This window comes from Phycodurus eques, chromosome 11 (genome assembly GCF_024500275.1).
Source record: "Phycodurus eques isolate BA_2022a chromosome 11, UOR_Pequ_1.1, whole genome shotgun sequence".
Lineage (NCBI taxonomy): Eukaryota > Metazoa > Chordata > Actinopteri > Syngnathiformes > Syngnathidae > Phycodurus > Phycodurus eques.
This window is the reverse complement of record NC_084535.1, coordinates 24,172,989-24,317,167: the sequence shown is the minus strand read 5'-3', so window position 1 is coordinate 24,317,167 and position 144,179 is coordinate 24,172,989. Positions and strand designations below refer to the sequence as shown.

The 144,179-nt window shown below is 41.9% G+C and overlaps 1 long non-coding RNA gene across 2 annotated transcripts; it reads left to right on the top strand.

Moving 5' to 3' along the window:
* The first annotated feature begins 63,985 nt into the window (after positions 1–63,985).
* LOC133410140 (uncharacterized) lies at positions 63,986–106,333 on the top strand. Of its 2 annotated transcripts, none has more exons than XR_009769498.1 (4): positions 63,986–64,253; positions 65,796–65,899; positions 98,567–98,703; positions 106,248–106,333. It is a non-coding gene; the product is annotated as an uncharacterized LOC133410140 (long non-coding RNA). The 2 variants fall into 2 exon arrangements; XR_009769499.1 differs by lacking the exon at positions 106,248–106,333 and adding an exon at positions 99,358–99,960.
* The last annotated feature ends 37,846 nt before the right edge of the window (positions 106,334–144,179 follow it).

Genomic DNA, 144,179 nt, shown 5'->3' with positions numbered 1-144,179 from the left:
TAGGGACACACTTTTTTTTCCTTGCTGATATCACCTCACTTTTAGCAAAGTGTGAACAGCAGTCTAACTTGATAATTACCAAGAATAAACATGCTGTGCTAATTGTCACTTCCACACATGTAAATAATGTGATACAATCCTCAGTCACTGTCTCAGTGTGTTTGGGTGCAGGAAGAGCATCCCCTAAGTGTGTTTCATGCTTTTAATTGACACCATTGCATGTTAATTTGAAGCATGTCATGGATGTGTCACACCAGTAAGCTGCCAGTGTCCGACCTCATGTAATGTCGAATTACTTTCCTGCTCCTCTTTGCCGTGACAATAGATAAGCTTAATCTAGGCAACACCAAGGGGGTCTTTCTGCTGCCTTGCTTTTCTTCCGGATTGTGACTCGGAAAATATCCAGTGGCCGCCAATGTTTTTTTTTTGTGTGTTTTGAAATAAATGTTTTTATTGATCAGTTTTTACAACAGTCATGAACAACTTAGTGTGATTTGAGCTGCAGTATTTTAAGAATAGTTTTTGCATTTCTTTGGCACCTTACAGCTTTACTCTGATATTCTTTCCAAAGCTAAAAATGGTCATAGACACCAACTTTGTATCCCATTGGCCATTTATTTATTGTACTGTACTGTATAGGTACCATGAAATTTGTACAAAAAAATTATTTGCTTTCTTTCTTAAATACAGTAGCAAGAAAAAGTACGTGAAACTGATCTGCGTGGTCTTATTGAACTGAAGGTTCACAGTAAGGGGTGAAAAAACGTGAGTCTCCTATGACAGCAATAACTTACAATCAAGAATCAAAATTTTCCTGCAGGAGCCGATCAGATCTGCATAATGGTCTGAAGGAGTTCTGGCTGTTCCTTTTTACAAAACTATTTCAGTGCAGCAATATTCTTGGGGTGTCTGATGTGAATCGCTCATAGGTCTTTTGAATGCATGTCCAACTGCGCAATATTTTTTTACTTTTTGTACAACTTGGTCTTCTCAAAGAGCTGAATGGCAAATTACACAACAGATTTGTGATACATGAATAGACCCAAACATTTCCCAGCATGTCCGCTTCTACACCTTTCGATGACTCTTTCTGTATCTCTATTGCAACCTGCTCTGTGACGCTCTAAGCTTAGTAGCCACTTCCCTCTGAGAACATCCCGTTTGAAGCCTTGCAAAGGCGAGGTACTGTTGATCAGTTTTTAAATGTTGTCTTGATCATGATGTCAAAATTTGAATGATGATGAACAGGGCTGTTTAAATACAAAATCTAATTGAACCAGAAAATGTATTGGTTAAGTGGAGATTGACAGGTGTATTGGCGCAGCATCTGCAGTGATGTGGAATCTGCATTGGTCTGTCATGTGGAAGAGCACAAGAGGTGGCTTAGACCGCTACTGGTAATTTTGTAGACCAGCGCAGCCACATTGGGAGTCTCTCCAACCGACTTCATGCGCCGCCAATCAAAGTGAACAGAAGAGGATGATGCATAATACGTGCCTGAATGAAGCATTGTCATTGCTCTGGCCAGTGTGGCAACAGACAATGTGAGTGGGTATACAAAATGAGCTTGTGATAACCGCTGGTGACTGAAATATGTCCGCTGGTGGCTGGAAATTAATTCAGTAAATGTTTAGCCCAAAATTTACTGTGAAATAAATACCTGGATACTAGACAGTGCAGGTGACATTTCCTAGATTCCTGTTGGTTCTTTTAAGGGAATCGGGTAAAATGAATTATGGCCATTAAATATAAAGATTTTCCTGATTTACTTGGATTGCTTTGTGATAAAACTTATTTATATTATTTCAGTTATGATTTTACTTGTTTGGCCAATTTTCTCTTCGAAAAGAAATGTTTAATTGATGTTAGAATTATGATGGGGCCCTTGGAAAAAATTCTCCAAAGTTTGAGAATCCCTTTTCCAAACAGTCAAATACTAATGGCTAGCAACGAAGCACTGTGAGGTTTTCATGAGGTAAATCTTTTAGTATTAATAATACAAAGCTAAATAAATGAACAAACCTGCTCTTTGTAACTGTTTGTAGTGACCTACAAATATTTTTTCGATGTTCCTTCCACTTGGTCAGCAAAGCTCTCAGCATTTCTACTCTACAGATTTTCACACGAGAATCATATTTACGACACTCACACTTGATCTCTGCTGAGCGATGTGTTGATCACAAACTCGTCTCTTCTCTGTGTTAGCAGCTAGCGAGCTAAACTAAGCTAGCAAGCTGGAAAGGCTTCAACGTGCACGGTGAGTGCCATGAATCACCCACATGCATCTTTACTGATCATTTCTTGCTCTCCGCCTTCTTATCTGCCATCTACCAGACAGACCGACATCTTAAATGTCAATAAAAGTGCTTAAAAAAAAAACAACACACACACATACTGTGGTGTCTCGTCCAACCACTGGGGGCACTACGGAAAGGAGTCACTAGATGTGGGGCGTAGAATAGGATATGAGGAAGAAAAGAGATGATGATGATGAGGATGATGAAGAAAGTAGTATTGGGCTAACTGCTGTGTGCTAACTGAAAACTAAAGCAAAGTAAAATGAATTACAAGCGTGTTTCTTGGATATACAACACACACTTCCATATTAAGTCTGCCACGTGTAAATTCAATGCATTATTTCCTAGTATCGATACAGCTGATTGATTACCTTTAGAAACGATTTATGTCAATATCTCTTTGTCCGGAAGGCTAACTTGCTGAGCACAGATCGCTCCAGTTGGGTTGTAAGAATATATCATAACTGAATCATTACAACACCACCATTATATTTTCAAGATACTATTTTGTGTCAAATAAATTATGATTTGCTTTTTACATTTCTCTGACAGTTTATGGATATATGCAGTTTCTAAAGTTGATTGGTATTTTGAAATTATTTATAATAAATGTTTCCTACCACATGGTAAAATGCATTTTTTTCCCCCTGTATTTCATTTTTATCTACCCTAGGAAGACATGTTTTATATTAGAAGGGAGACCTTTTGACAAACTGGCATTTATGGCCTAACATTATTAAAAAAAAAAGAAAAAAAAAAAAAGGAAAGAAAATATCTCAAACAGAATAGAATAGAACTTTATTGTCTCTTTCACAGTAACAATGAAAATCAGTTAGGCATCTCACAATTTGCAGTGTTGACGTAAATGATATAATCATGCAATTTATTTAAAAAAAAAAATAATTTTCAGCTCATACAATTTTTCACATTTGGGAGGATTTCCAAGAGGTAGAATTGAGATTGACCCTTCAAGTCTGTCAAGACTCATTCAAAGAAGATACAACAGGATTGGAGCTGTAAAAACTATAATTTTGTGGCCCCATTCACATTGCTGTATCTACTCCAAGCAAAAGTCCAATGAACATCTCGAAATGATTTGTTGCAAGGTATGACGTATGATTACCAAGACAATTAGACGATGACAGAATGTGAAGAGCTTAAGAACAAACCAGTAAAACATTACCATATCAAAAGATGGCGACCTCTTGCTGGAAAGCACTTTATCAAATGTGAAAGGTGTCACTCAAAGTATTAACCCATTGACACACTAACTCTCCAGTCCAAAACTGCACTTGAGTAAATGTACTTTTAGATTCACTGGTATTCAACAAGCTGCCTATTTGGAAAGCAACTATGCAAAGTCGACAAACAAGCAAAGGTCAGGGGCATAGTAGGTCTTTATTATTAAAGTCAGAGATGATTCTTTTTACAACATTCAAGTCATAGTAAAAGGAAGTCAAGGACAGAAGGAAGCATCACCCTGCAGGCGTCTTCCTGACTTTTCTATCAACTAACAACTATGCTGGAAGCAAAGGACATCCCTTTCTAAATAGACCGAACAGGATAAACACGCAATCGTCAGGCTTCATAAAGAATAGCGGCTTCCACACAAAGCACCTGCTTTGTTAAAGCTGGTTATTTAGCTGCTTGTTTACTTCTTAAGCATTCACAAATGAAAATTAGGAGAATATGAATCGTAAAGACCAGTAAAACCCACACACACACACACACACACACACACACACACACACACAGCTCACGTTTAGCCTTTAGGCATCGCATTTGCGTTTCATTTACTTGATTAAACTATATTTGCATATGGAAATTTCTTTTGAAAATGTCATTTATTTGCTTAATTCAAAGGAGACTTTCTTTAAATGAAAGATATATCAGAATAAATGCTGCATGACACGATGAACAGTGATGGTTTCTAAAAATCTGCATGCGGTCTTTTCGAAATAATATGGGAATTTCTGCATTTTGAGTTTTAGCATCCTATGTCACGCTAAGGTCTGCCTGCTTTCTTTCACCAAAAATGAAGTGATGAAAGAAAGATTCTTCTCCACTGATCATTTTGTGCCCAGGTGTGTGTAACTATAGCAGTGCTACAAGGTATTACAGTGGGACAGCTCACCTCCTGAGCCAACTTGACTTATTAGTAATATGGACAGAAAACAGGCTAATTAATTAAGAACTGTATTAGAAGTAATGGGATATTATAATATAAATTGCGACATTCTGGAACCAATTTAATCCAATTACTGGAACCCCTGGTGAATTTAATGCCTCCAAAATCACTCCGCGAGACTCCAAAGGGAGATGTGTCCGACTAGTAAGAATGAAAGAAAAGCATAAAAAGAATCTGCTCCCTTTTAACAGCGAACTTCATCAATGATTTAAATGGCTGAGAGGAAATGTTGATTTGAGTAATACACCTAATTATGATTCTCCCCCCACCCACATCCCAATTTACATTTCGGCCATTCACAATTCAATGATTTCAGTTTGAGCTTCCATGTGTTTGACAAAAAGAAATGTCTGTTAAAGCTGATTGATGCTTTTTCTCTTAATGGCCTCTACCCAATTAAAAGAGAAGTCCTAAAAGAGACAAAGGAATACAGTTCATAGCTTGTTAAAGTGGAGTGAATTTTGTTAGATAGACATGCTAAATCACAGCAATCTTGGAGGCTCAGAAATCATTTGATGAGCGATAAATCCACCTTCCAGCTTCTAAAAGAATGTGTTGGAGCCTGGTATCAATTTATAATAGAGAATAGACTGCCAAGCAAATTACTTGTCTTCTGTCAGCAACTGTGCAAGGTAGTGTCAAAGTAATGTCTCATAAACTCATCTTCAATTGTCACGATTTGTAACTATTCAAATGCAAATATTGGTCTGCATTCACAATTGAAATGCTTAATAAGGAGAGGTAAATCATTGAAAATGTAAAACACTTTCCAGACCATTTTTCATTCATTATAATTATCAAATGAACATGACACAAAAAATGGAAATGGTTTATTTAGTCATACTGTAGATTGGTCAACTTCTTTCTACATTTAAAGACAGTTAGGACGGTTAAAATATTATTTTTAAATTGCTTGTGCCATTAATTATGGTGAGGGTTTGACTCTGAAATAGATAATTAAAATGTTTTTTGTTTATTGTTAAAATGTCAAATTGTTATATCAACAAATTGTAGAAGGGATTATGTTCAATCTTTAAAGGGGGGATGTTATGGGAAATGTATTTTTTAAATTGTTTTTACATTCATAATTGTGTGTCCGGAGTGCCTGAGTGTGAAAATAAACAAGCATTTTAACCAGCGTTGGCTTTACACAATTGTCATTCATTTGCAGTTTGGACATGGAGCGGTGAACACCTCCTGCGCTGGAGAGAGTCTCAGAATCTCCTCAAGTCTGCAATAAAAAAATCGCAAAATGTTGCTAGATTTGTTGCTTATCCCCTTTCTAAAAAATAAATAAAAATAAAATACAGGGGTCAGAAAAGTTGCTAAATAAAGCAACTGAGTTACTGAGTTGGCAAGACTGAGAAGCTGCTCACTTTGCCGCATACTCTAGCTGCGCCCTGCTCGTCATGGTAATAAAAAGCGATTTGAACCAGAGTGTGACAAGTGCCTAAGTTTGCTATAATTCGTTATCTTCTGTGTATTTTGCAAGAAGAATGGAACCTTGTATTAAGGCACATTTCCACTGTTTTTGTAGAAAAAATCACATGGTTCCTTTAAGGTTCCACTGTATCTTCACCATTATTATATGTATATCGATGCAGGTTCAGAAGCTATTCTGTTTTGTTATGTTGTCTGAAGATCTGTGGTCTGTGTGCACCTTTCCTGTAGTTACTTCAGCCAAGGAGATAAAGTTTTTGGTCATATATTTTTTTGTGCGTGTTAACAAGATTATACAACAATAATCATGAACGATTTGAGATGGGTGTAACACAGGTCAAGGAAGAAATCATTACAGTTAGCATGTACAGCCAGATCAAGGATGATATTTATTTGTTTATTATTGTTAATACTGTAGTTTGCTCTCCCAGTGCTCATGCTGATAATTTAGAAATTTATTTCACATGTATAGCAGAGTATTGAATGCTGCAGCTAATAGAGTAAGGCTTGACTGATTAATCGAATGGCCAATTTAATCGGACAGTATTAGCCTTTTTCAAATTTTTGCCAAATTAAAAAAAAAAAATGTCTTCATATTAACACACTTCAACTTATGACAAAGATAATGACATTCAAACTCACATAAAAATGGCAAAATAGACAATAAATCGGCCAATTTTTACCGATTTTTCTTTCTGTTATAAAGTTAAACAAATACTAAAGGGCAAAGTATTGTAAAGCAGTCAAATGTTCTACCTGTAATTCATGTTTATTGTTGTAGGGGGACCAAAAAATAAGGTATTTTATTCATTATACAGTATGTGTTTTTAAATCAATAGCCCGATTAATCGGTTATCTGATTGTTATTCTGTCAAATATCTGAAACAGCATCGGCCTAAAAAAATCCATATTTATTTTACTGAGTGACAAGTCAGCTTCCCGTTGAGTCCTTTGAATTCAGAAGTCTATACAAATCCTCTCAGCATCAGGGACAATTTGAGGAAAATGCTCCTGCTTTCTTCCCATGCACACTATGTACAGTATATACTATGTTGCGCGATGTGAATCTTAACAAATTATCCTGTATCTGCAACAACAACCATGGAATTGGTTAACAAGTGTTACTGTTCACAGGAAAATCTCAAATGTCTCTCTGTAAAAGATGAGTGATGTCAAGCCTTTATTGTAACATCCAGCGTAACCATTCATCCATCCATTTCCTGAGCCGCTTCTCCTCACTAGGGTCGCGGCTGTGCTGGAGCCTATCCCAGCTATCATCGGGCAGGAGGAGTACACCCTGAACTGGTTGCCAGCCAATCGCAGCCAGCGTAACCACAAATCTAATATTTTAAATGCATTTGTCTGTGTTTTCTTTGCATGAATGCAGCTGAGAAAATGATAAAAGCCACACATTCTGTTTTATAGTTATTCCGAGTTCACAGGGACATTTCCTCTTTAAGAACTCCAGCACTAACTTCCCTAAGCTGAAAAATTAATGACATGATATCAGACAGAAAATGTGCAAAACCTGGTCGCTCTTTTAATTAGAGACAAATTGAACAATGCCTTAATGCATATTTAATTACTCTGACTTTTGCTTTCTTTGATCAAAACTGGGAGGTCGTATAACACAGACATATGGAATTTGGTGTAAAATATTGAAAGGTCTATGACAGAAGATCCTTGCCCCTGGTGGATCCAGCTGACAGGCTAACCACAATAGAGCACAATTAATTGTTTGTGGCTTTTTTATGTTGTTGCTCTTGAGAATGAAATAAACATCAGTGAGGTTATGCACTTCTGTTGTTTTGATACTTGTGCCAGCAGTGAGTGATGTTGAATGAGCCAGTTTCACATTGCCAAGTGACCTATGAAGCAATATAATACAAAGGACATGGTGCTGGTTAATATAGTAAGGTAGGTATAATATATTAATCCAGTGAGGGAAATGAAGGAAGCCACATATTGAAAAATATATACGTCATGTAGTATATACATTTTGAAATATCATATGAAAGTAAGAGAAGGTGACATGCAAATTATTTTAGTTAAAGGATAAGGTCAACATTTGTTTAGTATTTAATACTGATAAAACTAAGACCGCAGATGGTCTGCTCGTCTTTCACGCTGAAATTACACTTTTTGTCAATGAATATTTTCTAACTGTATTCTAAAAAAATGCACTTAGCAAATGAGACATTTTCGATGTGAAGTACGAGTATGAACTAAAGAACACCCATTTTAAATTAAGTAGTCAATGCTTTGGAAATATTTGGAATTCAATACAAGTGCACGTTGTATGTAAATACACACTGTGCCATATTATTAATAGCATGCAACTACAGGTTTCAGGCTTTTTAATGTCATTTTAATGATTTTCTTTCCCTGCCTAAAATAACCTGATAATTAAAAATAAGTCAATTAATTATAAATAAATCAAATCACATTAACCATCTTGGCTTCTGCCAAATGGTATCTGTTATGGCTGAGAGATTTTTTTCTTCTTCTTTCAGGTCATGTAAATCCTTTACTTAAACTCTGGTGATTAAAGTCATTTTTAGTACAGTGCTTTGGCAGGAGACAGAGAGGTGAATCTTTCTCTCTGCTTTGGGGCATTAATCACTTCAGTGCAAACCTTTTGTTTCTGTGTGCTTTGCGTGAAATGTTTCGAGGTCTGTGTGTGTGTGTCAAATGATTACTCTATATGCGGCTTCGACGGCAATAGCTTGGGTGCATGTAAATGTGCATGTGCGGCTGTGTTTTTATTAATAGTGTGTGTGTGTGTGCGTGTGCCTGTGCGGGGGCGTGGATTTGGCCTGCTCCCTGTTTTGATTGTGACTTTATTAAGGTGTTTGTTCTGAAGGCAGCGTCATAGAGGAAGCTAAAATGGAAAGCTCCTAATCTGCACATTATACCCATCATGTGTCAAAATATAGAAGAGTGATTTATGTGTCAATCCCAGTGCATGACATTTTGCTGCTTTATGGTATCAGAACGTAATGATAAATATCATTTATTATAAGCACAGCATAAAATTTCCATGCGGTAGAAGCCAAATGCATTTGAATGGTGGATTTGGTTGCTTATCTTTTAGTTCTTTCATCCGATTGAACACTGTATAAATATCTACTGACATATGTTGGCTAATATTAAACATTAAAGGGGTATTTATCCCAAAACGTGGTAAAACCTAACAAGTTACATTCATTAAATTGCCTGAAAAAAGCCTGATCTGGAAAAGAGAAACCCGGTGTTATTAATAACAACATACTGGACAATTAAAGGTAATCTGAGCAAATTCAGAAGAAGCGTGTATGAAAATGGTAGTCCTTCTAATAAAATATTTACCCAAGAAGAAGCTCTCAGTTTCAAAAAGTTTAGTGACTCCTGCAGTCCAGTATATGTTAACATCGTAGTGTCATCATACCTGTGTGACACATGAAAAACTGTCAATTAAAGCAACAAGGAAGAAAAAGCAAGAACTGAGGGAATTTAGCTTAACTCTATGACAAGCGGAAGACAACTTTTGCTTGAGAAAAAGGCACCCTCCAATTCACATTGTCAAATGGTAGTGTCCCAAACTGACCCAAGTCTTGATTCATTATTTAACAGCTTTTGGCAATTGACATTTTGAAAAAGTGCCTAGCACATCAAACTTTACAAAAAAGTACAGCTTTTTTTTTTAAATTTATGACTAAGTGTTAAGTGATGTCTATTCGGAACCCTTTAAATCTGAGACACAACAGAGTATTTTTGCATCTGGAAAGCATTAAAAGCTTCTGTGTTTGTGCAAGCTGCAGCCACACACGAGAGATGCATCCCAAAATGGAAAAGTGAATAATCGTACAACTACATAATAACCAATGGCACCAGACGTGTAATATTCGAAAAAAAAAAGAATCTAAGAAAAAAATTCTCATTATTTTCTAAAACAAGCAACTGAGATCAAAACTTCAAAGTAGGATGTGGTGTGTTTTGTAGTATTCATTCCTTTTCTCCCTTTGCTATTTCTACTTTAAGATAGTGCTTCTTCAGTAATTGTTGTTGTCTCCCTTGGGCCCCATGCCATACACCCTGGATACTGGAAACACAGTGACAAGTAACTATCCATCCTTCCATTTTCTGTACCGCCTACCCGTGAGTGACTGGAGTATTGTCACTGCTCTTGGCTGGTGTGGCAACAGACAATGTGGGTACCCTTATTAAATACAGAATGAGCTAGTGATAACTGCCGGTGACTTAATTATGTTTGCAGAGCTCGGTATCTGTATGCCTACACCCCGACCAACTTCACCAAAATCACGTTAGACCAGCGGTCTACCTTGTGCCAGGATTTAGAAATGGTCTGATACATACATTTAAATCAACTTTCTGCCACCAAATTGTGACTCCGCCAGGAGCATCTACAAGGACACTCCCTCTGCTCCTCCGGAATGCCCAGCTCGGTGTAGAAATTTGCCAAATTGGCAAACACGTACAGCGAGCCTTGCACTGAAAATCAGGATCCGCCAGCATTTGTGCCCCGCCGCACATCAACGAAAACAGAGCCAAAAAGTCATACATTAAGTTAGCAACATAGTACTCCTCATCCCGTGTAGCTTAAGTGAACAAAATCCTACCAGTTGAGAACAAATCCTGTTCAACTGAATTCTTGACTGCACTTAGCTATTCTCTTAAGTCCAAAACACCATCCTGAAAAGTGTCAGTTATATTCCGTTCCTAGATGCATTGCTTTTTAGTTAGTACAGTTTTAGCTTGTCCCTTGAGCGTTGAATGAAAATGGGCACTTTGAGAAAAGGGTGGAATCACTGCATTTCCTCAAGCATATTGTTTGTTTCTCACATGCTTTGCTTGGGTTCAGAATTCCACTGTTTGCACGTCTCCCATGGATCAGTTTATTCAGATAAACTGATCCAAATGTGCCAGGATCTGCAGTGTATATCCATGACCTGATGGTCGCGCAATTTTTTTTTTTTTTACATGATGGCCCCATGGGTTGTTTTTGACGACCCCATCATGGCAAACACAGGTAAACTGTAAAATCCCAAAAAGAATGTGATGTCTGAAATAGGATAAAATCTCAAAAATCATGATGGCACACACATATACCTATTAATATATGGAATTCAAGGGAAAAATCATAGTTGATGGTTTGAGTCCCCCATGATAGTCTCTCTTTTTCTGCCCTCTTTCTATCTCATCTCTCTCCATCTCAACCCAACTGGTCACAGCTGACAGCCGTCCCACATTGAGTCTCGGTTCTGTTCAAGGTGTCTTCCGTAGAGGAAGTTTTTCCTTAGCCGAAGTGCTTACTCGTGGAGTTCTGGTCAGAGCACCTGGGAGTTAAATCAGTTTGTTGAGATGAAGGGCTTCTGGGATAAAAACTGTGCCCGACAAATCATGCGAGTTACTTGCTGTGGCCCAAAGTCAAAACAACATATTTACCGTTAAAAAGTTCAATCAAATGCAGACTGCTTTAAGATTATAAATGTACATATTATAAAGTTAATTCTTCATCTGTGTCTACTGAAGTAGCGCTGCATGGATAAATAGATCATACTTACATTATATTTCAGTCTTAAATATTATATTTCACAAAAACATAACCACTCCTAAAGTCTGCTCAAATGCAATTAGACTATGGGCTTTATAATAATATAAAAACATTCCTGAAATCCAAATGAACCCTGAGTATTCGTTTCAGTTTTATGTTTGTGCATTAGAATCAGTAAAATGAATAATTTAAAAAGAAACAACAACAGACTGTTTTCTAAAAGCAGCTTATTTTTTTACATTAGTTAATTTGTTGTGAATGATTTTCATCAAATAATGAACTGTTGGCAATTGCTCATTGTTTGTCTCAGTTTTCTCCTTTTCTAATATTTTAAAATGTTGTCATGCTGTTTATAAAAAGGACTACTTCGAAAGTACAGCTGAAGAAGAGAAATATTTTCAAGAAAAATATAAACTCTCTTGAAGGTAATAAGCATGCAGGCTGCTAGTGAACATTTATGTGTGTTCAGATGTTGTTCAGATCAGTGTCTTTTCCTGCAAGTGCCGTAAAAGCTGCTTGTTTGAGCTGCTGCTGTCTTGTATTTACTGTGTGTGTATGGGCAGTCGTGTCTGTACAAACATGCATCTATTGTGTGTCCGTGCAGTGTGTGTGAAGTTGTGTGTAAATCTCCCGCTGCCTCTCCCCTGTCTTATTGCTTTCTTGAGCTTCTTGGGGAGAAATCCTCTTGATTCGCCCAGTCCCTGAGGCTAGAGCCCATACACAGCAGATGTTCTACTGAAAAGGCCATGAATGTTTAATCATTTGTGTTATTGATGCCGCCTTTTTGTTTGTTAGAAAGTCTGAGCGACTGTTAAGGTCTTGTGTGTCTATTTTAGCATGTTATGCATCCATCTGGGATTGTGTTACATGTCTATGTGTGCATGTATATGTAGGTATGTATGCATGTGTGCAAGTGTGTTTGTGTGTGTGTGTGTCTGGGCTTACAGAATTTGCGAACATCAGGCCTTTTTATTTCTCTTTGCTTTTTACTTCTCGTGCTGTGTGCATGAATAATGAAGTCTATTTAAATCGCACAGTATTTAGCATCATTATTGAGTGTGCCGCGTCAATCACATCAATTGCACTTTATAAAAAAGACAGGTTTGTTCTCGTTTTCTTGTTGTCTAATACAAAGTTAAACCCTAATTTTCCGCGATCAGCAATGGATGAGCAAACGTGGCTGCCTCTCTAAACTGTGATTTGTTGGACTTAAAGCTGCTGTTTTAGTATTTGAGCTGACAGACAGATTTGATCATAATTAGACAGCATGCCGTGGGCTTTGATTGGCACGGTAATTGGATTGTCATTGGGGCTGAAAAGCTATTATCTTTGGATCATGCCCCATGAAATTTGTTGGGAAAACTTCTGTGGCCATTATTAAGTCAACCATCTTGGGGTCCTGTCGCAAATTAGCTTTTTTTTTTTTTTTTTTTTTTTTTTGTGAAAGAAGAGTGAATGTGGAGACGGGGGGAGAAAATAGAAAAAGATACCTGTGCACCACTGGGACCCTTACATCCGCTAAATCTCAGCAAAGACAATCTAGGCTCTATTGATTAATGATATTAGCATAGCAGGTAGCGCTAAGTCGAAAAGCGGCATGCTGGTTTATTGCCCATCGCTCTCGCTCACTCGCTGGCAAAGGGGGGTGGGGGGTCAGCGAGTGAAGGAATGAGATAATGAGTGATAGGTGAGCCTGGGAGGAAAGCGTGGGACAGAAGCAATAGTAGAAAAAAAAGTGGAAACGGCAGGGTGGCTTTTCATTTGCAATTGGAAGAATAAGTGGCAATACAAGCTAATGAAAATGAGAACTGAGATGTGAAATAGGTGGCATTCCTCAAAGCCAGATAATTAAGTCAATTTGCAAATTTAAAACACCAATAAAGATATTGCAGTGGGCTGCTTTTCTCATGTCCTGTATCAGATACAAACTGGAAAAAACATGGACGAGAATAAAAATGAAAAGAAAGCAAACAATTATGTCAACTGGATTTCAACGCAGATTTTCAGGTTTTACCGAGTCAACTTCAGTTTATTTCTCCTTTAGCCACAATACAGGATTCTTCAGAAGGAACTCCATTATCTGCACTTATCTGCAATAATAGCTTTAGCATTATAAAGCACTTTTCAAGGAATGCAGGGATGCTTAACAATAACTCATGGGGGTGATAGAAATATTGACTGTGAGTATGAATAATATTGAGTATGTGAGGAGGGTCATGCTAGCAGAGGGGTAGCTAGCGTTGACCAACAGCTGACAATAAACAGTAGCGTGATGGAAAATATACTGTAAGTTGAGGTCCAAAAGGCAGGCAAGGCTCGAGTGGTGACGCCGGAGAAAGCAGGGTGGTAAACCTCTCAAGATCATGCAAAGAAACGTCGAGATAGCTACAGGCAGTGGTGGATGGTAACTCCTTAGCAGCTGACGGCTAGCTGCTCAACATAAGGTAGGCTACAGTCAATACTGAACAAAAGACAAAGAGTCATTTGTGTTGTATGTATTCTAAAAATGAGTGGATTTAAGTTTCACTGAGTCAGAAACATCATGAAATGGCTTTGTAGGAATTGGAAATTTTACGCATTGCAATGCCAGTCGGTGAGTGATGATACATTCCAACGTTTAAATTTGTGTTAAGTCAGAACAGAAAGTTTTTATAGCTGAATCCACAAATATCATTTAAAATGAGTTTTTTTTATCACAATTTACTGTATGTAACATACAAAGACATGTAATATGTTTTTACGTTGGTACTAAGATGATTGGATTTTCATAATTAGACTCTTTACATACAGTACTTCACTCGCTTGTATTGGTTCACTTAGTCTTTGTTTGTCACTGACAATTTTGACAGCAATTCTACGTTCCTAACTTTGTGAGCCCAGTGTTGCGCAATCCCTTTTGTTTTCTGCCTGTCCCCAACTCACCAACCAAATTCCATTAACATATGGTTGGATGATTTGTATTTTTATTTTTTGTTGCAGAACTTAAATGGCCCACACAGATCCCCGATCTTAACCCCGTCAGATACCTTTGATTGGGAGATTGGGAGCTAGGACCTCTCATCTCCAGTGTTGGGCAGTAGTGCCGTTAATAGTTTTAACTATCCATTTCTCAGTAGCAGTATCACTGTTTTCAACATCAAATAGCGGTTTCGGTCGTGAAGCTACTTTAGTTATCACATAACGCGTTAGCATCCACAGCCGTTACATTTCCCCTTCAATACATCACTTCCGTTTGATGTCACGTACCTACTGCCCTAGACTGTGTATAAAAAGTTCCCTGCTAATTGTCTGATAATGCAGTGGAGCAGGAAAGAAGGCGCACAGCTGGAGACAATTGTAGAGGAGGGGGCAGAGATGAGTACATCTCATCAATCCCCATACCCGTACCTTCATCAGATTCATGTTACCGGTACTTATTGAGTCCTCACAGTTATACGTTCCAGTGTTTACTCCAAAAGCATGCTCCTGTCAACAACCAAGACACAAATTTAAGGAGACACATTCGGGTATTTCCCGAGGTTAACACAACAAGCTAAGCTCGTCACCCAAACTCATTCATCAAACATCAACAAGCGACATAGCACTAGCTAGCAATGTGTTTATGGCAGCAATTAAATTATTATTGTGTGTGCGTGTGTGTGTGTGAAGGGAATTTAGAGGTTGGAAAAATATGACGACAGATAAAGCTGAAAAGTCTAACTTTGGGTTATGTTACTCAGAAATATCATTTGGGGAGATTTGTTTTCTCAACAAAGCCAAATGTTTGTGGTCTATTCCAGTACATAGTTTGATACTTGATAACTAAAAAAAAGCTAAATTTAATTGAGGATAACAATGACCACATCTTCAACTATCGAATATTATTTTAGTACAGTGATGTCACTGCATTGTCCCAAGATATTGATATTGCAGTGGTAGTAGCAAGCATGAGTATCCAAAGGTTTTAGAATTAAGTGTTCCTTTCTATCACAATTACAGAATTTGGTTCAAAATAAAGAGAAAAAAAAAAGAAAGCTTGGATGTAGTTGAGCTACTTTTGTCATTTTATTGTAGCTTAGCTTGCTACATTTCTCTGGTGGGTGGCTTCAGTGTAGCGACGCTTCATTTAATGTAGCATAACTTGTAGCGGAGCCCACTACATTTTCCAAGTAGCTGGCCCAACACCGTGTGTCTCAAAGGTGTAATGCAACCGCTCTCTTTTGTTCCCTCTGTTCTCCACTGTATCGGTGTGTGGAGGTTCTTACGCAAGCGCTGTTGATCATGGCCTCTCAGCTGATTTGCATTCAGTGGATGCAAATTTACAACATTGGATGTCCACAAAAAGACATTAGACTTCGCTGTTTCAGTGCAGAGTGGCATTGAAATGGCGGTCCAGACATCATTTGCTTTTGCCCAGATAGCTCAAGTGTAAATTGATATGTAAGAAAATGCCCCATTAACTTTTTCATTAATGGTTACACAGCATTGTGAGTGTCGTCCGCGGGGCGCGGTGCTTCCCTGAGCACGGCCACGCACACGTGCAACACACACACACGACGCCCCAAACAACACAGCCACACGCTTATAAAAGAATGATATAAAATAGATGCCTATGTGCTTCAAGTAAACAAAATGCATAAATACATTACTTGAGTACTGATTGCTGCATTTTTTTTTTTTTTTTTTGGACAGATGTGCTCACCACTACACAACTGTCATGCCACTCGTCATTGTGCATTCTGTTCAATTCTGCTACAAAATTTCAAGTATTTCTTAATCTCATTTCATCATAAGCAAATGCACATACCACAAAACCAAATACATTTTGATATACGACAAGTCATTTTCAATGTTTGATGGGACTGTATTTCAACAAACAAATAAAAAACCAACAACATTTTTACCACTTGTCCTATTCACGGGTCGACCGGAGCCTATGGCAGCTGATTGACAGCTGGGCGGTAGATTTGTGTCAAAGGACAGGTCCGGTAATTAAACTTGTGAGATAATGTTGATTACATTTACTGGAAATAGCAAATTAAACTTTATGAACCTTTCAGGCTGGTTCAGATATTTTTTATTGAACACATCATCTGACTGAACACTTCATTAGGAACACCCACACAAAATACAAAAGTTGTATTCCAAAATTCAACCTTTAAATAGAAACTAAGCCTTATTTTTAGTTGAGTTGCAGGGTACGGAAGCTATCCACAACCGCAAAACTACAACCATACTAATAAACATTTATGAATACCTCTCTGACAGTCTCACTCGAAATTGAGACTTATTGTATTTCTAAAGACAACCTTTGTTTTAATCAATGTATTAGATGCTATGATTATATTTTGCGCGTGTTGATGTTTTATTGGAGGAGTTCAGGTTGGTCTGTAGTCCTTCTACAACTGTTAACTGCAGTGGGAACATCTCACGGGGCCTTAATTATACAAACATATAATTTATATGTAAAATACTTCAACATACTGCGTTATCCAGCAGCTCCTTTAATTGCTTGATACTGATTTTCACTCCTATTTACTTACTTTTATTTTCAGAATGTCTTATTGCCAAACTTACAACTCTTTGTAAATCTTTGCATTTATTTACAAGTGGATATTGAAAATAATTCACAACAGTCCCATGACCTACACACCCAACGTGTGTTTTAAATTTCCATTATTTTTTAACATAACCCCTTGGCACTGTTTCATCAATTTTAGGGCCACTTGGGGGCAGCAGACATTCTATCAAATAAAGAATATTTCTAAAGGCAGATTTAGCAGATGCTATTTTACATTTTACACTAAACACTGTGTATATTTAGGGATACGTATAAAGTATAAGAAATGCAATATGGTTTTTAGCCTCTCTTGTTTTAAAGCCTCCAAAGTTAAAGTTTTTGACCAGATGGCCCAGCTTAGGGCTGCTTGCACATCCCATTTTGTTTTCCACTGGGCAGAAATTGTCCAAAAAAACTTGTCAGCTTTGACCTGCAGTCAGAACTCTTTTGAGAAGCAGACAGTGCTGCTGCTGAGACCAGCATATCCACCGTCAGCCAGGAGGAGATCGTCATCTCCCTGCTACACCTTTCAAGTCCAGGAGCTTTCTCCTATGACTGTATAACCTGGAGCTCATAAATTGCTTGTTGAAGGCCCGAACCCTCTTGGCCTCCATTTGTCACACTGAAATGACAGGCATGAGCACGTGTATATAAACGTGTATATATATGTGTGTATATATATATATATATATCCTGCTGCATCTTCTGTGAATGTCTCTAGTCGTTTATTGCTGAGATGTTTTGTTACTGAAACAAAATTAAAAATCATCTTGAAGTCATATTTTGACTCCTTTTTTCACATCTGAACCATCAAAATCTATTACTGTGATATTTAAACAACATATTATTATTACTGTGCCCTATAAATTGTTGAAACCACCCCCCCCACACACACACACACAGAACAGTTCAGAATCAGAATCATCTTTATTTGCCAAGTATGTCCAAAACACACAAGGAATTTGTCTCCGGTAGTTGGAGCCGCTCTAGTACAACAGACAGTCAATTTACAGAACACTTTGGAGACATAAAGACATTGACAAAAAACAATTGTGCAAAAAGATGCAGAGTCCTCTAGCACTTAGAGCAGTTCGAACGACTAATATTGCTATAGTCCGGTGCAATGACCATTGTGCAAAGGGTTAAAGAGTTAATATGTCTACTGTTCAGCCAACACGTCAACCACTTATCCCTGAGTGTTTGAAGGCTACTGAAGGGAAAGAATAAAAGGTGGCTTTGTGTAAACCTTACAGCCTGACTCAACACACACTTCTAGGAAGTAAAACCATGGCAACATTTATAGGATCAAACACAGGTGTCAAGAGCAGTGTACAGTTCAAATATGGAGGCTGCCGATAACTTACCACAATAACCAAGTTGGCCACTGATCAGAGCAAAACAATAGTGTGGATAATAAAGGAGGCTATAGTCTTAGGTGGATGAATGCTACATGTGTCAGACAAAGTTACAGTAACCTGTACCGAGGAGACAATGCTATGTATCATTGGAAGTTTGCATTGTGAATAAAAAAAACAAAGAGATTTCACGTTTTACTTGCCGGTCCAAAATGATTTTGCCTGTCATTAATTAGACGCTGAAACTCAGCGGGTGAAGGACAAAGTCAACTAAATTCTTTTTTCCCCTCTTTTGAACATATAAATGACATTGATATTTTTGTTTTTTTTTCAATATATTAAATGATTCATATAACGCTTTCATATAACGACAAGCTTTTTGCTTGTCGATTAACAAGATCAAAGATTAATAGGCAAATGCAAGGATTTAGTATTAAAGCTGTAATATAAATGATAACTATGAGGGTAAACTATTGCACATTCAATTAACGAACAATGCCTCCTTTAGACATTTGTGTTATATTGCTCTCACGACGGGGGTCCTCTCAGACCAATGAGTGCCCAAATCTTCTAATCTTACCAAACAGGGTGGTGAGGGGAGATACTAAATCTCACAATGTTTCCATCCAAATGCCTTAACTCGGTGGAGAACCAAATGAAAGAACTGATGCATAGCCAGGGGCAGAAGAAGGCTGGAAATCTGATAGATAGATAGATAAACAAATAGAATCATAAAAAGGCTGGGAGCTGGCGAAGTGGTAATTCTGTGGGAGTTCATTAGGGGAGAGATGGAAGAATAAAGAGTAGAGCGCTAAACGGTGGATGACATTACCTCTAATGTGGCTCCCCTGCTGAGTTTGTGATAGGGTGGCCGCTCCCAGTGAAAATAGGGTTTTAGCATGACGCCAGGTTTGAGAACGACAAACTCCTCACTAAATAGGATTCTTTAAAAGCAATGTACAGTTTTATTGTGGAAAACAACTCCAAATTGGGTTTTCAAAAGTGTTCAGGCACATGGCCAAGTTGAGGCTATATGGACAAATGAGTTTTGTGGCGAGGCAAATTTGTTTTGTTCTGAGCAGTAAGCGTAACCCACCCCTAAAAACGAGTCATCCCTTATGCCGAAATTTTTATTTTACTCTTTTATACTTGCCATACAACATACAAGAATCACTTGTGCACTAAAGGGGCTGCAAGCAGGAGACATGGACACTGCCTTGCTTAAGAGAAGTGAAAGAAAACAACTCAAACCAGCTCCAATATGTATTGTCGAACATGAACTGACACTGTTGACCAGCCATGTCCAAACAGTCAATAGAGGATTTTTTTCTAAAAGAGGCTGTGTTACTTCTCATCCTGGCTGCTTAGTACAATACAGCTAAGAAAGTCATAACAAAAGAAGAATGGCGGCTGGTCAATAGAGCATGCTAGGGCAACACCCCACTACGCGCGGTGGTCACCGCATTACATTCCTTGAAGGAAAAAAAAAACAACAACAAATATTCATAATAAAAAGATTTAAAAATATATGGATATCTGTTTTTAGATGAGCAGGATAAATAGTATATAGTTAATGATGACTAAAGTTGTTTCGCTCATGTGTGTTGTCTGATGAGTGACGCATTTCCAGTCTGTGGCGCACAAATCTTTAGCTGGCCCAAGTCACTTCCGACTGTAGCTGTCTCTATGCACGCAGGACTTTCTTCAAAGTGAACTCGCTGTGCTTTTTGCTGTGCAAAGCAAAGTTACTGTATGTGGTATGATTAAATTCACAAATTGTAATTCTATTTGTTTTATATTTAGTTTATGCCTCCATTTGTAGTGGTAATAAAGCACACAGCCTCTTTTGTTTTGTTTTGTGAAGTTTGCCGCCACCATCTCGCGGTAGTAATTCAAATCACTGCTTGTAACCCAAGGCAAAATATCGGCGGGCCGAGGGTTTCCCTTTTTTTTTTCTTTTCTTGTTTTTGGAATTCCATTTTTTTAAATAACATTTGAAAGAATAAACTCTTTTTTTCCTCGAAAAATACTGTACAACTATATATTGTTGGTTATTATGGTGGACCGTGATTGCCAGGAGTTCAAGAAGGCTCAACTCCAAAAGCTAAAAAAAAATTTTCAATATGCTGCATTCTCTATTGAAGTTGAGAATCCTGTGCATGTTTCGTGTGTCTTCCTAACTGTTCTGCTATTATCAGTGGGTGTCGTTTGCCGTCTACCTCTGGACATCTTTGTGTCATTTCATCTGTAAACAAATTTATGCTGCTCTTACCATCCTGGCAGATATGTTGCCGGGTGAAGCATATTTAGCAGATGAAACACGCTGTTGTGACAAGCATAATAGAGCACATATGTCGCCATGGGCTATCCTCCCTTCCTCTCCTGTTGCAGCTTCATAAGCAAGTGATTGTGTTTGTGAGTGCACGGTGACGAATGTGGCGGCTGTTGTTTTTTCTATGTGAGCTGCTGGTATCTCATGCCGCTTAAATGTTGCCTGTAGCACTCTGTGTGTGCCTGTGTGTTGCTTATTCCTATATTACTCTCCCCTTTAGTGTTCGTTTTCCTCACCCAACCTTTCTCCTCTCTTCTCCACTTCCTGACTGCAACCAAGCACTTTAGAGTGGATGTAATTGCTCAGAGCAGGCATTCAGAGCGCTGTCGATGTAAATGCAGCTCTATAGTTGTGGCTAATGAACAGCAGGGCTTACAGACCTCTGGCAGCACTTAAACTTTAAAACATTTATTATTAAGGTATGAGAAAGAAAAAGTAGCCAGCACTGACCCTTCTTTCATCTCTCTCTTTTTATGTCTGTCGTCATGGAGGTGGAGAGTGGTGGTATTTGAAGTAAAAGTTGCTGTATGTACTTTAGGCTAAATTCAAGCACACAATCATCAAATGTAGCTTTGACATCAAATGAAACTATTTTCGTATTTTGTATGAAGGCTGCATCCAGTTTCAATCGTATCAATTATTTGGCCATCTAGAAACTGTGGACACAATCCACACAGTCAACATATGGTCTGGTAATGGACCTGAGCTGAGGATCTCAACCCAACACAAACGATTTCAGCTACTAACACCATTGGTGCTCCTGGTGACCACAGCATTGCTCTCTCTTTTAACTCATGAGGGGTTCAGTTGGTCTCTAAGTAAGTGAGGAGTGTGGTTTTAAACCTGCTGTAAAGTACCCTGAGACAGGTTCTGTCGTGATTTGGCACTATATGAGTAAAATTTAATAGCATTTGTTTTCAATCCGGTACAGCGAAACAGTGGACGACTGGTTAGCACATCTGCCTCACAGTTCTGAGGACCCGGGTTCCAATCCGGCCTTGCCTGTGTGGCATTTGTATGTTCTCCGGCCTGCGTGGGTTTTCTCCGGGTACTCTGGTTTCCTCCCACATCCCAAAAACCTGCATTGTAGGTTGACTGAAGACTCTAAATTGCCCGTAGGTGTGAATGTGAGTGCGAATGGTTGTTTGTTTATATGTGCCCTGCGATTGGATGGCGACCAGTTCAGGGTGTACCCCGCCTCTCGCCCAGAGTCAGCTGGGATAGGCTCCAACACCCCCACAACCCTAGTCAGGATAAGCGGTATGGAAGATGGATGGATGGATGAATCTAAGAGCAGTCAGAGTACCTCTGGCTAGCATGTGAAAGTCAATGTGCCTCTCCTGGCTTCTCCTGAATATCACTGACCTGTCACCACACCGTCCATGCTGGAGATGTTGCAGGCAGCATTTCATTTTCCACAGTGTCTTCAGACTATTTCACTTCTATCAAATGCACTCAGTGGGAACCTGCTCTCAACTGCGACAAGAACAGGGTGCCACTGGCAAATCTGCCAATTCTGGCATCACAGTGCCAGGTTGTGAGTGCAGACCCCACTTCGTGCTTTCATGGCAGTGTATATGACAGTAGAGACAGACAAACAGACAGACAACACACACAACACACACATACACGCAGACGGTCTACTGGAGGACAAATGTTTGGCTCTGGCAGTGCTCCCCTTATTCCTTGCAGAGCACATAGAAGCAGATAACTTTCCTCTTGCTGGGTTGTTGCACTCCTATTGCCCCCTCCAACTGGGGAAGAAGCCCAGTCAACTCCCCATCCTGTTATTCCACAAATTGTAAGCTCCAATGGCAATTCAGAGTGCTTGACAAAGAATATATCTTGCCTGCACGATAAGCATTGGTTTAATGACCCAGTACAACTAAATAAACTTCATAAATAATACATAAATAATGTACTTCAAACTTTTTGAGGCTCGTAGCGTAGGCCAAGAAACATTTTGTTTAACTTCTAGAAAGGGGATCCTTGAATTAAAAATTGTTCAAATGAACTCTGTGCACGCAGCACTTCCATGTTTGGGGTACGGCGGCATGCTAACTTTCGGTCACCGGGCACACACATAGCGATAACAATGACCGTATCAAACTCCTCAAAGTATACTCGCTGTCTGCTGGAATTATGTAAAGTTACTATGAATGATGCATTTGTCATGATACTTGGGTGGCACCTTGTCTCTCCCTCTCCCCCTCTTTCTGCCCAGCAATCATCATCACCTGGGCTGCGCACCTGTCTTCAAGCATCACTCTTTAATGCCTGCATTTAAAGCCTGTCAAGTCCTGCAGCCTTCGCCTGAGTATTAACACTTGTCTGTGACTCACTGTCTGACGCTCGTACTTCCAGGTCAACTATCAGACGACCTGCATCAGTACTCACCCGATCTTGTTCTCTTCCATCTCCAGTGTTCCTCCCGTGCCTTCCCCACCTCATTGTCTGCTCCAGCCACGCTGCCAAGCTTCATCACCTGCTCACATTCCTGCTTCCTGCTCACTCCTTGTCCTGATGGTCCACCCCCTCGCCTTGGATATCCTTCCCTGAGCCAACCCGAAATAAACCATCCAAAAAAAATCCACTCCCTCCACCTCAGTCTGCTCTTGGGTCAAATGCAATTCACATATGACTTCGAACCGTGACAGAATACTTAGGCCATCATGGACCCAGCAACTCCAGAACCGTTGAGGGAAGGACTCGCCCACTAGGGCGCTCATATAAGCAGACAGTACGAAGCCCTCTGCGAGATCATGGAGTCATTGAATGCCCTTACGCAATAGGTATCCCTCCTGTCCTCCCATAACCAACTCAGCAATCACCTTCTGTGAGTATTCCTTCCAAGCCCGCAGCCTCCAATCAACCCCGCCTCCCGTACAAAGAGCCTCACGTTCCTCCTCCCGAACCTTACTCGGGGAACCACAGTTAATGTAGTCAATTTTTACTAAACTGTACTCTAGTATTCGACCTACAACCACTGAGCTATCCTACAGACAGATCCAAAGTCACTTACATCATTAACCTTCTGTGCGGAAGAGGTGCACTTTGGCATAATTCATCCCCGGTACTCATATCACTAGACTCCTTTATGGCAGAACTTAAGAAAGTTTTCAATCACCCCGTTAAGGGTAGAGAAGCCACTAGGTTCCTCCTTACTCTCACCCAAGGTACGAGTTCCGTGCCATCACACTCGATTCATTTTCGGATACTCTTTCGGGTGGGACGACGCAGCCTTAAGGGCAATTTTTTTCAAACGGTTGTCAGAATAACTCAAGGACGAGCTCGCTCAAGGGACGAACCTACCTCCCTCAAGAATTTAATCTCATTAGCCATCAAACTCGACAACCGCCTCTGTGAGCGAGCTCGTGAGCGAGGAACAAACACGTGCTGTTCCGATCCACCGACGGGGGGTGCGCCTCCAACCACTCCACTGCTCACTGAACCCGAGATCCGAGAGCGCCGTGGTGAGCCAAACCAACACCTCCCCAAGCTCCCCCTCCCGTAGGACTGTTCCCGCATGTATTCTTGGTCCCCTTCACAACACACCAGTCTCTGCCCTCATTGACTCCGGCGATGATGACAATTTTATTCATGAAGGCTTGGCGTGTCAGCTGCAGCTTCCCCTCGAACCCCTCCCGTTCCCTAAGAAGGTTACGGCCCTGGACGGGGGACTCAGCTCTGCTGTCACCCACCAAATAACACCATTCAACCTGCTTATTTCTGGTAATCATTGTGAAACCCTCCAGCTATTTGTGATTCCTTCCACGGAAACTCCCTTCGTCCTTGGCATACTTTGGCTCAAAAAACACAACCCGCCATAGATTGGACCTGTCTGTCTATCACCGGTTGGAGTCACTTCTGCCATTTCCAGTGCCTACTTTCGGCAGTCCCGACCTCCATCACACCTCAGCCACCAGCTACTCCAACCGACCTCTACCGGGTACCTGAAGAAGATCATGACCTCTCCCCCGTTTTCAGTCAGGACCACGCCATCTCTCTTCCCCCCCATCACCCCTATGACTGCGCCATTGACCTCTTTCCAGGAGCCCCTCTTCCCTCCAGCCGTCTCTTTAATCTCTCCCATCCCGAAAAAGAGATGATGGAAAATTATATCCGTGACTCCCTTGCCTACGGACTCTTCCGGGCTTCTTCTTTTTCATTAAAAAGAAAGATCCCACTCTCCGCCCCTGCATTGACTTCCTCGGTCTTAATGACATTTCAGTAAAAAATAAAGCCCCACTGCCCCTCATCAATCCCTCCTTCGAGCCCCTCTGTGACGCCCAAGTATTCACAAAGTTGGACCTGCGGAATGGGTATCATCCGCATTAGAGAGGAGGACAAATGTAAAGCTGCCTTCAAAACACCCCTCAGACATTTCGAATACTTGGTCATGCCATTCGATTAACCAACGCCACTGCCATTTTCCAAACTTTCATAAATGACATCCTCCGAGACATGCTCAACTGGTTCGTCTTCGTATATTTAGACGACAATCTCATCTTCTCCCGTTCCCCCAAAGAACATCGCCAGCACGTCCGTCAAGTCCTTCAACGGCTACTCGAAAACGGTCTTTTTGTGAAACCTGAAAAGTACGAATTCCACCTCTCCTCTGATAATTTCTTGGGATACATAATCGCCAATGGACAGTTACAACCAGACCCGGCAAAGAGCCAAGCAGTCGTCAACTGGCCCATTCCCTCCACCCGCAAAGAGCTACAATGTTTCCTAGGCTTCGCCAATTTCTACCGCCGCTTCATCCGTGACTACAGCAAGGTTGTACCTCTCACCAGTCTCATCTACACCAGCCCCCCTTTCCATTGGACCCTGCCGCATCGCAAGCATTCAAACACCTCAAAGAACTGTTCACCAGTGCCCCCATCCTACGACACCCCAACCCCTCTCTCCAGTTTGTGGTGGAGGTTGACGGCCCTGACATGGGAGCGGGAGCCGTCCTCTCCCAGCGGGACCCAGTTTCCTAGAAACTACATCCCTGTGCCCTTTTCTCACTTTTTTTCATCACTTTTCTACATCCGAGCGAAATTCCTAACGTCGGGAACTGTGAGCTGCTAGCCATCGTTTGGGCCCTGGGCGAGTGGAGGCACAGGTTGGAGGGGACTGTTCCACCCTTTATGATATGGACTGACCACAAAAACCTGTCTTATCTCCGTTCCGCCAAGCGGCTTAATCCCCGGCAATCTCGCTGGGCTTTATTTCTCAGGTAGTTCAATTTCTGCCTCTCCTTCCGCCCTGGTTCGCACAATGGAAAGCCTGAGGCCCTCTCCTGTATGTCTGCACCCCCCTCCAGTCCAACTGAACCAGAATTCATCCTCCCTTCCTCGTGCTTTGTGGGAGCAGCCACTTGGAAGATCGAACAGGTGGTTAAAGAGGCTCAGAAGACTCACCCAGATCCCAAGACTGGACCTCCTAACCGACTGTTCGTACTCGATTCCGCACATCCTTCAGTGGGCCCACAACTTCAATCTCACATGTCATCCGGGCATCACCCGCACCATTCCATTTCATTCCAGCAACACTTCTGGTGGCCCAGCCTAGTCAAAGACACCCGAGAGTTTGTCCTAGCCTGCTCCACCTGTGCCCGAGGTAAGGCTTCACATCAACCCCCAGCTGGTCTGCTGCGCCCTTACCCATTCCGAGCCGCCCTTCGTCCCACATCTCCCTGGACTTTGTCACCGGCCTACCTCCATCTGAAGGTAACACCGTCATCTTCACAATTATTGACCGGTTCTCCAAGTGTGTTCACTATGTACCTCTTCCCAAATTGCCCTCTGCTTTTGAGACTGCTAACCTTCTTGTCCGCCACATGTTCAGACTTCATGGTATCTGCGTTGACATTATATCGGACCAGGGTCTTCAGTTCTCATCCCAGGTCTGGAAAGTCCTGCAACCTTCGCCTGAGTATTAACACTTCTCTGTGAATCACTAGCCGATGCTCATACTTCCAGGTTTGGTCGCTGATGGTTTAGTGGTACACTCGCCGGACTTTGGTGCGGGCAGCGTGGGTTCAGTTCCCACTCAGTGACGGTGTTAATGTGAGTGCAAATGGTTGTTCGTGTCGATATGTGGCCTGCGACTGACTGCCGACCAGTTCAGGATGTAGTCCGCATTTCGCCCTAAGTCAGCTGGGATAGGCTCCAGGGCCCCGCGACCCAAACCAGGATAAGCAGTGTTGAAAATGGAAATGGATGGATGGATACCGAGACAATACACATTCTTATATTATATTTTTTTCACTGAATAATCAACCACTATAATTATTTGGAGGACTACGTTTTTGCTTTTACTTGAGTCCAATTTTGGCTATTCTACGCACCTCTGTGTAAATGTCAGATATGCAAACACAAAAGGCATGAAAAGGTGACAAAAAAACAAACAAATTGTGGGTGAGGGGTGTGTGTTGGGGGTCTGGGGGGATCCCCTGGACCAACGCAGAGATTTTTTTATTTATTTTAACATAAGCAATCTAGAAGACTCTCAAGAGCACAATAAAGCAAAATCAACAAAAAAAGAAAAAAACATTTATCTACACCGCTCAAGTACATGTTGATGTACAAATTTAAGATTAAGATTGAATTTGCCTCATTTCTTTGTTTTTTTTTTTTTGCCTCCAAATTGAGCCAGACCCATCCACCTGCACCTGGTGCCTGCTGCAAGCTGTGCCACATGAATAGCATCTTCTTCTAAGCACTCATTCTGGAAATGAATTGACAAAAATCGTTGTCTGTTTCACTTTTCACTATTACCAACTTCAAAAACTAATCCCAAATGCATCTTCCAGGAAAATATTAAGTACAATATTATTCTGTTTTTATTGGGCATTTCTGAATTTGAAGTTATTTCATTCTGTGTTGTGACATAATCCCTAACATCGCTCCATCGCTTAATACGTTTAACATTAACATCCATAAGCTAATTTGTTAATTATCGGCGTGTTTCCTAATTCATACAAGATGTACTAGCGGATCAGCTCTTGTCGCCGATGTTACGTGTGCTTCGCGGTTTCTCAACGCGAAAATAAAAAAGACCAGTGCAACAAATACGACATTGGCTGATCTGATGAGCAAAACTGTTGCTTAAACGTAAGAGTAGCAATCGAGTATGTCCGCTCCAGAGGTGGGTAGAGTAGCCAAACATTGTACTGAAGAGTACTGTTACTTGACAATAATGTGACTCAAGCAAAAGTAAAAAGTAGTCAGTTAAATAGTTATGAGTAAATAGCACAAACAATTAAAAACAAACAAAAAAAATATTTGCAATTTACTGCACGGTGTTTTCTCAAGTTATAAGTGAGCTGAAATATCCACGTTTGGGCAGACAGCGCCAGACAAATACTACAATACATGAAAGCTGTTATTTTTGTTCCTCTAAATGTAAACAAGAGTAGCGCGCCATTGCCTTCATGGTAACGATGACCTTCTCAAAATGGTGGCCATACAGGCACGACAATCAGCCGGGCTGGTTTATCTAGTGTTAATACCTATGCCCGGGAAGCCCAACAGAAGACGTTCTGAGGTCATATGACTTTATTTTGGCGTTTGATTGGTGAACTAGACTTAAACACCACTAGCGCTTAAATTAGATTGGTGCAAAGTCGAAGTCGTAGTCTCGCGCACAAAATAGTTGATAAATAACCAATAATTGATAAATAAAAGGAGCGAGTGACATTTAGATCATTGTAAAAGTACCATTACCGCTAGCTGTCAGCGTTCAAGGAGTACGAAACAGCCTATGAGGACAGCGACGGCGGCATGTAAGAAATATAACTAGGAGGTTGAAATATGTGTACAGAGTGCCACTAATGCATTGGTTATAAAGAAAAAACTATTTAACTTCAATTAATTAAAAATGCCCATCGACTCATGAGCGTACTTTCCCTCTACATTGTAGATTTCGTTAGGTAGTCAACACATTGCACATTGGCTGAAAACTCACCTATAATTCACATTTCATAACAGAACACTTTGGCAAAATGTAATTTTTGTGAACCTACACAAACACCAACAAATGGTTTATGGGTTTGTTTGGAACATTGTCTGTTCTTCTTTCACACTCAGTAATCCATAACATGCTGACTAACAACGTTTTGCTGGTATCTTTTGATATGACAATAAAAATGCTTACAGAATTGTATATGACATTAAAAAGACATTTTGCTTGTGAAGGGCTAAGTGCTGGCCAAGTTCAAAGCATTGTGTTACTTTTGGTGCCTTTGCCCCGGTTGTAAATATAGCATGTAAGTGCCGATAAAGTCGCATTTACTTTAATACTAACTCCTGTTTTTCTCTCTCTCTCTGCCTTTCATTGGGAATATAAATTTAAAAAGGCCATTATACTCCATCACCTCAACCGTGCACAGTATCACTACATACACTGAAGTGTCAAGTGTTTTATTTCTGTATTAGAGGGGGAGAGATAAGTGTGTGTGTGTGTGTGTGTGTGTGTGTGTGTGCGTTTATGTGTGTGCGTTTATGTGTGTGTGTTTTGTTTTTGTGTGTTAATCTATGCTTGATGTACCAATCACAGTGTGCATGTGAGTTAAAATACTGCACATGAGGTCTGCAGTGAGCATGAGTAGGCTGTGCTCCTCTCTGGACACACTTATTTTACATGCTGTGAAATGGATTCATCTGGCTATTTACATAATGCCTAGATCAGACTACGGGATTTTAGCGCTGATATTGGCCTGATTAGCTATTGCGGGCAATTTCCGAGATCGGGCCTGACATATTTTGTCGGGAACTAAAAAACTTCTGGTAGTGTGACATAATCCATGAACAACAATTTGCCAACAATATCAAAATATAAAGTCTACCAGTTTTTATTTTTTTGGGATATCTTCCGTGTAGTGTGACATATTAACGACAACTCTCCGACAGCACACCTCGACATCGACCAATAGAATTGCATATTGTGACCGACGCTTCGCCTCCCGTGCTTGCCGTTGTCAACATACTTGGTCGCCGTTGTCAACATTTATTTACACGCATGAACCAATGTTTACTGAAGCTTGGAGCATGATTCGACAGAACGTCGGCATATTTACATACAAATGTTAGTGCTAGCACTAGCTTGCGAGGCTACATAAGATTATGTATTAAATATGTTAACATACCTCAAGCAATCCTGGAATAGATAGCCCAAAACTCTCCCGAGCACACAGCACATTTTTTCCTCTTTTTGTTCTTTTTTCCCCAACAGTATCGCAGCGATCCATTAGTTTGACAACAACTTGTTGTTGCCATCGTAACGGTTGTATCCGGTTGAGGTATAAAGTGACACGTTTTCTGGTTACGCCTCACCGACAGTGTTTGACAAGATAAAGCCCAGTGATCGTTAATGACAGGATATGGTGGTATCGGAATACGTGTCGTGTAGTGTTGCCACTGTCTGACCGAGATACAGGCAAGATTTTATGGCAGTAGTCTGACATAGTGCAATTGTGAAAGACCAAATTTGTTTTGTAGTCTGATCCAGGCATAAGGTATGTAAGTTGTGGTCATTTTATTTCATTAGCACATTAATCAAACCGCAGTCAATTTTCAATCTAAGATCATCAACTCTGACTGCAACTGTTTTATATCTATCCATCCTCATTATCTGGAGGGTTCTGGGGGAGGATGTACTGTATGAAACTGACTTAAAGTGAGAGGTGTTGTTTGGGCAAGAAGCCTGACCAAGGCCTGATAAGAGATCAAAGGTTGCTTACATTAGACATTATCTCCAAGCAGGCTTCACTGACAAAAATGCATTGTTGCCGCTGAAATGGGCAGAGTGAGACAGTGTAATTATTAATTCTGTTTTTAAAATTATGGAATCAATGAGATGAGATGATTTGAGATGAGAGGAGATGAAAGCTAGAATTTGGGTGTGTTGAAAACCTGTGAGAACAGGCAAAACATGAAACTACAAATTGAAAGAGATGAACAATGGGCTGTAAAAACAAAAAAACTTCCTGTTCAAATCAGCAAAACTACTGCCCAATCCTTACTTCCCTGCAATTCCAGATCTGGGAGGCAAGACTCACATGAAAACTACCAGGGTCAACAGAGTATATTTGCTATACGTGTCATATCCCTGTTTCTCTGCCTGCCTGTTTGGCCGTTTTGGGAAGCATTAGTGCCTACAGTGTCGCATCTGCTGGCTTTTTTCATCAGATGGGTATTTAGACGCAGTTGTAGCGAAAGGAAGTCACAAGATTGTTGCAGTATTATAGCTACGGATTATTCGTTTTGCACTCGTCACTTGTTCCTGCCAGTCGTATTTCTGTTTTGTTTGTTCTCATATGTAAGCACCTCTGTGACTTTTTGTTAAGTGGTATTTGTACCTTGTGTAGGTTAGAGTCTTGTGTTGTATTTTTGTTATTTGCTTAATCTTCCTTCCGCTGTGGCTCCGCCCATCCCGTTTAGTTATTTCCTGTATTTTTCTGTGTAGCTAGGTGTCAACCTTTTATCATCATAGTTCTTTGTTCTTGTACTAAGTATTTATCTTTCACGCTTGGGTGCGCTTTTGGTTAAATGAATTCTGTTTGAATGCTCGATTATTGTTGTGTCTGCCATGCGGTCCATGATTCAGCATATTGGCCCTGCAACAATATTAAGCTATCTCACCAGATACAGTATCCCTTGGAAAATATTATGGAACCACTGCCTGCAAAAAAAAAAAAAACTTTTGTAAAAGTCATTGTTTTAAAGTCAAACTATTGTGTTTTTCTGGTTACAATTGTTGCGAGAATGCAGGGTGGCAATAGTAATCCCCACTAGCAATGACGGGAAAGTCTTAATGATCTATGTCCTCTGTTATTTGTATCCTCATATGTTGAGTGTTTTGTCAAAAGTAGGTGAGTTTTGCTTGCCTGGTAATTCTGTGTTTTCCCAAGAGGGGAATGGCCCAGTAAGAGACACAGTTGCTCGACATAATTAGACCAGGAAGGTCCTTGTAAACTCATAAATATCTTGGCCAAGTTGAATGGCTGGTGTTTTTTTCCCAGCAATTAACATGGACGGGAATTTTGTGAAGAATGAGGGAAAATAAAGGAGTTTTTTTTTAAGCTTTTTGAAATGGATGGAGGGTTGGATGGATTCTCTTTAGAGGTCAGTGATAAAGGAATTTAAAAGAAAATGAACAGCAATGAAACATTTTGTAATGAGACAAATTTTAAAACATTTTGATCATACAGTATGCTACACAAAAACCCCTTATGAAGATATTCGCAATTTCAAATGGATAATGACAAACATAAATAACTTATTATCCTGGAAACCCGGAATGACAGTTTCTGTCATGATTCGGATTGCAAGGACGACTCAGATGCAGGCCTAAGGTACTAAATCAGGTTAGTCTGCAATTTTCTTCTTTATTGGTTAAGTTGCAGAATAGATGCGGGTGAAGAAAAGACTCCTGGTTAGAGAGGGTCAATGAAATCTGGCTGTTGGGTTTATGTGGGCAAGAGACAGGACTTGAGGCAGGAATTGGGTTGTACAAAGCAGAAGGCAGGTTGGAAACAGGAATATAAAACAGGCCTGATAATTATTCTGAATGCTAACTAAACTTGAGTTTCTTCAAAAGGCTGGATGCAACTAATTCTATGAAGTGTGTTGTCGATCTAATGGCGTGGTGGAGTCAAAGGCCGGCTTAAACCAGCCAACTGCTGATTAGCTGATTAGCCCCAAAATGTGTAGATGCTGGCTCCAACATGCCTGTGGCCATACCTGCAGTTACCCACCAAAACCTTCACACACGGAGGAGAAGGAGGCAGATCTCAGGACAAAGATATATTGTTATGGTCCTACTGCCATGGTAAATGAGATAAATGTGCATTCCAACATGCCATATAGGTTGAACAATATTTTTTACAGTCTCTTATGATAATTCGGACATTTACCCTATGTGCATTTTGGGGACCTGCAGAAAACATATGACAACAACAGGGACAGAATGTGTGCTTCAATCAAATATCATCTATCACTAGGATGTACAGTGATTTACACCAGTTTTTTGTTGGTGTTCTGGTATTTTTTTTTTTTAATTGAACTCTAACAATCATCTTACTATCCAAAATATATATTTTTTTCAATTGTTTGTTTTTGTAGCAATAAATATTTTCCACATTTTCAGGCCAACTTGAGTTGAAGGTCTTCTTATCATATAGACCAAATTAAATTAAAGAAATGATGATGAATCTATGAAATCTTGACTATTCAGCATTAAAACTGTTGAATCTGACTGTATGCATGATTGAACGCATCATTCATCATCTTAAAATCACATAACCCTGGTTGTTCACTCAAAAAACACACACACATACTCACTTTGAAAAATTAATACCTATTATATTTGCAAAGCAGGGGATGTCCCACAAGCTACCTCACAGCCTGATGTGTGTGTGTGTGTGTGTGTGTGTGTGTGTGCGCGTGTGTGTGTGTTTGTACGTGTATTTGAGTCAGCAAAGAGCAGGTTTCAATGGATTACAATGGTCCCAATGTTCTATGCCCTTTCATTAACCTTGCCTCTTAGTTGTCTCATTTAATACAAAGCACATTTCTAATCTGCAGTTTGTGTGTGTGTGTGTGTGTGTGTGCGTGTGTGTGTGTGTGAGAGCGACTGCCGCTGTTATTGCCTTGGGTTCCCTATGCCGAGCACCCTAATTACTCCCGAAACAGACGGTCCGAATCCTCCTCTTTGCTATCATCATTTCAATTTTTTTTTTGATTGATTTGTGTCAGCTTTAACTATGCTTTAGGGCTGAGGTCGATAAATAAAGATCAATACTTTAATGTTTTCCTCTGAACCTTTATTAAAAAATAGATTGGCTATAAAGAGGGCTGAATTACGAGGAGGAGTGGCTATTTTCGGTGCATGTCAACTGAAATCTAATTGAACAACGTTGAACTGGAAGATTTGTCCAGTGAGTGTGAGGTGCTGGAGGTCCCTGCTTTTAGAGATAGGGGATAGAGAAGGAATATGTAACTGATATTGCAAAGTGAATGATAGAGCCACACTCAGAGATAATATCTTCACATCTAAAATTGAATACAAAATCGTAAATGGACTCCTCGTCAACGATATAATGATCACCTTCCCAGTTTTGCAATTCCTTCAAAATTAGTTTGAGAACAAATTAAAAAGACTCACATACCAGAATTTATAAGACCAAGAACACAAAAAGCCATCACGGCTGTCAAGATTAACCTAGAAAACTGGAATGAAGTTAATGGTAACAAAGATCCAAATAAGGGGTATGATGCATTTTGGTCAATTATAACTCCATTATTTGAGAAACATTGTCTCTTACAATAAAGTCACCAGGACACGTACTGTAAGTACTCAAAGAGGCCGTGGATCGCAAAGGGCCTAGAGCAGTGATTTGCAAAGTGTGGTTCAAGTACCACACTTGGTACGCAAATTAATCATTGCCCAAGTACACTTCTGTTGTTTTTAACTTTTATGTTCAATACATTTGCATTTAATCGTCTTTGAACAATATGTTTGTTTTCAACTGTTATTTAGGTACAATTTCTATTGACCTTTTATGTAGCTAGTACATTATAATTGAATAATGGGTACAGTTTTGTTCTTGCTTATAATATTTTGACTTTATTGCTGTAAAATAAAAATTGTTTCTGATATATTTTTTTACTTTATTCTCAAATTACAAATGCTTTTCATGTAATATAACAGACTGTCATATTTTTTTCTCATAATATTATTACTTTATTTATGTATTATTTTAAAACTTTCCACATCGAATTTGCACTTAATTCCTTAAAAGAAATAAGTCATTTTTTTTCTAGTAGAATTTGCAGAGCCACTTTCAGAATACAACATCTGTCATGTTTTTGATGAAAACGTAGGGCTACTAATTTCCTGTATTTTAATGTCGGTCCTAAAAGTGGAGAGACAACTACTTTTTGAGGTGGTACTTTTGAGAACCATTGGAATAGAGGATACATGAAAAAACAAAAAAACTTTTGTCTTCAAAAGATTAATAAAATTGAGGACAAAAGAAGCAATTTAATTTGGATAATTAATTTTTTTTGTACAAGTGGGTGATGACCTCGCAAAAGGAATTCCTGAGCCAAGAGATAAATGGTATTGTTCCATCAAAAATGTAGTGATACCAATCTACTAAAGTGGAGACACGCATTGGTTTATCAACGACAGACCAATATCACTGCTTCCACAGTTCTCAGAAATCTTTGAAAAAGTATTTGCACACAGACTTGACAAATTTATTGACAAACACAAACTTTTCAGTTTTCAGTTCAATTTGACTTAAAAGCAAAAAGTTCCAGCTTCATGCATTGTAAAAAATCATTTTGGAGAGTGGTAAATAGAATCCATGAAAATAATCTAAAATTTACATTATTATTTTAGATAGGTAAAGTACCCTTAAAATTAGGGTAAATTTTACCTACAGTACCTATTTGACAACTGTAAAAAGTTTTACCAATAAAAATTTAGTAAAATCCAAGCCATTGGTGCTACAATATGCATCACGTGACACATGCATGCCACACTAATTGGATGCCAATCCAAGATGGCGCCTAACAGTGTGGTCGCCTCGGTTACGCCTTCACTTACTTACACAAGGGAAGACTTGCTAAGCATCAAGGAGGCTAACCCGTGCTTTCTTTCACCAACTTTCGCAAATCCGCCCAGTTTTTTCACCGAGTTACTCACCGGAGCAGCAGTCCGCAGTCTTCGGCGCATGGAGGCGGAGGCGACGCCACAGAGGGAAGCGAGCCGGTATCCAGGTGAAAATCCGCATGAGAGGATACAGATTGGCGTTCCCGTCGATCCACCTCGCGAATGTACGCTCCCTACTCAACAAAATGGACGAGCTTCATCTTCTGATAAAGACCAGTAATGACTTCGGACGTTCCACCGCCATGTGCTTTAGGGAGACTTGGCTTTGTGACGCTGTACCCGATGGCGCTGTCATGCTTCCAGGTTTTCATCTTCACTGAGCAGACCGCATCATGGAGTTATCGGGGAAAACAAAAGGCAGCGGGATATGCTTCTATATCAACGAAAAATGGTGTACGGACGTCACGGAACTCAGCACACACTGCAGCCCTCATTTGGAGTCACTGTTTTTGAACTGTAAGCCATTCTACTGCCACGTGAGTTCGCATCATTCATTCTCGCTGGTGCCTATATTCCACCTCAAGCTAACACGAACGCCGCACTGCTAACCCTCGCCGAACAAGTCAACGAAATTGAAAAAAAAACACCCGGACTCACCCCTCATTATTCTCAGGGACTTTAACAAAGCTAAACTCAACCACAAACTTCCTAAATACAAGCAGCACATCAACTGTCCTACCAGGGTAAGTACCATTTTAGACCACTGCTATACTACGCTAAATAACACATACCGTGCTATACCTCGTGCAGCCCTGGGCTTGTCTGATCATTGCTTAATGCACTTAATACCGCCGTACAGGCAATAACTTAAATGCACGAAGCCTACAGTGAAAACAGTGAGAAAGTGGACCAATGAAGCAAAGATAGAACTTCAAAGCTGTTTAGACTGCACAGACTGGAGTGTCTTTGAAAATTCAGCTGGATGAACATACAGACACTGTCACATCCTATATCAGTTTCTGTGAAGATGTGTGTGCACCAACAAAGTCATTTCGCACATTCAACAACAACAAGCCGTGGTTCACTGCCAAACTTAAGCAGCTTCGCCAAGCTAAGGAGGACGCACTATCAGAGCGGGGACAGGGCCATGTATAATCGCGCTAGAAACCTGATGACTAAAGAAATTAACATTGCAAAGAGGAATTATGCTCTAAATCAGTCTGGCATGCATTACAATCGCTGACCAATTACAAGCGACGATCCCCCCAAGCTGAGAACAATAGCACACTAGCCAACAACTTGAATACCTTCTCCTGCAGATTTGAACTGGACACCTTCACACCCCACACCCACCCAGCCGCACCACCGACTTCTGCGTTAACCATCCACGAACAGGATGTGAGACGCATCTTCAAACAACAAAAGATTAACGAAGCGTCAGGCCCAGACCATGTGTCCCCATCCTGCCTCAAAGTCTGCGCGGACCAGCTCGCCCCAGTCTTCTCACAGATATTCAATAGATCTATGGAACTGTGCGAAGTACCATCCTGTTTCAAACGCTCTACCATCATTCCAGTCCTCAAGAAACCTACAATCTCGTGTCTAAATGACTACAGGCCTGTCGCCTTGACATCTGTGGTCATGAAGTCATTTGAACATCTCGTGCTGGACCACCTTAAGAGCGTCACAGGTCCCGTGCTGGACCCCCTGGAGTTTGGCCACCGAGCAAACAGGTCTGCGGATGATGCAGTCAACATGGGACTGCACTTCATCCTCGAACACCTCGACAGTGCAGGGACCTACGCGAGGATCCTGTTCATGGACTTCAGCTCAGCGTCTCACCTGCCATCTGCCAGTGGATTTACAGCTTCCTGACGGGCAGGACACAGCAGGTGAGGCTGGGGGAGGCCACCTCATCCACATGCAGCATCAGCACTGGGGCGCCCCAAGGTTGTGTCCTCTCTCCGCTGCTCTTCTCTCCCACCGGGAGGAGACCCCGGGATGATCCAGAACACGCTGGAGAGATTACGTCTTTCGGCTGGCCTGGGAGCGCCTCAGGATCCCCCCGGAAGAGCTGGATGAAGTGGCTGGGGAGAGGGAAGTCTGGGCGTCCCTGCTAAAGCTACTGCCCCCGCAACCCGACCTCGGATAAGCGGTAGAAAATGGATGGATGGATGGATGAACCTTCCGAGGGCTTAAAAATATTTTTGCAATAGCATATTATTATGGGAATTAATGACTCACTGGTGGTGTAGTGGTACATTCGCCTGACTTTGGTGCAGGCAGCATGGGTTCAGTTCCCACTCAGTGACGGTGTGAATATGAGTCTGAATGGTTGTCTGTCTCAATATGTTCCCTACTGCTGACTGGTAACCAGTTCAGGGTGTAGTTTGCCTTTCGCCCGAAGTCAGCTGGGATCGGCTCCAGGGCCCCGAAACCCTGAACAGGTTAAGCGGTGTAGAGAATGAGTGGATGGATGGGAATTATTAAAATCATTCTTTGCAGGTCAAACTGTCACCATTTATAAAACATTGATAACAGCCGAACAAATGTTAAATTAACCACTGCCATGTTAATATTTTATAACAATAAAAGCCTCTATTAGCCTTTATTAACCTTTAACAATGAATGAGGAGGTGCAAATGTGCCTCACACATCTTTTAAAAAATAAATAAATAAATAAAACTAACATTTTACACACCCGCCAGGGAAGCTTGTATTCCAAATCCACCTCGTTATGCTGGGGAGCTCGGCGGCTGCGGTCAATTTATTTATCAATGTACCCTAGTATTTGACCAACAACCGGTCACGTACGCCCAGGATAAGACGAAGGTTGCTTTTATAATGAGTCTACTTACGGATCAGGCGGCATCATGGGCGATGGCAGTCAGCAGCGCCAACCCAGCGTTACGTTCCTCCTTCCCGGGATTCGAATCTGAACTGAGGAGAGTTTTTGATCACCCAGTCATGGGGAAGGAGGCTGGTAGCCGGTTGTTGGACCATTCCCTGGGGGACTTGTCAATAGCCGAATACTCCATTTCGTTCCGCATCCTGGCAGCAGAGAGTGGATTCGACGATGTTGCGTTAAGCGGCATTTTTCGTCGGGGACTCTGTCCTGCTGTCAAAGATGAGTTGGCGGCTCGGGACGAGACCACTGATTTGAAGGAGTTGATCGGACTAGCCATTAGACTGGACAATCGACTGAGGGAACAGCAGCGAGCGGGAAGCTGAACGGAGCATTTTTTTGGGGTCCGCTTGCCCGGGACATTCTTCGTCCGCCACGGAAGACGCCGCCTGTGTTCCCCCATCCACCTCGGCGTCGACGAGGGAGCCGGGCCTGGCCGTGGAGGAGCCGATGCAACTCGCCGGGGGGCGACTGACGGATCGTCGGAGACACATGAGAGCGGGGGCGTGTCTGTACTGCGGCCAACCAGGACACAAGGTATCCACCTGCATGGCGAGACCTTCGCGGGGAAGTGACGCTACGCGTTCCAAGCAGAGCGGCTAGGTGGTGGTGACAGCGCCTTCTGCCTCCGGAAAGAACGCCTCATCATGTGAGTATTTTGATGATGACTTGGTACTCAGTGAATTGTGAACTGGATCGAACAACAAGAGACTTCAATTGCCGGGCGAAGTATCGGGACTTGGTAGCAGTGTGAAGGTTTCCGCGTTAATTGACTCCAGAGCTGATGAGTGTTTTGTACACTCCTGAGTGCTAGAGACTCTAAATTGTCCACTGTACAGATTTAGCAAACCGAGAAAAGTACTCGTCTCCTGGCGGTTACAACACATATTATGGCTCCGTGTTTCAAGCTTTCGGGTAACCACATCGAATCGCTGCAATTTTTTGTAATGCCCTGTCAATCTACTCCAGTTGTGCTGGGATTAACGTGATTAAAACTTCAAAATCCAGATATTAATTGGGATCAACTACAGATTGTAAATTGGAGCCTATTTTGTCATTCTCATTGTCTGCAGTCTGCCATGTTGACTACTACTACCGACTACCCCCGTGTTCAAGACGAGCACATCGATTTGGCTAATGTACCGGCTGAGTACCATGATTTGCAACTAGTGTTCAGTAAGGATCGCGCCCAGTCTTTGCCTCCGCATCGTCCATATGACTGTTACATAGAGTTGATTCCCGAGGCTCCACTACCATGTGGGAGGCTGTATCAGATTTCCAAGCCAGAGCAAGAGACATTAAAGACTTATATTTCGACTTCGCTAGCTGCCGGGTTGATTCGTCCCTCATCGTCCGGATTTTCTTTATCGATAAAAAGGACGGGACCCTGCGATCCTGTGTTGATTTACGGGGTCTCAACGACATCACGATAAAGAATAACTATCCTCTCCCACTGTTGGACTCTGCGTTTGCACCTTTGCAGTCTGCATCGCCAACATGGCCGCATGGTGTTGCAGTGCTTGATGGAAAACCGTCTTTACATCAAGGCTGAGAAGTGTGAGTTCCATGCGGAGTCGGTACAGTTTTTGGGGTTCATCGTGGAGAAGGGCCAGCTTCGGGCCGATCCAGCCAAGATCCAGGCTGTGGTTGATTGGCCAACTCCAACATCTAGGAAGCAGTTGCAGAGGTTTTTGGGTTTTGCTCATTTTTATAGGCGATTTATACGTGATTACAGCCTTAAGGTGGGACCTCTGATTAGACTTACTTCCAATAAAATACCATTTGTATGGACCCCTCAGGCAGATGCGACTTTTGATCATATTAAATAATTGTTTGTGAAGGCTCCTGTGTTAAATCATCCTAATCCTGACCTTCCTTTTGTCGCCTGAGCCCAGCAGAGGCCAATTACGATGTGGGAAATAGAGAGCCACTGGCCATTGTCCTGGCGCTGCAGGAATGGAGGCACTGGCTGGAGGGTACTAGGGAACCTTTTCAAGTTTTCACCGATCACAAGAACCTGTCTTACCTCCGGACTGCTAAGAGACTCAACCCCTGTCAAGCACGTTGGGCCCTGTTTCTTACCCGTTTCGATTTCATCATCACTTACCACCCTGGTTTGAAGAACGGCAAACCTGACGCTTTGTCTCGGCTGCATGGTCCGTCTGCTGTTCAGCCTGTTGTGGAGACCATTCTACCTGGGACCCGGGTGGTGGGAGCGCTTCAGTGGGAGGTTGAGAAGAAGGTGGTGGAGGCGGGGAGGGACATCCAGTCTCCGGGAGGTGTTCCTGATGGCAACTTGTTTGTTCCGGTCGTTTTACGTCCAGAGGTGTTGAGGTGGGGACACACTTCTAGAGTCGCTTGCCATTCTGGGGTCAGTCGGTCATTTTTACTCATTTCCCAACAGTTCTGGTGGCAGGGACTACGCAGGGACGTTCAGAAATATGTTTCGGCATGCTCAGTGCCCGTAGCAAGATGTCCCATCGTAGCAAGATGTCCCATCGTCCTCCAGCTGGTCTTCTTCGTCCACTGCCCATTCCTTCCCGCCCCTGGTCCCACGTGGCCTTGGACTTCATCACGGGCCTTCCGCTGTCCGGAGGGAACTCGGTCATCCTGAGTGTTGTCGACAGATTCTCCAAGATGGCACATTTTGTTGCTCTGCCGAAGCTGCCGTCCTCCTTTGAGACTACTAATCTCCTTGTCGACCATGTCTTCCGAGTTCATGGTGATCTGGTGTCTGACAGGGTGTCTGACAGGGGGCCGCAGTTCGTCTCTCGGGTCTGGAGGTTTTTCTGCAAAGTGCTCCAGTCGTTCGTCCGGCTTCCACCCGCAGACCAACAGCCAGGCTGAGAGGGTGAATCAAGATGTGGAGGCTGCTCTTCGCTGTGTTTGCCATCAGCACCCCGCCTCGTGGTCTTCTCACCTGCCTTGAGTGGAATATGCGCATAACACCGTCGTTTGCTCTGCCAATGGATGGTCGCCGTTCATGACTGCATACGGTTATCAGCCGCCGTTGTTCCCTTCTCAGGAGAGGGAGGTGGTCGTCCTGTCTGTACAGGTCCATCTCCGAAGGGCTCATCGGGTGTGGCGGGATGCAAAGGCGGCCTTGTCCCGTACTGAGGCTCGCAACCGGCAGCTCCTCCCTACCGTCCTGGTGAGAAGGTCTGGTTGTCCACACGAGATTTGCATTTGGCCGGGGGTTCTAAAAAACTGGGTCTTCGGTATATTGATCCTTTCGAAATTGACTCTGTTGTTAACCCGGTGGCAGTTAAACTTCGGCTCCCTCCCGCCATGAAAGTTCACCCTGTATTCCATGTCTCCTTGCTCAAACCGGTTTCCTCAAGCCCTCTGTGTCCTCCAGCGGTGCCTCCTACTCCTCCGCGGGTGGTTGATGGTGAGCCAGTGTACATGGTGGGTGAAATATTGGATTCCAGAAGAAAGGGCAGGGGTGTGCAGTATTTGGTCGACTGGGAGGGTTACGGCCCTGAGGAGCGTTCCTGGGTTCCCCGCTCTTGGATCTTAGATCCGTCCCTGCTCTGGGCCTTCCGCTTTCTCCACCCGCAGAAGCCGGGTGGTCCGCCAGGGGGCGTCCTTTGAGGGGGGGATTCTGTCATGGCCCTGTGTTTCAAATTGTTTTTCTTTGTGTTGCAGTGTCTGGGTGAGCGAAGGTGGGCGTTGACATTGGTGACGCACCTGTCATGCATTGTAATCATCAGCCTTTTTAGGGGGCACCGTGACAGTGTGTGGGCGTCGGAATATTGACTCGTTTTTGCCCCGTGTTCAGACCGCTGTCAAAATTTAGGTTCTATACGATTATGCCACATGGACCTTTTGTTGTGTCCCCCTGTGTTATCTGTTTTTTTATTATCTCGGGTGGTGAGTCCCTTTAGTTTTGTATGTCTCGCCATCACATGCTCTGTCATTTAATTAAAATTGTTCAGACCTCTTACCTCGAGTCTCTTTTTTGGGATCTGCCCTTACGGCATTGCCGTCCGTGACAGGAAGTATGTTGAAGTGATCCATCTCGACTATTCTATGATCTTTACATATTGCGGAGAATCTAAGTGGCCAAAGAAAGTCTTGGCTACACATAGATTTTCACTTTGCTGAGTAGCTATTACATACAAAGCTGAAGATAATAAATCACAAATGCCTCATTATATCTTGGCAATATGTATTGTTACGGTCAATACCCTTTGACGTACAACACTTCCAGTGCATTTTTTTTAAATCAAATAATTTGAAAGTTATTTATTTTAAAGGTAATGTTGTAAAATGAGTTTGAAATGATTTTAAGTGTTTCGGGATCATAGTTTGGGGTGTAGTTATGGTTTCAACTATTATACCACTGAATGAGCAATTCTAAACATCAGGGGTGGGGGAGTGTCAATTACTCATGGGTTTTGGATATTGCAGGTCTTGGTTCCCAACTCCCACAATTCACTGTGACTCTTAACCATTACTGAAACATGAACATTGTTTTGGTTATTACCAGTACTGTTAATTTAGGCCAGCTGTGGCATAAACTGTACACTGGGTGATGGTATAATATATTTGTTAAGCATTATACAAATAACCATAACTTCTGCATCTGCATAATAATAGCTCTCTATGACGAACCGTTACCTGAATTAAATTGGGATTTAATTGCTTGACTGTGGGGTTACTCACAATGACACAGCCTGTATTATGTCAACTACCCGGACTGTCCTCTTTTACATTCTAAAGTCCCGAGAGGTGTATAGGCACCGCATAACTACTTCCACCACACACTGGTAGGACTGCCTGGCTTGCTATCCCTGTCCAGTCCTATTTGTGAGTTGTGTTTCCCTCTCCCGCAAGGTGTACCTTTCCTTCACCTCTAAGAATTTATTATATGTTTATTTGTTTGTTTTTTCTTCTTCTTCTTGTTTTTAGTTTTTGTAAAACTAAATGTGAAACTCTATGGATAGCAATATGTCAAGGACCTGTGCTTTACCAGTATCCTCCTCTGGCTCTGGATTAAATAACAGCAGGCTTCACTCATATCCTGACCAAACTAGTCACAACATGTAGTTTATTACTGCGGTAAGCACAAGGTTTATTTGAGATATCCAGTAAACCATCCATTCATTTTCTATTCCACTTGTCCTGATTAGCAGTTGCGGATGAGCAGGTACAGACTGTCGCCAGACAAATGCAGCCCAAGTATATCATTACCCATATCTATGACAATAGGAGATGGTACAACACATTGTTCTTCGTACTCGGCCATCTAAAACAAATCTACATACCAAAGAAAACACAGCATTTCCTGTCACAAGTTGAAGCTTTACTAACTTGAAGAAAACAACAAACCAAACATCTCATGACCGATCACAAGCATGACAGCACAGATTCCTAAGATTTGTTATTTTTTTTTGTCCATATCCATTAAACTCACCACTCTCTTTGGTCTAAAAATATCTATTTTCCAGGCCTTGCTGTCACTACAGACAGGTCGAAACTCACCACGGGCCCTCATCCCATTAATTATCATTGTGCATCAGTGAGGTTCGCCTGTTTGAAGAAGGAGCTACAGCAATTGGAATTTAGTAAAGTAAACCTTTGTGAAACAAAAATCATAGACTTGTTTTGTTTCAGTCTTGTATATAAAATGTACAAGGTGCAGCAAGTCCACTCTAGTAACACACCTAGTTCTTTACATGGATTAATGGATTCAATCAATATAGGGGGGGGGGGGGGGGGGGGGGGGGGGGGGCTATATATATATGATGACCCTGCTTATCCTCATCAGGGTCGTGGCTGAGCTGGAGCCCATCCTAGCTGACTTTGGACAAGAGGTGGGGTACAACCTGGACTGGTTGCCAGCCAAGGAAACCACTTAGTTTTACTGGGCAATTAAATTTCATATACGACCATATAGGTTTGCGTTTAGATTGTTTTTCTTAACAAATAGGATCATCATTTAGAAACTGCATTTTATATTGGGTTGTGTTTGTGAGTTAAAATGGTTTGATCTGAAACAGAGTGTAATCAATATGCAAAAGATACAAAAATAAATAAAAGATAAGGAAGAGTGCAAATGTTTTTGTTTTTTTTACGACAGTGGAAGAACATTTGAAATAAATCCTGTCTGCCATCTAAGATTTTATTTTCAGAAAAGGGCATTTAACCTTGTCTAGACTTGTCTCTATTAATTGTCAGGGCACATACAGTGTAGACACCTAAAGCAACTGAACTGTCTTCAATTAATTAGCCTTTGTTTAATTTGTTTTATCCATGTTCCTTGTTTGACCTTTTTTGGAGATTAAATATTATTTTTTGAGACTCCCGTACTCTTGCCTTACCTCCCTGCTTCCCTGCACTTGGGTCCTCCACGTTTTTGACTTGCCTGCCTCACCTTCGAAAAAAACAATCGTGACAGATACTATGTTAATTTGGAAGTGACTCTTTTTGTGGGAGATCCTGAATAGAGAAAGAGTGCCAGTATTTTTCAAATTCAGTTTATTCAATTACACCACATAAATTGTAGGTCATTCGTGGGTCTTCGATAACACCCAAACTTACAGCATTTAAATAACCATGAACACCTCTCCAAACATTCATTGAACAGAACACTAAAAGAAGAAATGTTTATTGTGTAAATGGCATATATGGTTAAGATGGGTAGGAACGTGTTACATTTAGTCAAGTAACATATTGGATAAATTGTACTTGTCACAGTAGTTTTGATGAAGCATACATTTTACTTTTATTCGAGTATTTATGTTAAGAAGAAACGGTACTTTTACTCTGCTACAATAATCTACATGCCGTTTGCTACTTTCATTTATCAATAATTGCGTGCGCAATAAATTTTTAAAATTTCGTTTTCGACTTCCACATTAGGTGCTGTTGCTACAATCCAACGTGAATACCACAGTGATGCTTGACTCAAGTTCACAAATCAAACGACACAAGAAAGTCACGTCAGCGCACAAAGTCTTCTTTTAGGCTTCGCGGACCAATCAAAGTGAGTCGTGACATCCGCGCGTGACTCGTGTTTACAGTACAGACTATGAAAAAACAACAGCTTTAACATGCAGCGTAGTTTTGTCACTGCGCAAACTTGGGTTATTTCAGCTCACTTCTAACTTGAGAAAGCACCTTGCGGTAAGTTGCAGATGTTTTTGCTGTTCATATGGTAACGTTAGCACTATTTTATGGTCACAAGTAACTGTTGAACATGCATCTTGTTTTCTCTCTCTCTCTCTCTCTCTCTCTCTCTCTCTCCCTCTCTCTCTCTCTCTTCTCTCTCTCTCTCTCTCTCTCTCTCTCTCTCGCTCTCATACCCACACAGTATCAATAAGTCTGGTTAACACACAGCTTCTTCATTCAGTCGTTTTAGTGGATAAAGTAAATAATGTTTCTGTAAGGCCCTATGCAAGTGTTGTTTTTTTTGTGTTGTTCTTTTATTCACTTAGAAATTTAAATGGTGGCAAGTGTGTGTGGATTCCCATTGAACATGAGCTTGAATATGATCTATTACTTCTGAACACAGCCACATGCCAGTTATAAGAGGGAGTGCATCCCTCTGCAAACATGTTTATTTCCTTTTATTTTATTTAAACTCTGTTTAACCAGGTAAACGGCCAGTTAAAACAGAACATCTCTTTTGCAATGGCGACCTGGCCAAGAAGGCAGCAAGTTCAACGTCAAGTCCAAGTCAATCACATTCCAGTTTATTTCAGTTGTTTATTTTTACCTAACCTGTCAAAAAGATGCAAAAATAAATCAGTTGAGGTGTAATATTTCTGGTCACATTAATGGTGGAAAAGGTTTTATCCAAGATGGCGCCAAACCGTGTGGTCTATGACATTTTTTTCGTAAATTTCTATAGTATACTTACTTACCATAATGCCCTCACATGTGGGGAAAGGAGAGCCACAGTTGCCCAAAAACCTTTCAGTTGTTGAATGCAGAGACAACAGCAAAACACATGAACACGATAAGCACACTGATCCAGGAGCTGCTCTGAGCCACAGCTCATACCCAGACACTCACACTGAGACTTAACAACATCACACGCCGCCCCACCATGCCCCGCCTCTTAAAGGCACATGCATTTACTTTATGTACCTACCACAAAGACACTACAACACATACAGTATGTGTGGGAGAGGTAAAACTAAAAAAGGTAAAAAACATGGTCTCTCTATAAAGCAGATTTTCACCTAAACACTATGTGAGTGGATGTTTGTGTTTGTGTGTTTTGGGTCTGTGTGCGTGTGCGCGCCAACGACCATCTTCATAAGAGCATTTGTATATCAATATGTGAATTTTTGTCTCCTTCTCCCTCAACCATAAATGCTCGCTCTATCTTTTTCCCTCACTCCCTCTTTTCGACTCTCTGATATACATAGCAATGACCCCTGTCTCAGTCATGCTGGCACCATACTGTGAATTCCATCTAAGCAGAAAAACAAGTGGAGATTGTCATGCAAATGAAAATGTTTGTGGTCCTCGTACAAGGAAAAAAAAAAAAAAAAAATTGTGTCCTGATTTATGTGCTGGGAGATGGTAAAGAGGAGACAATGAAAAGGGAGGAGCAGGCCGAAACAGAAAGAGCAAGTGAGAGGAGAGAAAAATCAAAAGGGAGAAGAAACAAAAAATAGAAAAGGAAGGCAGCAAGAAGCTGTATCAAACAGACAGGATGACATGATGAGACACTGCTTTGAATGCACATTAAATCTGCCACAAGCAGGTGGCCTGTGTGCTGTTCTCTTTACCATTATAAGGTAAACCAGTGTAATCAGTGTCTTATGCAAGTAAGTCTCTCCTGGCAACGTGTTAATTTTATTTATTGATCTATTTGACGTATTCTTTTTTGTACACAGTGTCTATGTTGGCCTCTTTGACTGACTTGCAGTTAAAACACACACACTCACCGACACACACACACACACACACACACACACATATATATATATATATATATATATATATATATATATATATATATATATATATATATATATATATATATATATATATATATATATATATATATATATATATATATATATATACATACATATCGGCACGGTGGATGACTGGTTGCCTCACAGTTCTGAGGACCGGGTTCAATCCCCTGCCCCGCTTCTATGGAGTTTGCATGTTCTCCCCGTGCCTGCGTGGGTTTTCTCTGGGCACTCCGGTTTCCTCCCACATCTATCTAAATTGATACATGTGGGAGGAATAATATCTAAATTGTCCGTAGGTATGATTGTGAGTGCAAATGGTTGGTTGTTTATATTGTATGTGCCCTGCCTTTGGCCGGCGACCAGTTCAGGATGTACCCTGCCTCTCACCCAGAGTCAGCTGAGGTTGGTGCCAGCACACCCGCGACCCGAGTGAGGATAAGTGATTTGGAAAATATAGTCTATAAATGTTTTTAACGGCAGAATGGCACATGACCAGAGAGAGCCAATCACAGGAAGAGGACATTTTGTACCAGTAAAGTAATGATAACAATTACTGTACATACATTTTGTCATTAAATTAAGTATTCTCATTACATGTAATTACTAATCAACAGTCTGTCTTTTTTGTCAGATACAGCTCACACACACACACACACACACACACACACACGCACATACACGTACACACAAGCTGAAACTGTCTTTTCAACTTTCTTTCACTCATGGCTTACACACATATATTATATATCTTGCTCATATATTGTCACTATGTCAGTTTCGCTCTTTACTTTGCTTTCAAAGACAATTCCAAACATGCACACTTGATTGTTATCCATCGGTGTCAGCAATTATTGGGTCTATTTCATGAAACCACAGTGCAACCCTTCACCAAACACTGTGTGTGTTGATATTCATAGTGGACACTCATCCTCCTTGTTTTTCCTTTTTTGTCTGTTGCTTTATCTTGAGTAAAGATTGCATCAGTTTACATCAGCGACAGAAAAAGTGGCAGGTTAGCCACCACTATTTACAAACTCCAGCCCCAGTATGAAGGTGGTGCACAAAGAACTAACAAAATACATCTATCCATCAATTTTCTGAGCCGCTTCTCCTCACAAGGGTCGCGGGCATGCTGGAGCCTATCCCAGCTATCATCGGGCAGGAGGCGGGGTACACCCTGAACTGGTTGCCAGCCAATCACAAACAAACAAACAACCATTCACACTCACAGTCACACCTACAGGCAATTTAGAGTCTTCAATTAATGCATGTTTTTGGGATGTGGGAGGAAACCGGAGTGCCCGGAGAAAGCCCACGCAGGCACAGGGAGAACATGCAAACTCCACACAGGCGAGGCCGGGGATTGAACCCGGGTCCTCAGAACTGTGAGGCTGACGCTCTAACCAGTCTTCCACCGTGCCGCCTAACAAAATACATACCACTCCAAATTGAAAATTATTTAACTTGATCCTTACTGTAAAACAATAGAAAATGTAGAAGTGGCATTTGGCCAGTGATGTATTAAAGAAAAGATGGCTGGCCACAAAACATAAATATAGGCTACATATCATGAATACTACAGTCGTCTGACTTGCTTTCACATCAGTGGCGGCTAGTGGAGTTTTCGCCAGGTGTGGTGGGGCGCAATTTAAAAAAAAAAAAGTTTTCTTGAATATATATATATATATATATATATATATATATATATATATATATATATATATATATATATATATAGAGAGAGAGAGAGAGAGAGAGAGAGAGAGAGAGAGAGAGAGAGAATGTCACATGACCAGAGAGCCAGTCATAACGTCAGCTTTAGAAAAAGACAAATTTATATCCATCCATCCATCCATTTACTACCGCTTATCCGAGGTCAGGGGTTGCGGGGGCAGTAGCTTTAGCAGGGACGCCCAGACTTCCCTCTCCCCAGCCACTTCATCCAGCTCTTCCGGGGGGATCCTGAGGCTTTCCCAGGCCAACCGAAGGATGTTGTCTCTCCAGCGTGTCCTGGGTCGTTCCCGGGGTCTCCTCCCGGTGGGACGTGCCCGGAACACCTCACCAGGGAGGCGTCCAGGAGGCATCCGAATCAGATGCCCCAGCCACCTTATCTGGCTCCTCTCGATGTGGAGAAGCAGCGGCTTTACTCTGAGATCCTCCCGGATGACCGAGCTTCTCACCCTATCTCTAAGGGAGAGCCCGGACACCCTGCGGCGGAAACTCATTTCGGCCCCTTGTATCGGGGATCTTGTTCTTTCGGTCGCAACCCACAGCTCGTGACCATAGGTGAGGGTAGGAACGTAGAACGACCGGTAAATCCTCCACCTGGGGTAGGATCTCATCCCGACCTGGAGAGGGCACGCCACCCTTTTCCGACTGAGGACCATGGTCTCAGATTTGGAGGGGCTGATTCTCATCCCAGCCGGTTCACACTCAGCTGCGAACTGGTTAGGGTTAGGGTATGCCTCTTGTTTGGCCTTTGCCACCTCTGCCTTTGCCCTGTGTCGCATCTCAATGTATTCCTCTCAGTGTCCCACTTCTTCTTAGCCAACCTTTTTCATTTTATGATTTCCTGTACTGTGAGGTTCCACCACCAAGTCTCCTTCTCTTCTTTCCTGCCAGAAGATACACCAAGTACTCTCCTGCCTGCCTCTCTGATCACTTTGGCTGCAGTGGTCCAGTCTTCTGGAAGCTCCTCCCATCCACCAAGAGCCTGTCTCACCTCTTCCCGAAAAGCTGCACAACACTCCTCCTGTCTCTGCTTCCACCACATGGTTCTCTTCTCTGCCTTTGTCTTCCTAATCTTCCTCCCCACCACCAGAGTCATCTTACACACCACCATCCTATGCTGTCTAGCCACACTCTCCCCTACCACTACCGTACAGTTGGTAACCTCCTTCAGATTACATCGTCTGCACAAGATGTAATCCACAGGCGTGCTTCTACCTCTGCTCTTGTAGGTCACCCTATCTTTGTGCCTCTTCTGGAAAAAAGTGTTCACTACAGCCATGTGCATCCTTGTTGCAAAGTCTACCACCATCTGTCCCTCCAAGTTCTTTTCCTGGATGCCGTACTTACCCATCACTTCTTCATCACCCTTATTACCTTCACCAACATGTCCATTACAATCTGCACCAATTACGACTCTCTCTCTGTCTGGGATGCTCAGAACTACTTCGTCTAGCTCCTTCCAGAATTTCTCTTTCACCTCTAGGTCACATCCTACCTGTGGGGCATAGCCACTAATCACATTACACATAACACCCTCGATTTCAAGTATCAGCCTCATTACTCGACCTGATACTCTTTTCACCTCCAAGACATTCTTCGCCAACTCTTCTTTTAAAATAACCCCGACTCCATTTCTCTTCCCATCTACACCATGGTAAAATAATTTAAACCCTGCCCCTAAACCTTCTAGCCTTACTGCCTTTCCACCTGGTCTCCTGGACACACAATATATCAACCTTTCTCCTAATCATCATGTCAACCAACTCCCGAGATTTTCCTGTCATTGTCCCAACATTCAAAGTCCCCACATTCAGTTCTAGGCTCTGTGCTTTCCTCTTCTCTTTCTGCTGAAGAACTCGCTTTCCACCTCATCTTCTTCTTTGACTTCCACCCACAGTAGCTGAATTTCCAACGGCACCCCGCAGGTTGACGGCGCCGGTGGCGGACGTTGTTAACCCGGGCCACGACCGATCCGGTATGGAATTCTTTGGATGAACGCTCATATTTGTTTGGCAAGGTTTTAAGCCGGATGACCTTCCTGACGCATTTAGGGAATCATTAACACAAACTAACAAGAACACATCATTCTTACATCACTTTGCATACTGGGTATTCCTCTGATGTGGGAGCAAACCGCAGTGCCCAGAGAAAACACATGCAGGCACGGGGAGAACATGCAAACTCCACACAGGTGGGGCCGGGGATTGAACCCCGGTCCTCAAAACTGTGAGGCTGACGCTCTAACCAGTCGTCCACCGTGCCGCTAATATTATCCATCCATCCATTTTCTGAGCCGCTTCTCCTCACTAGGGTTGCGGGCGTGCTGGAGCCTATCCCAGCTATCATGGGGCAGGAGGCCGGATACACCCTGAACTGGTTGCCAGCCAATCGCAGGGCACATACAAACAAACAACATTCACACTCACATGATCTGCCTCATCTCATTCCTCATTCGTTCCTGTCATTGTTTGGGTGACACTGGTGACTCCATCTGCTCCTCGTGTCATCTTATCTCTTGTTCTTCTGATTGTTTAGGTACAGCTGGAGACTCCTTATGTGCCTTTTGTCCTTCAACTGCATCAACAAGGCCCATATTTTCCTCTTGTGGCGCTGAATTACGTACACAGTAAAAAGGTTTGGCACCCAATAACTTAACCCTTTGTTTATTAGTCCACACTTCTTTGAGCCAGTTACTTAATTGTAACAGCCTTTCAGCAGGCTTTTACAATTACAATTACCATTGGGAGAGGTCCACTTATGAAAACCTCAGCATCCAAACATTGCACTTTTGTACGCCGATCAATGAAATCTTGTTTCATTACTTCTGATTCCTGCTTGACAACATCCAGGGCCCCTGTGTGTATTATGACAGATTTAACAGTTGGGTGCTCATTAGTGATATCCATGTTTGTATGTTTTTTGGCCATATCAGACAGCATATCGTTGGTAAAACATTGTACTTTGGTGTTCTTCTCGCTCCATCACAAGCTATATTTGTATTATTACTTAGACTAGTGTCTTATGTTTTTTGATTAGTCATACTTTGTTGAAGCTGCACTTGTTCTTGAACTGCAATATATATAAAGTTTAGTTTTAACACAATTATTACATATTGGAATTATGAAAGGCATTTAAAAGTTTTGTGAACAAATGACTTCAGCAAGGCTTGAACTTTTGCATACAGTATTACAATCAGCCAGACAGACACTGTTATACCAATGACCCTCCCACTCAACCATGTAACCATGGTTGTCAACCAGTGGGCAAACAACTTTCTTAAGCCAGCTGAAGAGCGAGGGATGCTTTCACAGCACAGACAACAATGTAATAAAACTTGTCTTACCTTAAAAATTGCTTTGAAATCAATAAACAGTTCTTTCACTGTTTGAAACCCCCTATTTACAACATCTGCCATCTGCCGTCTGCAGAGTGCAGGCTGCGCACAGATGGGAATGACGTCGCCAGACACGACTAATGTCACAGGTGGATGAGAATGGTTAAAGGTAACTCGTAATCAGTGACTTTAAAGTGCCACAAAACAGGCCAAAGAAATGTCTTATAAATTCGACACACCATAGAAACAATTGTTTACAAGCCCGACAATGAATGAATGGATAAAAAAAAATATCGCAAAGTATGTGAAATCAGGGTTCAAAATGGTCAAGAACTGAGACATTCTTTGAGCTTCCAGATGCTGTGAGTGTGTGGCTGGGCTGCTCTGAAAATCCCGCCTCCAGCTGTCAATCAAATACTTCTATCGCCTCTCCTATCTATCTGAGGGGAGAGGAGTGGTGCACATAGCACACGCTTTCATGGGCCACAGAGTCATTCTGCCCCTTTGTTTACGTGGAAATTCAGTGCCCCTTAATCAACGGAGGCCATTGTCAGCTGCGACGCATCGCAAGAAGAAGGGGGGTGGTGGTGATTCTGTGGTGCACCCGTTGCAAGTTGCAGCCTTCAGCGGCCACAACTGAATGACCCCCCCCCCTCTTCGCCTGCGACACAAGTGGCTGCAGGCCCTCTGTCGTTGCGCAGAGGTTTCGCAGTGTACTCTAACCGCTGTCGGGCTGGCGTAGGGCCAGACTGCAGAGACATATTAGCCCAAACAACACCAAACACATTGCACTTCAGGGAAGCTGTATTTTGTTTTAGTTGTGTGCATACTTTGATGGCTAATTGCACACTATACTGGTAGAACGGGGTCCATTATGAATGAGGAAGTGGCAATTCTGCCTGATGGCCACTGGTTGAAATAAGGGCGCTTGGTGTTTATTTAGTGGAGGACGGAAAGAATACGCCCAAAACCTCTTGATGTCACGAGGATAGTTTTTAGCCCTGCCCACAAAATCAGGAACATTTAGTGTTACAAAATAAGCTTTAAGCACTATCTCAACAATTCACTATTATATTGTTCTCAGTCTTTGCACATGTTTTCAGCACTTATCTTCAAACATATTTAATGTATTGAGAAACAAAACAAGGACTTCCGTTTTGGGGCACTTTAACCTTATTGGCTGCGGGCGCTGGAATTTGACACCCTAACTCGGCAATATCTTTTGCATTGTACGGCAATACAAGAATAAATTTTACTCATCATTAACAATATACAATTCATCCTACCTATGTAAAAATATCTGATTTTTATATTTTGTTTTAATATTTCATTTTCATTATTTAACTTTTCATTTGAACTCAGAACATATTACTCAAATTCTAAAGTCTCTACACTGGCTCCCAGTCAGCTTTAGAATATATTTTAAAGTTCTGATACTGGTCTATAAATCACTAAATGGTTTAGGTCCTAAATATATGAAAGAGATGATAATGGCATATAAACCCAGTAGGGCTCTGAGATCTACAGATTCGGGCCAATAGTGGAGCACAGAGCCCAACGCAAACATGGAGAAGCAGCATTTAGCTATTATGCTGCACACAAATGGAATAAGTTGCCAACAGAAGTGACGTCAACTCCAAGTATGAATGTTTTTAAATCCAGGTTAAAAACTTTTCTTGTTTCTCATGCTTTCTCCTGCTTTTTAGAGCAGTTCCACTTTTAAATGATATTTCTTGCACCGTACGCTCTTTGTTTTAAATGTTTATAAGCTGTTTTTTTTAAAAAACTCCTTTTAATCATGTAAAACTCTGAGTTACTTTGTGTATGGAATGCGCTATATAAATAAATTTGCTTTGCTCTGGTTTGCTTTTTTTCTTGTCTTCCTTATTCAGTGTGACTCAGCTGATCGTGAGGGTGATGCCCCTAGCGCCCTTATTCACCAGCTGTCATTGCATCATATGTTTTGGTTTTCATTTTGCTTCTAAATCCTCTTTAAACAGCTATATACTCAACTATAGAAACAGTATTTGTATGATCTTAATCATAAAAAAAATAATCACAGTTAGGGCAGCAGTTGTCCCCTCCATAAAAGCTTGGCATTTGGTCAAGGGTTCAAATCCTGCTTTGTGTCAAAAGTATGAATCTTAAAAACTGGCTGTGGTTGTTGGAGAGCTGTTTAATGAAAACTGTTAAGGTTCCTGCGATCAAGACACAACTATCCTCCAATCCCAGCTCAGGGGCCCAGCAACATTGCACCATTACTCTCTCCACCACATTGCTCCTCTGCCTGCATATACAATGATTCTCTGTTTTCTGCATGAAACAAAAACAAAATACCACAATTAAGCCCATGTTTGTAATTGTAATTGTAATTTTGGTTCAGTGAAAACAGAAATTGATCTCATACAGGAAGGTTGCTTGATGACCTGAACCCTTGGTGTGTCAAAACAACAGCTCAAGAACCATTTTAAAAGGTGGGTTTTACTCTGTTTTCCAAATGATCTCTGGTCCAAACTCTGTCCAAATGACAATGGAAAGCAAAGGGAATGCAATACAGTTTTCGAAAATATACTGTATGTATAACTCCGTGCGTATGATCATGGTGACAAATTATTGTAGCTTCTCAGGTAAATTGATGTTCCACATACAAAAGAAGCATGAAAAATGCAGCAGATAGCTTGAATTTTGTCACACAATATTTCATCTTTTCTTTTTACCAGGTAAATTTTGGTTGGATAAAAATGCCAGTGTGAATGCGAAGTGAAGCAGGACCAAACGAGTGATTCCAAACACTGTAATCTTTTCCATTGCTTATCCTGTTTTATCGTCACAGGGAAGTGGGAGCCTATCCGAGCTGTTTGTTGGGGAAAGCAGATTGGTCCTCAGTCAATTGCAGGGCGCATAGTGTCTGACAACTATTCCCTCTCACATTCGCACGCACAGACACACAAACACACAAATGCTGCCTTCACCATTTTCTTCCAATTCAATCTCATACACAGAAGTTTTTATTCTCGATCTCCGTTTCGCTCTATGTCACCTTTCCTGTCAGCGAGACAATAGGGCACTCTTGATTGTTACCCAGTGGTATACTTTGGTCTGGTTTAAGAAACCACGGGGTAACCTGCAACCTAGCACTGTGCACACGATTGTGTGTTTGTGTGTGTGCGCATGTGTGTGTGTCAACACATATAGCGAATTATATTCATAATGGTCACTTTCAGTACAATCACTGAACAGTAATCAATCCAGACAAAGTATTAGAAGACAGAGGACTAAGTGACTCTGAGGGGGGAAAACCTTAAATTTAGAATTTTAGCTTCCACCGAATCATTTAAAAAATTATATCAATAAACCTCTATATGCAAATGTGGTGACAGAAAGTAAAATGGTGCAAGGCCATTAAAATTAGCCCCATTTCCACATTTGCACACACCCACACACGCATGCATATGCGCGCCCACACACACACACACACACACACACACACGAGTTCACCCTCCAACTTGCCCCTGCCCTCCATCCAATAATACTTTTGGCAGGCCTGAGCTGTAATTGGCAGCAAGTTTGCCATGCCGATAGACTCCCCTCAGCCCTTTGGGTCAAGAGTAATTTACTGAGCTGCTAAACGGCACTAGTTGTCTCCCTCCCTCTCTTCCTACCCGGTCCAATCCAGTCAACCACTACTCCCCCTCCTTATTTTGCCCTCAGTATCCCATATTGGAATTCCCATCCAGGCTGTATTACAAGCAGAGATGATGTCTTAATCCCTTGTTAATTAGGGACAACATCTCCAACAGCTGAGGCTAAAGCGAAGCATGGTGGAGGCTCCTGAGATTTGAGGGCTCTGGCCACGCTTGCAGCCCAGTCAGAAAAGCCTGGCTCTGGCACTGGCACAGAGAGCTGAGTGTAAAGAGGGATGGGGGTGTAAGGAGGTGGTGATGATGTGGGTCCTTGTTGTTCTGCATGGGGATTGACAGAGGTTGCTGTCTAATCCACCATGGATGTTCTTCCAGGGTTATAGAGCCTGGCTCGATGGGGAACCAGATGTTACTATTGACTCAGTTCAGGCCCTTTCCACAAATCCACTGTTATGGGTCAAGAGCAGGGTGGTCTGAATAGTTTTTTTGTTATTGTTTTTTAAGTATTTTGTTCCACACTTAATTCCTTGATGTGGATGAATACCAACATACACGTAATATTTGCTCTTCACGTCATCCTCCTCATCCATCAAATTTAACTTGATATGCATACATAGAGCACTACACACAAACCAACGTAACAGCTGGGATTATTGCAGCTACTGTATGTTTTTTTTTTTTTTTTTTTGCTATGAGAATCTACAGGTAAATAATGGAAGGTAAAATTAAAGACAGGGTTATAATTTAGGACAGGCCAGCATAAAATGTGCATTAAAGTTATACTTCCTACTGTTTACCTTAAACACACTCTGCAGCGCACACACTCCTGGGGAGCTCCAAACACAAGGTAATTATTCGTTTTACCGCCTACTATACCTGGTAGGCCTACCTGTCTAGCACCACTGGAAGGAAGAGATGGATATAAATGGAGAATGGATCAGGAATGAGTGTTTGTGTGTGTATGAGTAGGTGTGTGTGTGTGTGTGTGTGTGTATGTGTGTGTGTGTGTGTGTGTGTGTGTGCGTGTGTGTGTGCTAGAAGAAAAGATAACCATGGGAACAGTACACGCGATATGACAAAGATATGATCCTTGTTACTTATATATTATATTTACACATGCCATGCCAACATGCACATATATATATATATATATATATATATAATGAAATCTACATGGGATCTGTAGTGAAACACAAAGAGGGGTCTAACTACAACAAGGAAACACAAATAATGGTGAAAGAAAAGAAAATATGCGTACAAAAAGGGAAATAGAACATCATGTGTTGGACTAAAGTTGAAAACGTGAGCGTTTAATGTGTCCAGCCTGGACGAGAGAGAGAGAGGACAAAGTTGGAATTTTGTGTGACGCTAGTAATTTCCTTGAAATTATTAGGCACTAATATTGTACAGTCTGACAACCACTGTTGTGTTACTCACGAAGATACATCAGCTGGTCTTTGGGAGTAGTCTTTCTGCGCACGTCTCAGGAGGCGAGGAGGGAGGTTTGGTTAAAGAAAAGATGCAAAATGAAAATAAAAAATATAACAAAAACAGCCGGAAAAAGGGAAAGAAGTTGTTCTTCACGCGTTCTGTGGGAGGTTGTGACCGTTTCCCTTGCTGCCTTTTCAGGGACTCGCTAGCAATTTCATAGCGATCACGCTTGGCTGGAAGCATACCTTGTACTTTCAGTAGCAGCTGCTCTGATCGCCTAGCAGTGGCCCACATAGAGGCTGGGAAGCCGAGTCCGTTCTCATCCCGGCATTCGCGTTGGCCGAACCGCGTGTCCGAACAAAAGGAAGGGGAGAGGGGCTGAAGGCCACCCCGTAGCTGGGGAGCTGATAGCAAGAGCCAGGAAGCATGGCAAGAACGAGGAACCAAGAGAGAGAGTCAGAGGAGGGAGCCACCGGTTAAATACCCAGGGGGCGTGTTCAAAGAGGACCAAGGACCAGACAAGACCACACTAGTCAGCTTGAATCTAGTCTACAATTCTGACCCATAAAATGGCTTTAAAATCATATATTAATATAAAATACTCCCAACTTTGTCCTCGTTACTCATAGGTCAAGCATATAGAATGACTGTTTAAACGTTAGTCTTGGCAAATCAACCGCTTATGGTTCAATCACATTTCATGCTACTTGGGGTTTCAAACCAGGGCAAACAGTTCTTGGAGCTCCACCGGTAAAGTTGACACACTGACAAAGACATCAAGGCAATATTTCTGCAGAGTTCATGAAATACCAAAACAGAACACAAAACATTTGATCTTCAGTTAAAAACAACTGAAGGGAAGTTTATGGGTTGCAGTACTCTCAAACGCCAGTGGGATGGTGCCTTGCGTGCGCAGTTGAATATTAAGCAAATAGTTCGTTGTTGTATTTGCATTCCATCGTCAATCTGTCGCTTTAGGCTGCTGTCAGTTCAGACGAAGAACTCTTTGTTAACTGTAATCAAAGAGTTCGAGGGGACCTGCTAATTCATTTCAGGTCCAGTAGGCGTCTTCTAGTGGTTGTCTCGAACAGCAGGGCCGCTTGGAAGAAAGCAGTTTATCAAGCTGTGTGGGACTCTCAGTTACACCTCAGGTTGCAGGCAGGGCACGTAGAAACAAACAACCATTCGCAGTCACATTCACACCTATGGGCAATTTAGAGTCTTCAATCAACCTACCACGCATGTGTTTGGGATGTGAGAGGAAACCGGAGTACCCAGAGAAAACCCATGCAGGCATTGGGAGAACATGCAAACAAACTCCACACAGGTGAGTCTGGGATTTGAACCCCGGTCCTCAGAAGTGTGAGACAGATGTGCTAACCATCTGGTTCTGTTGGCTTCATCAAACCATGATCTCCAACTCTCACTGGAGCGGTTCGCAGCCGAGTGCAAAGCGGCTGGGATGAAAATTAGCACCTCCAAATCTGAGACCATGGTCCTTAGTTGGTAAAGGGTGGAGTGCCATTTCCAGGTTGGGGATGAGATCCTACCCCAAGTGGAGGAGTTCAAGTATCTTGGGGTCTTGTTCATGAATGAGAGAAGAATGGAACGGGAGATCGACAGGCAGATCAGTGCAGCATCTGCAGTGATGCAGACTTTGTATTGGTCCATTGTGGTGAAGAAGGAGCTAAGAAGAAAGGCGAAGCTCTCAATTTTCCAGTCAATTTACGTTCCTACCCTCACCTATGGTCACGAGCTGTGGGTCGTGACCGAAAGAACAAGATCCCAGATACAAGCAGCCGAAAAGAGTTTCTGTTAGAGATAAGGTGAGAACCTCAGGCATCCGCAAGGAGCCCAGGGTCGAGCCGCTGCTCCTTCACATTGAGAGGAGCCAGATGAGGTGGCTCGGGCATCTGATTAGGATGCCTCCTGGACGCCTCCCTGGTGAGGTGTTCCAGGCATGTCCCAGGGAGACCCCAGGGACAGACTATGTCTCCTGGCTGGCCTGGGAACGCCTTGGGATCCCCCCGGAAGAGCTGAATGAAGTGGCTGGGTTGAGGGAAGTCTGGGCTTCCCTGCTAAAGCTGCTGCCCCTACGACCTGAACTTGGATAAGCAGAAGAAAACGGATTAATGGATATATAGGTGGCATGATGGTCGACTGGTTAGCACTTCTGCCTCACAGTTCTGAGGACCGGGGTTCAAATCCCAGCACCGCCTGTGTGGAGTTTGCATGTTCTCCCCGTGCCTGCATGGGTTTTCTCCAGGTGCTCCGGTTTCCTCCCACATCGCAAAAACATGTATGCGAGGTGGAATGAAGACTACATTTTACCTAGGTCTGAATGTGAGTGTGAATGGTGGTTTGTTTCAATGTGCTCTGCGCTTAGCTGGCAACCAGTTCAGGGTGTATCCCGCCTCTCGCCTGAAGACAGCTGGGATAGGCGCCAGCACGCCCGGGACCCTAGTGAGGATAAGCGGTACAAAAAATGATGTTAGCATATATATAACTATACATATACATATATATATTACTAAAAGTGAGTGAGAAGCAGGAGAAAGCGCTGCGCCCTCGTTTCTCATCCTGTTAAATTGTCTCTATTAAGAGTCAGGGACTGATCACACTGCTAAGTGACCTGTCAAGGTCACAGAAAAAGGGCAGCCCTGGCAATTAGTATGCTCTTTGGTGCAGCAGGGCTGGATTTGACCTCTGGAACATTAGTATGCCTCACTATGGGACTGTGGGGGTTATGCTAAGCTACACTACCCATTAGTATGCACACTTCTCAGCCAATGTTCTGCAAGGTTGTGTTCATTATTACTCAACCCCAATCGGGGGTCTGGTGGACACTGAACATAGTTTTAATCGAACTTTCATAGTTGGATGGCTGAAATAAAAATATTTTTCTTTAATTGAAAAAAGGAAATATGGTACTTTCTGAATACAGATCGTGTCACTGAGGAACCAAAGAACTGAGTTTGATGTTATGCCTAAAGCAAAGGCCACAACACCTTTCTTCCTTCTTTTATGGTTTAAGCTGTGCGTGTCTCCAGAAGCATTAGTATGCAACTCATCATCAGGCCAGCATAGGGCTCAGCTACATTGTTCTGCCACAATCAAATTAGCCCTGCTGATGAGGCCTGAGCTCTGTGACCTCCACAGGCCCAGTGGCTTCTCAAACCTAGAACTGACAAAGTAGATCTGAGAGCTCGGGTCTTCAGGGACAACAGGGGCTCACATACTGATTTTTGATTATGTTGGCTCTCTTTTCTATTATTTAAAGTAATTGATATGAGAGACTGGCTGCGGCTATGAAACAGATTTCCCCAGTAAGTTACACGAAAAAGTGATGACAAAGAACTAACCGTATATAATAAGCATGTGTATGATTTGCAAGTGTGTTTCTTTTCAGTTCCTACAGTTTGTGTATAAGTTATGCCACACAATTGTCAGTCAGCTCATCTCTCCTGGATCCCTCCAGACAATTCCCTCTCTCCCCTCTTACGCCATCTCTCCCTCCACCTCTTGTACATGTTTGTCTGATTTAGTGTGATCAGATGTGAGAGCCGACACCTGCTGCTGTTGTAAATGCACGGTAGGCTCTGCAAAATACCAGCTCACACTGCTTACACTCAAGACTCTGCCATTGGTGACTGTAAACCAGGTGGCAACCAGAGCAAAGAAAGTACAACAATATTTACAGCCCAGTATCCTAATGACAGAAGGCATAAAATAATGTATTATCTACTTAATTCTTACCTCCAACTCAAATATCAAAATGTATTGCCAGGAATTTCATCGTCCTAGTTACTTGAAGTTTTCCTTCAAAATAACAATACATTCCCAGAGAGAATTAAATATAATGGGAAATTGTGAAGAAAGGAAGGACCCATATTTCACTCATAAGTTCTTGTTATATATTTTTGCTCAGCAAAATTAAACTGACAGTTATTTCTAATAATATCAATCCATTTTGAAGTAATTGGTAAATAACTAATTGCCCCAGGAACGCCCTTATATATGGCCAAAATCGATACGCCCCTATGTCTTAGTGTAAGGTCAGACAGACAGTACTGAATGTAGGATACTATAAAGGGGCAGTATTGACTCATATTTTACATATCGCCGCTGTCAGGCGGAATCCCCCCTCTTCTAAAATGACAACTTTTCAGAAAATAAAAAAGCCAAACCCCGCTTTGTTCAAGTTGGTATTATACCTTATATTGCTATCATATATCCGCTGCACACTTACATCCCCACAACAGCACCCCAAGTTATGTTCAATCGCTATGTTCATGTGCTAAAAAAATTGCTAATTTATTACAGTGTTATTGATTAAAACGGTACGAACACGGTGAACAGCGAGCCGTGCCAATCAAAGTCCTCCGCGGTTACATGACGCCACCACTGTACAAACAGCCGTGTCGAGTCATCGTCCCAAACTCTTTCAAAGTTGAGCAATGCAATCAAGACGACAATGAGCTGACAAAACCTATGTATATAAGCAGAAATTAATCTGGAAGTCGGATCACAGATTCAGGAGGAGCAGTGTGGTTTTTGTCCCGTCCTGTCCTTTTTGCCCTACTGTGCCATGGAACAGTGTACCAGCTCTACACCCACAGCAACGTCCTTGAGCGTGCATGTGAGTTCGCCTAACCAGTCAGGATGTGCTTTTTGGAATTGGAGGTGTTTGACTGTGTCCCTCAGGGGGTCCTGCGGAGGGTGTTCTGGGAGAATGGAGTACCGGAACCCTTCATCAGGGTTGTTCGATCCCTGTACGACCGGTGTCAGAGTCTGGTTGGCTTTGTCAGCAGTAAGTCGAATGTGTTTCCAGAGAGGGTTGGACTCCGGCAAGGCTGCCCTTTTTCACCGATTCTGTTCATTACCTTGTGGACAGAATTTCTAGGCACAGCCACGGTGTTGAAGGAGTCTGGTGTGGTGATTTCAGCATTACGTCTTTTTGCAGATGATGTGGTTCTGATGGCTTCATCAAGCCGTGATCTTCAACTCTCACTGGAGTGGTTTGCAGCTGAGTGTAAAGTGGCTGGCACAATAAGCACCTCGAAATCTGAGACCATTGTGCTCAGCCGGAAAAGGGTGGCGTGCCCTCCCCGGATTGAGAAAGAGATCCTGCCCCAAGTGAAGGAGTTCAAGTATCTCGGGATCTCGTTCATGAGTGAGGAAAGAATGGAGCGGGAGATTAACAGGCGGATCGGTTCAGCATCTGCAGTGATGCCGACTCTGCATCAGTCTGTCGTGGTGAAGAAAAAGCTTAGCCGAAAGGCAAAGCTCTCAATTTACCGGTTGATCTAAGTTCATACATTCACCTATGGTCTCGAGCTGTGGGTCGTTACCAAAAACAAGATCGTTGATACAAGCGGCCTAAATGAGTTTCCTCCGCAGAGTGTCCAGTCTCTTCCTTAGAGATAGAGTGAGAAGCTCGGTCATCTAGGAGGGGTCAAAGTTGAGGCGCTGCTCCTCCGAATTCAAAGGAGCCAGATGAGGTGACTCGGGCATCTGGTTGTTATGCCCCCTGGAAGCCTCCCTGGTGAGGTGTTTCAGGCACGTCCCACTGGGAGGAGCCCCTGAGGACACCCCAGGACACGCTGTAGAGAGCCTACGTTGCCTGGATAGCGTGGGAACGCCTCGGGATCCACCCGGAAGAGCTGGACAAAGTGGCCGGGGAGAGAGAAGTCTGGGCTTCCCTGTTTAAACTGCTGCCCCCGTGACCCAACTCCGGTGGAAGAAAATGAATGGATGGATGGATGAATCAGCACATACTTACCTCATGCGGCCGCCTTCCTTCAACAAACGAAGCATAACAGCAATCAATTTTAGCAAAAGGAATCCCACTCAAATATATCTAACTTCACTATTTTCACTCGTTTTTGTCTCAAACCTAGAGACTTTCAATATAGGCGACAATTACGCCGGAGAACACGTACTAGTTTAATAAGGAATTTTCTTCGTCCTTTGTAGCTGATTTCAGCAGGCTAGGTTTGGACCTAAATGTTGGCAGGTCAAAATCTGACTGAAAATAAAATACGTCATCAGAGAACAAACCTAAAATTATTTTGGGGGAATTTTTTTCTGCAGGCAACATTTTTAAAGGGACACTGTGTAGCATTTTCAGTTGTGAGCTGGCCAAAATCAATGTCTGCGTTTATATGTGTTATCATTGGTGTATTATGACCGCTACTCCTAATGTGATACATTATTGTAAGCAAAGAATTCTGATTGATTTACATATAAGAGTGGTGACCCAGTAGGGGAGCGCCATGACAGTCTGCCATCTTGAAACTACAACGGCGGCTGTCAAGGGGACAAGCAGCACCAAACGTGGAATAACTTTGCTGTTAGATTAAGACACCGGAGCAGAAGATCAGTTCATTACCATACCCCAGCAAACCTGCACTACTGCAGCAGCATAATACAGGATATGCAATGGAGACAGTTGCCCCATCAACAAGAAAGTAGAAAAGGTAACTTCAGCAGCGGAGCATTCAAAAGAGGATAAACATCGGTCTAGCCTTCCCCAGGTGAAAGGAGCTCATGAGAAAAAATGATTTTAAAAGGGACACTGAAGTTGCCAGCTTTCTCCTCGACAAGTAAGGACTTGTCGTGTTGCCACACCGCCTTGGATTTTGCCTTTTCGGGCTTGGTCACAGTGTTGCGTCACTATTAAATTCATATTATTGTTATTCCAATGGAAGTATTGTGAGACGTAGCTGTGTTACATGGAACAGCACCTCGTCACATAATCGCAAAGGGACAAAAATCGACAACGGACTATGTTTTTACAGCGTTCCTGCTTGGCGGCGGCAAGTAAAAGGGAATTCTAGTAGTTTCAGATTACGTCAGATGGTCTTGATGTCATCTGTAAAAAAATAAATAATCTAACCTGCAACAATATCATGACCTCGACAAGAGTGTGCTCCTTACACTTTCATTACGGTAAGTGAAAACATATATCTGCATCCGGTTGTTTTTTTACACGCAACAAAACACGTGGGATGTGTCTTTATCTTTTTGTTCTTTTCTAATTGAAGAGCATTTAATTGCTCTGTCTGTCACTATATGTTGCTAGCATTAGTAGATGAACACTGATACATTTGTGATTAATAAATGATACTAAATAACAATTCCCTGACAAATTCGGTGAAAATTCTTAATTTCCCAAGGCACCCCTGATGATCTCTCACACTAGTGTGCCATGGCACCCTGGTTGGAAATCATTGGTATCAATAAATCAATGTAGCTTTTTATATTTGTTGCCCATCTGTTTCTAAGCAAAGGAATTTTTTTTTTAAACTCCTTAAATCCAACTCAGTGACTGGAGCAGTGTTGTACGTTCCCTGATTTTCTCACCTCCTACATCGCATATACTGTAGATGTTTTCAGCAACACTATATTATCAGGTATCATCAAATCCAAAGGTTAACAAAACATAATATGCATGGCTCTGCGGCTAGAAGGAAATTTCTTCATTTCATCAACTGAGTGTATACTTATGGGGTCTTAAAGGAGAATGAAACATACAATTTTGAGGCAAGAATATTTTGTATGTGCCCCCACTAATCTAAACATGACATTCTGATTAATATTGTATTTGTGGAATAAGAAATAAATAGATAAATTCATTAATTATCACCTATCTCAAGGAGTGCTCATGGTGGGCAATATCGCCATCTGGTGTCAACTGAACTTGACGTCACAAGTGCCCTCGCGAATCTCACGTGACCAAACTGGGAGATCAGCATATCGGGCTCCTATATATGCTGCCATAACTAGCAGAACTGCAGGGCTGATTACATGATGGTTTGAAAATTATTCTAGCAAGTTTGGGTTCAAACCATCACGTACTCAACCTCTACCTCCAGTCAAAAAGTCTAGGCCAGTCAAGCCAGCTGCCACAACGACCGCTGACAGCAAGCACCACGGCAACACGCTGGATGGATGCTGGAAGCCCCACCAATAATACATTAGCCATCAATGCCTTGCTACGCTTTTATTTTGAATTTAGCCCCCGCAGCTTCCAGCACGAACAATCGGTGCCGCGGCTGGCCCAACCTCGACTTCTTGACTATTGACTTGAGTTTACATTACCATCATATACTGTTGCCACCCATATCAACACATCATCCCGATATCAGCTTCAATCGCTTATTTAATATGCTAAACAAAAAAATAGAAAATTTATTACACTGTCATTGATTAAAATGGTAGCATACAATGGGCTGAAATATGTGGCACCAGAAACTGAATTTGTATCATTTATATTTGAATTTGAATTGCTAAATTTGAATAATTGCTATACAAAACTGAATTTGAATTACATAATTTGAATCTGTAGTGTTTAGTTTTAATCATTGTATTGAAAAACTAAATCTGAATAGTATAATATGACATTTAATGTAGTAGTTTGGAACTGAAGTCCAATAACCTTGCAAGTCATCCATCCAGCCATCCATATTCAACACTGCTTATCCTGGTTAGGGTCGTGGGGCGCTGGAGCCCATCCCAGCTGACTTCGGGCGAAAGGCGGACTACACCCTGAACTAGTCGCCAGTCAGTCGCAGGGCACAACCTTGCATGTCAAGGTAAGACTATTGAATGAAATGAAAATGCAATGAAAATTTAAACTATATATTTTCTCATTAGGTTTTATCATTTCAGATTCAGTTTGACAAATTATATTTCAAATTAGTTGTGACCAGATCCGGGTTCTGTAGAAATAGCATTCAATTGAAGATACATGGAGCTCCTCTTGGGCCAATCAGCGCCTGAGTTTTTGAGCATGTGACATCAGGCCTCTCTGGAAAGTCAACTCTCATAACCAGCTCTTTTAACCTTTATATCACCTGTCCTTTACCTTTGTTGAATACGTCATCGGGTCAGGGAGAGATTAAAAGGTGAGGAAAGGACAGTGTATTGCTTGGATCATATCACACTAAATTCTCTAGTATTTGTTATTTCCGTTTTTTTTTTTAACATAACGTCATCCAGGCATTGAACTCCATGGCCAAAGTATTACTGACACAAGGCTGTTAAAATGTTTCACTATCACTTTTTTCACTCTTTATTGATTATTGTCTTAAAAACAAACCAACAACAACAATAACAAAAAAACATCCTGACTTTTAATATAGGCCAAAATTACATCAAGTGTTTCATCAAGAAAGATTAATGAGCCTCACCTAGAAGAATCCATGCTCCCAAGCTATGACATTACCTCCTCAGTAACAGGTACTTACTTACTCCAAACTTTAGCCTTCAATCACTTTAGTAAAGTTTAACCATTGTCTTATTAGTATATAAAACTTTGTCCCCGAATCTTTTATGCTCATCCTGTATTTTTCTGCAAAATTCAGCTTATATTTTGGTGTAAAATCTGTACTTGTCCTTGAAGTCTTCTACAAACAGTTGATCTTAACGGCTTCATTTCTGCCCTCTGGAGTTTACTGTGTTGTTGATGTGACTAACAGTTCTTTAAGGATCTTTCTTTGGCGCGCTCAAAATTCAACTGTTGTCAAGCTGTGTTGATTTCCTTGTTCTACCCATTCAGTTTCTGTCGTTTTGTACACCAGGGCTTTCTTGCTTCTTCAGGGCATTCCAGTTGATTGAACTGGCTTTTGTGTGTGTGTAGGGACTCAGATTTCATCTTCTCTCAGCTTTACAATGATTTTTTTTTTAACCTATAGACAGCTCTGTGGTTCTGATTTTGGTTATACTTTACTTCTAACTAGTATAAATGAAGTGTTCACAGATTCAATGCAAATCTGAAACTGAGTGTAGACATTCTATTTATTGTGTTAATAGTCAATATAATTGGACACACCGAGCAATCAAAACACACCTGCCAGTCTCATTTCAATACTTTTGCTCACATGAACACACTCACTTTGCAGCCTGGTCATCCTGGAACGATGATTCCCCCCCCATCTGCGGTCCCTCCTCAAGGTTTCTTTTTTCCCCAAATGGGGTTTTGAGTATTTTCTTGCCCGATTGGGGGGTTAAATTAGGGGATGTCATCTGTGAATGACTCTTAATGGTGACTGTTTGCCTCATGGTACATTGTTTTCTGTATAGCCACCTGCAATGTGCCAGTATAAAAGACTGGGAGTTCTCAACTGGTCTCACCCAAAGACCCACATTTTCCCATGGACCTTAAGTTGGGTCCACTTCTATTGAAGCCCAACCAAGCAAATAGTTTTAAATAGAAATCCACATACTGTAATGTGCAAACTGCTTTTCAGAGCCCATCATTAAGGAGTTGAGAATTAAAATTAAATATCAAATTTACACAAAACATAAGGCCACCTGAATGAGGCATTTCATTCACATACTCGATCTGCATTGAGCAGAAATATGACAACACAGGAACATGACAACTGCAAGAAGAAAAGTAAATGAAATACAGTTAAATATCAACTCTAGAACAGAACTCAAGACCACCCCACCATTAGGGGTTTATGAGCTTTTCATCCTGCATATTTCCTGTGCTTGCCTTTCCAATAAAAACTCAGGTCGGCGCTATCGAATAATGTAAACTAAAACCAGCAGACATTGCAACAGCTTCTTACCTTTTGCCGTTAAATTCTTAAACAGTTAACTTACAATTTCTTTGCAGCATGTTGCCAATTTTGCACATCTCTGTCAGGACACTACTACATTATTCACACACTCACTGTTATCACGGTGCACTACTTGCATACTGTTGTCGATTACTACAGGCCACTCATGTGTTTGAGAACTCTGCACCATTTGCACAATTGTCACTATACCAGACCATTGCACTATTAGTCACTTTAAACTGCTCTAAATTGCTTGAGGACTATTATGTGCGCAATTATATCATTATATCATTCATCAGTATCATCACACTACTGATACACTTTCATTGCTCACTGAATCTCCACACTCGTGTTTTTTATGTCCTAAATGTATATTTTGTCATAGTGGCTGTGTTATTCTAGAGTGACTCCAACTACCGGACACAAATTCCTTGTGTGTCTTGTAACATACTTGGCCAATAAGGCTGATTCTGATTTCAGAATAAAATTCAGATGAGACTGAGTTAATTTTGTTGTTCGTCATGACTCATAAGCCACCGGTTGACAATCACTGTGCTAGACCCCTCTTCCTTTGTCATGCACCTACTGCCGCAATCTACCTAATGCCTTGATTTCTCTTTAGTTTTCTGGCTTGAATACTGACAGAACACACCATGGATGTTATGAAGATACTCTGCTTGTAAGAATCAGAAATACTCTAAATATCTGGGGGCATAAGAAAGAAAAAAGGATGAAGTGTAGATCAAGTTTCCTGCCCTGATGAAAATGGATACAACTTGACAGGTCACAGAGTAAATCATTATCTCAATTCTAAACAAGCCATTACTATCATTCGAGCTAATTTCATCTTCCGCCCTTTTGTCTCCGTTGTTAGTCATTTTGTGTGGATGTGCATATTCTTGACTCTCTATTATCATAAATCTAAATCAGTTTCAAGCACCAACATTGGAGACTTGAAGCGACCAAAGTGAGTGGCTTTCTTTGTCATTTAGTCATAGAGCGAATTAAATAATTATAAGGCAAATGTTGTGCATGCAACAATTATGCATAGTGAATGACAAAATAACCAAAGGCAATACGTGATACCTATCTCAGTATGTTGGATACATTTAAAAACAAATAATGCAATTTAGTTAGATAGTTAGAATTACAAATATTGGTTGAGCATATTTATTTGGAAGATCTAAAACTTTTAAATCACCCAGCAGACAAACATGAGGAGAAAACGGGATCCTGCAGTTCAAAACTGCTGAAAACTGTACAATGCCAAAGAGCATGCAAATAAGTGTCTGGAGCGTTTTCAGTACATCCATCCATTTTCTACCGCTTATCCGGGTTGGGTCGTGGGGGCAGTAGTTTTAGCAGAGACGCCCAGATTTCCCTCTCACCCAGCCACTTCATCCAGCTCTTCCGGGGGGATCCCGAGGCGTTCCCAGGCCCAGGACATGCCCGGAACACCTCACCAGGGAGGCGTCTGGGAGGCATCCGAATCAGATGCCCCAGCCACCTCATCTGGCCCCTCTCGATGTGGAGGAGCAGCAACTCCACTCTGAGATCCTCCCGGATGACCAAGCTTCTCACCTTATCTCTAAGGGAGAGCCCGGACACCCTGCGAAGGAAACTCATTTCGGCCGCTTGTATCCGGGATCTTGTTCTTTCGGTCACGACCCACAACTCGTGACCATAGGTGAGGGTAGGAACGTAGATCGACCGGTAAATTGAGAGCTTTGCCTTTCGGCTTAGCTCCTTCTTTACCAGAACGGACAGGCCTCCACTTGGGGGAGGACCTCATCCCCGACCTGGAGAGGGCACGCCACCCTTTTCCGACTGAGGACCATGGTCTCAGATTTGGAGTTGCTGATTCTCATATCAGCCGCTTCACACTCGGCTGGAAACTGCTCCAGTGAGAGTTGGAGGTCACGGCTTGATGAAGCCAACAGAAGCACATCATCTGCAAACAGCAGAGATGCAATACTGAGGCCACCAAACCGGACCCCCTCTACGCCTCGGCTGCGCCCTGAAATTCTGTCCATAAAAGTTATGAACAGAATCGGTGACAAAGGGCAGTTTTCAGTACAATGAGTACAAATATATTTAATTTCAAATAGCCCATTTTATGCATACTGTATTGCGTAACGTGTGATCTATGGAGCACTTTGAACTGGATTAGCTGTAAATTATTGTTTTTTGTCATTGAGAATGTGTTTCTACAGATTTGTGCCCAGTAATCAATGTCAGTGGACCCTGAAAGGTCTTTTACCCATTTTGCAACTGGCAAGTGTATTAAATTCGTACTTGAGATTAATTTGTCTACTTTTGAAAGGAGTTTTTTTTTGTGTGGAAGTAGTTCTACTATTTTCTGAACAAAAACAGGTAGTTCTAAAGTATTTCTGTGCGTTGAGAGTCTTTTAAGGATTGTTGTTCTAACTTTATACTATTGAAGGAAGTTATCATCTCTAATTTGGAATAAGCTTTCACTTGACGTGAATACATTCTTTTTTAATAAGTGATGTCGGCGATCAATACCACTTTGTTCCCATGTACTGCAGTAAAGGGGTGTTTTATTAATCTCAAAATCGTGATTGTGCCAGATTGGTGATGTTAAATGTTGTAAAGTGTAAAATGTTTAAAGGCAAGTACTGTTACAACTATAAAATGCAATTTTTTCCCCCTCCCAGCTTTAACGGCTTCGCTTGAACACTGATCCACTTTATTCACGGAGTTTTCCTGATCTCAGGAGCATCACATTTGTGTTTCCGGTTCATTAACTGAATTTTCCGATTGTTTAAATCAAATACGGGATGTAAGGTGTACGATACAGCAAGTTGAAGGCGATCAAATCATAAGATTCTAGACATTATTTTCATGCTGTCAGTTCTCCAAATGAGAAGCAACTTCTTCTTAACTATTTGTCACCATTAATAGTTATTCAAAGTATATTTAACACAGTATCGTCGTTATCATTAGTGCAAGATCAGTCTGCCAGTTAAATGCTAACGTACAGTGGGAAATGTCTTTGACGAGGTAACAGAAATTAGCATTGTTATTGCAATAATTCTAAACCATCAAACAACTGTTACTTTAACGCAATCACAACAATAACACTTACAAATTGAACAAACAACGGTTTGATAAGGCATCCTCTGCTGTATGAAAAAAATACCAACTGTTGTAGTTTAGCTCCAAATTTCCTTTCGATTACTGATTATCTACTGTACTTTCGCTTCACATCTTTTATCAACTCTACCTGTGTAACACTACTGCCACTGTCAGGCTAAAGTGAGCAAACCAGGAGGGGCAGCACAGTCTTGTAGTTGCATGAGTAATATACTGTATGTCGGCTGAGAAACTATACACATACTGCAAGTGTACATCTATCCACAGGCACCTCATGCACACAAATGAAAGCCTTTTTACACATTATACTGAAATGTGTTCATATAACATACTGCTGAGATGATCCAAATCTCTTTGAAGCAGTCAGGTAGGTTTTCATTAGGGCCTCACCAAACGTCTACCACGTCTTAATTTTTGCACCAGCCCCCAAAGCCGGGCAAGACCCATCAGCTGCCTCCAGGGAAAAAGAAATCATAACAGGCAAAAAGGCCTGTTATGATGCTTGCAGTTTGACAACATCCCTCATAAAAGTTGATTGTTGAACTGCTGTCTAGGGGGTTCTGGTACCATATCTGGTAATGCGTGTTTTTGTTTTACATATAAACAAACACCAGCCAGGAATTGTCCCCCGACCAAAAGATGAAGAGAGATCACCCTCTTATCCACAGGGGTTGGACTCCAATGAACAGGCACCAAGCTGGTGCCCCTCCAATGGGAAGGTGGACCCATCCTGCCCTTTTGAGCTGTGTCCAATGGGCGGCCCAATGGGTGCATGCGCTACTACACTACTCCAGAAAAAAAACAAAACTAGTAAAACGGTGATTGTTCGTACTTTACAGTAGATTATGCCATTGTGGAGGTGTAATTATGTGAAGATAGCAGGTATGGACACTGAAAACCAAAAACCAAACCATGGGTCTTCAATGGCCCAGCAAAGGGACTTGCCAAACCGCCCTTGCACCCTCTACTTAAAAGAGGCCACCAGCCTCCCCTCCTCACACAAAAATAGCTCCCCTCCTCTTTTTAGGGGAACACTAAGGGCTCTATTTTCGTAACTGGTGTATATCCATCGCGGGGCCTGCGCACCTCTGTGAGGAGGCGGGTTAGACCCGATGTTGGTAATTTTGTAAACTGGCATACATCAGCGCATTTAAAAGTGGGACGTCTCCGCTGGTGTGGGTGACATCACAGCCGACCTTAATCCTGTCCAATCGAAGCGGCTCCTCTCATTCCCTTCGAATGCAGCAAGAAAAATGTGCAATTTGCTTCTGTTTATCATCTACAGTATGTGTGCTAACTGATCACCCTGAGTGTATATAGAGTAAAGACACAAAACTTCAATTTCTCAGGTGTTTGGAACTGCAAAATACAGTAACCGTATTGCACTTTAAAATCAAATCCACAAATGAGAATCTAGGAATTATTTTACTCCATTTTCTACCTGTGCATAATAATTCTCAAAACCTAAATAGATTTTCAAACAATACCAACTAAAGTGTGAACTATTTTAAATGGATGAGAAAGTGATAAACTGCCCTGCAAATGTATAAACCTTATACATTAACCATGCATAATAAATACATATATTTTATGGCATATGTAGGATTCCACCAAAACAAAATGCTATTGTAGTGAAGCTGTTGACTAACATTAAACTGCACATATTTTAACTATTACCGCTGCAAGGATTCATTTTCATTGATCTATCAGCAAATTAATTCACCACTATTCAGTCACAGCGGTTGCTAAAACCAACCCGCTCAATCGCAGTTGCTGTGTCCGAAATCGTATAGTGCACTATATAGTGTATAGCGAATATGCCCTATGGAACCTGTGTCGACGGCACCCCCACGAGCGGATAACCTTGCATTCCTGCCTTCTGAACCGCAACGAGCCTGTCTGTTTCCACAAGACTCAGGAAATCTGTTTGATGTAACCCGAGCCATAAACTGGTCAAGAGACCTCCCCCAGCCATTCGTACTGGTTTCTCTTTTCCTTTTCTGAAAACTGATCTAATGACCAAGAGTTTGGGATATCCTCTTTTCAAATGTGACAGTTGGGGACCATTGACAACAATGGATTTATTAGTTAGACACGCCACAAATTGAACTATGACTCACAGATCTACGCAGGAACTCATCCAGAGGAATTACAACTGACCTTGGGTCATTAAAATGTCCCACCGGACACCTCTGGGACCATCAGTATTGCTTGAGCGAACACTACGGGATCATCAGTAGTGCATGGGCGACACCGACTAGTCACTGCAAGCTTTTTGGTTATGACTGCTATTTAGCGTGTTAAACGTCTGTTTTTATATTTTAGGAAACCCTGCACAAATGCTCCAAGTGTATCTCATGATACCAATGTTACTAATGACTGTTTTTCCAGGTCTGCTGCCAAATCTGTTTGTCAACCGAATAAGATGATTGTGTTTTACCTCAGACAACGCGAAAATGTAACATCACGGACATTAAGTGTTATTAGCCACCAAATAAGGTTGAAACACTCATTGCATAACTTAACCATGGTGTGTGAGATAATGCAAAAGCAACAAATATGTGTCATGTTTTATGTTTTTCTTTGTTGAAAAGTTACTTACATTTATACAAAAAATTCACTCCCTCCGTCTGCGACGCATCTCGTCCTGCCATTCTTCTACTTTTTATTCTCTGAAGACGCAAAGCATTATGGTACTGTATATCATGACTCCTTGAGTGACCATCGGTTCGTCACAACATTTTGCTATGCTTTGTGGGAAATTTTGAGTGCACTATATAGGGCACTGAATTTGATCAGTAAGCATTCGGACACCACTATAAAATATATAGTGCACCATATAGTGGTTCGTGAATGATTTCGGACACAGACAATGTCTTTTATGTATTGCGGACCCTCCGGCACACAACAGTCTCCCTCTTCCTCAACCTGCGCCTCCCCCTTGGCTTTCTCATCCAATTACAAGTCAGGGCTCATCCTATACACATTCAGTTTTAACACAACACATAACTGCAGGGTCACTACCATATGTTTCAAAATTCATTCTGTCGGCTGGCTTGTTGCCCTTGTTTTGGCCCGTGGGCTGTATGTTTGACACCACGTCCATTGAAGCTTGCTGTTCAATATAACATTTGCATGATCACATATTACCTTGGCTTCATGCATGTCCCCTCAAGCCCTCTCCTGCAAAAGAGGGGCAAGATCCTGTTGTTATTTGGAGTTGGAGGGCATTAGCCGCTGATGTCTTTACACTTGTAAATGAACCTTGCGCTCCTCCTAATCTGTCTGTTTAATGCACTATAGATTTTATTTCATCTCGTGTAATATCACATTCTCAATAATGATCATCAAGCTGACACTGTCCCCTCCTGCGGAAATTAAATCTTACCACTGAGTGCAAAACTAATAAAAGATGTTGAAGGAGGAAATAAAAATAAATAAACATAATGCATGGTAAGCAGCAGGGATTTGTCTTCAGTTGCACAAGACAATTACACAAGGAATTGGAATTTATCAGCTACTTCACCTCTCAAAGGCTCCTTAATGGGCTGCCATCACTGGGCAAGAACTCACTGACATCATCTCACTAATAGAGATGTACAAATGCATGTGGCACTTCTCTCGCATGGGGATTTACATACAGTGTACAATCACACATTTTTCTCCATAATAAATGTTCTAAACATTCAAATAGTTATGCAATTAAACTATGTCCTCTTCATTGTTGTTGCTGAGGAACTTCCCAACAAATTTAAAGCATCAACCTCATTTTAATAGTATTATCATTCTGTAATTGTTATTAATGCTAGTGGTTTGCATTAGTGATATATGGAATGGGTGTGTCACATTTTTCATTTACTCCATAGAAAAGAAAATATTAATAAAAATGACCATTACATATATAGTCAACATAGTTGATAAAATAAAATAAGGAATTTGTCCACCCGCTAAGGTTATCGCAACTTCCGTCGAGGAAGACTTAAAATTAAAATTTTGAAGTATGAACTTTCAGTTGTTGTTTTACACATTTGAGATGACACTGATGCTGGACCGAGGGAGCATATGTTGCACTGTAAGTGCTATTTAATCATTCCAACAACTGATATAGCAATACAGGTTTTGTGCATACATGTTCTTAACAACAGCTACAACAGAAAAACATTTGTAAAGTTCCTTTACCGGGGTCATTAACCAAGCGTGCACCAATGTGAGCATCTACTACGTCACAACGAAGACAAAGGTATTCTCCCACAAAATCGCTGCACATTCAGTATATAAATGGAAGAAAATATAATCCCTCGCTACATCGCGGTTCACCTATTGCAGATTTCTTTTAAACATATTTATATTGCCGATAATTCGCCATATCACAGGATTTCTTTATATATATATATATATATATATATATATATATATATATATATATATATATATATATATATATATATATATATAAAAATATGTGAAAAAATAAACAAGCCGGCACGGTGATGACTGGTTAGCACATCTGCCTCACAGTTCTGGGGACCAGGGTTTAAATCCCGACCCCGCCTGTATGGAGTCTGCATGTTCTCCCCGTGGCTGGGTGGGTTTTCTCCGGGCACTCCGGTTTCCTCCCTCATCCCAAAAACATCCTTGGTAGGTTGATTGAGGACTCTAAATTGCCCGTAGGTGTGAATGTGAGTGTGAATGGTTGTTTGTTTCTATGTGCCCTGCGATTGGCTGGCGACCAGTTCAGGGTGTACCATGCCTCCCGCCCAAACATAGCTGGGATAGGCTCCAGCAGCCGAGAGTTTGTTGACAGTCAATGAGTACGTTCGGAAATTCAATCTCCGAGAGTGCAGTGTTCAGAGAGGCAGAGCGCGGTTCATTTTCTATGAATTTACGAATGAGCGTGTTGGCCATTGGCAGGGATACATCAGTGGGTCCGCTAAATTGCATGTGTCAGTTCTGCCTGTAACATCTCGTCCTGCCTGACGCTCCGTCCGCTCTGTCTTCTCAGTCAGAGCGGCGGGAGTGCGCTCCGGCACTCCCAGAGTGTGGCGCTTCGAATAACCCAACGGCACACTCCAACAAGTTTCCGACCGTTTCGGAGTGTAGAGAGTGCGCTTGGAGGGAATTTACGAGTGTACCCTATGTCTCACAGTTACCGTGTTTCGTTACTTTATCAATAAATGTGAGATAAATAATACAGTACTTTATTTGAAGCCCTACAATGCCACCCAAATGTTCTGTGCCTTGAAAATATACGCAGTTAGCGGCAGAGGAAGATGCAAGCAGTAGCAGTTAACTAGCAGAAAAGATTAAACTTCTCGAACTGTTGAAGGAAGGGAAAAGGTTTGCAGCCATTGTGGCACAAGAGAATCTTTGTTCAGTACATAACAAAAGGCGACAATAATATCAGCTGTAATGCTCTTCCCGGCTGTGCACTACCAAATCAAAATCAAATTCGGCATCAATTGCAATGTTGAGTACCTTTATAGAATTTTATATGTTGTTAATATTATGTATGTTTAAGAGTATAAAAAGTGTTTACGAGTGTAGGAAATGTTCGTGAGTAAGGTAGCGGTTAATAAGAGTATGGGAAAGATTACTAAAGCTGTGTCCAAAATCACTCACTAACCACTATATAGTGCACAATTTAGTGGTTACGCCATTTTGTTGTGGTCTCCGAATGCTTAGTCATCAAATTCAGCGTCCTATATAGTGCAATCAAAATTTTCCACAAAGCATAGCAAAAACTAGTGACCAAGTGATGGTCACTCACCGAGTCATGATATACTATAATGCATTGCATCTTCAGAGAAGAAGAAGTAGAAGAATGCAACAGCCTATTTTTGTTATTTTGTCATTAACAGAGCGGCATGTAGTGTCCGAAAGCTTTTTTGAATGAGCTCACTCTGTAGTCCACTATATAGTGCAACCCTACATCGGGAGTAGCTATTAGTGAGTGAATGAACGATTTCGGGCACAGCCCAAGTGTGGGACTGGGGAGATTCATACAGCTTTAAAATGTGTGAAAAAAAACACGGCCACCACTTTGCGGATTTCACCGATTGCGGAGGTGGTCTGTTACCTAACCATAATGATAAACAAGGGATGACTGCAATCGGTTCTCCATTTGCAGTGAGAACAGCTTCCACTCTTCTCGTGAGAGTCTACACAAGATGTTGGCATGTGTCTGTGAGAATATTTGTCCCTTCATCTGGAATAGCATTTGTGAGGTCATAGGCCACTTACGTTTGACCTGAGAGAGGGCCTCCTGGCTCACCAAGTCCGTTGTTGTTGATCCCAAAGGTGCTTCATCAGGTCAGGGTTCTGCGCAAGTTATTCCACACAGAACTCTTCCAAGCATATCTTATGGACCTTGCTTTGTGCACTGGAGCTCCGTCATACTGAAACAGAAAGCGGAAGCACAGAGTTGGAAGCACATAATTGTACAAAAGGTCTTGGTAAGATAATGTTAATATTCAGTGAGCTTCCACTCAGCTGCCCGCAATAAACCGCTGGACAAGCATCTCCCCAGATAACTCACACCTAACCTTCTTGTCATCTTCCTCCTCTCTTTTCTCCTCAACTCTTCTCCTGGTCTCTGCCACCCCTCCTCCCGCTCCTCTAGCTGGCTACTTGACAGTTCGAGCCAGTCAGGGTCACCTCCCTCACTTCCCAGGGATTTGAAGGGTGCAGCTCTGGAGCTGGAGGCCCCACGCCCCAGCGGCTCCCTGACTTGCCCCCAGCGAGTAGGGAGTGAAGTGCAGGCAAGTCTGGGTCACAATGCTGAATACGAGCTGCGGGCCTTGAGGCTTGGCCTGGCTCGGCCAGGCACTGACACTTCTTGCTGTGAAATAAAGCGGGACGTAGGCTGCCAGGCACTGACATGACCTCCTCAAACTGATGTGGTACACACTGGCAGCGTTCTCACCAATGCTACAGAGGTTGAAAACAATCTCTGCCCCTTTTCAGTTCCTACTTTTTACTTAGTTTTTATTGAAAGCATTTTCCTTATTTTTCTTGAACTTTCTCGATAAATCATTAATTTTGTTCCTCTAGCAATAACTTCCTACATCAGATTGATTGGAGGTCTATAGTCTCCACGACAGTGGGGTTTTCTGCATGAATAAAGCACAGCATGCAATCTATTTTAATCATATGATTTGCTAGATTTTATTTCTCCATGACATTTTTATGTACAACCCCAATTCCAATGAAGTTGGAACGTCCTGTTAAAGAGAATACAATGATTTGCAAATCATGTTCAACCTATATTTAATTGAATACCCTACAAAGACAAAATATTTAATGTTCAAACTGATAAAATTGATTGTTTTTAGCAAGTAATCATTAACTTAGAATTTTATGGTGTTCCAAAAAAGCTGGGTCATGTTTACCACTGTGTTACATCACCTTTTCTTTTAACAATATTCAATAAACGTTTGGGAACTGAGGACACTAATTGTTGAAGCTTTGTAGGTGGAATTTTTTCCCATTCTTGCTTGATGTACAGCTTCAGCTGTTCAACAGTCCAGGATCTCCATTGTCGTATTTTACGCTTCATAATGCGCCACACATTTTCGATGGGAGACAGGTCTGGACTGCAGGCAGGCCAGACTAGTACCCACACTCTTTTACTACAAAGCCACGCTGTTGTAACACGTGCAGAATGTGGTTTGGCATTGTCTTGCTGAAATAAGCAGGGCCGTCCACGATAAAGACGTTGCTTGGATGGCAGCATATGTTTCTCCAAAACCTGTATGTACCATCCATCCATTTTCTGAGCCGCTTCTCCTCACTAGGGTCGCGGGAGTGCTGGAGCCTATCCCAGGTATCTTCGGGCAGGAGGCGGGGTACACCCGCCAGCCAATCGCAGGGCACACATAAACAACCAACCATTTGCACTCACATTCACACCTACAGGCAATTTAGAGTTGCCAATTAACCTACCACGCATGTTTTTGGGATGTGGGAGGAAACCGGAGTGCCCGGAGAAAACCCTCGCAGGCACGGGGAGAACATGCAAACGCCACACAGGCGGGGCCGGGGATTGAACCCCGGTCCTCAGAACTGTGAGGCAGACTCTCTAACCAGTCGGCCATTTGCACTAATTCAGCCCCATACCATCACAGATGCTGGCTTTTGAACTTTGCGTCCATAACAGTCCGGATGGTTCTTTTCCTCTTTGGCCCGGAGAACACGACGTCCACAATTTCCAAAAACAATTTGAAATGTGGAGTCATCGGACCACAGAACACTTTTCCACTTTGCGTCAGTCCATCTTAGATGAGCTCAGGCCCAGAGAAGCCGGCAGATGTCTCCCATTGGATGTTGTTGATAAATGGCTTTTGCTTTGCATAGTAGAGTTTCAAGTTGCACTTACGGATGTGGCGCTGAACAGTATTTACTGATATTGGTTTTCTGAAGTGTTCCTGAGCCCATGTGGTGATATCTTTTACACATTGATGTCGGTTTTTGATGCAGTGCCGCCTGAGGGATCGATTAGCCTCTTCACCTGTGGGATGTTCCCAACAGGAGTTTGATGAGCATTCCTCAACTCAGTCTTTTTTGCCACCTGTCCCAGCTTTTTTAGAACGTGTTGGAGCCATAACATTGTAAGTTAATTATTATTTGCTAAAAACAATAAAGTTTATCAGTTGGAACATCAAATATCTGGTCTTTGTAGTGTATTCAATTTAATATAGGTTGAATAACGATTTGCAAATCATTGTATTCTGTTTTTATTTGTTTAACACAACGTCCCAACTTCATTGGAATTGAGGTTGTAGAATCCTTCACCTCTGGATCACTTTACTTTAACACAATGCCGCAATTATTTTACTTTAAAACACAGTGGAATGCCTATGATGTCGTACAATTCAGAAGTCAACCAACATTTTCAGGTGGGTGTACATTCACATTGGCCACATTACTAAAATTGCAGGGTTAAGTTCAAGACTGAACGGCAAAATCTTGTCGCGTTTTTAGCATATACTATTTTCATTTAATTGACTGTGTTTTAACCATGTCTTTTGTGAATTCCAGCTGTTTTGCCTTGTTATTAGTTAGGTACTGGATATTCAACTGATGTAAGCTCTGAAGGAAATAATTAGTAATAAGTAAGTAGTGATAATAATAATTGTTCATCCCTTTAAGGGTTAAAAAAGCATTTGTTTTTTCAAACTACGCGTGTATTAATAGTCCCGATCTGTGAAGATATAACTTTATTCTTTTTTTTTTTTTTTTTTTTTTTTTTCTTACAGAGTTTAGCAAGCTATTTGATTATAGACATTCTAGTTTCAGATATAAATCATAAGAACACTTCCACTGTGAAACAATGATAACAGCCACAACCTCGCTATAGCAACCTCCAAATGCAACACAATAACTGACATTTCTTGACAGGTAAAATGTCTGAGCTTGTAACAACAGGCGGTGTTCCTGTCAGTACTTAAATTTGATTCCATTTGATGTATCTTGACATTTTACATATTTCAAGAGATTAAGAAAAGGTGGAATATTAATTCAGCAGTCATTTAAATGATATCCTGTGCAGGTAATTCGGGTTAATTGAAGCTCTGGTAATGTAAAAATGTCTTCTAAATCTTTCCTCACTCTTTTGTCACCAACAACATCTTGACATAAATCATCCAAAGCTTTGTTTAACCAAATTACATTGGTGCTTCCTAAAATGTATTAAATATGTGGCAAGGAATAACGAAGGATTAAAATCATAATCAGAAATTTATTGTATAAATGATTCTTTGTTCTGGCATTCTGCTGCCTTCATGTGTCCATCTTTAGTTGTGCATGACAGCTGGCTTTCTGAGTGGCGTTTGCAGGCTAAATTGGTCTGTCTCAGTCAAGAAAGTGCCTATGTTTGATGACAGAAAATGTTCACCGGCGAGTAGGGGGCTTGGGGTGGTTGGGTGGGGGGGATTAAAGACGAACCACTGATAATTATACCCAACTCCACAGTTGTCCTAACCCTCCTCAGCTAGTTGAAAGAAATTTCCCTGTGATGAACAAAACAGCAGAAAGATGACGGAGGGGGAAAAAAAGTGAAGAGGTGATGATTTTCTTTGAAATTAGTTTTCCTATTTCTGTTGTGCCCTCTGTAGCCTCTGCCAATTTAAGAAGAGTGCTACTGTATTCTCAATGTACTGCAGACATAATCCTGGCCGTTGCAAAGGCACAATCGCTGGGGTTTGTCAACATTAACTGCTTGTGAAATTTCTGACAAAAGCTCAGTAAAGAAGTCATTGTTAAAAAGCCTTCAGTCAAAGAAAAATAACTACAATGATGGAGTTGTCCAAACTCAATGATAATGGTGCAGTAAACAGTGGCGACAAGTGCATGCTGTGAGATCCAGCTGTGCCAACAGCATCTCTTCTGCTTCCTCTCCTTGCAGTACACAAGAGTGGCTACTTTTCAGTTGTTTCTTGATATTTCAGCCAAATTCATCAATAACAAACACAAGTAGAAGTGTGTGATCTTTAAATGCTTTATTCACACCCATCCATTCATTTTCAACACCGCTTTTGCTCACTCAGGTCACGGGTATGCTGGAGCCCATCCCACCTGACTCTGGGCGAGAGGCGGGGTGCACCCTGAACTAGGTTGCAAGCTAATCGCAGGGCACATATAAACAAACAACCATTAACACACATATGGGGAATTTAGCATCTTCAATAAACTTACCATGCATGTTTTTGGAATATGGGAGGAAACCGGCGTACCATGCATACGACACAAGCACCGGGAGAACATGCAAACTCTACACAGGCGAGGTTGGATTTGAACCCAGGTCCTCCAAACTGTGAGGCAGATGTGCTAACCAGTCGTCCATCGCTTTATACACATTTTAACTGGAAATGCTATTTACTAGTTCCATTTTTTACAATGCAACAACACACGTGGCTGGTAGTGTTTTTTTTTTTTTTGTATAATTTGTTGTTGTTCATATCTCAATAATGGTATCTGTTGTGTTGACTGTAATTATGAAAACAGAAATCCAATCCATTGAAATTATTTTAAATAACTGCAGCCGTCATAACCATTATCCACACGAAAATCTCACCATAAACACTCCAAAAAAACTGAATAGTCATCTCTTCTTAAGCTGGAGGGACAATCACGAGGTTCTCTAAATACATTGTCAACATTGCAAAGCTAGAAATATCAGGTAAGAAAAAAAGGAGGAAATTTAAATGATCTATGAATCTGTTGAGACTCAAAATTGCCCGTAGGTGTGAATGTGAGTGTGAATGGTTGTTTGTTTCTATGTGCCCTGCGATTGGCTCGCGACCGGTTCAGGATTTACCCTGCCTCCCGCCCGAACACAGCTGGGATAGGTTCCGGCAGTCCGCGACCCTAGTGAGGATAAGCGGTAAAGAAAATGGATGGATGGATGGATGAATCTGTTTTTCTTGTTTTTTTTTTTTTTTTTTTGAGGGGTTGGGGGGTTATATAGCAGTACTGTTCCTCTGGATCTAGTAAAGGATCCATAAGATTCAATGGTTTTCGAGAGAAACAAGTTGTCACTTTTGTGTATTAAGGTGCAATTTGGAAATATTATACAACAGGAATATACATTCTGTTATAGCTCCCCATATTTTCATTTCTTTCTTTTTCATTTCACTAATATAGCCTGCATTCTGTCGACTATGCTATTACAATCATTATTATCACTCTGAAGTGTATGATTGCAAGACCTAGCAGGGGATGATATTCCATGCCGAGGTTAGGCCTGTGTGCAATGCTTAAATGACAGAGCATATATTAATATGAGATCCATCCAATTATCACTAATGGAGGTTTCTGACGTGATACAGTACTCCGTAATTTCAGGTCCATGAGCAAACATTTGAGAATAATTTCCCATATCGATTTGGAGGAATGTTGGGAACAGCTCCTGTATGTATCAACCGCAACGCTTAGTAACTTGATAAAGAAGAGTAATTGTATCTAAATCATACAATGAGTAGCAGTGTGGCTTAACCATTTTATAATCAAGAGTGCACATAAGTGGTGCGCAGGTACAGAGGCGCCCTGAAAATATTAGTGTGTCACTGCATTTACGTACCAAGCATTTTGCATTCTTTTTTTCTGGAACAGAACGGTAGACGGGGTTCGAGTAGTGTTGTGTCGTTCGGGAATGATGCTTTCAAACCAATAAATCCTTTGAGTGAACGTACTTAATGGAATCTCTTCATGAACAGATTTGTTCCTTTCGCAGTTCATTTGAGCTCAGCCAAGAGTGTGTGCCGCATGAGAAACTCCCTTGCAAATGGTGCCACTCGCAGGGTGGCGACACGGTCAAATTCTGTAACTCTTAAAGTGTCTATCTTCTGCTGTCGTCACTCAGCGAGCTACTTGCTTGATGGCGCAACCTAAATTGTGATCGAACCGCTCACTGTATCCCGTGTTTCACTGCTTTTGCATTATTTTCCTTACCGCTGTTCACCAATACTGATGACATAAAACACATTTCCTAGTTCATCCACAGCTTGGAAACTTTTCTATTGACCACATTTACAAATCTTGGACAACATTTCCTGAACTTTACAGTTAACAAATGACAACCAAGAGCATCCAAGGCAATTAAGATATTTCTTAAAACCCCTATAATAATCCATATTATATATATTTCTGTGATTCTGCCAAATGTGACTTAAACTGATCAATTTGCACAACATGGCCTGGTTGCTTGTGATTTTACTCTGATGATGGCTCAAACGCTAATTTCATGAATTTTCTCAACTACCACAGTGCAGATGAAAAAAATTTTTTAATAAGAGATGGACCCGTGCATTAGTTGTTGATAGAAAACTAATAATATCAAACATTTATTGAGTGGCACTACGGGCCCCCTATGCTGACGCTGACTCTGAAGGCAGGGGAGCCTCATTTGACTCTGCCGAAGCCACACATGTGCTCCAAAGCTGCCCGACGTCCATGTTCCGTCTGTAGACACCCTTGACAGAATGTGAGAGAAGTAAGGGACCCGATCACAACATGAGAGGGAACATGTTGGAATCTGTGTAAACCTCCGGCCGAAACCTAGTGCACCTTTAATCCTCCGGGACTCAGCAGCCCCTTTCACCCCAAGGCCCATCACGGAAACCGTGATTGACTGTGTGAAAACTTTGCAAGATTTGACATTTGGGCAAACCAGGCTACCAGGAACATAGTGTAAACCTGTAGTTTTTGTGTGTGTTATGTTTTAATGTTTTCCATGACTTAAGTGGTCAATTTATTTTCATTCTTCTGTGACAGTTAATGTTAAAAATGCATTACCATTCATCATTATCATCAAGAGAGTCTTCAAACACTGATTTGTTGTTTTTAATTGATAAATACTGACTAGTGCCTATACAGTTGATAAACACTGATGATATATGACACTTTGAATCTGGAACAAATTACAATGTACTTTTACAAGGTACTTTTATTGTCAATTCTTCAATATGCGTAAAATACAGAGGATACAATACAGCGGTACTCAAGGGCCTGCGGTGTGACAAAAGACAAATAATAATATCAATATTCAACTCCAATTCCAATGAAGTTGGGACGTTGTGTTAAACATAAATAAAAACAGAATACAATGATTTGCAAATCATGTTCAACGTATAAGATATTTAATGTTCCAACTGATAAACTTGATTATTTTTAGCAAATAATCATTAATTTAGAATTTTATGGCTGCAACACGTTCCAAAAAAGCTGGGACAGGGTCATGTTTATCACTGTGTTACATCACCTTTTCTTTTCACAACATTCAATAAACGTTTGTGAACTGAGGACACTAATTGTTGAAGCTTTGTAGGTGGAATTCTTTCCCATTCTTGCTTGATGTACAGCTTCAGCTGTTCAACAGTCCGGGGTCTCCGTTGTCGTATTTTACGCTTCATAATGTGTCCTCAATGGGAGACAGGTCTGGACTGCAGGCAGTCCAGTCTAGTACTCTCACTCTCACTCCGCGCTCTTTTACTACGAAGCCACACTGTTGTAACACGTGCAGAATGTGGTTTAGGCATTGTCTTGCTGAAATAAGCAGGGGCATCCATGAAAAAGACGTTGCTTGGATGGCAGCATATATTTCTCCAAAACTGTATGTACCTTTCAGCATTAATGGTGCCTTCACAGATGTGTAAGTTACTCATGCCATTGGCACTAACACAGCCCCATACCATCACAGATGCTGGCTTTTGAACTTTGCGTCCATAACAGTTCGGATGGTTCTTTTCCTCTGGCCCGACGGTGTTTCTGGGTGTTGTTGACAAAGGGCTTTTGCTTTGCATAGTTGAGTTTTAAGTTCCACTTACGGATGTAGCGCCAAACTGTATTTACTGACTTTGGTTTTCTGAACTGTTCCTGAGCCCATGTGGTGATATCCTTTATACATTGATGTCAGTTTTTGATGCAGTGCCACCTGAGGGATCGAAGGTCACGGGCATTCAATGCTGGTTTTCGGCCTTGCCGCTTACATGCAGTGACTTCTCCAGATTCTCTGAACCTTTTGATTATATTATGGACCGTAGATGATGAAATCCCTAAATTCCTTGCAATTGTACGTTGAGGGACATTGTCCTTAAACTGTTTGACTATTTTCTCATGCACTTGTTTACTAAGAGGTGAACTTCACCCCATCTTTGCTTGGGAATGACTGACCAGTTCAGGGAAGCTCCTTTCATAACCAAACATGGCACCCACCTGTTCCCAATTAGCCTGTTCACCTGTGGGATGTTCCAAACAGGTGTTTGATGAGCATTCCTCAACTTTCTCAGTCTTTTTTCCCACCTGTCCCAGCTGTTTTGAAACGTGTTGCAGCCATATCTTGTCTTTGTCGTGTATTCAATCAATGGCATTAGCATAAGCATGAGATGGTCTGAGGCGCCGAGGTGGGGGAGGGGAGGGGCCTACAAGAAAGGTAAAGACATTGTCCAGAGTGTTATTTCCCCGTTTTAGAAAGTCAATGTTGGAGTAGAGTTTTGAAAACACAGTCTTGGGGTCAGCATTGTTGAAGACCCCAGCTAGGATGAGGAAATCATCTGGGTGGGTAGTCAACTGTGATATGATGGTATAGCTCATTTAGCGCCTCACTCCTGTTATTGCTGGAGTTTGGAGGAATATAGAGAATATATAGAGTGGAGTAATCGAATGTAATTCAGCTTGTTGTCCAGAGAGCATACGTTGCCTAACAAGATGGAGGGATTAGCCAGCTTGTGTGGTTTAGCCGCAAGCCTAGCTCAGATACCTCCGTGCTTGCCCCGTTTCTGCTTCCTCCTTCGTCGTTCGTGGCGAAGTGGGATTCACAGCTGTTGTAGGCACCCGGAGCAGACTGCAGTTCCGTAGCTCCTCAGTGAGAGTATATTTTAACTACATAAAAGTAGTTCTGCTGATGTTGATGATGAGCAGATGCTTATGACGGTCTTTGCGTCTTGGCACGTAGACATGACGAACACGGACTAAACCACTATGACGTATTAGACGAAAAACACGAAAACACCATTTGTTTGGGACAGAGAGCAGCCGCTCCGTATGCATGTGCCGCCATCTTGAGAGGAAAAAAAATATATAATATTAATATATAAACGATATTTAAATATATATATATATATATTCCAAATATAAATGACTTAGTTCCGGTTTCCTCCCACTTCCAAAAAGCAGGCATGGTAGCTTAATTGAAGACTAAATTGTCCGTAGGTGTGAACGTGAGTCCGAATGGTTGTTTGTTTATATGTGCCCTGCAATTGGCTGGCGACCAGTTCAGAGTGTACCCGCCTCTTGCCCAGAGTCAGCTGGGATAAACTCCAGCACGCCCGTTACCCTAGTGAGGATAAGCGGTGTGGAAAAGGAATGAATGAATGAATATAAATGATTTACTAAAGTGACCAAATCAAAGTTTGGCCAGTTTAATTGGATGAAATGTGATCGAAATATAATGTTTTACTGTATTAACAACAGCTTTAATTGGAAGTAGTTTTGAAAGACAGATAGCCTATACATGCATTCATTGTATTTTTATCTCTCATTTGCTCTTAAATGTTTAATCTGTCCTCTTTCAATAAACATGATCAGAATCAGAATCAGAATCATCTTTATTTGCCAAGTATGTCCAAAACACACAAGGAATTTGTCTCCGGCAGTTGGAGCCGCTCTAGTACAACAGACAGGTCAATTTACAGAACACTTTGGAGACATAAGGACATTGACAAAAAACAATTGTGCAAAAAGATGCAGAGTCCTCTAGCACTTAGAGCAGTTCGAATGACTAATTTTGCAATAGTCCGGTGCAATGACCATTGTGCAAAGGGCGCCGAGACTTCAAGGAGTGTATGCGGTTTAAAGTGACGAGTAGTGCGATCATCTGGGACAATGTTGGTTGTGCAAATGTTACAGATACTCCTCAATCAGTGTGCAAATGGAGCAGATGCTACTCTGGCATGAGTGGCCAGTATATGCAAATAGTGCAGCATGGCGAGACAACTACAGTGAGTGCACGAGTAATACATAATTGGCCCCACAGAAATGTGACAACGAACTCAAGTCAAAAAATTGCCAGCTTGTTGTCATGGAATTATAGGTTAGGTGTTTAAGAAGTTGATCGCAAGAGGGAAGAAGCTGTTGGAATGTCTACTAGTTCTAGTTTGCGTTGATCAGTAGCGCCTACCTGAGGGAAAGAGCTGGAAGAGCTGGTGACCGGGGTGCAGATGGTCCGAGAGGATTTTGCACACCCTTGTCTTAGTTCTGGCAGCGTGCAAGTCCTCAATGGTGGGTAGAAGGGTACCGACAATCCTTTCAGCAGTTTTGATTGTCCGTTGCAGTCGGAGTTTGTCCTTTTTTGTAGCAGCACCAAACCAGACTGTGATGGAAGAACACAGGACTGATTCGATGACCGCTGTGTAGAACTGTCTCAGCAGCTCCGGTGGCAGCCCGTGCTTTCTCAGAAGCCGCAGGAAGTACATCCTCTGCTGGGCCTTTTTGAGGACGGAGTTGATGTTGGTCGCCCACTTCAGGTCCTGAGAGATTGTAATTCCCAGGAACTTGAAGGTCTCGACGGTTGACACAAGGCAGCTGGACAACGTGAGGGGCAGCTGTGGCGAAGAATGCCTCCTGAAGTCCACGATCATTTCTACAGTCTTGAGTGTGTTCAGCTCCAGGTTGTGTCGGCCGCACCACAGCTCCAGCTGCTCCGCTTCCTGTCGATATGCAGACTCGTCACCGTCCTTGATGAGGCCGATGACAGTGGTGTCATCTGCAAACTTCAGGAGCTTGACAGTCGGGTTCGCTGAGGTGCAGTCGTTCGTGTAGAGAGAGAAGAGCAGCGGAGAGAGGACACGACCATGGGGCGCCCCAGTGCTGATGCTGCGTGTGGATGAGGTGGCCTCCCCCAGCCTGACCTGCTGTGTCCTGCCCGTCAGAAAGCTGTAAATCCACTGGCAGATGGCAGGTGAGACGCTGAGCTGGAGAAGCTTGGTTGAAAGGAGTTCAGGGATGATGGTGTTGAACGCTGAGCTGAAGTCCAGGAACAGGATCCTCGCTTAGGTACCTGCACTGTCGAGGTGTTCTAGGATGAAGTGCAGTCCCATGTTGACTGCATCATCCACAGACCTGTTCGCTTGGTAGGCAAACTGCAGGGGGTCCAGCAGGGGACCTGTGACACTCTTGAGGTGGTCCAGCACGAGACGTTCAAAGGACTTCATGACCACAGATGTCAAAGCGACAGGCCTGTACTCATTCAGACCAGAGATTGCAGGTTTCTTGGGGACTGGAATGATGGTGGAGCGTTTGAAACAGGATGGAACTTTGCACATTTCCAAAGATCTGTTGAAGATCTGAGTGAAGACTGGAGCGAGCTGGTCCGCGCAGACTTTGAGGCAGGATGGGGACACATGGTCCCTTCCTGCCGCTTTGTTAATCTTCTGTTGTTTGAAGATGCGTCTCACATCCTGTTCATGGATGGTTAACGCAGAAGTCAGAGGTGTGGTTGTGGTCGCGGGTGCGGCCGGGTGGGTGTGTGGTGTGAAACTGTCCTTTTCAAATCTGCAGTAGAAGGTATTCAAGTCGTTGGCTAGTGTGCTATTGTTCTCAGCTTGGGGGGATCGTCGCTTGTAATTAGTCAGCGATTGGAATGCATGCCAGACTGATTTAGAGTTGTTCGCGCTAAACTGTTTTTCCAACTTTGCTGCATAGATCCTCTTTGCAATGTTCATTTCTTTAGTAAGCTGGTTTCTAGCTCGATTATACAGGGCCCTGTCCCCGCTCTGATATGCATCTTCCTTAGCTTGGCGAAGCTGCTTAAGTTTAGCAGTGAACCACGGCTTGTTGTTGTTGAATGTCCGAAATGATTTTGTTGGTACACAAACCTCTTCACAGAAACTGATATAGGATGTGACAGTGTTCGTATATTCATCCAGGCTGCCAGCTGAATTTTCAAAGACACTCCAGTCTGTGCAGTCTAAACAGCTTTGAAGTTCCATCTTGGCTTCATTGGTCCACTTTTTCACTGTTTTCACTGTAGGCTTCGCACATTTAAGTTCTTGCCTGTACGTCGGTATTAAGTGAATTAAGCAGTGATCAGACGAGCCCAGGGCTGCACGAGGTATAGCACGGCATGCGTTTTTTACCGTAGTGTAGCAGTGGTCTAAAGTATTATTTTTCCTGGTAGGACAGTCGATGTGCTGCTTGTATTTAGGGAGTTCGTGGTTGAGTTTAGCTTTGTTAAAGTCCCCGAGAATAATGAGGGGTGAGTCCGGGTGTTTTTTTTTCAATTTCGTTGACTTGTTCGGTGAGCGTTAGCAATGCGGCGTTCGTGTTAGCTTGAGGCGTAATATAGACTCCAACCAGTATGAACGATTCAAACTCACGTGGCGAGTAGAATGGTTTACAGTTCAAAAACAGCGACTCCAAAAGCGGGCTGCAGTGTGTGCTGAGCACCGTGACGTCCGTACACCATTTTTCGTTGATATGGAGGCATATCCCGCCGCCCTTCGTTTTCCCCGATGATTCCATGTCGCGGTCCGCTCGATGAATGTTGACCACACTGGTAGGCGCCATCTTCCCATGGCTGTGGCTTCTCTTCTGCTATTGATTTTTCTCAGTCCTTCTACTTACCTGCCCCTAATATTGACTTTAACTGGGTCGGGGTAGGCTCCAGCCCACCAGTGACCCTAAACAGGATAAGTGTTTAAGAAAATGAATACATTGATATACTGTATGTACATTTGAGTTATGGATTGAGAGATTCTAGATACCCAGCGTTTGTCATTATCTTAACTATGAACTATCCACTTACGGTACTTCCACTTACTTTACTTCAACACACTTACGTCTTTCAGAAATTATATCACTTTTCACTGAAGTGTCTTACTCTCATGCGAGAAGTGTTTTTTTTTTTGAGTTGCATGACCTCAAGTCAATTCTAGTAGAAGTCCTTTATTTCTGCAAACAACCCCCTATGCCATAACGCTGGTGTGGCAGTCAGTTTACGCCATAGGTTATTCCACAAGATTAAGGCTGTTTTGGTTCTCCAATCTACTCTACCCCTTTCTTACTTCATTACTGTTATAGCATGTGTCAAGATCTGTTGTGAGAGTGCCACTTAATGAAGTCATACCTGAATTTATTTGCCCGCGCTTCAGCATAGACCGAGAGAGGAAGTACCAATTAATAGAATGTAAGAGCACACAGTGATTTATAATTAACAAGCATGCAGGTTATCGTAAACATAACACTCAGTGTAATAGCCCAGGAGAGAGATGAGAAGTGGAGAAAGAACTGAGGAGGTGGAGAAGGAGGGTTGGAAAAAAAAAGAGTTGATTTGTCCCTTGGTGGATGAGCGCGAGTCCTTGTGGCTGACAGGAGCTGTCTAAAGCAGCTAAATGAATAATCATTTGTGAGTTAGACTGCAGACAAACGCTTAACGAGGATGGTGTGAACCTTGCTGACATGAGGAAGCTGGAAAGAGAGAGTGAGAGCTATTGCAAGACAGCAAACATACCCAGCTTGGAAATTAATGGCTCTTATGTTATAATGGCGATGAAGGCGCTACTCAATAGGCCTAAGTCCTACCTGTAATGTAAAGTACCGGTATTTGTTTGTCAAAATTTCTGAAAAAGCAATGAATCCCCCCATTAATTTTCAGTTGTTAATGCCAGTGCATAATAGCATCTGTGTACCAAAGAGAAGTTGTAGGAAACAAATGTGACAGCTAAGAAATGTGGTTTGGGGGTGAGAAAGAATATTTTATGAATGTGGACAATCTTGGCTCATCCAATGTCATTGACATGGTAAACATCTTCAGTAACACAAACTCCCACCTGCCTCAAAGCCGTATCGCTTGGCACCTTCTCTACTTCATGCATACTTCAGCAATAAGCTGCGAGAGGCTACATTACACAAGGTTAAGAACAGTGAAGGGGCTTTGTCAGGCAGAATGAGAAGTAAAGAAGATCACTGTGTAGCTCAGTGTCAGCGGGCTGTTTGCATTTACAAGACATCAAAAGAGGCAAAAGTTCACGTAATCTTAATTTTTGTTTACGATAGCCCAATAATTGAAGTCTGGCGCTTGAAGGAGTTCCTTGCAAATCCTTTTAAAATCTCATAAAAAGAGTAAATAACGAATCAAATCAAATTTAAATCCAAGGAGCCTCCAAAGCACTCGTTAAGCATGTATTAATAATGCTTTACCGGTTAAAAAGTGTTTAAAGTGTATAGAGCCAAATCCGATTTATGTATAGGGGATAATATTATACGGTAAAAGAACAGTGCAATAATTTTTTTTTACATGTACTAAAATACGGTCATTGAAATGTGAATGTTCAATTTGGTAAATATGAACTTCCAACGAAATGTAAAAAGTAAGCAGACCTCTTAAAATCAAACATTGTTGACATTGTTATTATTATTATTAAATATAAAATCTAAATTGAATGATGAATTATCCAATGTTTTACCCGATTAGGCTGACTGCTAACAGCAATGATAGATTTGGATGGTTTGTTTTGTTTTTTAACCATACAAGAAAATAGCATTATTCTTATATACTAATTGTTTCAATCTTACTGCATTATCTACGCGACACTAAAAAGAGCCACAATATTAGTGAACACTAATAACATTCGGAATAGGCTGCAGCTCAGGGGGGCCTGACCACAAATTGGCTTATCTTGGAACGAAACGGCATGGTTGGATAACATTATTCAAATGATCTGTAGTTCACTGGAAGGCATATGTTTTAGGTGTTGTGCAATGGCTTTTTAATGGCTCAGCTACTATGAGCTAATATACAATATCGCACAAATGAAGACAGCAGTGTCCTGCAGGGTTCCCACGGTAACACTTCAACCTTTTTGAATGCTGATTGGCCATCTGGTATTGTTTTGTGTTACTTCCTATTAAGCTCATTGATCCTCCCTCCCTGTCTGCGGCATGTGGCTGATCATAGTGGATCAGTGTATGTGCCTGTAATATGAATATGGTATGATTACACGACATTATGGTCTCTGTCTGTGTGTTCGCCGAGGCAGCCCCTCCGGCTACGCTTATGTTGACTGTGGCTGTGATTGGGCTGTTTATGTGGCACTTGCACTAAAGGAGCAGAAATTATAAGGGAATACTGTATCATGTCATTGGGTCACTGCTGTGGACAGTATTATGTGGCATCACCAAACAGCACACAGACGTTGTCTGCACTCTTAGTCATCTTAAAATATTAGAATCTACCCACAGAAGTAAATGGCATGGTGTGTTCATATCAATATTATTGAATTAGCAGTTTTTTGGGGTATTTTCAAATTACAATTATTGTTTTGATAAGTGGCGGCATGGTGGACGACTGGTTAGCACATTTGCCTCACATTTCTGAGGACCGGGGTTCAAATCCCGGCCCCGCCTGTGTGGGGTTTGCATGTTCTCCCTGTGTCTGCATGGGTTTTCACCAGGCACTCCGGTTTCCTCCCACATCCCAAAAACATGCATGGTAGGTTAATTGAAGACTCTATAGCCCATAGGTGTGAATGTGAGTGTGAATGGTTGTTTGTTTATATGTGCCCTGGTTGGCTGGTGACCAGTTCAGGGTGTACCGCGCCTCTCGCCTGAAGATAGCTGGGATACGGTCCAGCACGCCCGCGACCCTAGTGAGGAGAAGCGGTACCGAAAATGGATGGATAGATGTTTTGATAAGTACATTAATTTGTGTCATTTTTTTTACCCTTGGCAACATGATCCTAATTTGGTTTGTCATTTCCGTAACAGTGTGAAATAACTGCACTCTTGGTATGCCCTCCGTCACCCTTCAGCATCTGGTGTTTTATGTTCAGTACAAATTGAGTCAGTGTATGTGCAATCTTTCTCAACGTTCGATGGGTCGTGAGTCGACTAAGAAAAAATATGTACAGTATGTATTGTATATTTATAGGGGACAAAATGTATGAGAAAAAAAAACAACTAATAGGGTTTTAAAAGAACAAGGGCACTGTGTTACTGTTTGGAGATTGGAGGAGGTTCCAGATAAATAACCATAATTGTCCTTCGATGATCTGTTTTTTTTCTTTTTTTCAATCCAAAGCAAAGCAAAGCAAAGCAAATTTATTTAATACACAAGGTAACTCAATGTGCTTTACATGATTAAAAGCATTTAAAAACAAAGAAAAAAACTGCTTATAAACATTTAAAACAAAGATAATTTTTTTAAATGAAATAAAAATACCATTAAAACTGTACAGTACAAGAAATATAATTTAAAAGTGGAAATGTGCTAGAAAGCATGGGGAAAACATTTTTTTTTAACCTGAACTTAAAAACATGCACACTTGGGGCTGACGTCACTTCTGTTGGCAATTTATTCCATTTGTGTGCAGCATAAAAGCTAAATGCTGCTTCACCATGTTTGCTTTGGACTCTGTGCTTCACTATTTGACCTGAGTCTGCCGATCTCAGAGCCCTACTGAGTTTATATTAAATTAGCATTTGTTTCATGCTTTTTTTTTTTTTTCTGCTTGACACATGTAAGCCTTGACTCTGGACATGTTCTTCAGATGGTAGAAGGCAGGAAAGTCAGGTTGGAAGGTATCAGACCACCAAGGTTTCAGACTTGGTCTTTGGTTTTTAAAGAGAGTGACTCCAGGTATTTACTAACAGCAATCCTCTTTTCCTTTTATCTTTATCTCAGTTTTGTTGTGGTTTAATTGAAGAAAATTTTGTCTCATCCAGTTATCTGTTTTAGACAGTGACACAACACCTCAATTGAATTGTAGTCATCTGGAGACACTGCTAGATATAACTGTGTGTCATCTGCATAGCTATTATAGTCAACATTAAAGAATTTGACCCAAGGTAGCATATACAGGCTGAACAGGAGGGGTCCAAGAACTGACCCTTGAGGGACCCATAGGTCATTGCCATTCGATGAGATTGAACACTTCCAATGGTTACAAAAAAACTCCTCTCCTGCAGGTAGTACCTGAACCACTTAAGGACTGTTCCGTTTAGTCCGACCCACGTTTCCAATCTGTTCAACAGTATATTATGATCTACCCTATCAAAAGCCGCACTGAGGTCAACGAGACCAGAATTGACACCTTTCCCAAGTCAGTATCCAACCTTATATCATTTAGCACTTTGATAAGAGCAGATTCTGTACTGTGATGAGTTCGGAAACCCTGATTGAAATTTGTCAAAAAGTCAATTTAAGTTCAATAAATTGCTGAGTTGATTAAAAAAACTTTCTCAACAATCTTGGCTATGAAAGGGAGATTTGAGATGGGTCTATAGCTTGCTAACATGGAAGCGTCCAGCATGCTATTTTTTAGCAGAGGCTTAATGGCAGCTACTTTAAGAGCTTTAGGAAACTCGCTTGACTGAAGTGAGCAATTGATTATTTGCTGCAAATCAACTAGCACAGACTTTGGAATACTTTTGAAAAAGTCAGATGGTATTGAGTCAAGACAGCTGGTTGATGGTTTCAGCTGCTGAACCGTTTTCTCTACAGTTTTTTGGTCAACTGTATCAAATTCTGACATGGTAATAGAGTTTTTCCTGGGTGGCTTCAGATGTAGTATCATTTTATCATTTTGCTGATTTGTGCTGATATTTAACCTGTTGGATTGTATTTTTTTCACTAAAATATCAGGGGGCGGGGGGGTGTTGTGAGCTTGTCAACCACAGCAAACAGAGTGCGTATTGTTGAAGTTCTTACTGATGATTTCAGAAAAGTGTTGCTGTCAAGCCCTGACTAACTCGTGGTTAAAATTACGACTTTGTCTGTAGGGGTCATAGTCAATTTGGAGTTTAATTTTTCTCCTCTTACGTTCTGCTTTCCTACACTTTGATTTAGAGGTCTTTACCATCATTGTGCTCCTACACGGTGTTATAGGTCGCCTCAAGATTGTCTTAGTTTTAATAGGAGCGACAGCATTCATGACATTTGAGAGTTTATCGGTGAAATTATCCAAAAGTTCATCAACTGTGTCAGTATTCTCTCATTGATGTACCTTTTCTTAATAGACATTCAAACGCCAAGCCTCAACATGGAAATAGAAAAAGGAAAGAAATTATAAAGATGTATTGGCTTTTATTTTTCTTATCTGAATTTATTTACTGACAGTGGTGGTCCTAGCTTGAATAGCGCCATACCACCCCAGTCACCCCTCCTCCCCCCTCCCATTTGCCAGCCACCTGTGACAGGTTGTGCACACAAGTACGTGAAAAACATAATAAATGAGAGTGCATCTTATGTAGTAACATAATTTAAAATAGTCATGGTGACATCTTCTCCCATCACTTTCATTCCTTGGGAAAATGAAGTCTGCTGGTCCTCTACGAACCAGCTCTGTGCAAATCCTGTTTGTCAGAGGTGAGGGCGACGGGGTCGGTTGAGAGAGGCTCATCCTCAACAGTGGGACTCAGTGGTGGTTGAGCTCCAGGAATCTTTATTGGGACAGCACATGAAAACATAACTCGTCACATAGCAGTGGAGCATGTCACATAATGAATTATATTTTCATTTCCTCAGCAATTTTTATGCAGGAGGCAGGCACACACATACATGTACACACACACCCACACACACACACACACACACACTTCAGCAAAACCCACTTAAAAATATGAGCAGTGGCGGTAGTTGTACATCTTGATGTTTTATACAAATACAATAAATAATATAAATTTGATATGAACCAGGAATGGATTGAGCACGTAAATTAACAGGTTATTACATATCATTATACATTATATACAGGACAATACCTGTATCCCATAAATACATAAATAGTATTTAAAAAAGTCAAACAGAGGTCCCATTTAATTAAACAGATCAACACTACCATTTAATTTATTTTGATCTATCACACTTTCAAACATTTGAACTAAAAAAAATGAAATAAAAATGAAAGGCTCTGAAGCAATCAATCAGGGGTCTTGGCGACAGGCTAATAAAAGAGACACTACAAGGCAGTGGCACTATGTTAATAATTAACCTTACGTCAACGATTTCAAGTCAGGCTGCCGACACCCCCCGACCCCCAAAATAAAATTACAATACCTTACAATCATTCAGAACAAAGCTGTGTCATACATTTCTGTATCCTTTGCTCAGTTATCAGTCTTCTTTCCTTTTCTTTCAAAATTGTGACCTTGGTTTTAACAATTTTCTCTCCATTTTTACAAAAAAAAAACCCATGCATTTCCCATCATTCCCCAAGAATTAACCCCTCCCACACCCGCCATCTCTTCTCGTATCTCTTCTACAGAGGTTCTACACAGGGGTAAAAATTACCCATAAAAACAGCAATAATTTACATGGCATGAAAAAAAAAAAATACAAAACATAGCTTTTTACATTTTTTTTCATTTGGGGGGGGGGGGGTTAAGGCATGTTGCCGGCCCACCGGGAATGGTGCCCTGTGCAATTCCACAGTATCAAATACCGCCAATGTCAACACCTACTCACCCATCTTCTCATGCAAAGATGAAGGCATAATTGTGGTGAACTAACGACAACCTTCCCCCTTCCTTGGCAGTTTCCGACTGAGGCTCATTTATTTACTTTAGTATTCTGTGGGGGGGGGGGGGCATACAAAGCAGAGCCACAATGGCTGATTTAAGCTGCCACCCGAATTCCTTTTTTTTCTTCTCTTTTTGCTAAGAGGATTTCTGTCTGGTCCATGTAACAGACCTTCTCTCTCTTACTAGGCCAAAGTCACCCATCACATGTGCTGAGTGAAAGTCGTGTCTTGCCGCTAGCTGATTGGCTAATGAGATTTATACAAATGAAAAAGTAGGATAAGGAGGAGGCTTTCGGTGCAGATTTGGACACAAATATACGTACATTTATATAAAGATGTATCGATATACAGTCTGGGACTGGCAAGGCATCAAACGATTGGCCAGTTAAATGGCATGCATGCTCAGTCACACGTATAAATATTCATGGGTACAAGCATGCACACCTCCACAGCTTATCCCCTAACTGGCCACCAGTCAAAATGAGCCTTATTCTCAGGGGTTTATATTTTCTCCAGGCCGGGCTTGGCTAGGCACACTCAGTTAAGATGGCAACCAAACAATCTCTCCTCTCACTTCTACCGTTTCTTCCTTTCTAATGCTAATGCCTGGATGAATATATTCCCTTTTCCACTGGCATGCAAGAGAGCCAAATTTCTGATTACCTCCTGTGACAAAATTCCATTGCATCTAGGTCAAAAACTGCTTCAAAGCAATGACAGGATTGTAATGGTTTGTTTTCAAAGTATAGAAATTATGTAAATATAATTCAACGTATCATAGTCAGGCCGGCATGGTGATGACTGGTTAGCACATCTGCCTCACAGTTCTGGGGACCGGGGTTCAAATCCCGGCCCCGCCTGTGTGGAGCTTGCATGTTCTCCCCGTGCCTGGGTGGGTTTTCTCTGGTTTCCTCCCACATCCCAAAAACATGCATGGTTGGTTGATTGAAGACTCTAAATTGCCCGTAGGTGTGAATGTGAGTGTGAATGGTTGTTTGTTTATATGTGCCCTGCAATTGGTTGGCGACCAGTTCAGGGTGTACCCCGCCTCCCGCCCGAGCATAGCTGGGATAGGCTCCAGCAGCCCGTGACCCTAGTGAGGATAAGTGGTAAAGAAAATGGATGGATGGATGATGGTCAGACAGTTGTTGATGTGGCGTAAGTCTGGCCTCTCTAAAGTAATATGGATGGCCCACAAAGGATATGGAAGTCAACAAGCATAAACAGAAATGATGTGTATAATGAAATGAGACAGCAATAAATACAGCATTTACTGTAGTTACAGGATGTTGATTTAGGTTGTTGAACAGTGGCAGTTAGGGACGAAGCTGTAGATTGTCATAATCCCAAAACTCTTTCCACATTCTTTCCACAGTGAATTAGATTTACAAATGGGTTCTTCAGCCACGCATGCATCCCTCAAGGGTGTACATAAGTCTATCTACCTAGATACTGTAGGTACTGTACCTACTGTTATCTTCCTGCATCATGCACTTCCTGTCAAAGCAGGATTCAGCACTGGTTCCCCCCAGGGCTGTATTGATTCTCCTCTCCTTTTCTCGTACAGTTGCTGAACCTGCAGTCATCAATTGGTCAAGCTCATCAAGTTTTCAGATGACACCACCCTTACTCGACTTGACTCTGATGGCTACAGGAGGACATTTTTCACCATGGACAACACACAGAAGCATTTACTTTTACAAAGTAAACAAAGTAAAATTAATCAATCAGTGTGGGGGAAATTTATTTCAAGCCATTAATTCTCTCTACCACTTATCCTGTTTGGTGTCACAGGGAGCTCAAGCATCTCCAGCTAACTTCAGGCAAAAGGCAGCTTACACTATGGAACAGGCACCAGTCAATATAGCACATCTAGGGACAGGCATAATTTACACTGTCACCAAGTAGGAACTGAACCTATGGTGCCTGAACGTAAGGCAGTCGAGTGAACCACTACACCATCAATGTCTACCTTTATTGACTGTATTATAAAAAACTGCTTACCTATACATTATAGCTTTATGCCTATCCGGTTACTGACAAGACAATTGTTTTTTTTTTTGTTTGTTTGTTTGTTTTCCCAGGATTTTTCTGCTAGAATAGCAGCAGCTCATCTCCACTAGCAGAACCAAAACAAGAGCATATTGTATCTTTGAATGAGGGTTTATTTGAAAATTATTAGTGTGATATGTACAGAGGTGGGTAGTAACGTAAGTTTACTTTTCGATAAACTGTATGTCAGAGTCCTTTAAAGGCACCGTTGTCATGAGCGGTGCCCTGCAGTCCTTTTTGTTGGAGCCTGGTCGCGCTTTGCGCCCCTCTCACCCTCTCTCTCTCCCTCCATCTCTCGCTTCACAGTAATCAGCAACATCTCGGCCGCGCTCCTGTCATCAATCACCCCTCATCATCACCTGTATAAAAGCCTGCCAGAACCTGGAAACTCTCGCCGGAGTATTAACGCTCTCTTGCGGTACCACGGCTTCTCACTACTCACTTCCTCGCGTCCTCTCTGACCTAATTGTCCTCAGTGTTCCCTCCGTGTTCCTCGCATCCACGACGTCAAGCCAGCCGCCTGTCCTCACCACCGCCTACCACACGTTCCCTGGCTCAACAACCCGCCAGCTTATCTCAAGGACCATCTCCATTCCCCTTGGTTCAATAAAACTTTTCATCACAACCTCTCAGCCTCCGCTTGCTCTTGGGTCCCGTCTGGATCAACTCGTGACAGAATACTCTGGCCCGAATGGACCCAGCAACCCTGGAGGCGCGAAAACGGAGGCGCCTCCCAATCAAAGAACCTCATGTACCTCTGCCCGAGCCCTACTCCGGGGACCTAGGTGCATGTAGCCAGTTTCTACTTAATTGGTCACTCGTTTTCAATCTTCAACCGTACAGTTATTCCACTGAACAAACCAAGGTCGCATTTGTCACTAACCTCCGTGGCAAAGCAGCCAAATGGTCCACCGCGCTATGGCAAAACTCCTCCCCAGCACTTCAGTCATTCGATTCGTTTTCCGTTGAACTCAGAAAAGTCTTCGATCACCCCGTTTAGGGGAGAGAAGCCACCTGCCGTCTCATTACACTCACTCAGAGCGCTAGTTCCGTAGCAACGTATTCAATTGAGTTCTGGGAGAATGCGGGTGGGATGACGCGCCGCTTAGGGGAATTTTTTTAAACGGACTTTCGGGAGGACGAGCCCTCCTCTCTCGAAGTTCTAATAGCGCTCACATTCCGCCTCGATAACAGACAACGAGAGAGAGCACGAGAGAGGAGGGTCCGAGTGTGCAAGCTCACTCCCACCATGAGCGCCACGCCGGCAGCATCTAACCTGCCTCCCATGCAAATTGGTCACACCCGACTTGATCCCCATGAACGTCAGCGTCGTGTCATCCAACGGCTGTATATTTATTGCGGTCAATTTCATTGCCAATTGCCCCCTACGACCAAAAGACCAGGCTCGCCATGGTGAGCCAAAACACCAATTCGTCTAGCTCTTCCTCCCTTATAACCGTCCCTGCTTGCATTCTAGGTACAGCTCATAACACACCCATAGTTGCTCTAATTGATAGTTGATAGTACAGACGATAGTTTCATTCACAAAGGTATAGTACATCAGATCCAACTCCCTCTTCAACCACTCACGTCTCCCAAGAAAGTCACAGTCCTGGATGGCCGAATCATCTCCCCTGTCACCCACCAAACAGTGCCATTCACCTTGCTCATTTCCGGAAATCACAGCGAGAACATCTCTCTTTTTGTTATCCCTTCCCCTGATACCCCATTATTCCTCAGAATTCCCTGGTTCAAAAAACATAAGAGTGGACGCACTTGGCCATCATCGGATGGAGCCATCACTGCCACTCACACTGCCTGCTCTCAGCTGTGCCACCCTCTGGTAAAACACCACCGTCTTCCACGGCTGTTGACCTCTCCCGAGTCCATGAAGAATACCATGATCTCTCTCGTGTTCAGCAAAGACCTGGCCATTTCTCTACCCCCCCACCGCCCATATGACTGTGCAATTAATCTGCTACCGGGTGCCCCTCTTCCCTCCAGCCGTCTCTTCAACCTCTCCCGACCTGAGAAAAAGGCAATGGAGGACTATATCCACAACTCTCTGGTGTCCGGACTCATTCGACCTTCCTCGTCTCCAGGAGCCGGTTTATTTTTTGTTGAAAGACACCACTCTCCGGCCATGTACCGACTACTGTGGACTCAATGACATCACCGTGAAAAATAAACCTCTGCTTCCCCTCATCGACCCCTAGTTTGAACCCCTCTGTGACGCCCAGATATTCACCAAATTTGACCTACGAAACGCCTACCACCTCATCCGTATACGAGAGGGGGATGAATGGAAAACTGCTTTCAATAACCCTCTCGGACACTTTGAATACCAAGTCATGCCGTACAGATTAACCAACGCCCCCGCTGTCTTCCAAACCTTCATTAATGACGTTCTCCATGATATGTTGAACCGGTTTGTTTTTGTTTATTTGGATGACATTCTCATTTTCTCCCGCTCCCCTAAAGGACATTGCAGTCAAGTACGCCAAGTCTTCCAGTGCGTCCTTGAAAACCGCCTCTATGTCAAACCCGAAAAGTGTGAATTCCACCTCTCGTCTGTACACTTCCTAGGCTACATCATCTCTAAAGGACAACTACAATCCGACCCTGCCAATTATCCAAGCAGTCGTTAAGTGGCCCACTTGCACTAACCGCAAAGAACTACAATGTTTCCTTGGATTCGCCAACTTCTACCGTCGATTCATCCGTAATTACAACAAAGTCGCTATTTCCCTCACGAGCCTCACATCCACCAGCTCCCCCTTTGAGTGGACCCCGGCAGCATCCCAGGCATTCAGTTAACTCAAGACCCTGTTCACCAGTGCTCCCATTGCAGGGGCTGTCCTCTCGCAGCGGGACCGCATGACCCATAAACTTCACCCGTGTGCCTTTTTTTCCCGTCGCCTGTCCCCTGCCGAGAGGAACTATGACGTTGGCAACCGAGAGCTGCTGGCCATTACATGGGCCTTGGAAGAGTGGAGGCACTGGCTGGAGGGGACTGAACTGCCATTTATCATTTGGACTGACCACAAGAATCTCGCTTACCTCCATTCTGCCAAACGCCTTAACCCCCGACAAGCACGCTAGGCCCTCTTCTTGAGCAGGTTTAATTTCAGTCTCTCCTTCCGTCCTGGTTCCCGAAACAGCAAACCCGATGCCCTGTCTCGAATTTACTCACCTCCCTCCAATCCTGAAGAACTGGAATCCATCCTTCCTTCCTCGTGCTTCGTAGGAGCAGCCACTTGGAAGATCGAACAGGTAGTTAAGGACGCTCAAAAGACTCGCCTGGATCCCAAGACCAGGCCTCCGAACCACCTGTTCGTACACGATTCCACACGCTCTGACGTCCTTCAGTGGGCCCACAACTTCAAACTCGCTTGTCATCCCGGCATCACCCGCACCATTCAATTAATCCAGCAGCACTTCTGGTGGCCCAGCCTTGGTAAAGACACCCGGGAGTTCGTCCAAGCCTGCTCCATCTGGGAAGTCTTCACACCTGCCCCTTGCTCGTCTGCTGCGTCCCTTGCCCATCTCAAGCCGCCCTTGGTCCCATATCGCGCTGGACTTTGTTACCAACCTACCCCCATCTGAAGGTAACTCTATCATTCTCACTATTGTTGATGGGTTTTCCAAATATGTCCATTACGTACCCCTGCCCTAACTACCATCTGCCTTCGAAACTGCTAACCTCCCTGTCCAGCATGTCTTTAGACTCCACGGTATCCCCATCGACACAAACACAGACAAGCACTATGCACTAGCTAAGCAGAAACACTATGGTGCTGGGGACAAAATGGCGGACGAGGCAAGGGCGTCGTAAAGTCGAAATGTCGTAGGTTCGAGTACGTCGTAACTCGAGGACTTCCTGTATTTGCAAACAGACACAATATGAAGCCTGTTAAAACCATGTTATCATGAATAAAGTGCAAACATTGCCAAAGCTCGGCTAATGCATAATAATCATATGCAAGCAAAACATTTCATGCCAGTGTTTATTTGATTCTCTGCATACATTGAGAATAAAGTGAAACAAACAAACAAACCCATGAATGGTGCAAAGTTGTGTATGACAGCTTAAGAACAGTTTGAACACATTTTGATGAATGCTAATTCATTTGTGAATCTTTAATCATGTCTAAAAACGTGTAAAATGTTCAAAATGAGATCTCAACTTAATTCTTTCAACTTGCAAGTGGTGATAAAACTCTTATTAAACATGCACAAGGTTTGTTAAATGATGTTGAATTTACCATTACATCCAACATGCTTACAGTATATACTGGGGCAATAAAGTATTAAGTCAGCTACCAATTGTGTATGTTCTCCAACTTAAAAAGATGAGAGAGGCCTGTAATTTTCATCATAGGTATACCTCACTTATGGGAGACGAAATGAGGGAAACAAATCCAGAAAATCACATTGTCTGATTTTTAAAGAATTTATTAGCAAATTATGGTGGAAAATAAGTATTTAGTCACCTACAAACAAGCAAGATTTCTGGCTCTCACAGACTTGTAACTTCTTCTTCAAGAGGCTCCTCTGTCCTCCACTCGTTACCTGTATTAATGGCACCTGTTTGAACTCGTTATCAGTATAAAATACACCAGTCCACAACCTCAAACAATGACATTCCAAACTCCACTATGGCCAAGACCAAAGAGCTGTCAAAGAACACCCGAAACAAAATTGTAGACCTGCACCAGGCTGGGAAGACTGAATCTGCAATAGGTAAGCAGCTTGGTGTGAAGAAATCAACTGTGGGAGCAATTATTAGAAAATGAAAGACATACGAGACCACTGATAATTTCCCTCAATCTGGGGCTCCACGCAAGATTTCACCCCGTGGGGTTAAAACGATCACAAGAACGGTGAGCGAAAATCCCAGAACCACACAGTGGGGGGACCTATTGAAGATGAAATGTGGATGGGTCTTTCAGCATGAAAATGATCTCAAACACACCGCCCGGGCAAAAAAAAGAGTGACTTCGTAAGAAGCATTTCATGGTCCTGGAGTGGCCTCGTCAGTCTCCAGATCTCAACCCCATAGAAAATCTTGAGAGGGAGTTGAAAGTCTGTGTAGGTCACTGACAGCCCCAAAACATCACTGCTCTAGAGGAGCTCTGCATGGAGGAGTGGGCCAACATACCAGCAACAGTGTGTGAAAACCTTGCGAGGACTTACAGAAAACATTTGACCTCTGTCATTGCCAGCAAAGGGTATATAACAAAGTATTGACATGAAATGTTGTTATTGACCAAATACTTTTTTCCAACCATAATTTGCTAATAAATTCTTTCAAAATCAGACGATGCGATTTTCTGGCTTTTTTTTTTCTCATTTTGTCTCTCATAGCTAAGGTATACCTATGATGAAAATTACAGGCCTCTCTCATCTTTTATGTGGGAGAACTTGCACAATTGGTGGCTGACTAAACACTTTTTTTGCCCCACTGTATATGTATAATATGCAATGGCTTGAAACTCATTTGGGGTTTGAGTAATTTCACAGAAGTATCCTGCGCTCAATAAAACATTAACATGGAGAGATGGTTCAACTAGCCATTTCACAGGGGATTCATATTCTGATTAATTGTTTATACCAGAATGTGTGCTACTGTGTTTGTCTTGCCTTCTCAGCCACTTTTGGTTTCCCACTACTCCTCTCTCAGTTGTCTGTGATGAAGACATATGAGGACACTCCCCAGAGGCTGAATTGTCATTGTGGCATGCAAGAAAGAATGCCATGGTCAGACGCACAAACACACACATACAGCGGCTTAAATAAGTATTGAGCACGTCACAATTTTTCTCACTAAATACATTTCCAAAGGTGCTCTTGACATGAAAATTTCACCAGATGCTGGGAACAACCCAAGTAATCCATAAATACAAAGAAAGTAGAACAAATAAGAACATAAATTAAGTTCTGAGTAATAATGTGAAATGACACAGGGAAAAAGTATTTAACATGCCAACTGGTATTTATTTAATACTTTGTACAAAAACCTTTGTTTGTAATGACAGGTTCAAGGTGCCTCCTGTATGGAAAAACTAGTTGCATGCATTGCTTTGGTGTGATTTTGGCCCATTCCTCCACAGGAGCAGTCTTCAAATATTGAAGTGTCCGTCAGCTTCTTTTATGGACCTTGAGTTTCAGTTATTTCCATCGATTTTCGATTGGATTCAAGTCAGGTGATTGGCTGGGCCATTCTCGCAGCTTTATTCTTTTTCTTTGAAACCAATTTTTCACAGCCCTTTCTTCATGTGTTCAATACTTTTTCCCTGTGCCATTTCAGATTTGTACACACAACTTAATTTCTGATCTTATTTGTTCATGGATTACTTGGGTTGTTACCAACATCTGGGGAAATTTTGAGGTCAATAAAACCTTTGGAAGTTTATTTCGTGAGAGAAATGGTAAAGTACTTATTTCAGCTGCTGTATATGCACCAGATCAAATGTACAGTAGAATGCTATGGTTGCTTACATAACGGGGCTAGCATGAAGGAGCATTGACATCTCGGTATTTGAAAAAAAATATTTTTAATGTGTGCGTGTGTGTTAGTGAGTGCGTGCATGCGTGTGTGTACAGTGGACCCGGCTCTTCGCAGGGTATAATAATAGACACTCCCCTAACAGTGATTATAATTCCATATATTAATAGTTTAAGCATATATATATACCAAAAACGATCATCCCTAATACTGTAGCATTTCAGATGCTTACAAACATCTTCTAACATTGGTGTCCTCTTTAAAAAACACATCTTACAGCGAAGCATGCAAATGCACCTATGTACAGTACCTGTAGCGATGTACATGTGCACAATGATGATGATAATGATGATGATGAACTATTTTTCCAGTGTAAAACAATGAACCTTTGACTGCAAAGCAGGAGTAACAGTTATGTAGCCGATTGCCGACTCTCCATGGGGTGGCCTGTACTGGTGGGAAAGTCTGCTGGCCCTGCAATGGTTAGCGCCACTGACCCAAAACACAAAGTACCTGTCGAAGTTAGAATTAGTGATTAGTCATTGTTTTGTTTTTTTGCAATATGTTTATGTCCCACTCCCAAATCAATATCCTTGGAACAGAGTATTGCTAATGTTGGAAAAACTATGTCATTATATATTTGAATATCTTTGCATAACTCTGTAATTTCCTTTTGTGCTGTTAATAGGGACATACAGAGAATGAGCTGGACCCTGGAAGAGCTGGTTCTTACAACAGAGGGAGTTCTCAAAAGTAATATCCACAGCACAAAGCCTCCTTCTGTAAAGGTGAGAATAACTGAAAATGCTCACAATTCAATGATTACTTTTACGAATGTGATGCAGGATAGTCGTAAGTAAAGCCAGTGGTATATTGTATATCACGTGAGGTCAAAAGACTTTATTGATGCACAGTACATCTGATGCAGGGTGATTTGGGCACTATATTCCAACATTAAACTGGGGCCTGCTTCTGTGTTACATGATGATATACAGGATGCTGTCTGAAATGTCAATGAAAGAGAGATAACTTACTGTATAGCCCTTACTGTGTTGTGTTTGGGCAAGTTTAACACAAGCTGACATTTCTAATTTGCCTCCTGACATGACGGTGACCACTGTGCACACGTGCGCGCGCGTGTGTGAGTGTGTACGAATGTGTACTTAATGACTTGATTGCGGACAACAATAATGACAAAGCTACACGATGTATGTGTGCCTCTATGTGTTACCATAAATGTCAAAGAAATTTTTGCCAACATCAACACACACAAACATGAATGAGACAAACACACTGAGGGCTTGTTTTACTAAAGGTTTGCATGTGCAAAAATGGGTGCAAACTGCCAAACTGCAAATACATCAGCCAACCACAGTAAATTGGCGCAGAATTCATTTTGGCAGATGTATATGCAAATAGATGGATTTAGCATGCACCAATGTGATTTATCAAACCTGAGACAAATTGCGATGGCTGCGTCTTTTAAGTTTCCGCATTGTCAGGATTCAGGTTGCAAGTTGGACCCAGATGCAGAGAGGACAGGGAGGTGAGTTTGTGAATAAAGGTTTATTGCAGCTTGGAACCAAACAAAAAGGGCTCCGAGAACTAGATCCAGGATTAGCAGGGTTCCAAGGAGGACCAGTATGCCAGGGTATGAGTCCTGGTTGACGGTGGGCCACAAGAGGTGAGCGCTGGTTTGCGGGGAGCAAAGGCAAATGGCAGACTGGGGACAAATAGCAAGAATGGGGTAGAAATACAAATAAAATTACAAGGTCTTCAGGAAGCAAAAGTTGCACAAGGCGGCTAGGCTACAAACTAGACATAGAGCGTTGATCGTTTGGCGATGAGTTGGAGTCCCACAGCATCTTAAGAGCAGTCAGCTGTAATTAGGATGACAAGGTGCAGCTGCTAGACTCCAACACGTCAACCCTGCAAAGCACTCATGACACACACACACACACACGAACTGGACTCAGCGTGTAGAAACAGCAGCCCTGACACGTATTTTGCCAAACCAACTTTTTCTAGTCTTGGGGATGTAATATTGTCTCTCTGGTGCCTCAGTAAACTTATGAAATATGAATTAAAATCGTCCACGCATTACTGAGCACCAAACATTTGTCTGCTGAGGTAATTTGAATTTCTCGAGCTTATCTACATCACTAGTAGCAAAGCGCTCTGCCTATCTCTTTGCCAGCCAGCCCTGTCAACACGTGTGCTCTCACAAGTGCGTCTTCTATACGGAGCCAACCAAAGGAAAATCAAAGGAAAGGGGGCGGTGTTCGCCAAATATGGACAAAGCAGATGCAAAACTGGGTCAAACAGAATTAGCTGTCAGAGGGGCCTTTTCTGGACACTCATATGACAAAACCAAGGTGTTTTTTTAAAATTAATTGACACTTTTATACTAAGTCCATGTTCAAGAGTCTCTCTATGGAGGTCTAAATAGCCTAAATACGGTGCCTTTAAATAATACCTCTGAGTGGCAGGTGCAAACCAGCACGCAAAGCAGCACTAGCGTTTCGTATGCAAAATGAGAGGAGTGACAACTTGTGTAAAAAAATTTCAAAGGTCACCAACAAAAATGATTGCCACCTATACTCTATTCAGCCATGCAATTTTGGAAATTCTGAATAATCTAAGGGCTGACTCTTGAGCCAGTCTCAAGAATGAGTCATGCCATATTACCAATGACAAAAACTCTTTCTGTGCATCTGGGTCATTTCAGCGCACTGTGACAGTTGGTGCTGGCATCTCCCAGAGCAGTTTTCTGGCTGTCCTCTCCAAATTTTTAAACAATGATACGCAGGATGGCCATATACAACCAAACACACACTCGGGACAAGTTCAATCAAATAAAACATGGCTTTTATGCCGTTGCTGACTTTCCCAAAATTACAGGAGTGATTAATTTATTTTCTTTGACTCAGTAATAAGTTTGTTTCCCTTCCACTAACACTCCCAATTCTATCACTTTTGCCACGTTCTGTGTTTCTGCCTGCTGGTGATATCATTTTTTTCTCTGTCCGCAGGCTAACCTGTTTCATTGGTAGGTGTAGCCTGATTGAAATCTGCTCTGTTTGGTATTTAGGTGTAGCTTTGGTTGAAGGAAGGTGCTAGAGTGCATTGCATCACACTTTGCTTACTGTATTGGCATTGTCCTTGTTCAACCTTACTTCTTACCAGTTGGATTCTGTCTCGTTGCTTCCAGAACTACTTAAGGTTAGTTTTATGGTAAGTACTTCTGTATTTTTTTTTGTTTCTATTGTATTTTTATCAGCGGTGGGACCAAGTCATTGTTCTGCAAGTCACAAGTCAGTCTCAAGTCTTTGTCCTCAAGTCCCGAGTCAAGTCCCGAGTCAAGTCGTAAGTACTATACCTTCAGTTTTGAGTTCTTTCAAGTCATTTTAACAACAAAATATAAATATATTTTAAGATATCCATCCATCCATCCATCCATTTTCTGAGCCGGTTATCCTCACAAGGGTCACGGGAGTGCTGGAGCCTATCCCAGCTATCATCGGGCAGGAGGCGGGGTACACCCTGAACTGGTTGCCAGCCAGTCGCAGGGCACATACAAACAAACAACCATTCGCACTCACATTCACACCTACGGGCAAATTAGAGACGTAAATTAACCTACCACGCATGTCTTTGGGATGTGGGAGGAAACCGGAGTGTCCGGGGAAAACCCACGCAGGCACGGGGAGAACATGCAAACTCCACACAGGCGGGGCCAGGGATTGAACCCCGATCCTCAGAACTGCGAGCCAGACGGGCTAACCAGTCGTCCACTGTGACGCCTTATTTTAAGATCTATCTATCTATATGATATTATTAGTTGTATTATTATATATATATTTAAGTTCATTTTTTCCCTTAATGTACACGCAGCACCAGACAGAAAAAAAGGAATTGTTGAAATTCATTAAATTCATTAGATTTATTAAAAAAGAAAAACTGAAATATCACACAGCCATGAGTATTCAGACCCTTTGCTGTGACACTATATTTAACTCGGGTTTTGTCCATTTCTTCTGATCATCCTTGAGATGGTTCTACACCTTCATTGGAGTCCAGCTCTGTTTTATTATACTGGTATTCCGACCCTTTGCTCAGTATTTAGTAGAAGCATCCTTTTGAGTGAATAGATCCATGAGTCTTTTTGGGAATGATGCAACATGTTTTTCACACCTGGATTTGGGGATCCTTTGCAATTCCTCCTTGCAGATCCTCTCCAGTTCTGTCAGGTTGGATGGTGAACTTTGGTGGGCAGCCATTTTCAGGTCTATCCAAAGATGCTCAATTGGGTTTAAGTCAAGGCTCTGGCTGGGCCATTCAAGGACAGTCACGGAGTTGTTCTGAAGCCACTCCTGTATTTTAGCTGTGTGCTTAGCGTCATTGATTCGTTGGAAGGCGAACCTTCGGCCCAGTCTGAGCACTCTGGAGGTTTTTGTCCAGGATATCACTGTACTTGGCCGCATTCATCTTTCCTTCGATTGCAACCAGTCGTCCTGTCCCTGCAGCTGAAAAACACCCCCACAGCATATGATGCTGCCACCACCATGCTTCACTGGACTGTATTGGACAGGTGATGAGCAGTGACTGGTTTTCTCCACACATACCACTTAGAATTAAGGCCAGCAAGTTCTATATTGGTCTCATTAGACCAGGGAAACCTATTTCTCACCAGCTTGGAGTCCTTCAGGTGTTTTTGAGCAAACGCCATGCGCGCTTTCATGTGTCTTGCACTGAGGGGAGGTTTCCGTCGGGCCACTCTGCCATAACGCCCCGAGTGGTGGAGTGCTGCAGTGATGGTGGACTTTCTAGAACGTTCTCCCGACTGCATCTCTGGAACTCAGCCGCAGTGATCTTTGGGTTCTTCTTTATCTCTCACAAAGGCTTTTCTGCTCCGATTGCACAGTTTGGCCGGACGGCCAGCTCGAGGAAGGGTTGTGATCATCCCAAACGTCTCCCATTTAAGGATTATGGAGGCCACTGTGCTTTTATGAACCTTAAGTGCAGCATAATTTATTTATTTATTTATTTTTGTAACTTTGGCCAGATCTGTGCCTTGCCACAAGTCTTTCTCTGAGCTCTTCCGGCAGTTCCTTTGACCTCATGATGCTCATTTGCTCTGACATGCACTGTGATTTGTAAGATCTTACATAGACAGGTGTAGCTTTCCTAATCAAGTCCAAACGGTACAATCAAGCACAGCTAAGAGTTAAATATAGCATTAAAATAGGGAGCAGGGAGCTGCATATTAAAGTCAGCTAAAAAAAAAAAAAAAAAAAAAAAAAAGAAGTCGCAATAAAACTTTATGAAAGCCAGTGTAAAGACTTTAGAATTGGATGAACATGCTCTGACCTCTTTGTTCTCGTCAGAACCCACTTGCATCATTCTGAATGAGCTGCAGCTGTTTAATGCTCTTTTTGGGGAGTCCAGTCAGAAGACCATTACAATAGTCAAGTCTACATGAGATAAAAGCATGGATGAGCTTCTCCAGGGGCCTCATGTACAAAACGGTATATACACACAAAAATCTGGCGTATGTTCTTTTTCATGGCAAAGTTCAGATGTATCAAGCGTGAAATGACCATGGAAATGTGCGGTGCCTCACGCCAACTTCATAGCACGTTTCTGCAGCTGTTGGTGCTTTGGCGACACTTCGAGGTGATGCTGGGAAACTGTTATAATAAATCTGCAAATCAGTGACACATGAACAATTGGCACTGATGAACAATTCATGCCCGACAACATTTGATTTCAACAATGTAAAAGAAGTAAGGACTTGGAATTCACTTGTTAACCAGTGTATTTAATGAATCACTATTTGTGAGGACTGCGATTGGCTGGCAACCAGTTCAGGGTGTACCCCGCCTCCTGCCCGATGATAGCTGGGATAGGCTCCAGCACGCCTGCGACCCTAGTGAGGAGAAGTTGCTCAGAAAATGGATGGATGGTTGGATGGTATTTGTGAGGACACCTATAAATTGATCAAGGCGATCATTTATGCTGCCGATTGCCCTTACAATCTCCTCTTGTGACTCCAGCACAGCACGGGTGAGGACACGGCCAGTCGGGCGGGCAGCAACAGCCGGTTGTCGGAATGTAATTGCGTCGGAGACGCTGGGGATGCCGGAGGAGATGCCAGGAACTGGGGTCGAATCCTCTGCATCTGTGACACCTGTGATGCCAGCACTAAAAAAAAAAAAAGAATCCTTTGAATTTAATTTGAACATTTACATCGGTTGCATATGAATAAAATCCATTCATCCATCCGTCCATTTTCTTTTTAATATATGTGCATATGGCCTCAAAAAAGTACTTCAATGTAACAGAAAATATCGTCTGATATAGCCGATATATCACTGGTGGCCCCATTCATTCGTTCATCTTCCGTTCTGCTTATCCTCACTAGGGTTGTGGGCATGCTGCAGCCATCTTCGGGCGAGAGGCGGGGTAAACCCTGAACTGGTCGCCAGCCAATTGCAGGGCACCAGTGATACAAAAGCATCTGTAGAAACCTTCCCATTCACCACAGGATGAAAAAGAGAAGTTTTCCTTTCTCCAAAGCTATAGGTTCCTTCGGAGTTAAATTCACTTACTCGTCCTTGTCATTTAGTGCATGTTAATGTCTTAAACATGAAAACAATGGCAGGCTCCCTTGCCCTTTTCTTAATCCCCACTGATCTCATATTGCTATGGTTGCTGAGTTAGAGCCGAGCTCAGAAATTCGAGAGCTGAGGTCACAATCTTTGTTTTTCACATTGCAGCATCAAGTAGCTGTAAAACTTTGGGACACACTGAGTGTGTTGATGGTGGCCAGATAAACATTTGATTCTATTTGAACAAGTGAAGTGTTTGTATGCTTTTGTGTCTTTCTGCCAGAAGAGTTAACGACTGTTGTAAGTCGTCCAGGGCTGTGTCTTGATTTGTGCACAGTTGCTGCTGAGGGTGTCCATTTGTGTTCTCTCACTTGCTATTTTTTTCCCTATAAAAGCAATTTGCCCCATCCTTGAGCTCAGCAATGAGCAGATGCTTGCTTTGTAAATGATGATGCGAGGGGCCATAATAAAGAGTTTATAAACACAGAATTACTGCTGGGTTGTGGGCTTGCAGAGAGAAGGAGGGGTGTGGCTGAAGTGGTAAAATATTTTGAGAGAAAAAATCACTCAGATAAAGAGACGGATAAAAGAAACCCTGGGAAAGTGTTACCTTTTATGTATTACGTAGTGTATGAACGTGCCTGAAAGCATCACAATAGGAGTGCCAGACAATCACAGAGCCAAACACACATTCATAACATATTGCTTTTAAGGAACATTCACTATTTCACTTCAATAGCTAAATTATTATATATAATATATTGCATGAGGCCGGATTTGAACCCGGGTCCTCAGAACTGTGCGGCAGATGTGTTAACCAGTCGGCCTATTGTGCCACCCACTGGAGATTACTTGAGGAAAGATTTTTAAAAAATAACATTTTAGAAAGCTGCTTAGAGTGCAAAACTGACAAAACTCAAGATTGTATAACAAATTTATTAACTATTTTGACATTCTCCTCTTTAAAAAAATAAGGTATTGCTCAGTAACCTTTATCAAAGTGACGATATTGGTACAGGTATTGAAATGTTTTTATTAATACCCAACTATAGTCATGCATCACTTAACCCCCTTCCAGTGTACAAGCCAATCACAGGACCTAAGGTAATAATTTGTTCTCCTTCTTTGGATGGCCCATAGTACGTTCCGTTACATGCGCCAGCAGTGACTGTTCGGCGTGCTTTATGAACTCAACTCTACCCCCCTATCGTGCACAGGAAAACAGAACATTTACAAAGTATATCTTGTAGGCTGCGAATGCCGTTATACAGAGGGGAAATTCGCGAATAGCCGAGGCAACAGTCTGAACCATGATATCGTGGGGGATCATTGCACATCCAACATTCTGGACTTGATGCATTCACAACCACTAAGGTCGACACAACGCAGAGAGGTGGTAAAATACAGATTTGTAATTTTGGGATCAGTATGCTTCACAACATTTGACAATGGAAAGTTAAACATTGGTACTGCCAACTTACACTGTACGGAACTGTACTGGTGAGGCAAAGTTAGAAAATGACAACTTCTATATACTGTAATTTCTTCTCAGCCATATAGTGTTTTTTCCATTGTAAGCCTCACAAAAAGGCCTATAGTTCTCACCTTCAAAATTTATGATCTTGAGCAACAGACTCTTCAGCAGTAGTTGCTGTTTGTTTCATGTCTTCCATGCTTGCATTTGAGACATCGCCATCTGGGTCTTGTGCACTTTTGCTGTTCAGATAGTGCCAACAAATTTTTCCCTAGATATCCAAGCTGCATGCAGCCTCTGTTCTCCCCAACAGGTCTACCCACACCAACATCGTTATACACTTTGTGAGGGGAGTTGTGGTAACTGTGACCCAAAAGTTGCTCTAGTAAAACAATACCTATAATAATAATAATACACTGGAGTGATACAGCACGGTTCAAGAGACAATAGCAGAGGTCACTAACTGGTGGACCGCGAGCAGTCCAGGTCCAGAACCGGAAGCTGTCCTTTACAAACACAGACCTAGACCCAACAAAGAAGGGTTATGACTCAAAACCTAATGGGTCGCTTCTATTTTAAGCGGCACAGCCATTGTCGGCTTTATGGTCGCGGTTTAGTGGATGATGAAACGCTCAGACCAATTACATGCGAGTTTAGCCATCCCACATGACCTTACACAGCCAATCAAGTCTACATTTCAGGCGTTTAGAAAATGACAGCTAAAGGGAGAGAAAATACACAACAAATCTCACTCTTCCAAAAAATTAAAATGGAATGGCCAGAGTCATTTTTGTTTATACTACCCACTCGGAGCACTTGTTACAGTAAAAGTGCACATGTAAAATGCTGTTAGGAGACAAAACATAAAGGTTTTGAACAAACATAGCCACTCAAAATCTGAAGTGAGATGACAGAAAATCCTAGCAGGGCATGTTAGAGCACAATTCTATCACTGAGCAAAGAAGAGGATGAGTGGAATATAAGAGTGGAAGAAAATTAACTTCTATAATTGTTCAATTGTTAAGATGTGTTTAATAATATAAATTGGTTGAGACTCGTGTCAAAATGTTAAACAGAGAAGTGGAAACTCAAACGTTTCCTTTGTTTTATTTTTTTCTGAAGTTAAGCACATTCCATGCAGACTTTATTTGACCACGTTCAATTTTTACTTGTATTTACTTGTTTTAGGTAAATAATAAATAAAGAAAATAATGAGATGGTCCCTGTTCAGTTATCAGATATATTATCAAAAGAAATTACATTTCAGAATTTCTACCAGGGTATGTATATACACAATAGTACAAATCGTACTGAACATACAGTATATGCTCAGTTCTATATTACATAACAATTCAAAAAAAGCCTAAATGTTTTTGAATTGTACAGAATTTGATTTGATTGAGGTATTGATTACATACATGTAAATGCGAAGACTAAGTTATTTAAATATATATCACAATAGATAGACAATGTGATCTCCCGTAACTTTGCTCCAATACAATTTCTTGAACTGCAAATCTTAATTTAAATACCATTCACTAAATAATGTGTAACAGAATTTTATCCTATACTAATAATGCAATTGGAGAACAACAATGAATATTTTTGTCTCAATAAAGATTTGTTGACAGATTTCCTCCTAGTGTTGACTGTGGCACAAAGAAATGCAGATGTAGGAAAAGACAGACAACAATTAAAGAAGCTGTAGCCATAAAAGTAATTAGTCAAGCACAAGTCATACTTTTAACTTTAAATAAGAAAAAGGACAATATGTTAAACTATGTTTTAAAAGCCTCTATAATAATTTAAATTCTTCATGATAACAACACTCTCTATGTTAGATGGACAGTATGTTCTGCTCTAAAAACATCTATGTTCCATCATCATTGTCATCAGTCATCTGATGCCACCGGTGTGACATGAATGTACTCGTTTATTGGGAAAAAATAGTTTGACTTCATTAGTTGATCGCAATACCGTCATATTGCCTGTCTGCAGTTACGGTAGTTCCTTTTAGTTCATCCAATCGGATCACTTTGACAAGGTCGACCACTGATAAGGTGAAGACAACATGGAGAAGGTGAAAACAAAAGAGAAAATACAGACATGAAAGCGAATACAACATAATGTACAGCATTTTAGTGAAGGTTGAATTTGTGTTCTGCTCAAGTTATTCTCATAGTTAAGCCTCAGTCAGGAAAAGATAAATACATTTATATGCAAATAAGATAATGGGCACCTTTCATCAATGTTAACTTCAGTTTGACAAGAAACAACAAAGAAAATGATCAGGCACAAGCGTAAATCACATCTAAATATGTGCCTACATCAAGCTGGTGATTTAAAATGCTGCGTGTTGCAATTTTATGAGTGAATTTCCTTTTGCTGAATTTATATCTGCTGCAATCAGACTCATTTAAGGGAATATTTTACACACAAGTCAGTAGTGTGCCATTACTGCACTGTTCTGTGCATGCAAAATGTAAAAATAAATCAAACAAAATTCTACAGCCTCGGTTATACTGTGTTGTCTTTCACAAGTGATTGAGGAATTTATGCAAAACTGCTTCAGGTTTTGAATACAGAAACCAAAAGTTTTGACGAATAGATTAATTGTACATTTCATTTTGTGGAACTCATGAACAAGAAACATAAACATCTATGTCCGTGTCACATCGGCATCTATGAAAGCCCTCTTAATTTATATATATATTTTTTTTACATATATTACTTACATACAGTAATATGGGGAATTGACTTTACAGTAATTGCTGTACACAAACACTGTATGTGGGCATCTGCATTATCCACACATCCATTCGGCTATCTATTTTCTGTAGCGCTTATCCTCACTAGGGTCGCGGGCGTGCTGGAGCTCATCCCAGCTATCTTTGGGCGAGAGGCAGTGTACACCCTGAACTGGTCGCCAGCCAATCACATATAAACAAACAACCATTCACACTCAAGGGTGAATTTCTAGGATTGAATAAAAAATTTTTTTCCAGCTTCATAATTTCTGAAAATGTGTCTGTAAGCAAAAAAACTTTCTGCACCTGCAGACATTAAACATAACCCAATGACTTCCCACATGAGTATGGATGCAGATACATGACCAGAGGTGGGTAGAGTAGCCAAATATTGTACTGTAGTGTATTGTATTGTATTAAATGCTTCTTTATTCTTTAAATGCTAGTTTGTCAACATGGTCACTGGCTACATCTCATACAATAGTAAGTAACACTATACTGTATATAATGTGAGAACACTTCACCATATACTCTGTCACATTTGTATTTGCATTTTTGGGGAAAGGATTCCATAATTGCAAACTGACGGGAAAGAGGAAATGTGACACCATGTATTTTGTTGCCAGCTTAAGAAATTTGGTGTGATGGTTGTGTTTAAAATGGATTTTGTCACTTTGAGGCTTTGTAAAGCGCTTTGGGCACTGTGTTTATATAAAGGGTGTCCAAATTATGAACATCCATTGTCTTAGCAGCCCACAGCATAGACTAAAATGAACATTTGACTCGAGGTTCTTTATAACCAGTATCAATACCAAACCAATGAACTAAAAGGGAATGTGTGTGGAACTGACCCAGTTGATGACCCACATAGAAGCAAATGAAAGTGAATAATAATATTTTTAAAAGACAGTTGGCGGCAATGTTTTTCGCCAATTAATATAATACTGTACGTCGTAGGGACATATTACGGCCAGCTGTCACCGGGCCGTTGCCGGGCCATTAGGGTGCTGCAGTCTCTGGAGTGAGTCAGAGAGGGAAAAAGTGCTTAAGTTCATGGGAGAAAGCGTGCAGCATGTTCGCAGGGCCATATTTGACAGGGAATGCCCACATTTTAGGGTTGCTCCATGCAGAGTGCGAGAGTGTATAAATGACACATTTGAGTGGATGGGGGTATATGCACAGCCAGAGAAGCACACAAATGTGTGCCTTTTCTGATTTACGCACATGGGAGAATATGGCCCTCAGTGAACGTGTTACATAGTAAATGTACACCTCCAGGCTGAATCATCAACTGAATGACAAAGCACTGAATGATTCAGTGAACAAATTTTTTGAATACATATTTTAAATAAACTGATTCGAGTAATTCATTCCAGTCAAAACAGTCGAACTGATGTTCCCATCATTACTATTCATAGGTGCAGAAGTCTCATTGAGAGTACATAAATCATTTGGTTGGAGTGATCCTTTTAAACTTCACCAGCAAAAGATCAAATTAAGGGCAGCATTATTTTTGACCAGGCCAGTTGGATTAGCTTGTTTATTGATTTGATTCTGCTGGACCACATATAATATTACGTTCATGAGTAATTCTAATAAACACCAGTTTTTATTTTTTAAACAGAAGGATCCCAACAATTTTCTCCTATGTTTTTTCATATTTTGCATGCTCATGTCCTAAGTCAGTTGGTGAGCTGGACACTATTTTTTTTCTCACATCTTTATGTCAGGCTGCTTACATTATTAGGTCCCAAAGGGAAATGTTTGTAACATCACTCACTTAGTATGTATGCCCGTGTGTGTGTGTGTTGTTTCGGTAGGCAGGAATTCAAAAGTGTATAAGTACACCAGCAGCACAGTAATCTGGAAGAGGGCCATCATTCTTAGTGCAGCCTGTGTCATCAGTTCCCGTGACAACAGAGGGAATGATGCGGTCGATACATATGAAACAGGGTTTGATGCATAAACATGGAGGCTGCAGGAAGAGGAGGGTGAAGGCAGTGCTGGGGCGAGGTTATATGGGAAGTGTGTTTGTGTGTGTGTGTGTGTGTGTGTGCGTTTACGTGTGTACATTCTTACCTGTACCAGACTGTATTTTTGTTTATTATTCATAAGCCCCCCAGAGTGCTGTCACTGGCCCCTCCCACTGATATGAGAGTTTGTGTTTGTGTGTGTGTGTGTATAAGAGAGAAAGAGTGTGTGCGTACGTGCGTGCGTGGGTGTTTGTGTGATAGATGGTGACAGCTAGATCAGGATTAAGATCAAACACAGCTCAACGTCATACTCTGCCAGGTCCACTGGACATGTTTGCCCACAGACACTCACACACCCTATCACTGCCATTTTCATGTTTTATCATATTTTGTTTTATCATGCATAAATAAGAAAAGTATGAAAATGTAAAAAACAAAAACTGATTATGCCAAGTTCAAAAATTTATGAGCCCACTGGGCTTATTTATTGATGTCACTTTTAATTTAAATGAGCAATCAATGTTTTAACATTTTGAACAGGAATGCAGAATTTCAAACAGAATTCCCCTTTTTGTACCAGAATTTGAGATGGCTCACTGGGCTTCTCTATTCAATTTGATTTTCTACAGGCAGGTTTATAAACCACGATGTCAAGATCAGGGTTCGTTGTGGTGCAGTGCAGGCAAAAGGCAGGCAGCAGCGACAGGGAACAAGGCAAGGCAGGAATGCAGGGTATTTTCAAAAAGACAGGCAAACAAAGATACTGAGTAGCCGAGATAAAAATGTCCAAATTAACAAGTGCCAAAACCGAGAAACAAAGTGGCCAAACACAGTGTAGAGACTCACCACCACAGACGGCAGGACCAGGTAGTAACAAAGACAAGCAGACCGGCGCACATGGGAACAACAAACTCCAGTTCAGGAGGCTCTGTGCCAACTAATTTTGGTCCCTGTAGAGATCAAATGAAGGTGTTTGAGATGAACACCAACCTCCACTTTAGTTCAAAAAACCATTTCATGCATTTTTGATTAAACTTTACTCATTTTATAATCAAATATAAAGAGCTATGGTTTGTTACAATCAAACTGAGATCCTACTGAAACCCCTATTACTCTACTGTATATTAAAATATAATGGTATGGTTATACCCTGCACGTTTTGAATGAGATGTGTTGTTCCAGAACAAATCCATTCACGTGTTAAAACAAATTTTCTTAAACACATGGCAGAAAATGCACATTTTGCCGCCATACTTTTTTTCATTTCACAAAAAAGGTACGTCCCCACTGAGAAGAAAATTCATTAGTATAGCATTGTAAGACCAAAACACATCAACAATCATAACAATACCATAATAATTGACATGATGTAATAATGACATAATGAGCCCTCTCCCTCAACCCCCTTAAGGGATCCAGATCCCTCAAAACAAAAGCGTAGAAGGGGCCGTGTCCTATTCTTTCTGGAGGCTGACCAGAACAATGAGAGGAAGAGACCAATTAGGATCAGTCTGGTGTCAGACAGGCCGGTCATGAGGACGGCTTGCAGGATGTACGCCACAGGGTAGGAAGGTGGACAGAAAATCCAAATCAGGGCTGGAAGGCGGAGGCAGGACGTGTGTCACTGCAAGGCGGCCAGGTGACTGGTGCGACGGTTTCGCTCACCTCATCGGAAAGTGAATATGTGAGTTCCAGGCGCCCTTTCTGTATTATAGCCATGGCCAGCTGCAGAGCCGTCCTTGAGCAGCCACTGAGCCGGTAGAGGTACAGGGGGGAGTGGAATGCCGCATAGCTGGAACTTAGCCCTTGAGCTGCCGCGGAGCCGAAACTAAGGCCTTGAACTGCCGCAGAGATGGAATTGGGTCTGCATCGGTCTGATCAGCTTGACGCCATAAAGGTTCAGGGACACCAGAAACAAGGGCAGGCACGAGAGAAGGTAAGCCAACATTAACGGGTGAGCAGACTTGCACCATGAGAGGTAAAGTGACAGGCATGGAATGAGATAAGAAACAGGTTTGGAACAACATGACAAGACATTCAAGGAACAAGGTGATGGAAACAAGGGTAAAAGAGTGACAGTCACCTGTACTTGGGTGCCTCCATTGGCCACCACGCAATGGTTCAAAATAATTGGTTAAAACGGGTATCCAAGTAAAGGTCAAAGGGGGAAAACATGGGCAAGGGCAAAATGCAGCAGAAGTGGAGAGGGACAAGACAATCCACAAGGGGAGAAACAGGAGAAATCCAAATCTTAGTCTGAGTCGTCATCTGGAAGGAGGTTATATAATTTGGGGCCTTAATCTTCAAAATCGGAATAATCACTCTTGTAAAATGTGTCGAGCGGAATGTAACACGGATGGGCAGACAGAAAAACTATCACAAGGATGACATGTAGAACTAGAGAGGAAATGACAAGAGACCTAACTGGCTGAGGAGTGGGTTGCTTGGCAGTCTGATGGTGAAGGCGAACAGAGCGACGGCGTGCAGGCTGATGCCGTGTTTCCCGCTGGGTCTTTGTTGCTCTGGTCATTCTGTCACAATAGGCGTTTTTCGTGGTGGAGTGTAGGCAGAGGGCAGGCAGACCTAACCGCAGGGGACCAGACAAGGTTTTCTCCCTATAATATTTATTACAAAAAAGTTAAACAAAGGTACTGTGTAGCGGGGCTGGGAAAAAAAAAAAAATCATAATTAACAAAAACTGCAATCTGGCCAACACTCATCATCCTCTACACCAGACTTTCATTAGGCAGAGGAGAATGTTCAGCAGCAGGCTTTTAGTACAAACTGCCCCACGAATCATCTCAAAAACTCTTTTGTCCCACTGGCCATACAGATTCACAACTCAGCCATACCTGGCTGTGAGGGGTTATGATCACAGTTACTTTGTTAGGCCTTGTAAAGAGATTTATTTTCTTTATTTTTGCACTTTAAAAATACAGTACTATCTGCACTTGTCAACATTTAACAACATTATAAGCGCAATGTTTAACGGTGAGGTGTTCCGGGCACGTCCCATCGGCAGTAGGCTTAAAAAAACTGTCTTTCGGTTGGCCTGGGAATGTCTTGGAATCCCCCTCGACCAGAGATGGGCAAACTATGGCCTGCGGGCCACATCCGGCCCGTTGAACATTTCAATCCGGCCCACCAAAGATTGGTACAAAATTGTCCAAATCATATCAAAATCACGACTGCATTCATTTGACCTTGTCCTGTTATGCCCAGTGATTCCACCAGATAGCGCAGTAGGTACAGTGATACATTGACTTGATTTTGGCTGTTCTGTTTTTACTCTGCTACTGCTCTGAAACCTTCTTCAACCATGAGTGGACCAAAGAAAAGAAAAGTCGACAGTGAGTGCCAAGTCTTTAATATAGAATGTACTAATAAATACTTTTTCACTGAAGTGCGGTCAAAGGGTGTATGTGTAATTTGTTAAGAAACCATTGCGGTTTTAGAGGAATATAACATCAGCTGTCACTTTTCTACCAAGCATGCTGATTATGCTAACAGCCAATCAACGCAGGAACTGATGTCTACAGCTCAGCGGTTAAAATCAAGCATGCAGGCTCAGCAAAACACCTTTATCTGACAAACTGCCATCCAAGATTCAGTCACACAGAGCTTGAAACGGCACCACGGGAGCTGCAGATGGAACTGATTGATTTCCAATGTGATACTGTCTTAAAAGAGTTCAACTCTCACACTGGATGAGTTTTATGCTTCATTAAGCGCAGACAAATTTCCAAAAATCCAGAAGATGGCACAGAGGATGCTTGTGGTGTTTGGCTCAAAAGGTGATCAACAAAACAACACTGTTCCATTAAAAGTAAATCTAAGTATCAGGACTACAATACCTTTTTTAAATTTTATTTGTCTTCTTTAATTTTGTATATGTAAGCACTGGTCATGGCCTGTCAAATTTTAAAAGTCAATGTGGCCCCCAAGCCAAAACGTTTGCCCACCCCTGGCCTAAAAGAACTGGACGAAGTGGCTGGGGAGAGGGGAAGTCTGGGCTTCCCTGCTTAAGCTGCTGCCCCTGAACAATAAAGCTGGAATCTATCTATCTATCTATCTATCTATCTATCTATCTATCTATCTATCTATCTATCTATCTATCTATCTATCTATCTATCTATCTATCTATCTATCTATCTATCTATCTATCTATCTATCTATCTATCTATCTATCTATCCATCCATCCATCCATCCATCCATCCATCCATCCATCCATCCATCCATCCATCTATCCATCCATCTATCTATCTATCTATCTATCTATCTATCTATCTATCTATCTATCTATCTATCTATCTATCTATCTATCTATCTATCTATCTATCTATCTATCTATCCATCCATCCATCCATCCATCCATCCATCCATCGACACTGTTCCCTCATGATGCATCATTTTAACTGATGGCACTTGCAAGATCATTTTGCAGAAAATTACTTTTTCTGTATGTCAACTAACAGATCAAATCAACTTCACAACATCTATCAAAATGATTATTTTTCCGGCGGCACGGTGGGTGACAGGTTAGTACATCTGCCTCACAGTTCTGAGGAATGGGGTTCAAATCCGGGCCCCACCTGTGTGGAGTTTGCATGTTCTCCCCGTGCCTGCGTGGGTTTTCTCCGGGTACTCCGGTTTCCCCCAAAAAACATGCATGGGAAGTTAATGGAAGACTCTAAATTGCCCGTAGGTGTGAATGTGAGTGCGAATGGTTGTTTGTTTATATGTGCCCTGCGATTGGCTGGCGACCAGTTCAGGGTGTACCCCGCCTCTCGCCCGAACATAGCTGGGATAGGCTCCAGCATGCCGGCGACCCTTCTGAGGATAAAGGGGTACAAAAAATGGATGGATACTATAAGCGTGTGCTCTGTATTTACAGGTGGATGCAGGGGATGATATAGGATCTTTATTTTTTTCCATATAAATTGACCCCCACCCTTCCTCTGCCAATCCCAAGTACACACACACACACACATACACACACAAACACACACACAGAGTCAGTGCTCAGGGAGTGAGGGCAACTATGCTCTCTGAGTTCCCCACACAGCATTCCAAAGTGAGATGTTTTCAATGCACTCATTATAGAAGGGTTGCATAGGGTCAAGTTCAATGCCAGGGAAAAAGAGCGGCTACTCGTGAGGGGAGCACGAGACAAACACCCAACCAAAACACGCATGCATGCACACACACACACCGCAATGCAATAGGAACAGCATCAATTACGACCTGCCAAGCTCAGGATGTTAAGTAAATACTCTAAAATTTGCTACAGTTTGCATTTGAACTGAAGAAGAGATAGTGGAAACAAAAAGATGTGAGCAAATGGAGGGATGGCATAGGTTGGATAGGGTGGTGTTTGGGTGACGAGGGGAAACTATCTGGGAAGTCAACATGTTTGGGAGGGGCATGTAATGATGTCGTTAGTATGCATCACAGCCCATGTCTTATTCGCTCTCTGTTTCTCTCTGTTCTATTTGTCACTCTATCTCCATCATGTTTTTTCCCCCCCTATGCATGCCTTGCCTCCCCCTCTGTGAGTTGTTGACTTTATTCTGAGGAAGAGACTGTGTCTGAGTGACAAGTGTGGTCTAGCTGTTGTGTGGATAGCAACAAACCTGACTTTACTGTACCAAATGATTTACTGTATGTTTGTGATCCTGAATGACTACATTCATGGCTACATTAGGTGCCTTGGAGTTAGTTTTGTCATGTATTCTGTAGTGGTGAGTGTTTTGTTTATTAGCGTTTCTTTGTGACTGATTTTTGATTTTCTGGGACCTTGTTAATTTAGCATTTAGATTTTTCATGATCCTTGTTTGTCATTTTTGTTTTTCTAAATAAATACTTTTTGGATCCTCCCTGCGTCCCTGCACTTGGGTCTACCACTTTTTTCCACCAAATCTACTCCGTGAAGGTGTGAGTTCTGACAGTGAAATTGAATACAAATATATTTGAGGGTGATATATGGGTACAGTGATGGCTGAAAACCTGTTCTACACTAAGTTCAGCATTTATTGAATAGAATAGAATCACTATATTGCAGAAAATTTCTCAACAAAGACAAAAACAGCGTTTCAGGTAATGAATAAATGATTCAACCAGCACCAGCTATCTCTAGCTGTCTCTGTCTCACGTCTGGTATGGGCCCTCTGTTGGTGACTAACCATGCTGCTTTTGAGACTCACAGTAATTACAGTCGAAGTTTTGAGCATTTCTTATAAATGGAGAATATGTGTTATTGACAAATATTTGAATTTATGAGGAGTCTTTTTCGTGATCATCTAATCACAAAAGCATCAAACAGTCAATTACACAGGTTTAACGATGGTGAAACAAATTTGTTACCTTCAAAATATACCCCGATATACTTGGGAAAATGTACTAGAGCAGGTGTGTCAAACTAATTTTTGTCGCGGGCCACATTGTAGTCACGATTCCCCTCATAGGGCCGTTGACTGTGAAACCATATAAATGTTTAGTCACCTCATAATATTATTACATACACACAACAAATTGATGGATACCTAGTTTTGAAATCAGAAGTCAAGGATAATATTTTGTTCAACAATTGTTCAAGTTACTGTAAACAGAAAATGCTTGCAATGTCTCAACGATACTATTTATTGTTGTTATTTTATGAGAATTTGAGCAAGAATCATAGAAGTTGACACAGATGATTTGCTTTCGTGGGCCACATGAAATGACTTGGTGGGCAAGATTTGGCCCCCGGGCCTTGAGTTTGATAGCTGTGTACTAGCGGGATAGTATGAGTCGAGATGGGTTTTTTCCCCCAGTTTTTACACACATATATATATATATATATATATATATATATATATATATATATATATATATATATATACATATATATTTTTTTTACAGATTGTATATTTTAGTTTTTAGATAATTGATTGAGAATATCTTTTAATTGTATCTGCATAAAACAACACAACCAGGGTGGCAAACTTGTTTCAAACATTCAATCAAATAAAAAAATAAATGTTTCCCCACCCCTTTCTGTTGCTCGTTAATTTTGATCACCAGTCCCCTCCCTGAGATCTGCAACATTGAAGCCCTGGAAATGGGACTATGGGGGATAAAAGAAAACCATAATTTTGTCGCGGGATTAATTTGGAGACATGAGCCATGCCAAATGAAATCCCTGTCAAAACCTCTACTGATTCTTTTCATCGCCTGCAGATCCCTGAGAAATCTGTTCCCCACGGCGTTTATGATTTGACAGTCCAGTAGTTTTGGACTTAGTTCCCCCCTGATACCTCTGACATGTTGACATTAAGTGGTTTCCAAGACAGGCAGCGTCCCCATTTCAATCACCATTAAGCAGAGGATATTTGGCGTCAGTGTGCACAGAAAGCGCCGTCAAAAGTCGACATTTCACACAGATACAATGGCGACCAAACAACTGCGGAATCATTAGAGAAGCAAGCATTTCAAGGGAGTGTTGGTCGGTAAATACAGTCCACATGTGACCTTTCGCTTTATGAAAAAAAGTGGGACTGATTGTATACCTGTGTCCTTGTCGAACATCCTTTTTTCCACAGCAGCCCTGTCATGTGGAAGAACTTGTTACTTTTTCATTTCTTTTTGCCTTGACATAAGACAGACCGCCCAACTGAAAAAAACTTGACATTTTTAATAGAAAATGGGCCCTGTGTACATCAGTGAGGCGGATTTCTTTGTTCTATGAAGTTAGTTAGTAAGATTGCACTCATAAACAAGAAACATGATCTCACAAAATAATCGCATTGAATGAGAAAGGAACTCAATTTACTAAAAAAAAGAAAACATTTCCCAGTTACTTAAACAATAGTTTTACCAAAAAGTATTTATTTTTTAAATCTGTCCCTAATGTCTTCAAAAGAGAATCAAAATGGATTGTGCCAAAATGTATGACATAACCTGTTTTTCAAAATTGCTACACAATTTTCATGACATCATTTGCCATTAATAAGTAAATACATAAAATTAAATATAGCTAGACCAATAATGGAATATCACACATCATATATCATGTTTGGTAAAATAAATAGGAGCAATACAAAAATTTAGGAAAAAACAAAAACAAAAAAAATAGTAGTTTAGTTTAATGAGTATGACTGACGTTATGAAGTAATTAGGAAATGTGTTATTGACTTTGAAGACCTCAAGACAAAACGGATTCAGAACGTGTCTTTTTTCATACAAAAAAAAAGAAGAAACAGTTCCAACAATACTGTTTGGAAATATCAGAATCAGTCCAAAAACACACAAGGAATTTGTCTCTGGTAGTTGGAGCCGCTCTAGTACGACAACAGACAGTCAATTTGCAGAACACTTTGGAGACAGAAAGACATTGACAAAAAAAAAAAAACAGTCACTGAGCAGTAAAGGGCTGCTAGTTAACTGGTAATGCCGGTACTTTTTTTTTTTTTTTTTTTTGACAATTGTGCAAAAAGATGCAGAGTCCTCTAGCACTTAGAGCAGTTCAAATGACTAATATTGCAATAGTTCGGTGCAATGACCATTGTGCAACGGGCGCCGAGACTTCAAGGAGTGTATGCGGTTTAAAGTGACAAGTAGTGCGATCATCTGGGACAATGTTGATTGTGCAAATGTTACAGATACTCCTCAATCAGTGTGCAAATGGAGCAGATGCTACTCTGGCATGAGTGGCCACTATATGCAAATAGTGCAGCATGGCGAGACAACTACTACTATATGATGTGGTATTGTACCTCACTGCTATGGTATATGTCCAATTACCTCATACATGTTTTAGTAACAATATAAGAATTGGAAAATGTGGCCTTTGCAATTGACTAGCAACCAGTCCACAGTGTACCAATCCTCAACCAAGTGTGTCAAGTCTGCTCAGATAGGCTCCAACTCACAGAACAATATAGAAGATGGATGGACGGTAGGAAAATGACACCTGATATCTTTTTATGTTGAGATACAAAAGAATAGGCATGATTCTCTGACTACCTGCAAACCCAAGCTAACACAAACACACACACACACACACACACAACCAAGACTGTAAATTTCATATCTTCTGGTTTTTCTTCTGTCCTACACAGCTTTGGTCTATCCACCTTAAATCCAACCAACCAACCAACCAACCAAACAATATATTCCCTCTCATCTGAGGCTTTGCTACCATCCAATGAGCTCCATTTAAGCAAACTTCCAATGTGGGATCCAGGATTCAATTTGAGACTGATAGAAACAGATTTAACAAGTAGACAGGGAAGCCGTCGTTCGTGAGGGCAATGGTTTCAGCGTGATTGCTATGTGTGGATTTGGTTTGGAACATTTTAGATTTATTGTACTATAGGTGATGGAAATCCAACTCTGTTTTGGTGCTCGTTCTAAGTGAGGTGAAGCAGAGAAAGTTGGATGTTGAAAAAGTCCATGCACATTCAGATTAAAGTCTTTGAATAAGAGATTTTTTTAATTTTAAATTCTTTTTTTAAAAGAAAGGGAATAAGGTTAGTTGCTTTACTCTGTCTACTCTACTTCTACAATTTCCGCAGTTAGAAATCCTGCTTTCTACAATATCAGAATAGCATTTTTCCTGAAATGCTGTCTTCTTAGCCATCGCAAAATGTACATCCAGCCCTCCTCACATACCCTCCCTAAATACAGATTATACAGATTTGCCTGTCAAGAGTGCTCTACTGCCACAAGACAAGCTGGCAACTTTTGTTTGATTTAACTTTTAAAAACACTTTCAAACCTGCTGCATTTCATTACAGAAGAAGATTGTGAAGGTCAAGACAAGATTACATACAGGAGAAGCACATCCCACAAACACACCGCAGCATACAGATGACATATAGCCTATGTTTTTGATTGTGAAGACCAAGTTTCCTGCCGGACATTTTTTGTTCTGAGAGTGCACACCCTGTCCATTGGCAGAGTTGGATGGGTGAGGGGGGCTGTCACATTTGAAATGATAAATAGAATCTTCCTACAACGAGGGAGTGTCATTGAAGTCTTTGTTTGCCCCTCTATGGCTCAGAGGTGTCTCTGAACTTGAGGGCCGACACAGAATAGAAATGACCATGTAACCTATTTTGAGGTCACCTAATGATGGAAGATGTATTCATATATTTCCTCCATCGGATTAGTTTGTGCAATAGGCTTTCCTTTGAAAACCAAGGTTATGTGTTTTTTTTCTTTTTCTTTTTTTTTTCTTTTTTGGGGGGGTTCCAACCATCCCTTTGCATTGAAGTTTGTTTTGTACTCAGAAACCGGGCTTTACTACTATACAGGTACTGCTCTCCGTCTTTCTAGAGATTTAATTTTCCAACAAGTTTAGCTATAACGAATGTAATAGACAAGACAAATGCAGACCAGTCAGACAACTTTCAAGTCCATATGTCTAATGCACCTGTACCAGCATGGCTTGTATTTGAGACCAGGTCCATCCCCAGGGTGGCATGGTTTGTCCAGACACGCTGCAGCTGAGTTGCCTCAAGCAATTTCTTTCCTCCATCATCACCTGTATTAAACACTCTCACACACCACACCCCACCCCCAATGATCATGCCAGCCCCAATGTCCTGCCTGCCATTGTCCCCACCACCCCTACCACCCGCCGCCTCTCACCATCACAGACAGATTTCCCCAGGTTTTCAAGGCTCATCCTGGCTGGACCCCCTGGTTGGACTCACAGCAGGACTCCCTCCAGCCCGTCAAAGAAGTAATTCACACTCTGACTCATTTGAGTTATTTACTCTATTACCACCCTGGCTGGCGCATTCCCCATTGCTACCCACTGAGACTGGGAGCTCTGGATGGGTACCTAGGCTTTTTAGTAGGGCTGGCAATGCCCTCCAACTCCCCTGCTCTTTGCTGTCTTTCACCACATTATAATGGTTCTGATGGGCGTTGCCACCTCAATCTGCAGCTGACACAGATTTTGGATGGTCGGGGACAGGATGAGTGCGGAGAACGGACAGTTTTCTTTGAGTGCAGAGGTGTGGATGGCACACCGATGTGTGTGTATGCGAAAGCCTGAATGTGTGTCAATGTTCGGCACATCCCCATCGGTTCTCTCCCGTAAGTCATTATCACACCCAAAGCCTGTGCTTCTCTCAGATGACTTGATAGATTTACATGAGTCTGTCTAGGGATCTGTGAAAAAGGCAGAGTCCAGTGAAGAGATGAGAGAGGGGGGTCTGTGCTACCATCCCCTCAAAATAAGGAGAGGGATGACAAAGTCACACCTCAATAAAAGATGTCCTTTTTTTGGGAGAGGAGGAATAGCACTCCACATACATCACACAATAGGTACGAGTATCTCTTCCATTGTAAAAATGAAATAGTATTTTCATCAAAGATTCTCTTCAGCTCATATGCAAGAGTAAAAATGAGGAATTTAGCTTCTTTATCTAATTTCAATCATAAATCATGTTCATTCACATATTTCTATTCACTTTTATTCTGCCTGTGAATAATTTACTTTTAATTAGTTTGCTTCCATACGTCATGGGCTCGCAGGGGCTCCGAAACAAAGCATGGAGGTAGTTGGTTATTTGAGGTGCTTATACTAACACAATTTAGGCCACAGGATTTTGAGTCACCGCTCTTAGGTGAACAACTGCGGTGTTATTGACTCTTTAGTTCAATGATAGTTAAATCTTAATTTGGGCTCCCTAACGATGAATTAGGCAATAGAGTGGTACTTTGACTTGCGAGTTTAATTTTGTCCATGACCAAGCAAGCATTTTAATTTTAATTTTAATAATTGTAAAATCAGTTATCCCCTTTAAAATGAACTGAAAGGCCATTAATCCATTCAGCTTCCAAAAAACACCACCATTTTTTGTTATGTTTTTAATATGTATATTTTTTTAAATAGTCTGTATTGCAAAATATAAATATAAATCACAGTGACCCATAAAAGAGAACGTAAATGAGTAAACTGATTTTATAGGGGTAATGAAGCAAAAAGTCACACTCACAAACACACGTGTGTTGAATGGAAGTGCCTTTAAGGGAAGTAGCCTAGAACATTAACATCAAACTCAGGCCCGGGTGCCAAATTTGGCCCACGATGTTATTATATTTGGCCCGCAAGACCATATCCAATGTGTATTAGAGCTGGCCCGCCAGTATATAGCACATGCGCCACAAATATTACAGAATGCTTTGCTAGTGTGTTGGCCCATCAGTCGAGACCAGTAAGCGCCCCTTCCCTTTCTGTTGCAGTCCCCTTCCCAAAAATGGAAAACAGTTCACTTCCAAGACAGGTGGAAGGCAGACTATCTGTTCACTAAAGTAAAAGACAGACCTGTTTGTGTCCGAAGAAAACAACATAATTGAATTAATGTATTTTTTAATGCCCTTTATAAACTCCTAGGCATGGGATGTTAATAGTTTGAAGTGTGTCTTTTTATTGAAGGACATCTTATTTTTTTGGGTTGTTTTGTTGTTGGGCTTTGAAAAAAGTTGTAATAAAAAAGATAAATAGAAGAGAGAGAATTCATGTTATCGATTTAAATACAAAACAATTATCGATTTAAATACAAAACAACAAACAAATACCACTGATGACTTTATCGCAAATTTGATTTCTCATGTGTTTATAATATTAAAGTTTGTTTATTCCAGATTCAGTGTTTAAGCAAAATGTAAGTTTGTTGTCATAAGAATGCTACATTTCTGCAGAAAAGGGAAACATGCACATCGCTGTGATTTTTCATTAAATATTTAGTTTGGCCCACGACGTTGTCCCAATTTCAATTTTATTTTGGCCCATCGTGAATTTGAGTTTGACACCGCTGGCCTCGAGAGGGACATCTGGGGATTTCCTCAGACACGTTGCAAAATATTGTACAAAGGTTTCCTGTGACTATGGTGGCGGTAAAAGGTTTCGCTTATCACAAACTTCAAAACAAGAAAGTGTAAATGAAGCCAGTTACATATATTTACAGGAGCTACAGTATTTACAGTTTGAAGATCATGATGTGTTATTGTAATTGGTGACATTCCATGACACTCCCAAGGTCTATAATATTGTCATGTATGTCGCCGTCGCAAACGTGAAAAATACCTATTGCATGATCTCCATCATGAGCAGAGCATAAACATACACATTCGCCGAAGACTCACCATAACTTCCGTGAACATCCCAGGCTAAACTTGGCCGCTCCTCGGCATACAAAGTTCTCATTTGCTAAATTACGATGCATCACTTTAATATACCATTTCATTCTTTCCTTTCATCCAGTGCTTTGGTGCCATCTTGTGGCATTTTAGGGTGGCATAGAATGAGCAAAGAAATCTTGAAAGGGTAGTTTTTAAGCAAATAATATTTATTTTGATACTGTGCAAAAGCGCAAATAGGTGAAATCATAACAAGCAAACAGCAAATACAGTACATGGGATTCACATTGTATTCAACTTAACTGTTTTATTATACCAGTATGTAGAAGTTCTTTAAAACTAAATGTTGCTTTGGTTTGTTTTTTTAACAACTGAAAAACAGCAAGGTAAATTATTATTTATTCATTAAGATGTGAAATTATCATAATTTACTTGAATATCTCAACAGCAACAAAAAATCATAGTGGTTAAATGCAGATTACTTTCTGACTCTCAGAATTGGCTCAAATTTGGGTTTGTATTTTCCCATCACATGATTGGATTGGGACATCCCTAAATTCCGTAATTCCTCTTCAAAATGGAAAAATGTTGAGAATTCACTCAAAATGAAAGAGTCCACACAGCAAGCACTTTGGGGTGCTGTATGAACATTTTCGTGACAGGTGGTCTCAAGCATTTGTAAGCACAGTATATTTTTTAAAACTATCAAAACTAGGGGGTGCATGATTGCAGTCTGGCCCTTGATGCTTCGTAAAAAAACGTGGTCCTCATGAAAGATCAAAAGCATTCCCTATCTCAATTTGTTGTACACTTACAAAGATCAACTTTATAGTCATGCCCTCAGGATGCAGTTACTAGTATTAAAAGAGAGTGAGAAATCACAAGTGGCAGAGGATTTGCAACAAAACAAAAGTAATGTCATGTTTGAAACTACAATTGAAGAGCATTGACCTCTAAAAAGATAAAGGTAAATTTTACAACCAAGATTATTGGAAAGCATGTGTGTGTGTGTGTGCGTGTGTGTCTGTGTGTGTGTGAGTGCGCACGTGTGTGTGTGTGTGTTGGGGTGTTACAATTGATGTTTGCCATCTTGACTCCTCAACTATCCTTGGCTGAAATGCGGCAGCAGGTGTTGATGCTGCCTTCATTCAAAGTGTCGGTCACACCATTTAAAAAGTGAGGACACACTTGGCTATTTTGCGTTTGTTGAGGTTTCAGCTTTGCATGCACTATTTGACAGTTCATATTGCCTCCCAGCAATTCTTTTTTCTTGCATATTTTTTTCTGTGTTACTGATGAAGCCAATGCTGACGTTCACAGTTTAGATGTTCCCTCCAACCTGACTCATGCATAAGTCAAGAGTAGCTTTCATAAGACGCGGTTAAAATAACACAAAATCCATTACTTAGGGATTGATTTTCTAAGCTCTAAATAGCGGGCGCAAAATTGCACCCTTGTACAGACTGTGTGCACTGTTGGTGGACGTGTTAGGTGTGATCTACTAGGAATTCAATGTTTTACTATGATCCCAAGTAGCAGGTGCTAAATTGCGTGTTCACTAACTCTAACAAATTGTGCGTGCTGTTGACAACAGGTGTAAAAATTTAATAGGGTTTTGCGCTTTAGATAGCTCTGATTGGTTTTCACCATTGAAAATGTGGGACATCATTGCAAGCGCAAAATGAAATTTGAAGTGATGGAATTGGAAATGTTAGTGGAAAAGGCAGCTTGACTTGCTATTGACTAAGTCAGCTCCATTGCTAAATAGATAGGTATGTTGCTTATTATACATATATATATATATATATATATATATAGATATATATATATATAGATATATATATATATATATATATATATATATATATATATATATATATATATATATATATATATAGATAGATATGTATATCGATATATATATCGATATATATTTATATATACCCCTCCTTGAGCCGTCACCTTATCGTGGTGGAGGGGTTTGTGTGTCCCAATGATCCTAGGAGCTAAGTTGTCTGGGGCTTTATGCCCCTGGCAGGGTCACCCATGGCAAACAGGTCCTAGGTGAGGGACCAGACAAAGCACGGCTCCAAAAACCCCTATGACGAGTACAATAAATGGATTCGGGTTTCCCTTGCCCGGACACGGGTCACCGGAGCCCCCCTCTGGAGCCAGGCCCGGAGGTGGGGCTTCAAGGCGAGCGCCTGGTGCCTGGGCCTGCACCCATGGGGCCCGGCCAGGCACAGCCCGAAAGGGTAACGTGGGTCCCCCTTCCCATGGGCTCACCACCTGTGGGAGGGGACATAGGGGTCGGGTGCAGTGCAAGCTGGGCGGTGGCCGAAGGCGGGGACCTTGGCGATCCGATCCCGGGCTACAGAAGCTGGCACTGGGGACGTGGAATGTCTGGCAGGGAAGGAGCCCGAGCTGGTGTGTGAGGTCAAGAAGTTCTGACGAGATATAGTCGAACTCGCCTCCACGCACAGCTTGGGCTCTGGTACCAGTCCTCTCGAGAGGGGTATATATATATGTATATATATATATATATATATATATATATATATATATACATATATATATATATATATATCTACATAAAATGCTGTAATGCATTAATTATAATTAATTATCCATCCATTTTCCGTACCGCTTATCCTCACAAGGGTCGGGGGCGTGCTGGAGCCGACAAAATGTATTAGTTAATTTTTTTTATTTTTCACATTTTGTATTTCAAATAATGCAGAACATTGTCAGTGCACGGCTTCCTGGTACACCGATTACACTGGCACACACGTCAGAGCTTGGCTACCAAAATGGAGGAATTGGATAAAACAGCCTCACAAATTCACTCACAAAGTGGATTGTTCTGGACTATAAGACCACTTTTAGCGGTAGAAGATAAAGGGCTAGGAAATGTGCCATTTATAGGCAGCAACATTTGATCCAACTTCTGAACGGCCATGCAGAAATAATTTAAAGACAATAGCTGTACTGTTCTAAAAAAAACTGTCCTAAAATGGCAATTTAACCTTTTATCTGTTTAATTTTTTCTTTTGTTACTGTTTTGTATTGAAATATTTTCAGTTCACATTATTCCCGTCTTTGTCAATTATTTGATACAGTGGTCCACAAACATCCATCCATTTTCTGAGCCTCTTCTCCTCACTAGGGTGCTGGAGACTATCCCAGCTATCATCGCGCCAGCCAATCGCAGGGCACATACAAACAAACAACCATTCGCACTCACATTCACACCTACGCAATTAAAAAAACAAAATTATCTTTAATATCCATCCATCCATTTTCTGAGCCGCTTCTCCTCACTAGGGTCGTGGGCGTGCTGCAGCCTATCCCAGCTGTCATCGGGCAGGAGGCGGGGTACACCCTGAACTGGTTGCGAGCCAATCGCAGGGCACATAGAAACAAACAACCATTCACACTCACAGTCATGCCTACGGGCAATTTAGAGTCTCCAACGAATGCATGTTTTTGGGATGTGGGAGGAAACCGGAGTGCCCGGAGAAAACTCATGCAGGCACGGGGAGAACATGCAAACTCCACACAGGCGGGGCCGGGGATTGAACCCGGTCCTCAGAAATGTATATATATAGCGTTGTTGCAGAGGCGTGTCAACCAGGAGAGCCCCACAACATCCAGAGCCTTTAGGAACTCCGGGTGAATATTATCCACCCCCCGGGGCCTTGCCACCGAGGAGCTTTTTAAGATAGGAGAACCCCGGCTCTGCTTCCTCATGGGATGGCGTGTCGGTGGAATTGAGGAGGTCTTCGAGGTACTCTCCCCACCAACTTACAACATCCCGAGTCGAGGTCAGCAGCGCCCCATCCCCACAATACACAGTGTTGATGGTGCACTGCTTCCCCCTCCTGAGATGCTGGATGGTGGACCAGAATTCCCTCTGAGCCGTCCGGAAGTCTTTCTCCATGGCCTCACCAAACTCCTCCCATACCCGAGGTTTTGCTTCAGCAACCACCAAAGCTGCATTCCGCTTGGCCAGCCGGTACCCATCATTGCCTCAGGAGTCCCAGAGGCCAAAAGGGCCCGATAGGACTCCTTCTTCAGCTTGACGGCATCCCTCACCGTGTCCACCAACGGATTCGGGAATTGCCGCCACGACAGGCACTGACCACCTTACGGCCATAGGTTTGGGCCTGCCACGTCGGACCGGCGACTTCTCCCACCATCGGAGCCAACTCACCACCAGGTGGTGATCAGTTGACAGCTCTGCCCCTCTCTTCACCCAAGTGTCCAAGACATGCGGTCGTAAGTCCGATGACACGACCACAATGTCGATCATTGTACTGCGACCTAGAGTTTCCTGGTTTCAAGTGCACGAGTGGACACCCTTATGCTTGAAAATGGTGCCCGTTATGGACAATCCATGATGAGCACAGAGGTCCAATAACAGAACACCGCTCAGGTTCTGATCGGGGGAGCCGTTCCTCCCAATCACCCCCTTCCAGCTCTCAATGTCATTGCCCACGTCATCATTGAAGTCTCCCAGCAGAACGATGGAGTCCCCAGCGGGAGCGCTCTCCAGCACCCCCTCCAAGGACTCCAAAAAGGGTGGGTACTCTGAACTACTCTTTGGTGCATAGGCACAAACTACAGTCAGGACCCATCCCCCCACCCGAAGGCAGAGGGAGGCTACCCTCTCGTCCACCGGGGTGAACCCCAACATACAGGCATCGAGCCGGGGGGCAAGTATAACCACACCTGCTCGGCGCCGCTCACTGTGGGCAACTCTAGAGTGGAAGAGAGTCCAACCCCTCTGCAGAGGACTGATACCAGAGCCGAGAGGCGAGTCCGACTATATCTAGTCGGACCTTCTCGACCTCACACACCAGCATGGGCTCCTTACCTGTCAGAGAGGTGACATTCCACGTACCTAGAGCCAGCTTCTGTAGCCGGGGTTCACATCGCCAAGGTCCCTGTCTACGGCCACCGCCCAGCTCGCACTGCACCCGACCCCTATGGCCCTTCCCACAGGTGGTGAGCCCATTGGAAGAGGGACCCACGTTGACCTTTCGGGCTGTGCACGCATACCCGTCCCGCTCGGCTGGCCAATCCCCTCTTATATGGGCGGGAACTTACCAGTCTTAGCACAGCAGCTGCACAAATTGCTCACAGCTGTATTAATCAAAGCACCAGTACGCCGCTCGCCACCAGCATTTTTCAGTAAGTTATCATTTCAATTAAATTGCCAGAAAATGACAATGTTGCCACAGGTAATGAAGTCGTGTGTTACTGTAGTTACAAACCGAGTGTGCCAGAAGGAGCCCACAAAATGTATCCCGGCTGCCAGCTTTACACATGCATTAAAGGTAACTCGACCAGCTTGTTGTATGATTTTTACGGACTAGTACTACAACCGGTGTGTATCTGATTCACCAGCCAGCAATATCATAATATTATTATGTAAATGATTCGCCTTTCGTTTCTGTTTTCCCCAACAACAACACGTCGTACTTTAACTTACACGATGACGTGAAATATTGAAGTGATGTGCTCACAAGTTTTTTTCTCTCTTTCTCCAGGTACTCAGAGGACGAATCAGGTCAGGTGGTGATTTAGTTGTTCATTCATTCATTAATTTTCCAGACCGCTTATCCTCACTAGAGACACGGGCGTGCTGGAGCCTATCCCAGCTGACTGGGCGAGAGGCGGGGTACACCCTGAACTGGTCCCCAGCACATCTAAACAAACAGCCATTCGCACTCACATTCACACCTATGGGCAATTTAGAGCATACATATCAAACTCAAATTTGGCCCACGATGTAATTATATTTGGCCCGCAAGACCATACCAAATGTGTATTAGAGCTGGCCCGCCGGTATATAGCACATGCGCCACAAATATTGCAGAATGCTTTGCTAGTGTGTTGGCCCATCAGTCGAGACCAGTAAGCGCCCCTTCCCTTTCTGTTGCAGTTGTTAGCAACTATGCTACCAGTCTCCTCGAGCAAATTTACACTTGCCCTTCCCAAAAATGGCCAAACGAAAGATGGAAAACGGTTAACTTCCAAGACAGGTGGGAGGCAGATTGTCTGTTCACTAAAGTAAAAGACAGACCTGTTTGTCGTGTGCGGAGCAACGTGGCTGTAACAAAGAATATAACATAATTGAATTAATGTTTTTTTAATGCCCTTTATCAACTCCTAGGCAGGGACTATTAATAGTTTGAAGTTTTCTTTTTTATTGAAGGACATCTTATTTTTGTTGTTGTTGGGCTTTGAAAAAAGTTTTACATAAAAAAGAAAGGTAGTTGGAGATAAATAAATAGAACATAGAGAGACAGAAGAATTCATGTTATCTATTTAAATACAAAACAAAAAACAAATACCACTGATGTATTTTATCGCAAATTTTATTTCTCGTGTTTATAATATTAACGTTTGTTTATTCCAGATTCAGTGTTTCAGCAAAATTTAAGTTTGTTGTCATGTGATAAACTTTAACGCTACATTTCTGCAGAGAAGGGAAACATGCACATCGCAGTGATTGAGAGTTTGACATCCCTGATTTAGAGTCTTCAGTTAACCTACCATGCATGTTGTTGGGATGTGGGAGGAAACCAGAGTACCCTGAGAAAACCCACGCAGGCACGGGGGGAATATGAAAACTCCACACAGGCGAGGCCGGATTTGAACCCGGGACCTCAGAACTGTGAGGCGGATGTGCTAACCAGTTGTTAGCCGTGCCGCCTGGTTTTGCTGTTATTGATGTTAATTGCTATTTATTTTATCCATCCATCCATCCATTTTCTGAGCCACTTCTCCTCACTAGGGTCGCGGGCGTGCTGGAGCCTATCCCAGCTGTCATCGGGCAGTAAGCAGGGTACACCCTGAACTGGTTGCCAGCCAATCGCAGGCTATTTATTTTATTTTTCTCGTTTTGCGAGAGATCTGTAGAAATAAAGTGTCTTAACCTGAATTCTGTCTGTATTACAAATAAACAAGGTTGTTATTTTTAAAAGTCATGATTATTTTTCACATTGGGTAGTAAATGTACTGAAACAACCTGTTGTTCTTTGGGGTGATGCAGTTGTGGGATTTCCAACGCACCTTGGGCAAGTGAATGCAGCACAGAGCCGATCAGTGGAGTGAAGGGAGCAGAATGATACTGGCTCGGACTCCAGCTTTAATTGTTCAGAGGTTGTGTGGTGGTAATTTCCGATTAAATGCTCTGTGATGTAGTGCCAATGAGGAAACCTACTCCCCGCAACATCAGGGCGATGAAACTTTGGATGACGGGCCGACATCAGTGCACCGTATGTTTGCTGATTGGGTTGTGACTGCGTGTCGGCCACTTCTTTATTTGGTCTCTCGCCCAAAGTCAACTGGGATAGACTCCAGTTACCCATCACACTAACAAGTGGCATTGAAAATTGATAGCTGGCACGTCCTACCGTGGTAAGGAGTGTAATTTAGTGTTGATAATGAAATGGCCCTGTTGAACAAGACTTCAAAACTGATTATGTGGTAATAAAACAGTTGTCGTTGAAATCTTTTATTTTAATTTATAAAATCTTTTTTCTGGTAAAATGTATAAAAAATTATTGCTTTAAGCCTGACAAATGTGTGTGTGTGTGTGTTTGTGTGTATGTGTGTGCGAGCGAGTGTGTGTGTGTGTGTGTGTGTGTGTGTCTGGTACCTCAAGCACCCCTAAGCCTTCAACCAGTGTCAAAAGTTACAGAGCTGGAAGAGTAGCTCTGCTGTGTTTAGGCGTTGGCATTCAAACACACACACACACACACACGCGTGCGCGCACGCACATACGTATACTCATGCAGAAGGAAATACAGCACTGCTATTGACACTTTAATATGAATACATTTACTCTCACTCAGGCCTAGCGATACTGTCCAGGATTTGGCACACAGACTTGCATTTCTGTAAATAATAATCACAAGCACAGAAGAACAGCATTGGCATGCATTTACATTATGGAATGATATGACACAAATACACACGCACACACACATACACGCACATTCACTCAGCGATACTGTAAGCTATTGAGTCAGACAAGTCAAAGCGTTTCAAAGTTAGTATGTGTGTCTGTGACTGTGTGTAATAATCCATTGGTTCTGTTCTGTGCTGATTCCGGGCACTAAGCCCTGCCACAATTATTCAAATCCAGGCTTTTAGTTGCAGCACACCTCTCTCCATGGGCCTATGAGCCGGTAATCTTGCCTTTGGCCCTGCATATCAAATGGCCTTAACTCCCATAAGGAATGCATATGAAGAGGAGCCACTAGTGGCTTAATCCTCCCTGTTTAAGTTGCTGAAACGTACACCTGTCACGCCGTCTCGCACCGAAGCTTGTGGCTACTGATAGCTGGGATGTAATTCCAAAGGCGTGTAGCTTTTTAGTCATTTTAAAAAGTATTATCACACTGTTTAGAGTGCGAGGTGTGGGGGGTGTTGAAGACCTCCCTTCTGTCCTGACTTGATGACATCTTGTCTTCGTACTTTTTAATAGTTGCTTTCTGCCAGCCCTAGCTGCCGTCTTTCAACGTTCCTCTTGCATTTACCGGCTTGCATCTCTTTTTATTCAGCATTTTATCAGCTTGCTCAAATAATTTCTGTTTTATAATGTACTAGTTAAAATATAATAATATTTTAATAGTTGAATTACTGTAGGTTCAAGTTCAAGCTTGTTCAGTTTCTTTTACACCCTCGGTTTAACTTAATTTTCTTCATCGATACCACTGATCCTCACTAGGGTCATAGGTGTGCTGGAGGCTATTCCAGCTGACACATTAAAATCTTAGGACAATTTTAATTCTTCATTGAACCTAACATGCATGTTTTATGAATATGGGAGGAAACTGGAGTACCCGGAGAAAACCCAAGCAAGAAAGTCCACACAGAAAGGCCAGAGCCTAGATTTGAACTCCCAACATCAGAACTGTGAGGCAAATGTGCTAACCACATAGCCTTCAACTTAATTTTTCATTTATTCATTTTAAGTCTTCCAACATTCAATGTCTGCTTATTGGGAGATGAGGAGGATATAAAATATGGTCTCCAAAATATTATGATGAAACCGTGTTATTTGTGGGTCAAGATTTTATGTAATTATGTATTTATTTATTTATTTTTGCATTTGATAGCCTATAAAAGGGGGTGTCAAACTCATTTTAGTTTGCGGGCCATATTCACCAAACTTTAATCTCAAGTGGGCCAAAATGTTCCCATTCATTGATGATCATCTTGTTGCAAATGTTATTGCAAATCATGAGCAATCTAAAACTTCTTAACAAAAACAAATGCATTTTCAACAGTATTATGCAGTTGTTGTTGTTTTCATTGACTGTACACATGTGCAATTTACAGATCAAGTATTTTAAATTTAATAATAATTTTCTCACACCTATCTGGAAATCTTACACAACCTCAACTGACTCATCTCACCATACAAACTGAAGTGGTAACGATTCAGAAAGAGCTTGCTGTTATCCGCCTACGTTGTAAATGTATACATAAAAACACGTACTAAAAAAAAAACAGTGTTCCAAAAAAACCAACCTCTTTTGAATATCTTTGTACAAGAGGTATTTATTTTTCACAGAAGTGTTGTGCAAAGGTGTCACGGCATTTTATATGAAATAGGCTTAATTTTCTCCTGAAATTTGGCATCTTTTAAGGCCTTTTCACACTGCACTTGCTTATTATGAAAGATCCCCACGGCAACACGCAGAGACATCGGCTGCCAGGCGTGTCCAAAGCGGCCGATGCCCATATTTGGAAGTGCTGACATACCTGTAGCAGCCTACAAGGAAGTCAAGAGGCTGTCCCCGCTGAGTGAACCTACCTCTGCAATAAGTTTTCATCATTGTTCCAAAAGGAAGCCCTAACTTTGCTTATTTTAAGGAGTAGGAGGTGACGCAGCAGCAAAAAGAAGGGAATAGGTATATCCCATAAATTAATGGCAAGCTCTTTTGTGAGCTATAGTTCCATGAAGAGCGCTTTTAGTTGCAGCACACCTCTCTCTGTCACACGTGTGTCACATTTCAGGGACCTTTGAAAGGGAGTTTGAAAGCCTTCTGCAGAGACATCTTGGGATATTATATTGCTTTTGTCCCAAAATTCAGGATAGTGGGAGACCGCAATAATTATGCCTTCCTCCATTTCCCCCTTGCCGTTTACAAGTCCGCCAAAATAACACGCAGAAATCATGATGCCAGCCCCTCTCCGATTGGAGGATCCTTCTCACGTCACTGAGACACCGCTCCAGAATAGAACATTTTTCTATTCGAGGGTCGCGCCGCGGCACGTCAGCCGCCCTCTGCACTTGCAACGTCGCGCTGCGACATGGCAAACCGCGCTGCTGTACCCTCAGCACATACACAGTGAATGGGAAAGTCGAGGGCGGCTTGTGCATTGCCAAGTGCAGTGTGAAAAGGCCTTTCGCCTTCAGAAGTGCATTAATATCAAGTGACGAATTTTGAGTAGCAGCCAATTTCAGAATGTTATTTAAGTGGAAAGTGGTCGTCAGGGCAACCACCAAAATTAGCAACAACAGTTACTTTTACTGAAAACTAGCAGAGAATGTGTTTTCTATATGGTTCTGGCCCATGGGTCGTACGTTTGATATCCCAATTATTGGTGGTGTTTATAATTTAATCAATATTTAGGGTCATTACAATCAATAAACATGTTGGAAATAACTTAAAAATAGGACAAAAGGATGTCTCATCTCTACAGAGATGCCGGACATGATACCAGCAAAGCATCATCTCCTCCACAAGGAATCCAATATGCATTACAAGTAAAAGTGGACGCAGACACAAACGCCTGCACACTCACGGGCAAACACTCTGTAGTAGGGACAGTGATCAGCTTACAGGACAGCTGTACAGCAGCCTCAGGTAAGACAGATACTCCAAACCGCTTACTCAAGGGACCGGCATGCGCTAGACATCTGTCGACACATCCACTTTTTTTGGGCCAACAACAAGCTTTTGTTTTGATCTGGGCATGTGATGCTTTGACTAGGGTTTTCCTAGTCTCACATGCACTGATTGGACCATGTGGTGCCCAAAGTAAGGAGAGACCGCACACAAGCTGAGTGCAAAGACATCAACACATATACAACCACACACACTCCCTTTCATGCTCCCAGAGCTCTTCAGCTGGCATCTGTGAGGCCCAACGGCCACATGCTGCCAGGTTGTCTGAGCCTGGACGTTCACCCAAAGAGGGACACAGCCAGTGGGCGAATGTTCTACCAGTGGCCCAGGACTGAAATTAGGCCTGCAGAGGTTTAGTCCCACAAGTGTGTCTTCTTGTGTGTAGGGTATGTTGGCATAAATGTCTTTGCCATCTGGTTATTTGGTCAGTCATGGACCACACATTGTATTACAGAAAGTCTAAAACTAACAAATATATTTACAGGAGCACAAATTTGAAGCAAGGATCAGGAGACACACAAATACTGTCAGCTGGTTTTTTCTTGTCTTGCCTAACGCCAACTCACGTCACATAAACACACTTGGGTGCACACACGCACTTAGACACACAGACACACACACATATACCTACAGGCAACCGCACGCACTCACTGGGCAATCCATGCATCCTTCCATTTCCTCATCCTCAGTAGGTGTGAGGTGGAACCCATCCCAGCTGACGTTGGGCGAAAGGCGGAGTACACTCTGAACTTGTCGCCAGCCACTCGCAGGGCATATATAGACAAAGAACCATGCACATTCACCTTCACAAATTCGTTTTCAACTGTTTTACGTATATGGGAGTAAGCCGGAGTACCGGGTGAAGCCCACGCAAGCTTGCAAACTTTACACATGAAGGCCAGTTTCTGCTGTGTAGACATGCGCTGACTCAGATTATGTATTTAATATTTTGGGTACTCTGTCTATCAACAAAACATGGGACAAATATTTGAAAAGCATTTACCACACTTACAAGTATCATGCAATGCAATGTTTTTAAATGCAACTCTTGTTTTAGATCTGACTAGATTGCATCGATAAGAGTGAAAGTGTAGAGAGCACGTAGACTGGATCTAAAAACACAGATGCAAGCCGGCTGGGACTTTGACACTCCATATTACCACACATTCTGTTCATTTTGTCCATGTTCTTATGTAATTCACGAAAGTGTAATGTACCATTCGTGCTGCTAATGTGATCTATGGCCACCCAATGTTCTCTGCCACCTGCTTGGTGTTTGGGGTCTTAATGCAACTGTGTGGGTGATGCTGGACAGGCTAAGAGAAAAACAGCCTTATCTCATCAGGTCTCAAATAAGCAAATTGGAGAAAAATATATTTAGTTGAGGTGAGGACAGCTATTTGCAGCAGTGTTACATAGTTTTCTTTATTGATATTTTTCTCTTTGTTAAAAGTTACTTCAGCCAACTTCTCATTCATGTTCCAAGCAGTTGATTTTTTTTCTCCCTCAGCTTCAATTGCCCTGTACAAGGATTGTATCACATTTGATTTCACATTATTAATTAAATTGCGATCTTGATATACATGTTTGTCACGTGATGTTATGTCATGTAAAAAAGCGTACTGAATTTTAGCTGTATATTGACATAAGTAAGCTCATTCGTACACTGATGATTTGGCAGAGGGAGCAACTGTGAGTTCAATCTTTAGTTCAAGTATACTTGCAAGTTACAACAGTACGCCTGCA